General features: G+C 35.8%; 3 protein-coding genes across 6 annotated transcripts in view; 2 read left to right on the forward strand and 1 right to left on the reverse strand.

Moving 5' to 3' along the window:
• LOC148952827 (uncharacterized) overlaps positions 1–18946 on the forward strand; it is a 135435-nt gene extending 116489 nt beyond the window's left edge. For 2 of the 3 annotated variants that reach the window (XM_089088114.1, XM_089088115.1), the window contains exons 17-19: positions 4634–4769; positions 8984–9076; positions 16983–17222. In XM_089088114.1, coding sequence (XP_088944240.1) covers positions 4634–4769; positions 8984–9076; positions 16983–17161 — 408 coding nt within the window. In that variant the 3' untranslated portion in view covers positions 17162–17222. Of the gene's footprint in view, positions 1–4633; positions 4770–8983; positions 9077–16982; positions 17223–18842 lie in introns of those variants that run through there. The other variant, XM_089088116.1, reaches the window with a different exon arrangement.
• Positions 18947–27306: 8360 nt separating this feature from the next.
• On the forward strand, positions 27307–81181 carry LOC148952829 (aldo-keto reductase 1B-like). Of its 2 annotated transcripts, none has more exons than XM_089088118.1 (7): positions 27307–27461; positions 52256–52423; positions 57710–57826; positions 59178–59375; positions 69951–70157; positions 77202–77350; positions 81058–81181. In XM_089088118.1, exons 1-7 carry the CDS (start codon positions 27387–27389, stop codon positions 81098–81100), a joined length of 957 nt encoding a protein of 318 aa, XP_088944244.1. In that variant the 5' UTR covers positions 27307–27386; the 3' UTR covers positions 81101–81181. The 2 variants fall into 2 exon arrangements, with proteins under 2 accessions (XP_088944244.1, XP_088944245.1); XM_089088119.1 differs by lacking the exon at positions 59178–59375 and adding an exon at positions 60570–60764.
• Positions 81182–89716: 8535 nt separating this feature from the next.
• Positions 89717–121647, reverse strand: Pop2 (CCR4-NOT transcription complex subunit Pop2). The gene is made up of 7 exons (XM_089087439.1): positions 121577–121647; positions 108400–108512; positions 103581–103774; positions 99746–99907; positions 97022–97136; positions 94697–94837; positions 89717–89910 (listed from the first exon to the last, which is right to left on the reverse strand). The coding sequence occupies exons 1-7, from the start codon at positions 121590–121592 to the stop codon at positions 89794–89796; spliced, it is 858 nt and encodes a 285-aa protein (XP_088943565.1). The 5' UTR covers positions 121593–121647; the 3' UTR covers positions 89717–89793.
• Positions 121648–138518: the final 16871 nt, after the last annotated feature.

The following is a 138518-nucleotide window of genomic DNA, read 5'->3' on the forward strand; positions in this document are numbered from 1 at the left end:
TGCCTCGCTCTTTAAGCCAAAGATTTTTTAGTACTTTCATAAAAGCTATTTATTTTAATTAAAGGCCTTTGTGATTAAGGGGTCATTTTTAAAGAATTGGAACCAAATTTTGTTTACTTATTCAATGACGGTGAACCACAATAAAAGCTGCATTAACTAAAAAACGATCAGAAATTAAATAAACAAAACAAGTTTTTTTAACTGAGAGTAAGGAGCAACATTAAAACTTAAACCTCCCAGAATTTAGCCCGTTTGTGAAAGACATGGCCCTCTGCTTACCGCCTCGTTCTTTACGCTACAGTTCGACTCTTTCCATAACCTCTATTTCTTAAAACGATAAAAAGCTTTAACTTGAAGAGCAAGGCATTGAGGAGGGGACAGCCCCTTTCATATACGGAATAATTTCTGTTCATTTTAAGTTTTAATGTCGCTCCTTACTTTCAGTTTAAAAAACTTGTTTTTTTTTTATTTAATTTTAAAAACAAAACGACTCCTGCAAGTAAACAAAATTGCTGAATTCGTACTTATGTAACGAGTAACAGTGAACAAGTAACTAACACATGAAGAAGCGACGGATTAGAGCAAAAGGAAAATTAGGAAAAAGACTTGTAGAAAAAAAGCATAAACCGAAAAAGGAGTAATTAAAAGGAAAAATGATATTCAGAATAGCAAAGGGGTAAAAACTGAAATCTCCATATGCTTCGTTACTTTTCTTGGGATCCTAGTAAGGGCGGAATTCGATCCTGCAACATGCTCTTCCGCCGATGATTTTGTTGCAGTGAAGACTAATTCCACAGCTGTATTTTCTGTTGATATGCCAAATGATTATAGAGATGAAGCTAACGATTGGAAACTCAAACATTGTTTGCGGGAAAACATTCCTTTTGCAATTAGAAGACGGAAAAGGTTTTGCCGCCATCATTAGGAATTCAACTTGCATTTAGGTAATGTTTAAGTAGAAATTTACAGCTCAAGATTTTGGATGTACTCAGTTATTGAACTGTCTTAGAAAAATCTAGTGAATAAACCGGAAGTTATTATTCTCTTCTGTATAAATATGTTAGTTTTAATTTTAACGCCTTAATATTTCTGCTGATGACGATCGCTGTATATGTGGTTGAAATATCTAGACTTTTTTTTTATCTGTTTTCACTGTCTAACATGGACTTATCCCCATTTGAATTTTTATTGTTTTTCTACTTAGTTTATTATTCCCTGTTTAAAAACGGATAATGAATCTTATTAATTTAATCTTCAGTGTCTTTTTTGTACCCCCCCCCCCAACCCCTGTGAAAATAAAATAATATGTACGTGTGTACTATGTAATATTTATGTAACATTTTAGGAGCGTTGTCCTTTGAAGTTTCAATGGCAAATTTTTCGAACCAGTTTCAAAGTTACACCCTTGTGTCTTGTGAAAAGACGATGAGCTCCTCATTAAATTCATGGTGTTGTTTTTTCCCCTGTGGCTCCTCCTTAAAGTCATGGTGTTGTCTTTTTCCCTGTGGCTCCTCCATAAAGTCATGGTGTTGTCTTTTCCCCTGTGGCTCCTCCTTAAAGTCATGGTGTTGTCTTTTTCCCTGTGTCTCCTCCTTAAATTCATGGTGTTGTCTTTTCCCCTGTGTCTCCTCATTAAAGTCATTGTGTTGTCTTTTTCCCTGTGTCTCCTCCTTAAATTCATGGTGTTGTCTTTTCCCCTGTGGCTCCTCCTTAAAGTCATTGTGTTGTCTTTTTCCCTGTGTCTCCTCCTTAAATTCATGGTGTTGTCTTTTCCCCTGTGGCTCCTCTTTAAAGTCATAGTGTTGTATTTTTCCCTGAGGCTCCTCCTTAAAGCCATGGTGTTGTCTTTTCCCCTGTGGCTCCTCCTTAAAGTCATGGTGTTGTCTTTTTCCCTGTGGCTCCTCCTTAAATTCACGGTGTTGTCTTTTCCCTTGTGGCTCCTCATTAAAGTCATGGTGTTGTCTTTTTCCCTGTGTCTCCTCCTTAAATTCATGGTGTTGTCTTTTCCCCTGTGGCTCCTCTTTAAAGTCATAGTGTTGTATTTTCCCCTGAGGCTTCTCCTTAAAGTCATGGTGTTGTCTTTTCCCCTGTGGCTCCTCCTTAAAGTCATGGTGTTGTCTTTTTCCCTGTGGCTCCTCCTTAAATTCATGGTGTTGTCTTTTCCCTTGTGGCTCCTCCTTAAAGTCATGGTGTTATCTGTTTCCCTGTGGCTCCTCCTTAAAGTCATGGTGGTGTCTTTTCCCCTGTGGCTAATAAGTATTTACTTTAACAAGATCCCTACTAAGCGCTGGTTTTTATAGCTATCTAGCATTGTCAAAATAAGAAAAGAGCCCTGAATAGATTAAATCTTCAATTTGTGGAAGGCTAAACCCTAACTACCAGTCGGAGCTAACGATCTAGTCTAAAGCTTTTTCTTCTAGCAATGAGAGAACGGTTGAGATTGCTAGGACACGTTTTGCTGTTGAAAGGTGATAGAATGCCAAAGATCGTTCTTTTTACCTTCCATCTAGGGCCAAACAAAAGAAGGTCGTCCCCAAAAGAGGTGGGAAGAGGTCGTAAAAAAGTATTTAAAGGAAATTGGGACTCTTGGGTGGATGTAAAGGGTGAAGCTCGGAATAGGTTTGAGAGGAGGAGGAACGTGCGTAGATTGTTGTCCTCAGGTGGCTCGGTACTGCAGTGAGTTGTTAGTAGTAGTAGTAGTAGTTTTAAAGAGTGTACACGTGCAAATGATGACCTGGCTTTTTCATTTGATTCTTTTAATTTTTCGTTAATTTCTTTTTGTTCAGGACAGGTATAGTTCAGAAGACATTCATCAAAATTGACTCGACCTAGAATTCATACAGAATGAGTTAGATTTTACTCCGAAATATTCGATAATAAAGTTCTGGATCATTTGTGAAAGTTATATGGATTTACGTTCTTTTGTTTGGCTTTCTAAAAATGAATTAAAGCTATATCTAATTTATAATTATTAATTAATATAAAGTCATGGACGCCGATGCTGGCGTTTTTTTAATATTAAGGTTAATATTTGATTTCGAAGGTAGGCTGTGAACAAGTTTATAGGACAATATTTAAAGTAAGATTCAATAAGGGGATGATAAAGAATTTTAAATATGGAAGCACGTGCTCGAAATGGGCATTATCCTAGAAATTAATCTTAATTCATAAACTAGCATAAAATTCGCCTGTGTTGAATAAATGCAGTCGTTTTTGGCTTTAAAAAAAGTACGTCTGCCCACCCACTAAGGGGAAATTGTTACAATTTATAATTAAAACGTGATGCAAGCTATTTATTTTCAGTTACATCTTAAAGCAACACTCTTGACTATATTTGTAGAGCACTACCTTATCAAGTACCTTATCAAGTGGAGCACTTTTGATTACTCGGTTTGAACACCCCTCCCCCTCTCTTTGAAATTTTTGTCCGACTCGTCAAAAAATAAAGTACATATAAACAATTTTTTGGTTTAACAATCTAACTATGGGTATGCATAATATAATTTCTAAGAAGGTTTTGCAATACCATGCAGGGTAGGAGAGGGCATATCGCCCTCCAAGAATTGAAAATTTTCTTTTTTGGTATTTTCATTGGAAAAAAATGAACAAAACAGCAAAATCATCCTCCCTCCTATCCCGATTTTACTTTTGCTTTACATAGAACAGGTTTAACAATTTTATAACAATAAACAATTTTAAACAACACACTCTGGACTATATTTGGACATAGTCCATATCAAATAGAGCACTTTTGATTACAATGCATTAGCTTGTAACCCTATTTATGATATGTTGCCACCTAAGCCGTCAGCTATTTTGATTTGTTGTGAAGGCGGTAGTGGTGGAAACAGCCCTTTCTTTTTTTGTCTTGGTGTCAACCGGCCTATTGCGCATCTAACCGTCTTAGCAAGGCTTTGGTCCTTTTTTGCTTGTGAATCAAAGAATAAACACTCAGTGTTGCCTAAAAAGCTCAGAAAATGTATCTCTCTTGAATTCGCTAATCTTCAGATGAGCTACCCTATTTTTCTTTGCCGGTCTTGTCATGGATTTCTCGCCATTTTTTTTTCTTCTTCTTCTTCTTATGTGTCTTCTTGGTCATATGAATTAGTCTCCCTTATAAATTTATACGTTTTATAAAACCAGTAAAAGGCTTAATGAAAGTCAATTATTATTTGGCCCAGATAATTGAAAAATGTGTGTAAATATTCGAACAGACGATAATAGCAAATTGTCTATTAGTCATAGGTTGCTTACTGAGGGTAGGAACTCATAGATATAAGAAATGGGGTGCTCATTCACCCCCTCTCTTCTCCTTGTCAAAACAGTGGTGCTGGGCTCTCAGCACCCCTGTCTCAATTTCAACGGGGACTGTGGTAAAAAAAATAAATTCAGTGCATCTTCCTTTTTTTACCTTTTTTCTTTTTATAATTTCATAAGAAGTCACTCGTTTAAAGTAATGAAAGCATTCGTTAAGTTTAAAAGTTTTGATCTATTGTTTCAAGGTAAAAATGTTTGTATGTAAACGTTTCAATCCTCGCTATCTAAAATTAGCATCTTGTCCTTTCCCCTTGTTCTTTTTATTCACTGCCTTCTATGGCATTTACTTTCTGATTTGCGACTTATTTATTTTTAGCATCAGGAAAATCAACGTGATCCAATTTTTCCTCAAGTTAGCCAAATTCAGAAGCCATCAGCTGTCGTACAGCCTAGTCCTCAGCCAAACGTGATTGTTGTTGATACGAGTGAGATGACCAAAAATGATCAGCAAGGTAATTCTTTATTGCTTCTTCATACTGAAAAATATGCCCTTTCCTCCCATGAGTCGTGTATAACTCCAGACTTTCTTGCTTTCACTCACACACTATTGTTTTACTAGGCCTATATTGTTTTAAAAAATCTCAGGCCTTTTCCTTCATGAGTCATGTACATCCCAACCCACTCAGACTTTCTTCTTTTTTTTTTACTATTATTTAAGTTTTTTCATCTGAAAATAAGGAGCAATATTAAAAATTAAAATGAACTGAAATCATTACGTAAATGAGGAGATTTGTCCCCTCCTCAGTACCTCGCTCTTTACGCTAAAGTTTGACTTTTAGTTCAAATCATTCAAGAATGCTCCTGAAACACAAGGGCTGTTTAATTAGAATAGTAAGCTGTTTCAAGTGCCGGGGAATTTGGCTCCCCCTCCATGGAAAGATCCTTCCACGTACCCCCCCCCCTCCCGCCCACCCGAAAAATGTCTGTATACTTCCCAATAACCAATTTTATATGTAAACAGTGGGCAAAGATCATATCTTGCAGCACTTCACCGGGGGACTGTGGGGGGTTAAGCCATCTCCAAAGACATTTATTAGATCTTCGATTGAAAAACTTTGGGGGGAAAAGGGGCGTTTGAGGGGGATTAGCTGCCCTCCAATATTTTTGGTGTCTAATAAAGGACACTAGAACTCTTTATTTCCGATCAAATGAGCCCTCTCTTGATCTTCTATCGTCACTGGCTCGATACAATCACCCCTGAAAACAAAACAAATTAACGCGCATCTGTCATCTTTGTTGTAAATTCTACATTTTTATTGTATGAGTTTGAAACCTCTACAGTAGGGTTCTCGGATATGCTAAATCTGATGGTGTGATTTTCATTAGGACCACTTGATGTTTTGGAGGTGTTTCCCTCCTTTTTCAAAAATTGGGCAAGTATTCTCAGAATCGTAACTTTTAATTGGTAACATTAAACTTGGTGAATCTTATATATTTTAAATAAGTACCAAAATTGGATACTTTTGATGTATCTGTTGTATTGAAGACTGTTTCTTAAAATTTCAGTTACTATTGAGCCGCATTGCTCCGAACTTACCACGTACGTTACCAAGAACTGTTTCATTATTTTAAAAATCTAAGCCCTTTCCCTTCATGAGTCATGTACATCCCAATTTTCAGTCACCACTCTGTATTTCTTATTTTTTGTTTATTATTTACTATTATTGTATGCCTTTAGATGCTAATTTTTTCGACTCTTATTTTTCTTTTCTTTTTTTATATATTTTAACACCAACAAACATCCAACACCAACATCAGCAAAATTCTTAATTTTGCCGATACATCCTTCGATTTATTATTCCCTCACAAATATATTTTAATCATTACTTTTCAATCTCATTTAAATCTGTTTTTGGATACGAATGTTGATTGGTTCTTTTGAAAAAAAATGGCTTCGTATATCCTATTCGTTAATCATATTATATATTTTATTTGTTTTCTTATTTTTATGGTCTTAGCCAAAGAGTATGTGAACTTCTAAGAGCAAAAAATGGCAACAAATTTCAAAAAGAAAAATCATTAACGCCATCTTGCTTTTGGTGATTTTTTTTTCTTTTATTTGCCTTAAACTGCTGCATCCATATATTTTCAAATATTTTAGTTATAGGGAAAAGTAAAGAACCAGAATTATATCGCTAGTAGGCCTACCAGCTTAAATTCTACAAGCCTGCTTAATCTTCCTAAATTCTGCACAATCTACCCTAGACCTACTCTAGCAGATTGGGTTTTGACTTAAAATAGTTTTTGAGAATAATCAAAAGCTGATTAATTATTGCTTACAAAGAAGTTTCAGCTGTAATTCTATTACATTGCGAAATTAAATATATAATTATATATAATTTTTTATAATTATAAATTTCCTTTTTTTTAATGAAGTCGCCAGACGCTACACCATCAGTGGTGGTAGCAGTTTTTAATCTCTTTCTTCCCATAATAAATTGCCAAAAATCCAACTCTGACAAGTCTCCCATCCTGTTTGATTTGAAGTATCCTTAATTTGGAGGTTCCAGAAGGATATTTCCTATACCATTGACTAATACCAAAAAACGTTGGCTGTGGTTGTTACTTCAACTGAGTGCATATATATACGAGTCGCTCGTAGATTGAGTCGCTAGCATTTTATGCTTAGTTTACTTTTATATTCAACTGAGCTACTCCCTATTGGTTAAGCATTACACTACCATAAATATAAGATATTAGCTAATATTGATAATGTGTAATAAATAACTGTAAGCAAATTATCTATCACTAAGAATATTTACTTTGTTGCCTGCATTTGCATTTTTTTTTTTTTTTTTTTTTTTTTTTTTTTTTTTTTTTTTACTTGCTTGCTTGTCCATTTTGTGTAAATTAACTGGAACTTTTTATTTCAATTAAGCTACTCCGTATTAGTTAAGTGAAACACTACCATGAATTTAGATTGTAGGCTAATATGAATATTAAAGAAAAAAAAAATCTACCTTTCAGGATATTTACTTTACTAAAAAATGTTTTTTAAATTGTTATATTTACTAAAAAAAAATGTTTATTTGTTTGTTGTTTTTTTTTCTTTTTGTCAAACTTATTTGTATGGATAATTGGAAACTATGTAAGATTCCCCCCCCCCCCTCCACTTCAAAGAACAAATTTCTGGTCACTCTGCTCAACACAACACTAAAGCCCAAACGTAACCATTAATAAAGGCCCCACAAGATGATTGTCACAGTATAATCCAGTGGTGCATTTTCGTCAAAATGCTGAGGAGGGTGGGGGGGCAAAGTTGGTGCCAATTTTCCCAAATCAAGTGAAAATGACAATGCAAACTGAAGAATGAGCCATATAGTTACTAAAAAATTACTTTAGTGTAGTTACTAAAGGTAAATACATACTAAAGAAAACTGACCCGTTTCTGTGGGTGCTTGAATTATGAAGGCTCATCTTAGTTTTGACAAGATCTTTGAAGAAACTAAGTTTCAGCTGGGGGGGGGGAGAGCAAACAGAAGTCTGGGAGGGGAAGTTTCCCCTCCCCTGCCCTATAGCAGATTACGCCCCTGCTACTATCATAACTCTCAGGTGGATCTAGATGTACTTAATCTGTCGTTAGTCTTCTGGATTTAATCCGTTTGGCAACTAACAAGTTTTATACTTAATGGTTTTATTATTTCATTGGCATCACTTATGTTTTTTTTTTTTTTTTTTTTTTTTTTTTTTTTTTTTTTTTTTTACAACATTTTTGTGGTTAAAGAAGCAATGATAATAATTGGCAAAACGTCGTTTAGTCAATTTGTTTGTTGTGTAAAATACAATTTTACAGCTGCTATTACTAGTAACATATTGCAGCCCCCAGGTCACCATAACTGCAGTTACCAGAGGCCAACCTATTTTATGTATGATGGTTTATTATTTTGTTAGCATCACTTACTTATGACTTTTTTTTCATTGACAATATTTTTGTGGCTAAAGAATTAACTACTAATACTAGTAACTCATTGCAGCTCCAGACCACCAGAGACCAACCTATTTGGCAGCTTTACCAATTGTATGCATGAGGGTTTTATTATTTTGTTAGCATCACTTACTTATGACTTTTTTTTTCTTTCTTTTTTTTTATTTATTGACAATATTTCTGTGGCTAAAGAAGTAAATATAGTACTAGTAACTCTTTGCAGCTCCAGACCACCAGAGGCCAACCTATTTGGTAGCTATACCAATTGTATGCATGGGGGTTTTATTATTTTGTTAGCACAACTAGCTTATGATTGTTTTTTTTTTTTTTTTTTTATTTATTGACAACATTTTTGTGGTTAAAGAAGTAATAATAAAAACTGGCGAAACGTCGTTTGGTCAATTTGCTTGTTGTGTAAAAAAGATACTTTTACTGCTGCTACTACTAGTTACTCATTGCAGCTCCAGGCCACCATAACTGCAGCTACTAAAGGCCAACCAATTTTATGCCAAAAATTTGGCATTTTAGCCAATTTTGTGCATGATGATTTTATTGTTTTGTTAGAATCGTTTACTTACGATTGTTTTTGGTTCATGTTCTTTGTTCTGTTTGTAATCCGGAACTTTGTGTATGGCAAAGGACAGCCAACTAAAAGCCAGGTTAGGTTGGCCAGATAGCCAGCTTTTGGTCTTGTACAAAAAAAAACAGTGTGAAGATTCGCTAAATCTGTATCCCTTTTAGGGCGTCAAAATGATGGAACCACTGCCGCTAGAAAGAAGAAGAAGAAGAAAAGTGGCAAGAAATCCTCTGACCAGCCAGGTGAAGAAACATGGGGTAGGTCAAACGCAGATTTGTAAATTCTCAATCATGACTCGTCTTTGAAACTCAAAGAAATCGAATTTGAAAGTTCGACCGTATTTATTTTCTAACTAAAACTATTTTATACGATTTTGTACTATGTTTTCAGTCGAAGATTAAAAGATTTTTGTCAAATATATTTGTTTCGATAGTTTTTTCCCCCCGAGTTAGTGTAAATTTTGGCCCTTGGGATTCTTGTCTGCGGCCAAAGGTATGTCTCTTTCAAATTACGATTCCTTTGACACGGCGAGTAAATAACTAACAAATTTAATATTATTAATATGTAATATTAAGTATGAAATGTTGAAACAGTTCTGTATTATAGATGGACAGAAAAAAAAAAGGTTTTTCTAGAGGGGCTCTCATACTTTGTTATAAATAAAATTATAAAAATAAAATTTTATGAAAATAAAAAGGCCATTTTTAGGCCTGAAATTTTTGCTCTTCTACGTTTTAGTGTGTTTAAAAAACAAATCTAAGACTACAGATCTTAGATAATGTTTAGAGAATTGGCCCCTCCCCTTACTTCCCCCTTTGTAGATACGGTCGTATACATTAGTTGCCAATCCAAGGAACACGTAAAGAAAATCACAATAAAAATAGATGTAGGCACGTCCATTTCTTATGAGATTGTGTGCCAGAACTTTTCCTGGGAAGAGAGAGGAGATTCATATCGAAAAAGTGTATTTTCTGTTAACAGTTTGTTGGGAGAGAATTAAGAGCTTAAACCGCTCAATCTCAAAGTTCAGTTTAAATGCATATCTAATTTACCAAAATATTATAGAATTTTGATATTCTAACTTCACCATTAGTTATAATTTTTCACTATGTTAATAATTTGGAGAATTTTTTCAAACTGTGAACTCTCATAAGGGAATGCCTAAATCATAAGTACTTCCATCAAATTTTGTGTGGGTATTTTTATGCACCATTTACGCCCCCCCCCCCCTCCCTTCTTTCCAATCGCTCAAAGGTTAACAGTTGTACAGGTCCGGATTTTACAACCTCTTCCCACCATATTTGATGACGTCCCGTCGTTGTCTGGCCGATTTAGATCAAGATAGTATTCGTTTCCAAAAATTTCTCAAGCTTTTGGACTAACGAGATTTCTCAAACTACAGATGAGGGACTAGGATTGGACAGGAAGTGGGGTGGGGGGGGGGGGTATTAGCATAACTGTGGCTGAGTAATATGGGCGAATTCAAGAAATAAGTAATTTCACTAATTGTGGTATACATATGTTTTTTATGGGCCTTACTTGCTAGCATTGTGTAAATGTAGTCTGGTCCATTAGGAGCAGAGTTTTGGTGTTGGACAGAGCAATGGTGTCAATTTATGGAAGGGGTATCTAGGAAGGGAAATTCACGGATTCAAATCTAAGAAGGAAATTTTTGTTGCTTTTTTCAATTCTTCCAACGAAAATACTAAATAAAAACCTTTTCAATGAAAATACAAGGGAAAGATATTCTTTTTTATCTAGGGAGTGGGGTAAAACAAAAATATTAGAGGGGAAATTCCCCTCCCCCTTTAATCTATGCCACTGGGACAGGGGATGTGAAAGTGATACAAGCGGAATCTTAAGCTGGTTTTTAAAAGAATAAGCGATTTCCATCCAACTATACCTTGGCATATCCAAAAACTGTCTGTGTTTCCTTAGTCTTAATCAAAGAAGTCGGCAACAAATCTACAGTTTTTTTTTAAGGAATTGTTTAAGCTGGTTTATTTAGATGAGTGAAGTGCATTGTGTTAGAATCGAATCTTGTCAGCAACATATCACCCACTTCCGTGGTCCGACTGAGCTGAAAGTTTACAAATTGATTTACGGTTTAAAACATGACAGCGTGTTCATAACCCCTCAACACAGGAATTTAATTTTGAAATCTTACATGTTCTGGGCGGAGCTTAACGGTGTTAGTCTATGATTGGCTGTTTTGAAAGAGAGATCATCTTGGTTTTCATGGGCTTTCTGAAAGCTTTTGATTCAGTCCGTCATGGACCAGTGTGGAAGATTCTTTGGTTCTATGGAATACCTGAAAAAGCTATAAAGATGATCCAAGCTCTCTACGAAGGGCAGTTGTGTGCAGTAGAGAATGAAAAGGAACAGACGGAACAGTTTTTTATTGGATCTGGTGTGAAGCAAGGATGCCTTCTGTCCCCAATCTTATTTGCCATAATGATAGACCTTGTTTTGAGATCCTGTACTGTCTGAGGTGGGTTGCAGTTAAATCCTCAGAGACAACTTAAAGACTTCGACTTTGTCGATGGCATAGCTCTTCCTACAGATTTCACAGAAAATATGCAACGGAGCTATAGGAGCTGCTTCAAAAGCCTCCCGAACAGAGGAGCTGCATAAAGGAGCTGGCTTCAAAGGCCTACCGAAGAGGCCTGTAGATCAATGTAAGCACGACCAAGGTAATGTCAAACGGTGTTATCACTTCGCTAGCTGCAGATCTTAAACTTTGGGAAATTTAAGAAGTCAGCGGATTCAAGTAACTAGGTAGTACTTTAGATCAAAACAGCAGTTGTGATAGAGATCATCCTTTGAACTATATGTGCAGCTGCACCATTCTCTCAATTAAATAGTGTTTGGAGATCTAGCGAGTACTCTCTGAAATTGAAACTGCGCGTGTTCAACAGCAACGTAATCTTCATATTGACATGCGGATGTGAATACTGGAGCCTGTCTAGAGCTGTAGAGAAAAGGCTACTTGGATTTGAGAACAGTCGCCTGCGAAGAATACTTGCGATTAGTTGGTTTGATAGTTTCTCAGTAAGCAACCTCAAATGACTGACGAAGCCTCATTAGAAGGTGGCGATACTGAGGTCATATGACTCAAATGGGACTAGGATGACTTCCCTGTGACGTTTGGTGCTGGACTCCTTCAGACTTTCGGAAAAGTAGTAGACAACGAATCACTATTGGTCGTTTCTTGGAGATTAGGCAAGAGTGACACGATCATCCCTCAATGATCTGTGATCTCTGGCTCAGGTTCTTCCGACGTGGAGGTCAACCATTCCTGCCCTGTACACCACTAGTAGTAGGAGGATCTAAGTTTAAGCAAGTTTGAAAGAAAGTAGGCGGGATTAATTTAAGAGGCTGTGTAAACAATCAACACGTTTTTAGTCTTAAATTAGCCGTATGACTTTATGAGAAAGTGACAAGAGCGGATTTGTCTGCAATTAAACAAGGCAAGATAGGGATTAAAAACTACAAGCGCCACTGACAGTGTAGCGTCTCATCACTTCATTAGCAGAGTCGAAAATTTTAAAGGAAAACATTTAAGCAGTATTATTAATCTGTAATACTGTAGGAATAAATTCTCTGTAAGTAATAACTAATCAGTATTTTTTTTTCTCTCAAAAATTAGTTTAAAGTTTAATCTAATCTGCAAAAAGTAGATTAATGTTAGCTTGAAAAAATGTTGGCAGGTTAAGTAGGCTAGATGACTTTTCTGAGGTGGTAAACCTACTGATGGCAATTCTGGTTTCTTTACCCTCCCCTGGATTTCGCCCTAAGAGGAAAGACAAGTATGTATTAGTTTAGGGGAGGCTGAAAAAAGAGAAAAAACGCCAAACGTTAGATGCTGTTGGTTTTTTTTTCCCCTTTTTTTGACATTAGTTCCAGTTTCCACTCTTACAAGTTTAGCACGATCTTTGTTTCTATTCTTGAAAAAAAAGAAAATACGGCTTTATCTCCAAATTTACAAAAGAAAGAATAAAAACTTTGTTTAGGAAAAAATTTCTAGAATTCTCCTGATTTCAAAAAAAAATATTTGTTTCTAGTACATTTGGAAATAGAAAAACGGTGTTTTAACTATATTTATGTAATCCTTTTTTTTCTCCTGGGTAACGATCTACTGTCTTTGGTGGTAAGACGAAACTTTTCCACCCCACTGTTTAAAGTTTCTCCTTTTACCACCACTCAAGAAATTCTGAACGGTTTTAAGTCTTTCTATTGGAGAATAAGACTAAAAGTAAAAAGCAGAATTTAAGTTTTATCTTACGCTTGGTAAGTCTTAAGAAAACGTACGAAACAGAAGCAGCTTGCAGGGATGTAAATCGCATTTAAGTTTATGAGTTGTTTGCACAATTTCAGCTTGGTTAGGTTCGCTTAGCATCAATGAAGTTACCGCTCAAGTCGAGATTGCCATTGATAAAACCCAGAATCAGCTATTTAATCAAACGAGGAAGTCAATTATTTCGAAAATCGATTTTTTTTTATTTTAAAATCGAATTTACTTCGAAGAAGCCGAAATCGATTTTAGATCGTTTTTCGACTCTGAATTTAGGCACTTGTAAGCTGAAATTTTAATTTGCTCTCCTCAAGATGAGTAGCAGAAAGAAGCTTTTTTTTATAACTTGCCCTCATATGACTTAGCGCCATCTAATTTGTAACTTCTGTCGGAAATAGTAAAAATATTCTATTGAACGTTCAATTGGCAGCAGGTGTGACTTGTAACAGCAACCCCAAAAAAATGTCGCTGAAGACAATTCAACGAATCAAACTGTTGATATGAACTTTAGACCGAATAAATTGGATTTGTTTTAGGGGAAAATCAGCAAATATTAAGATTCTAAAGAAAAGTAGTAGTAAATTTAAAGTAGTAAATCATTTAAGCGGTTATAATAGGTCTGCAGACAATTTTCTGCTGAAAGTTTGGTATCTATTTAGACAAGGCATGTGGTTATATGAGAAAAAAATGACTCTTTGGTTTAATGGGAGGAGGAGGGTCAAGAAAAAACATTTGCGGCGGCGATTCTGAAAAAAATGCGCCGGGGTTACTGTATAAGGATGATACCCAGAGGTCTTGAGATTTGCACGGTTTCTCGCACAGTTTTTTTGTGTATTTTTTCCTATTTGTTCCCTTCCCTCCTGAAATAAGTTCGTGCGTATATAAAAATTGTATTTTTACATCAAACCTGCCCTCTCCCCTCTCTCCTGCCACCAATGAAAAAGGCTGTGGCCCAAGCAGCTGCCTAATTCTCGCTGCTCTCTTCCTCCTTTTTTCCCTGGTTTAATACCCCAGCAACAGTTCTCAATTGATGAAAAAGGCTGTGGCCCAAGCAGCTGCCTAATTCTCGCTGCTCTCTTCCTCCTTTTTTCCCTGGTTTAATACCCCAGCAACAGTTCTCAATTGATGAAAAAGGCTGTGGCCCAAGCAGCTGCCTAATTCTCGCTGCTCTCTTCCTCCTTTTTTCCCTGGTTTAATACCCCAGCAACAGTTCTCAATTGATGAAAAAGGCTGTGGCCCAAGCAGCTGCCTAATTCTCGCTGCTCTCTTCCTCCTTTTTTCCCTGGTTTAATACCCCAGCAACAGTTCTCAATTGATTTTTGATGCGGCTTAATTAACATAATATTTAAATTTTCATTTAACTTTTACCATTATTTGCCACGGGGAAATTTTTCTAGAATGCAGAGAGCTCAACATTCGAGGAACCGTCAGGTTCCTCTATTGTCACTACTATTGTCACTACCTGAAGTACTTCTGATAACTGTAGACAATGCACAACTAGGATGTAAATGTTAAAAGGCGTTGAGTCACTATTCAACATCTAAAGGGTGTCAGTTCAATGTAAAGGGCTTACATAGTAAGACAAACAAATGGGAAAAGATCTTGTATGCTACTAATTTCAGAAGTATGTTTTTAGCTTCTAGTTATGTGTTCTCAAGATGGAGCAGGTTACACTAGTTGTTATGAGAAGCCTCCCCATATTGGTTGTCTTTTTGATTATTATCAAAGAGCGTTCCTTTTTTCAGGTCGATTTTATTCCTATCTACCTGTAAAGCTAGGCAATATGTCTTACTTACTTACTTTAATTTTGCTGGAATGCGACGGTAAGTCGTTGTTCCCCGAACCAATTGATGACCGGATGACTGACGTAGTCCAACCCGATCTGTCAGCGGCCGCCCTTTCGTGAATTTTCAGTCAATCCTTATCCTAATGAAACTCGTGTCAACGGAAGGGTCCCAAAGGATCCAGGTCATTCCTGGATGTCTGATAGATTCTTTTTCTGGTCACCCGGTCTTGGTTCCCAGATCGTCTGTTCAGTAGCCTTCTCTGTCAGGACTTGCTGAGATTCCACCGGCATCGAGGAGGCCGGTGGAATCATTAAGGACCTCGAATCGGTTACTAAGCTGAAGCTTAAGCTCAGTTTTAATCTGGGAACTTTGCGGTTTTGATGCATCAAATCTGCCGGCTTATAGTTTTTTGTTGTTGTTTGTTTTGTTTTTTTCGGGGGGGGGGGGGGGGCACTTCGCCTTATCTTGAATTAACATACGAGAAGAGGGGGGTCGGAGTCATTTGCTCAGCCTGTATTTGCACCTCTGTAGCTCTTGCATCTAGAAATGAGCTCCTCGACTTTCTCCTGATAAGGATGTTGTCGAACTGGGCTCTTGGGACACTGTCGTTAAAACTCCAGGTTACAAGATGGTGCTTCTTGTGCTCGAATTGAGTGCTAACCAGACATAAGTTATTGTATTTAGAAAGCTGTAACAGCCTTTCACCGTTCGAGCATCTATCATTGATGGCATACCGTCCAATTCCTCAGTTCTTGGGGCAGAGTCTAAAATTCTCTTTAGCTCAAAGTGAAAAGCATCCTTGGCGTTTGCGGGGTTTTTCATCCTCAGGGCAGATATTCTTGCTAGCACTGGCTGCCAAGAGATGATAGAAGACGTAGCAACTGGATCTCTGAGGCATCCAAATCCACGGAGACTGCTCCCGCCAGTTGGTCTTGGGTTTCGGATTTTTTATGTTTCTGATTCCGTGAGGTCAATTGGTTTCGTCAGTGTATCGTTCAATCTAGTCTCAGAGAGGCAACAAATATTTAGTCCATACTTCTTCATTTCATTGGCATCCATGAACCAACTTTAGGTTTCTTGGTGGGGATGATTCGTCTGCTTTTCGAATCATGCATTATCTGAACCTGATCCGCGTCGGCTACCGCGGACACCCTAGTATTGATCATCATATTTGAATAATCTTTATCCATTCTGTTTCATGGGAATTTTCTTGACCAATAGCCCCCTAGGCTTCCGGCGCATCGTTGAGTTGGCCGTTCTGCCGATTGGGCTAGGCAGCCAGTAGGATGTTACACCACTCCAGCGCAACGAGATGCGACTTAAGGCTCTCCTCTGGCCTCGCTAAGGACGGGAGTGTGAATCATAGCTACTAAGTCCCACCTGTTCTTTCATGCTCTACCTGAAAGGGAGTACTCGAGCTTGTCATTCTCTTTTTCTACCATTGAGAATTGATGGCTGGAGTATGTCACCATGTTTATGTACGACTATATAAAAATTACCTATTCAAACAAGGTATAATGTTGATTTATTTTTCCAACATAGTTTTTTCTAACTAGGATTTTGGATTATCTTTCGGTTTACTCCCAATCATTACCCAGAGTTATCGAGAGTTGACTATTTATTATTAGCCAGGCCATAAATGGGGTTGAAGGAGGGGATTCAAATTAGAACCTCTATACCTCCCCCCAAAATGTGAAAAACTACACAAACATACGCATATTATGGTTATGCTGCGGCTTGAAAAACTTAATAGTAGAATTGTCCACCTTCAAAATAGCATGCCCCTGCCTCCTTAAAAAGGAATTTGCCCTCTCCCACCTGCTCCTGCAATCAAAGTCCTAAGTTGGGTACTTATATATAGTGTTTGCCTCCCCCCCCCCCCTGCAGTAAAGTCAATTATAAAACCCCAAGTGAATTTTTCACCTTCAAAATAGCATGCCCCTGCCTCCCTAAAAAGGGATTACTTCCTCCCACCTGCTCGCGGAAGCAAAGCCCTAAGTCTTGCACTAATATCTAGTCTCACGCCCCCCTCCCCCTAATAAATATAATTGCATATTCCCTCTTTATTTATCTTTTTTTTAGATGCAGATAGTATATTCAAACCTAAGGAAAACCCAAGTGAATTAGATGAAACGGAGCGTGAGCTGGAGGCATTCAAGCGTTTCTGTTTGGATTCTCGACCGACCGATCCAAGTGCAAAGTTAAAGGTCAATCTGAACGTTAAAGATATTTTTGCCCGTACAAAAAATGGGAATTTTTAAGACTTGTGATACTTTTATAATTTCTTTTCAAAGTCAATTGTGTCAATAAAGTTTTTGTTAAGATACCTTGCCATTAAAGAATGGTATTTTATTTCTTTGTTTTCTGGATTAACAAGCATATTTATTTTTACTTTTTTTTTAGGGTGGAAAGGCGTTTTAAAGAAAAAGTGATGTGTTATACAAAGATATTCCGGGGGAGCTCGTGATTGCCAAGCATGATAGAGGGTCTATTATTGGCGGGTCTACCTCTGCACTTCGACTGAGAGGTGCATAGTACTAGGAGATATAAAAAATTGACTAACTGATATGTTTTTTTTTCTAAAGTTCGATAATTTAAATTATGACCTCTCACTTTCTCTAAGAAAATTGTGTGGAAGACATGTTGAAATGTGCAAAAGACGAAAATTTGACTTGCAATAATATTTTCGTATCATTAACCCCCCCCCCCCATCCCTATTTGGAGAATTCACAATCCCCCAGCCCTCAGATATAGGAGGTGTGCATCTATAGATCATGGATAAACTGGATATTTGTCAGCTTTATCAGTAGAGACTGGAAAATATGAAAGCATTTTCAAACAGTTCGTGGTAACGAACTGTAAATAAGGAGCAACTCGGCTCAATAGTAACCGGATATCTAAAATACTTAATTTTGATATCAATGATACATCAAAAGAATTGTCGCATTATGGTGATTACAAGTATATATCATTCATTAAGTTTAATGTTACTTATCAAAAGCTACGAGCCTGAGAAGATGTGTAATTTTGCGTTTTTTTTTAAGTGACCAAAAAGATTGAAGGGCAACTAACCCACCCCCTCCCACGCCTCTTTTTCCCTAAATTTGCCTGCTAACATGACCCCTCCCCCCTCCAATCCCGTGGGGAATGGCCTGTAAGTTTTGAATTTGTCCATTGTTTGGGTATTTTAGTATTTCCTATTAGGAAGTATACAGACATTGGGGGGGGGGGGGGGTTGTGCTCGGGTGGGTTTCCATGGGGAAAATTTTCTGTATGGAGTTAAATCTCCGGGGGAACTTTTGAAGTGAAATTATGCACTGGGGGATTTAACAGATTTTCTGTACGAAATCCTTTTTATTTGTCTTACTTCTCTTTGTCAGCTCAATTTCGCATGTGGAGATGTTCTGGGGGAATTGTCGGAGGGAAATTTCAGCGGGTTTGGATTTCTGTGGGAAAATTCTGCAGAAGGTGGATTTCCAGAGAGATTGGAAAAATGATTAGAAATTATAGCCCTATTCAAGTGAAAGTATGCTAAGGATATTTTTTTAGGCTGAATTGTCCGCAAGAAATTTTTAAGAAGGGGGGAGTCAGCGAGGATGGAACCGTCAGGGTGATTTTAAGGGGAGGGGCATTTTACGTGGGAGGAACTTTGCACGGAGGATTTTCCCGTGAGGGGAGGGAATTTTTCATGGAGGGTAAACCCAATTAACCGGTATTATTTGAAAAACAATCAGAAGTTGAATTTTTAAAAATAATTGTTTTCAAATGAAAGCCAGGAATAACATTAAAACTAAAAAAAACAGATATTATTCTGTATATTAAAGGGTTGCCCCCTCCTCAACACCTTGCTCTTTACTCTAAAGTTTGATTGTTCATTCCCTTTCTTAGAACGACTCCTTAAACACAGGGGCCGTTTAATTAAAATAGGAAGCTTTTTTATAGGTGCCATGGACTTCAGCGTAAAGAGCAAGGTGTTGAGGAGGAGTACAACCCCCTCTTCTACACAATGGCGGACAGTGATGAAAAGTTGAGAGCCATGGCTGATTAGAGAAAAATCCAAGACAGATACAGAGGCAAAGATGGCATAACCGTTTTTTAGAATTGTATAAAAATTATGTCATTTCACTTGTTGATAAATAGCCTATGATCCATCCTGGGGCAGAACTAAGGTAGATAGGCTTGGAGTAAGGATAAGTCAAATAGTCTGGTTAGTTCTATAAGCCATTTGAAGGCAATAGGAGACCTTAAGTAAAATGACCGACCATGTCCACAGGACTTGGTCAGGACCGCACAACACCTCCTAAAATTATAATATTCTCTATAAATATTGTATGAAAAATGAAACTTGAGCCACTGAATCAGCCCTTTATCCCAAAGAAAACCTACGCTAAATACTCAAAAACTGTAGAAAATGTATATACATAAAGACATTAAATGTTTTCCACTTTTGAACACCCTGATTAATTAGTTCTTTTTGATGAGAGAACTTCATTTTCCACAGTAAATGCTTAACCATAGTGTTTTAGGGAGGCGATTGAAATTAAAAAAATACATGCACAAGGACCTTGCTTTAAATAGAGATACTAGGGATATTTTTATATAGGCCCAATTAAAATAATTTAATACTAACAAAATCCCTTCATATTCCTTCTCTTTTAAAACCAAGATTAATTTACCATATATTAACATAAATCAAATCATTACACAGGCTATGTTAATCACTAGAGACACAATTCTTGCCAATCTAATTTTTGAATGGTCTTTCATTTGTTTTGGCTTAGTTTTTATTCCAGTCTTTTATACTGTCTCTTACTGCTTACTTCAAAAGGTTTGTATTTTTTTTCTTGTTTTATATTTCACTTTTTTGTTCCCTCTCTGTCTTTTCCCTGCCTCGTCACAGCTTAATTGAAAAAAGTTTGTATTTTTTTCTTGTTATATATTTCACTTTTTTTGTTGAAAGCTAAGAACGGCTTGGCGGAGGTCGTTGCCAAAATATCTGCTCATCTGCTCTCTCATTTTGTATCGCTTTTTTTCCACTGGCTGAAAATTGCACTCTTTTTTTTCTTCTTTTTTTTTTTTTTTTTTTTTTGTCAGACTACGAACATTAAACTTTTTTATTTTTTAATATTTCTGAAACGTGTTCGTCAAACTTTAACAGGTATCAAAACCGATACCCGAACTTTAGATTGATACCTTTGAAGATTTCTTATACCAGAAATAGTATTAAAATAATCAGGCAATGAAAGGCGTCGGTAGTAAAGTACTACTCCATTTAGTGAACAAATTTAGATTATTTCGCAAAATAATTTAACCACAATTGCACATCATCATCAAACATTTTCACAGTACAACTTTCAATTGAAAAAGGTAGGTCATTAATAAAAAGACAAAGTAGTTTGTGCCCTGGACTACTACCCAAATTATAAAAAAATAATTTTGCTAATAATTCGGGAATGGGTCTTTTATCAAATGCATCAGAAAATTCAGCATACATGTAATCGAAAGGAACATCCAAATCCTAGAAATGCTGAAGAACCTCTAGAAGCTGAGAATTATATGACCTTCATTTATGAAAACTATTTTGAGTTGTGCCCTGGAGCTTATTATCACCAAATTGCCCTTGAATGTGGGCTACAATTAGCTCTTCCTTAATACGACAAAATCGTGAAAAGGTAGATATTAGCTGATAGTTGGTAAAACTATATGAACCTTTTTTGCACATCAACTTCGCCAGAGTGCATAAGTACAATTAAATTATATGCACAAGTAAATTATAAATTCTTAAATTTCTCGAGTAAATAGAAAATATAAAACTTGTGCAAATATTCTGTTTACTAGGGAGTTTTAATGTTTATTAAGCACAACCTGCTCCGTTAAAAATTTTACAGCAAATTTTGTCGTATTAAGGAAGAGCTAATTGTAGCCCACATTCAAGGGTAATTTGGTGATAATAAGCTCCAGGGCCTTTCTCCATCCTGGAGGAGACGAACTGTAAGTTACAAATAAATTAGTTACATGAATTACGGGTTCCCATATTTCAGCAGACATATAAATTTTAACTACATTAGAAAACTCATTAATTACTAAGGATCTAGAAGACTAGATTTCTCAATATATGCACTTTAGATACTGAAAGCTCTGGTTATCAAAATGATTATGGAAATTCGGCGGTAAATTCAAAACCTCATTGCTAAGCAGAGTAGAAGTGTTAAATAGAAGAAGAAGAAGAAGAAGGTGACAGAATTTGCATATTTTGGATTATATTTTGTATTTTTCCCACTTTGTCTTGAAGTAGCTAAAATTTTATCTTTGTCTAAAAAAGGTGGTAAAGGTAATCCAAACAATTATAGGTCTATTATAATTTTATCTCCTGTTTCTAAAGTTTTTGAAAAGATAGTAAAGAGTAGGTTTACTTCATTTCTGGTAAAGAATTTTTTTTCTCCTAATCAGTTTGGTTTCTTGAGTGGTAGGTCAACAAAGCAAGCAGTAGCTGCTTTATATCATTTCTTATCAGAGGCTTTGGATAATAATTATCTGGTGGCAACTATATTTTCTTACATTAAAAAGCTTTTGATACAATATACCATGCAATTTTTCTTGATAAGTTGGAAAATACAGGAATTCGTGGAATAGCTCTTGACTTTGTGAGATCATATTTATCTGAAAGAAGTTTTGAAGTCCAAGCTGCTGAGGAATCATCTTATATTTTTCTGCTAGAAAATATAGGGGTACCTCAGGGGTCTGTATCGGGACCGATACTTTTTTTTAATATATGTAAATGATCTTCCAAATTGCATGCCTTCGGAAGAAGAATTACCTATATTGTTTGCGGATGTTACAGCTATTAGTTCAAAGGCGGGTAATGAGAAGGACCTTTGATTGTCCCTCGAAACTATTGCTTTGAATGTAAATTCTTGGTTTCTTGCTAATCAACGAATACCTAACCTAGAGAAGTCGGAATTTATTGTTTTTGGAAGAAGTTCGAGGTCAGTAAGGTATTTATACTGATTCAACTCTGTCGTTTAAATCACATATTAGTTAACTTGTGGCAACAGTGTCCAGGAATCTCGGTTGTTTGCATAGATTAAAGTGTCTTTTTTCGTACCAGATCATGAGGACTTAATATTTTTCATTAGGTGAATGCTATTTTCAATATTGCCCGAGCGTTTGGATATTGACTTTCCCTTCACTTTTACGAGGACTCGAAATTGTTCAAAATATATTAATAAGAATCCTGAACAATTTTTTAACACACCCTAGGAAGACAGAAAAATTATCTGAATTTTTTTTTTTCTGAATATTCTTGATTTGCAACAAATTTTTCACCTTAATTTGGGCATATGGTTTTTAAAAATCCAACGTAGAGGTAATTTTTCCCATAGCATGATACTTTTGGTTGAAAGTAAGCATAGCCATTTATCAAGAGATAGGAATAAGTTTCTTTTTCCGTTTGTTAAAAAGAGAGATGAAGACTAAGTTTAAGATATCAACTTCCCAAGATCGCTACCAAATATAATCTATTTGATACAGCAAGTGAATCGCCGTCACTCTATATATATAAAAAGAAATTGAAAGAGATAGACCTTTCCGCCTAAAGTAGCGGGAATCGAATGTATTATTAATTTATTTATAATTTGTTTTGTATACAAATTATTATTAAGAGAGACGTAATGAGTTGACTCAGTGTCTCCTTTGTATAAATTCATGTATAGCGTTTTTGGTGGATAAAATCAAGTCAAGTCCTATTGGCTCTGTTTAAAGTTCTGTCTAGTTTATTTTATATTTTTAAAAAATCTTGAATTTTGGACGAGTAGAAAACATTTGGTTAAAAATTTCAGATTTCTTAGAATCAGGATGAAGTTCAGTTTGAGAATGCAAGAATTTTTATTACATGAAGCAAGGATGGTCTTATTACTATTACCTTATTTCCAGAAAATGTTTGGTGCAGCTACAATAAATTCATTTACTTACGTTTCAATTATATCACGTTTTTTTCATTGGAGTTTAGGATTATTATTTTTAGTCTTCTTGCACTCCTTTCATAATTGAATTGACTAGTCTCTTTACGTTCATTAGCTTGATATTGCTCAAACCATAAAGGTAGGAGCGGATCCAGGATTTTTTTAGCGGGGGGGGGGCGCATAATAGGTTGCTTTCATAAATTTGCGAACAAAGAAATGCCAGCGATTTAAAGGGAACCTTGACAATTATGCGTTATAGCGTCATAGGGATTCGTCATATGTATTAAATCAATGAAAAACCTTCCCAAGAGCTGTTTAAGGCTGACAATCCTGAAATTCGGGCAGGGAGAAAGGGCCCAGTGGGTAGTATACTTAAAACCTAAGGACACAGCCAGGACTTTCGCTCGAGGGTGGGGGCTTAAAAAATAGAAATTTACAAAACTTATCAAAAATTTGATTATATGCATTTTTGTTATTTTTTTACAAGTCGGGCAATTTTTTTTTTAGGGGGGGGAGTCAAGGGGAAATGGCCGTAAATTTAATCTAAAATATGGTAAGGGTTAAAGTTCTAATAAATCCGAAATTAAAATCATATAATAAAAATATTGATACAAAAAATAGTAAGTTATAAAAACCATCCCGCCATAAAAAAAATAAAAAGCTGTTCACCATCTATAAAAAAGTATTATATTTAATATTTTCTGCATAATTTTTCTTCTTAGTACTTCTGACCACTATAGCGAGTGAGTTGAGTTCTGTATTGTCAAAAAAAATAAGGTCTTGAACCATCTTTTGGGGTCATGCATTCTTTGTGACAATTTGTATAGGTCAAACCATTTAGCATGTTGCCTAACTTTGTGGTATTGCTTAGGGACTATGATAGTAATGAAGAGTAGGAAGTGAGGATTAAGATGCAAATTGTATATTCATAAAAGATGTATTAAACATTAAATACTAGTTCTTTTAAGGGTGTAACAAGAAAAATAGAACAAAGAGATAGCAATACATATAAGACATTTAAAACGAAGGTCTTAGATATAGGGAATTAAGCTTTAACTAATCACTATTTCTTTTTAAAAATAGTGTATTAATAAACAGTGTCAACTTTGACGAAATCTCAAAAATTACTAATCAAAATTTCACTTTTCATAACAACACAGGGTATCTTTGCATTTTTTTTTTAATTTCCACATATTTTTCTTAAATTACAAAATTCACAATTTTATAAGAAAAAGTCAATTTCTTTATTTCTACTACCGCCAAATCTATTTGTTACACGGTCGATGTCTACCTCAATATTTCGGTGGACGTTTATAATGGCTAGTCCTGTCAGTCGAGAGTCCTGTCAGTTTAGAGCTCTTTGTTAGTATTTTCTCTTCTGTTCATCCTAAAATATTCTAATAAAGACCAAAATCGTCAGAAAAACACAAATTCTAATAAAGATACATGTAGGTATGTGCTTCAAACTAAGTATATGAGTCGAAATACTCCTTAAAACACAAGTAATTATGTGTTTGTCATTTTTGTATTTGATAGGTATAGATTGGTGATTTAAATTCTCAGGGTTTCAAGCTATGGTAGATTTATAATTTTTCATCTTGAGATTTTCATATATTCAATTCAAACGTTTATTTCTCGATATGTCTGTTGAGCACAAAAATAAAAATTTGAAATTCGGCTCAGATTTGGCATTAAGAAGAGAATTGTCCTGTACAAATTCTGATTTATAGACAACTAATCTTGGAAATATATTTGGATGGTATGGATCAGAATAAGTATAAAAGTCCTCAGCGGTATGTATAGCAGTCTATACAATTTTATGGACAAATATATGCAACCCTGATACACAAAAATAACTATATTTTATGACTGGTTGGTATTGAGAAGGTGAGAAACTCTGAAGTAATATTGTAGTCGCATTCCCTTTCTCATGTGGTGTGAATTTCCACTTTTTTTCAACATTTCATTAGTAAATATTTGAAAAAAAATCGATGCCATTTCACTAATTCAAGCTGAGAATTCAGAGACCTATCTATACCGGTTAGATAAAAAAAAAATAAACAAATAATTATTTGCCTTCTTTTATAAACAAATTTTCGAAAACTTATTTTTCTTAAATGATAACTCCGTCCTTTAAAGGAGTATTTCGACTCATATACTTACTTCTTCTAAGTGTATACTTTTACGAACCTTTATTAAAGTTCAGATACTTCTAAAGATTTTGGCCTTTATTTTAATATTTTAGGATGAACAGAGGTGGTGATATGTCATATAATGCAGACCTTTAATTAGATGAAAATAGGCAGTAAAGCGGCAACCATCTGCTCACAGAAGTCCGAAAAGTAAATTAATAATATGTTTGCACTTGTTTATTTTCTTAAATACAAATCTCTTAAAAAAAACAGCAATGTTATAAAAACCACCCCGCTTCAGAAAAATGCAAACCCAAATTTTATGACAGCCAAAAAAAGTGATGATATTATTTCGCCTCGGAAACCAATTTTTGACAGTAAAAAGAAGTTTAAATAATAAGTTTTACAGCCCTGTTGTGACAACGCAATCCTGAAATATCATTTCGACAGCCTAAATAAGTTAGGATTTGAATTTCTCCTCCTTGTTATTACAAAATGAAGATTTTCACCTCCTAGTTGGCTTTTGGGGTAATACAGACAGATACCCTTGATAAATCTACATTTAGTTAAATGCCTTTAGGTGGTATGCGTCATCAGTAAAATCTAACAGAGACCATACAAAGTAACCGAAACTTTATTTCAAACTTGTTTGCAAAAAGAAGCACTCTTAACAAATAAAAACCTATTAATATTTCAGCTATTGAAAACCAATTACAAAAAAATAACTTCCATCCCAACCCCAACCAGAGCAAGTGGTCCCAGCCCATAATCCACAACTACGTTTGTGGGGTGGGGGGGCGTGCCCCCCACGCCCCCACCTGGATCTGCCTATGCATAAAGCTCACTCTAGTGTTTAAGTACAAGCTGTTCAACTTTGCCTTTAATATGAACACCAGTGACTATCGAATATAATTTCCACCTTTGTCTCTTATTTTCATGGTGTAGCGTTTCGAATATCATTCTCTTGACTTGGTATTACTAAGCCTTATATGACTGCAATAATCTTCTTGAACTTATAATTCACTTCACTCTTCTCTGTACACTTCTCTTTAGGGGCGAATCTACAGCATGTTTATTGGGGGGGGGGGGGCAAGAGAGGTTCATATCCGGATAGTCAATGGGCATGGGATGTATAATATTTTATTTTCTCCACGTTATTGGGGGGGGGGAGGGCAAGTGCCCCCTGTTGCCACCCCCAAACGACGCCCCTGCTTCTCTTTAATCTCTAGGTTTATCATTTCAAGTGCCTTATCCAAATCTTTAATTCTTGTTACTAATTCAGCTATTAATTTCTGTGTCAAAAGATTGGTCAACAATCTGCTTCAATACTTCCTTGATGTATTCGTTATTTGGTGGGTCATCCCCCAATCTTTAAAATTCATCACCCATGACATCCTTTAGTGTGGGGGAGGGGAATTCGCCCTTTTAGATTTTGTTGTGATTTTTTTAATGTCCTTTTCAGTACTTTTTGGACAAAAATACTTTGTTTTTTAATTGAAATAAAATTGATTGACGCCACTGCTCATCAGATAGTATTTCTTTAATTGCTCTCGTGTTCACTGAGGTTTCATCATTTCTTTTACAAATTGGATAGAGTCAGCTAGAACCAAGCGTACGAGACACATTTGTAAAAAGCCTATGCTTGGGTTATGGTATTTCTGTACAGACAATACACAGGCATTTGGCATAACTACCGTAGCATTTTCCTGATCTTTTTTTAAACCCTACACATTCATAGTAGTAAATCATACGAACTAAATGGTCCTAATTCATGAGTAGAGGGCTTATTCAAACTGAAATTGAAAGTTCGAGTGCCATTTTTAAGCAAAAAGGAGATCACGCCACACCAAAGTATCGGTTTCTTTCATTTTTTCTCGTAAAATGACAATTGTGGAACAAAATTCTATTCGAGACAAGATGAAATTAGTAGCACCGATTCACAAAAATGTAGGGTGGGGGGCAAGGATTTTGTTTTAATGAACAAAAAAAAAAAAAACAGAACAACATTGATCAAATAGTTCTAATGGTGTACTTTGTGTTTCGATTGACACCATTTTTAGGAGTTATTACAGTGCTACTTAATAGCTGTGAAAATGACGTACAGGGTTAGGTCTCTAGTCCATTTGAACTGATTTTACTAATTAAGAGAGGGCAAAGCTAAAATAAAACCGTTGGTATAAAATACAAATTTTCTATGTCTTCTCAATTTAATTTTGTTGACATTTGGAGTCTAGAAATACGTTAATAAAAGAAGTATATCCAAAAGAGCACTGACTAAAAAAACTGCTATTTGTTTAAATTAGATGGTGCTAAAATCAACTATTTTTATCTAAGTTAAAAAACCTATTCCAGTTTTTTTTCATTTTTTGGCTGAACGGCGTTAAGCGAGAAATATGGCTCCAAATGTAGCTGCTGTAAAACTGAGTAATGGATATGATATGCCAATTATTGGACTTGGGACATGGAAGGTAAGAAATAGGCCTAGCTGAGGGACATCTGTTAGGCCTAGTAGAATAAAACCCTGGTCAATTTAGCTTATTATGGAACAGAGTAAATATTTAGCGATTACCACTTCTGAAGGAAGTATGCTTAGGCTAACAATTAAAAGTAGTAGGCCTACCATTTACATTTTAAATGTGTTTACTTTTTTAACTTTAATAAATACAAAATTAGGCCAGCCTATTAAGACTTTAAGGAATAAATTTCAGTATAGGCCTATGTATATTAAACTGACAATCCACAGTCATTTCTTTTTTTTTTTTTTAGTAAAGTTCAAATAATTTTTTGGTCTTGAAAAGGCATAGGGGTTGTCATTTTTGGTTTAATAGAGCTCTTTACTTTCTTTGTTCTGGTTCCTAGTAGCTTACCTAGGTTCCTAGTTTTAAGCTTTTTGGTAAAATTCTACTTTAGCTACTTTTGGCTATCTTGGAAAGGAGTTTGGTTAGGAAAATGAAACTTTCAGGGATAGATTTAAAGGCTAAAGTATGTTCCAGGAAGGTATTTTGAAGTACCTACCTCCACTCCTTCTTGCTCTAGAGGGTCCTGACCTTTGATGACCTTTAAAAATCTGTGTGTTATAAAGTGAAACCTTGTAAAATAGATCTTCTGCTTAAAATGAAGTCCAACGAAATTGTTTTCAGCCTCACAACTTTGCTCAATCCTGATTTATAGAGTTTTAAAGATATGCAAATACATTTCCTAAATTTTGAAAATGAAGATTGATATGGCTTAAAATACTATTCAAATAACAGGAATTGCATTTTCAGAACTAAAGCCAGAGAAAAAGAATCTTATAACTGAAAATTAAGGTAAAATGTTGTTTTGTCAAAATTTCAATAGGTATAGACCTGTCATGTAGGCAAATTTCAGGATCCTCTAGAGGGAGAATGAGAGGAGATAAGTACTTCAAAATACCTTCCCAGGACATATTTTAGCCTGTAGACCCATCCCTGAAAGTTTCATTTTCCTAACCTCGCCCCTTTCCAAGATAGGTAAAAGTAACTAAAGTAGAATTTTACCAAAAAAAGGCAAAGGTCTAAAATTGAACCTCTTCAAAAGAAGATATGCTAGCCTAACAGAAAAAGAGACACATTTTTAGATTACAAATTATAACTTATTTTCATGGGTTGATTTGCATTTTTGACAATTCATCCCCAGCCCCTCTCAAATGGGACTCCACCCTTTGACTATTGGAAAAAATTAGTTTATAAGCTTATATAGAATGGCACTATCCAATCTCCTTATAATTAAAAACATTTTAGTCATCTAGTTGGAAAATTTGCCCATCTGTATAGGAAAAACATAAATTTGCCAACTAGTTGACTAATAACTTCTCCCCAGCAAAACTTTCATTTTCTAACTAGTTGACTAATAACTTCTCCCCAGCATTGCTTAAATTTGCCAACTAGTTTACAATAAATGTTGCCCCAGCAAAACTTTTCTTTTCCAACTAGTTGACTAATAAATTCTCCGCAGCAAAACTTAATTTTGCCAACTAGCTGAAAAGAAACATTGCCCCAAAAAACAGTTCATTTTCCAACTGGTTGACCAGTAATAGTTATAATATATTGTGAATAGCATAAAATACGTTAATAATATAGATTTTTTTTCAAATTCAATTATCACTATTGTTTCTATTGTGTCACAACTTCTGTCTCTCTCCCTGTCTCCCTCTTAATGGGAGATATAATTTGAGTTATATATTGGGCTTTGAAGCCAGGGATTTTTTTATTTATTCCCAGGATAATTAGTCTTGTAATACCTGGTCCCAAAAGTGAGATTGAATTTGTCAAAGCTTGGAGGGTTATTCCTCCTGTCTGTTAAAGAAAATGGATGCATATTTGAAGTTTTGTTCATTTCTATCTTGCATTTGTTGGACATAAATTGTGTATGTGTAAAATTCTACTTTAGCTTCTTTTGACTATCTTGGAAAGGGATTATGATAGGAAAATGAAACTTTCAGGAACGGGTCTATGGGCTAAAGTATGTCCCAGGAAGATATTTTGAAGTAACTACCTCCACTCTTTCTCCCTCTAGAGGGTCCTGACCTTTGATGACCTTTAAAAATCTGTGTGTTATAAAAGTGAAACCTTGCAAAATAGATCATCTGCTTAAATGAAGTACAACAAAAATTTTTGCCCCCCCCCTAGATATGGGGGCAAAAATTTGCCCCCAATACCTTCAAATATGGCTGAAAAAGGGTTGGAAAAGCAGTTGATAAAAGGCCCTCCATCACACTATCAACTGCCCCCCCCCTAGACAATATGCTGCCTACACCCATGCACTTATAGAAGGAGAAGACTTTTAGTTCTGTGGCTTCAAGACTATTTACTCCTGAATTCAGTTTGTTTGATTTACCTTAGCTGTAGTGCATTTGTTAAAAACAAATACTGCCAATTTTCACTGGACTGGGAATAGTATGTTTTTTTTTCTATTTACATCATGTTGTTAGCTAAAAAATTATTCTGATGAAAAGTTGCTTGCAAAATAGATGGCTAACAAAAGTGTTTATAGGGTAAGTTTGTTTCTAGCTTGTTGGATAAAGAAAGTATTACTGGGGAAAAGTTGCCAGTCAACTAGTTGGAAAATAAATTGTTTTTCTGGGGCAATGTTTCTTTCCAGCTAGTTGGCAAAATTAAGTTTTGATGGGAAGAAGTTATTAGTCAGCTAGTTGGCAAAATTAAGTTTTGCTGGGGAGAAGTTATTAGTCAACTAGTTGGAAAAGGAAAGTTTTGCTGGGGCAACATTTATTGTCAACTAGTTGGAAAATGAAAGTTTTGCTGGGGAGAAGTTATTAGTCAACTAATTGGCAAATTTATGTTTTTTTTTCAAGATTTAGGAAATGTATATACATATCTTTAAAACCTTGTAAATAAGGTTTGAGCATAGTTATGAAGATGAAAAAATTTGTGTTGTACTTCATTTAAGCAGATGATCTATTTTGCAAGGTTTCACTTTTATAACACACAGATTTTTAAAGGTCATCAAAGGTCAGGACCCTCCAGAGGGAGAAAGAGTGGAGGTAGGTACTTCAAAATACCTTCCGGGGACATACTTTAGCCCATAGACCTATCACTGAAAGTTTCATTTTCCTAACATAACCCCTTTCCAAGATAGTCAAAAGAAGCTAAAGTAGAATTTTACCAGAACATACACAATTTATGTCCATTAAATACAAGATAGAAATGAACAAAACTTCATATATGTATCCGTTTCTTTAACAGACAGGAGGAATAACCCTCCAAGCTTTGAGAAATTCAATCTCACTTTTGGGACCAGGTATTATAAGACTAATTATCCTGGGACTTAATAAAAAAAAAATCCCTGGCTTGAAAGCCCAATATATAACTCAAATTATATCTCCCATTAAGAGGGAGACAGGGAGAGAGACAGAAGTTGTGACACAATAGAACTAATAGTGATAATTAAATTTGAAAAAAAAAACTATATTATTAACATATTTTATGCTATTCAGAATAGATTCTTATTATTATTAGTCAACTAGTTGGAAAATGAATTGTTTTCTGGGGCAAATTTCGTTCCAGCTAGTTGGCAAAATTAAGTTTTGCTGGGGAGAAGTTATTAGTCAACTAGTTGGAAAAGGAAAGTTTTGCTGGGGCAACATTTATTGTCAACTAGTTGGAAAATGAAAGTTTTGCTGGGGAGAAGTTATTAGTCAACTAGTTGGCAAATTTAGATTTTTCCTATACAGATGGGCCAAATTTTCCAACTAGATGACTAAAATGTTTTTAATTATAAGGAGATTGGATAGTACCATTCTATATAAGCTTATAAACTAATTTTTTTCCAATAGTTAAAGAGTGGATATCCCTCTCAAATGGTCTTATAAAGCCTTAGGATATGGGCCTAGCCTATTAAGGGCAGATCCATGATTTTTTTAGGGGGGCCCAACATAGGTCAATCTGATAAACTTGCATTAGGAGCAAGTTTAATTAATGCAAACTTGCATAAATTATGTAAATTACACTACTTTAGACTATGTTAAGGGGGGCATGCACCCCCTTGCCCCTACCCTGGATCTGTCACTGTAGGCTATATTATAAAGCAAGAATTTCATCATTTTTTGGTTGGCATTGTTTCTTTATGTAGCCTAAGGCTATATGGGACCAATAGAAGGAGACTAGGGATGAATTGTAAAAATGCAACCTAAACTACAAAAATAAGAATAAAATTAGCAATGTAAATATGTGTCCTCAAATAGTTTGAGGGCTTAAGCAGCATTCACAAGTGTGTCAAGCTAGAATTCCATGTCTAGACACATGTCTAGCCAGAATTCAATGTCTAGGCAATGACTGTCCACAAGTAAAATTTGGCGCTTAGCTAGACATGCTACACAAGGCTCTTGGCTAGACATTGAGTTATAGACTCTAGAATTCAATGTCTAGGATTTTTTATTACAGCCAATCAGAATTTGTCAAGTTCCACTATTTTCATCATTTTGGTTCACCTTTGTAAACTGGAATTTAATTTCTGTTTTCTCATTAATCGTTTTTTTTTCATTTTAGGCAAATATACAACAGCAGACATAATAGTGAAGCACACTAAGGCAATTGTTTTGCTTAATCATCCATTATCTTGTGAATTAAAAATAGGGATTACAATTTTGAAAGTTTTGCCTGCATAAGCTCTCTTGATTGGCTAGAAATGACAATTTGTAGTTTTAGCTAAGCACCAAATTTTACTTGTGAATGGGCATCGCCTAGACATTGGATTCTGGTTAGACATGTGTCTAGATATGGGATTCTAGCTAGACATGCTTGTGAACGCTGCTTTAGGGTATCAGTAATCCATTTGTTGAGTACTAAGGAAAAAAGTTTATGTCATGCTATTGACCTACTGACCCAGTATAAAAACAACCAGACCCCATCCCTAGTTTGACAATCACTATCAATCCAGGTTTGTTGGTAAACACCAGCTAGGCCTAACTCCCTCCCATTGATGCCTGTGACCACCTCTGCATCTGCAATGATCTGCTGTTAAGTCAGCAAACAAAGAACTACACCAAACAAGCATATACATGCTACAACAGGGTTGCTTCAGGCAGTAGCATGGGACCAAGTGATTCTCAAGGATGATGTTGAGTTAGCCTGGAAAAATTTGAAGGATAGTCTGCTCCAAGCAGGAATGGATCCAGGATTTTTTTAGGGGGGGGGGCAAAGTATGTTGATAAAAAAAAAATTTAGGGGGGGGGGCGCAAAATAGGTTGATCTGATAAAATTGTGTTAACAGCAAGTTTAATTAATGCAAACTTGAGTTAATTAAGTAAATTACACTACTTTAGACTACGCTAGGGGGGGGGGGCACCCCAATTCTGGATCCACCACTGGCTCCAAGCTGAGAAGATGTGTGCTTTAATTTCACTTATGAAGGTGCCTAATACACTGCATCACCTGAATTGAAAATTTGCCATGAACCATAAAGTGGCGTTCACAAGCGTGTCTAGCTGGAATCCCATGTCTAGACACGTGTCTAGCCAGAATTCAATGTCTAGGCAACGACCGTTCACAAGTAAAATTCGGTGCTTAGCTAAAACTACAAATTTAGTTTCCAATCGTCATTTCTAGCCAATCAAGGGAACTTATTCGAGCAAAACTTTCAAAATGGTAATCCTTATTTTTACTGTCACAAGGTAATGGATGAGATAATGGAGCAATTGCCTTAGTGTGCTTCACTATTATGCCTGGTGGTGCATATTTGCCTAAAATGAAAAAAACAATTAATGAGAAAACAAAAATTAAATTTCAGTTTAAAAATGTAAACATAAATGATTAAAATAGTAGAACTTGACACATTCTGAATGGCTGTAATCGAGAATCCTAGACATTGAGTTTTATAGTCTAGAACTCAATTTCTAGCCAAGCGCCTTGTCTAGCGTGTCTAGCTAAGCGCCGAATTTTACTTGTGAACGGTCGTTGCCTCTTCTGGCTAGACACGTGTCTAGACATGGGATTCTAGTTAGACACGCTTGTGAACGCTGCATAAGAAGAAGACTTTCTTAAAGTATACAAGTACAAATGTACATACCAATGGGAGTGCTTTGCAAAAGCAAGGACCAAGCTGACTTGACACCTCACAGCTGATTAGGCATCCAACATCAAAGATGATCCAAGGAGATTCTGGAGATATGTGTCTGCAGTAGATAAGAGTAGGCTAAACGGACTAAACCATTCCTGCTCAACTAAAGGCAAATTGGAAAATCCAGGGGACATTGCATTTTTGTTGAACCAACCATTTGCATACAACAGGGAACTCCCCTGACTAAGCCATACCACCATACTCCTAAGCTGGGCAACCACCCAATACCAAAAATTCACATTATCACAGACACAATTATGAAAAGGTTGAAAAAACTTAACCCCAACATAGCTAGGGGCCCAGGTGGCATGCAACCTTGGATCCTTATACAACTTTCTGACAAAGTAGCTGAGCCATTCTGTTTGCTATTCAAGCTGTCCCTCAAATTAAAGAGCCTACCCACAGACTGGGAGATGGCTATTATCACTCTGATATTCAAGAAAGAATCTAGAACTCAGCAAGAGAACTACCAACCCATTAAGAAGCTGGTCATATTAACTTATTTCTTGGATGTCTATAAAATTACTCATTGTAATGGGCAGCTAATTTTTCAAATAGGTATTGAGATGGGCAAACCCCAATAGTTCTTGACCTTTTATTAGTAATATACCCAGAAACAATTGTTAGTATCAAGCCTGAACCACCATTTGGAGCAAGTGATCATACTGCACTCACTTGCCGGCTTAGGTTGTTTCCTAAGAAAAATCATTATGTAAGACATGTGTATACAAATTACAACCAAGTTAGGCAAGAATTATCAAGACAAGATTGGTCATTCATTGAGAATACAGATGCTCCTGAATCATGGTGTAAAATGAAAGAGATTATAGCTTCATCTTGTGACAAGCATACAACAATTACATCTGTAAGCCAAGAACTCTTCCTTTTCTCACCCATGATATCAAACTGGGAATCAAAAAAAGAAAAAGAAGTGAAAGAAATATAAAGATATCCTAAGACAGGCAAGTCATGATAGTTTTAAGCAACTTTGTAACAAGGCTTGACAGCTTTCATGAAAACTTACAAGAGAGTATGAAGAAGCAATTGCAGATGCTTCCAAATCAAATCCCAAGAAATTTGGGAGGTATGCTTCCCTGCAAAATCCCAGAAGACACTCAGTAACTAAGCTTTCTGTTGATGGAGCATCTATTACCAGCCCTAAAGACATAGCTGAGACAATGAACAATCAGTTCCAAGAAGTCTTCACTACCCCAGATACAGATCTACTTCCCAATCAACCTAAGTATACAGTTGATAATCCAATATTACCATTTACTTTCAGTAAAGATGACATTGAGGCTAGACTGAAAGATCTGAACCAGAGCAAATCTGTAGACCTGACAGAATACACCCTTGGACATTAAAGGAAGGTCATGCAGAATTGACCTTGCCTCTCACAGCACTTTTCCAAAAGTTCCTGGATACAAAGACAGTGCCTCAGGACTGGCGGAATGCTAATATTGCCCCTATCCATAAAGGTGGCAGTTGATTAGACCCATCAAATTACCACCCTATTAGCATTATATCCATTGTTGGGAAAATTCTGAAAGGAATAGTAAATACTGCCATTGTGACACACCTTTCAGTCTTCATTTAGTCTTCAGAGTGGAAACACCTTTTTGGATTCACTCACTTTGGACTTGAATTAATTAAGAGCTTTGAACATGAATTAATTCAGTGACCCTAGCTAACTCATCTTTAATCAGCAATAATATTTGGTAATATATCAAAACCCATTTCGGTTCAAAAAATGGCAAAGAGAGTATGCCAGGAATGCAGATTAAGAGTTACTATTAACTCTATTCATTGCAGTAGCTGTGAGTTTTACTTCCATGAACATTGCTCTGGTATAGAACGTTCTAAGTGGTCAAGAAATTTGCTTTGCCTAGATTGTACTACAAAAGAAGATACTAATGACAAGGTAGTACCTTTTGATGACTCTTTGCGCTGTTCCCCCCAGACCTCATCCACTCTTAAGACACCTCCACGTCACCCATTGGGAAGTGACCTGGTCAACATTTTGAAGGAAGTGAGGTCATCACCCTTATCGTCTCTCAAATCAATTCCTTGCCAAACCAATTTCATGCCCCAGGACAGTCCCCCCTCAACCACGTTCGATGTTTCCTGCCAAACCAATTTCGTTTAGAAAACAACTGATTTCAGTTGCCAAACCCCTGACCAAGCTACAGTATTCAAGACCTGTGCTTCCTACCAGTCCAACTTGTTAAACAACGTTCCTACTGCACCTAAAACAAGACACCTCCTCCCTCCCTCTTCTCCAATCCAGGAAAAGGAGAAATCCCCAAGTTCTGTTAAAACCAGTATTAAAACAAGACTTATTGATGCTAATGTGGCTCCTGATAACATTGTCAAAAATCAAAATTTAACAGAAGACAAGGTCAACAACAAAATTATAGATACAAATTCAGTAATTTTCGGTTCAACTAAGATAAAAAGACAAGTTTGTGTGTTTAAAGGATTGAACTGTCTTGGTTTTAATCCTCTCTCAGGCACAAGTGTTCAAGGTCAAGTCCATTGTGAAATTGACCTTAGTTATACATGTAAAACCGGGTGTGAGTTCAATACTAGTGATGAACTATCCAGGAAGCAAGTTAATGGTAATAAAGATATATGTAAATATGCCTGGAGAGGGGTTTGCAAGAAGGAAGAGTCGTGTAAATACCTTCATTTGTGCAAGAATTATTATTTGAAGAATGAATGTAGTGTCCCTGGGTGCAAACTCTTGCGTTCCAGGGTGTGTGTCAGTTTTAGAAGTGGGCTTTGCTTCGGTGAATGCAGTCAAATCCACTTGAAATATGGATACAAATCTTTTAAAAAGCTCTTAGATAGTGCCGAAAAAAATTTAAACCCACAGTCAGCACCCCCTCCAATTCCTTCTCTCATCAGTTTGGACCTGTCAAAAAACGATTTACATCAAACCTTCCCACCATTACATCAAAGGTCAGTGAGATACCGCAAGCAGTTCAGCTCAACGAAAACAAATTCTCCCCCCTCCAACAGTGCCAAGAAAACTCTGTCAAAAAACTAGAGTCACCGAGCCTGCCAAGTAACACACCAGTGTCCATTGAAGCACCACCACCAGTTCATTCCGAGGAATTTAAGACCCCAACCGTATTTTATCACCTTAAAGAAGACCCTACTTCCATCCATTCGTTCCCAGGTACTTCGGCTTATGGAAGCATCGAGTTACGTGACTTAGTTCTAACTTATACCAGTGTTTTAGTTCTAACTTATGTCCCCCCAAATCCCAACTTAATAATATCCCCATAATTTGTCTGCTGTCCTCGTTTTCTCTCAAGCCCGGCCCAGCCCCGCCTTTTAATCCTGATTCTCAAACGAATCCCAGCCTTCATCCCGAACAAGATGCCTCTCCTCTCCCAGATCCACGTTCCTCCCACCCCCACTGTCTCCCAGAATTCACAAACAAAATATTGCTCTCTTTAGTAACCGTTTTACTTTCCCAAAGTTGCTTGTTACGAACGCCAAAAGCCTGAATTTTGACAAATTGATCGAGCTAGAGGCCCTCTGTTAAGTACACAAAATTGATGTAATTGCCGTAACTGAGGTCCATGCACAGAACCCTGTTTTATTGAAAATTAATAACCACTCCCAATTCATAAAACTTCGTCCTCATGATCACCCCCTAGTAAAACCCTTACACATTTGGATTTTGGATTACCAATGAAAACTGGCTGGCTCTCAAAGGAAAAAATTACATTAATTTTAAAGTCTCTGAATTCTAAAATCTGATTAAAACAAAATACATAAATTTCTTCCCTGTTAAAATAGTAAAAACATGTTCTATTGACAAACCATACATTACTGGCCAATTGAAAAAAATAATTAGAATTAAATTGAATCTACTAAAGAGTGGTAAAACATCCAAAGCGACCTCACTGCATAAACATATAAAAAAAGAAATACGTAAATTTGTTTCTTCATATTACAAATGCAAAGTCCAAGATTTATTTTCTACAAAGCCAAAACAATGGTATAATAGAATAAAGAAAATTTGTGGGAAAACACATAATAATATAGATTTCCATTTCCAAGAAGACCCTTCAGTTACAGCCAATGATCTGAACAGGTTTCTTTCTTCGATAGTTCAGAGCCTCCCTCCCCTTTCTTTTGACGCTCCTTATGATTTGTGCTCTCTCAATTTCCCCACTATTTCGCCCTCGGATGTGTAGGCAAAAATTAAGAACATTAAAAAGTGTAGTACATGTCCACTAGACATCCCGATTGTACTAATTAAATCCTTTGCCGACAATCTCTCAGAGGCTTTGTCCTTACTTTTTGATGAAATTACCTCTACTGGTAAATTTCCAAATTGTTGGAAATTAGGTTTTATTACTCCCGTAAAAAAGAAAGGTAACAATCAAGATTTTGATGGTGTCCATCCCGTTACTCTTACTCCAGTTCTTTTCGAAGTTATATGAAAGCTTTTTAGCTGAGTGGTTGAAAGTAAAGATAATCCCAAATGTTGACCAAAGACAATTCGGAAACCTACGTTCTACATCTACTACCCACTATATTGTTCACCTTATGGACACAATATGCAACACACTCGAAAAACCCAATACCTCGCTTAATGTTATCGCTGTTGACTTGCAAAAAGCTTTTGATTTAATCAACCACAATATACTATTAGAAAAGCTATGCAATGACTTTCAAGTTGACCCTTATTTAATTAGAATAATTGTGGCTTTCCTTTCTAATAGAACGCAAGTTGTGAAATACCTGAATGTATATTCTGATCCCCTCCCAATTTATAATGGTGTGCCCCAAGGAACCCTCTTAGGTCCAATTTTATTTCTTACAATGATAAACAACCTTGGTGTTTATTTTCCGGATAGACGGAAATTCGTTGATGATCTAATTGTCTTAGAGACATGTTCCAAAAATTCCAAAAGCAACCCAATGTACATCTTGGAATCGATATCAGCCGAAGCTCTTACCGATGATATGAAAGTCAACCCTTTAAAGTCAACTGTTCTTACTATTAATTTCCTTAAAACTCCCCCTTCTTTCTCCTGTCCAGTCCCCCCTGAAATGTCTGTTGCCACTATGAAATTACTGGGCGTTACCATCTCAAGTGACTTAAAATGGGATTGTTATATTAATGACATCTTAAAACGGGCAAATACCGCATTTTCCCTCCTTAAACTCCTTAAAAAACTTAAATGCCCTAAATCGCATTGTTTGAGGATTTTCCTGTCATTTGTATGCCCAACCCTTGAGTACGCCTGTCCTGTTTGGCATCTTGGCATTTCCATTGGATTGTCGGACAGAATAGAGGCAGTCCAAAAAAGGTGCCTAAAAATTATCTTCAATGAGGCTAAAGTACCTTATATTTCCCTTCTTAGGAGAGTTAATCTTGTCACCCTTAGGTGAGCAAAAAGGAGAGCAAGAATTATCTTGCGTTTTGCTAACAATGCCCTTCATAACCCTCGAACAACTCCCCTTTTCTCTGGTCAATATTCACCCCTTCGACCCCGCGTTCTGTGTCAACAAAAATCCCCCTTCTTGCCCCAATAAGAGTTGTGCACTGAAAGATATAGAAGAACTTTTATCCCTTACATGGTTGACATTTTCAACCAGTGAATCTCCGCAGCCTCCCCCCCCCCCCCTCACTCACTTTTTACCTCATAGTTATTAATTTTAATGCCCATTTTGCAAATTTGGAGGTTTTTTATTTATGTTTTTTAGTCACTAACTAACTTATGTTTTTGTTTTAATTTTACTTTATCCCCTTGTTAATTTTACGAGTTTCTGTTTTTTTGGCATTTTTGCTGACTTGACATTGGGCTTCTAATTTTATGAGTTTAATTTATTTTTGTTTTTAACATTTTTACGTATTTGACATTGTCCCTTTTATAATTTTTTGTTGTTGTTTGATTGTTTGTTTTTGTTGTTCTTTTTTCGCATTGTTTGACGCTAAAGTGCGAATTCGGCCCTTTTGGGCTTGTGATAGCCGTTTTTCAGCAGTAAATCTTATCTTATCTTACCTTACCTCCAACAATCTTATTGCACAAAGTCAGCATGGATTTAGATAAGGAAAATCTGTTGATACAAATCTGATAGATGTGTACAATTTTCTCTCAGAGCTCCTAGATAGAGGAATTTCAGTAGATCCCATTATCCTAGAATTTGCTAAAGCATTTGACAAAGTATGTCATTGTGAACTACAGACAAAATTAATTGCAATTGGGATAAGCCAGGAGGTTGTTGAGTGGGTGCTGATATTCCTGAAAGATAGAAGGCAGAGCGTAAAGGTTCATAGAGAAAACAGTCAGGTATTTTACTCAGATAGTACTGAAGTGGAAATTGGAGTCCCACAGGGAACAATCCTTGGTCCAACATTAATTAACATCTATATCAATGATGCCCCACAATCTGTTAAAAATAAAACGAACCTGTATGCCAATGATTCGTAATCATCAGCACTACAAAAACAGCCAAAGAGCAAGCCTTATTACAAGCTGACCTAGACAAACTCCAATTGGGCAAAATTCTGGAATTAGAATTCAACATTAAGAAATAAAGGACAATTCATTTTGGCAGAAAGAATGTGATGGGTTAGTATCACATGTGTGGAATAGCTGGTGTTGGGCAATTGATTGGTTCCTCCCACTCTGAAAGAGACCTGGGTATACTTGTGGATAATAAATTGAAGTTTACATTCTCAGTCAGTTACCTCCATACTGCTCCAGACTCATGGAATTGTAAAAAGAATGTCCTGCAGTAGGTCACCAAAGAGGATGTCAAAGCTATACAAAGGACTTGTTTGACCAAAACTGGAATTTGGTATGTGTATGGCAATCCTACTAAGTAAAGGTGACAAGAAAAAACTAGAGAGTGTCCAAAGGCAAGCAACTAAATCAATAGAGGGTTTTAAAAGCCTGGACTACCTATCTCGCCTGGAGCTTAGTCCTTGCGACAAAATGTGCTTGAACTTGACCAGTGAACAAGAACTAGAGGACACAGCATGAGGATGTACTGCAAATGAGCCAACACAGGACTACAGAACAACTTCTTCCTGAATAGAGTTGTGGGGCTCTAGAACTCCCTAAGCAAAGGAGCAGTCTCAGACCCTAGTGTAGAGGTCTTAAAGGGAGCTGTGGACAAATATTGGTTGTCCAAGCCATGGCTTTGAGAATGGGATGCAGCCAACACGTTGGTTCAACATCTTGAATAACCAGTATCAACAGGATGATTCCTTTTTGCTGGACAATGTGATTTAAGGTAATTAGCCTTACCTCAGTTGTGGCCAAGCTTATTGAAGGGATAGTCAATTATACCATCATAGAACATATTGCAAAGAATATCCTCCTTTTTAGTGGTCAGTTTGACTTCAGGAAAGGTATTTCCATCAAAACAATTCTATGACTACAACAGACCAGATTCTCTATGTACCCCCCCCCCACCTAATGTGCAAAATATAGCCCAAATTATATATTTCCCATGCATTTTACCATACATTGCTTCTTTCAACTTAATACCTGTAAATTGAAGTAACATTGACAGCATCAAGAAACAGAAAAATGCATGGGAATTTAATTTGGGCTTTATATCTCCACAATAGAGGGGGGGGGGGTGAAATTGGTTTATGTATATCATTTCCATTATACATTTTTTAGGAATATTATGAAGTAAGGCAAAATTCGCCAAGTCCTGTGATGAGCTCCAACCCATATCAGTAACACCCAATTTAGCAAAAGTGATCAAGTCATTCATATATTGTGAACTCTTGTTGCAAATAAGCCTTTGCCTTGACCCTTACCAGTACAGATGCCTTAAAGGTAGTGTTACAATTCACTGCTTAGTATGGCTCTACCATCTAATTACTGAATGGGTAGACAAAGGAGGTACCAAATTTGATCTGCTTCTGGCTGACTATTGTAAGGTGTTCAATTTAATATGCCACATCACAGCTTTGCAAAATATGAAATAGATGGGCGGTAGAAAGGCTATTCTACTACTCATAGTAGACTTCCTGAAACATCAATATTAGTGCGTCTATGCACTTTTTCCCAGGAATCTTGACTCTGAGTAGGCAGAAATAACTTTTGGCACTCGACATGACACTAAACTTGCTGTCCTCATGTTTTTAGCCTTCATTAGCTGCGTTTTTATGTGACAACACTGATAAAAGACTCAAATTTGTGGGTAATTTGTCAACCCTGCTGAAATAAAAGCTCATTTAGTCTTCCATTAGATCTTGACCTGTCAAGACGTCTTGTTTTTATATAAATGAGGCTTGTGATTTTTAAGTGAAGATGCGAGATGATCCCTGTGAACTTTTCTCTAGCAAGTACCAGTGCTAATCCTGGCTTAGGCGACCAGGTTTTAGTTGAAGATATAGCTTCCAATTCAAGGTCTGTCTCGTTTTTGTTTCTTAGCCTAGAATGTCCCACCCTTGTAACAAAGGCTGCAGAAAATGTGGAACTGGGTCTTTCCAGTGTTCGAAGTGCAATGCTGGGTTGCACCCTGCTTCTGCTGACATAACAAAAAGTAATCACCTTAAAAACCCTAATTGGTTATGCATACAATGCCGAGCGTCAGTGGTTGAAAATGACGAGATTAATATCATCGATAACGAACCAGAAGTGGTCCAACCAATCGAGGCTATAAAATCCCACCTTATTTCTAATAAAGAAAATTCAACTATTTCAAATGATAATCAACTTGGTGATTGTTAGTAGTGTGCTATCTAGTACCACAGAGCTAGATGGTATAAAGCGACCAATCCCTCTATATTATGGACCTATAAAGTGATTGTGCATGTTATATTTGGAACTAGATATTCAGGGACGAGATTGTGTAATGCAACCAGACTGGTTTCTGAGGCAATGCCTATTTTCTGGACCATTGCCTTTAGTCAAGACTGGTTTGCTTAGGAATGCGTCGCTGGTAATTAAAGAATGAGGAATGGGATTCTACAGTCAGAATTGTTTTTAAGTTGAAAGTTATAACATTTGCTTAAACTAACTCAATTTGCGAAAAAAGATATTTAATAATGATAAAAAGTTGTATCATTGCGTAAACGAACTCAATTTGCGAAAAAAGGTGTCTAATAAAGATGAAAAAGCTGTATCATTGCGTAAACTAACTCAAGTTGCGAAAAAAGGTATCTAACAATGATAAAAAGTTGTATCATTGCGTAAACTAATTCAATTTGCGAAAAAAGGTGTCTAATAAAGATAAAAAAAGTTGTTTCATTGCGTAAACTAACTCAATTTGCGAAAAAAGGTATCTAATAATGATAAAAAGTTGTATCATTGTAAACTAATTCAATTTGCGAAAAAAAGTATAGCATATGCATAACTATGCAATAAATGATCTTAATTGGTGATTGAATAATAGGAGTGAAACAGAGCTATATAACATTTTTAATTGGATTGTATGAATGTTGTAAAAAAGGGTTAAACTGCTTACCAGTTAAGGAAACCCCGAAGGGGATGCTAACTCATAGGCAATTTATTATAAATTTGGAATAGCATCGTTAGCATCAATATATGGAAATGATTAACGATGACAAGATGACATTGTGACTTGACCTAGCTTCACTTCTCGGATGTCTTCTGTATAATACGCAAGTACCTTTTGAACAGTGTTGTCAATATAAAATATGCCCAAGATTGTAGTATACTAAAAAGTTGATACTAATAGAGTTGTAGATGCCAAGAAAAGAATTGTAATAAAGAAATTCAGAACAATCTTTAGAAATCCTTAGAAATCAAATAGTGAGATGATTATGATTATGAATTATCAAGGATCGCAACCATCAATGACCCTAGCAACCAAGGACCTCTATCTTAAAAGGCCCCCTATCCCCCACCTCCAAGGGGCCCCTCCCTCCAACTTTTTGGGCCCCCTCCCCTATTTTTTATACTTTTTTTTGAAGTTTTTTGCTTTTTTATCCAGTGTCGTTTGCATTATTAGTTCTACGTAATAATAGTAAAAAGCTATAATAATTGCTTAAAAAAACTCGATTTGCGAAAAAAGGTTTAGCCTTCGGATAACTAGGCAGTCAATCATCATAATTGACGATTGAATAAATGGGATGAAATAGGACTCACTCACAATTCCTGTTATAATGTATGAATGTGGTAAAAAAAGGGTTAAACTGATTACCAGTTAAGGTAAGCCCGAAGGGGTTGCTAACTCATAAGCAATTTATTATAAATTTTGAATAGCATCAATCTATGGTAATGGTTAACTATGACAAAATGACCTTGTGACTTAACTTAGCTTTACTTCTCGGATGTTTTCTGTATTATACACAAGTACCATTTGAACAGTGTTGTCAATATGAAATATGCTATAACATTCTAGTATACTAAAAAGTTGATAATAATAGAGATGTAGATGCCAAGAAATGAATTTTAATAAAGAAATTCAGAACAATTCTTAGAAATCCTTACAAATCAAATAGTGAAATGATTATTGGTTTGAAGCATCAAGGACCGCAATCATCAATGACCCTAACCACCATGGACCTCAACCTCCAAAGGTCCCCTATCCCCAACCTCCAAGGGGCCCCCTCCCTTCAACTTTTTTGGCCCCCTCCCCCCATTTTTTTACTTTTTTGTTTTTTTTATTATTATTTTTTAACATGGTATTTTTTTCATTTTTTTTACATGTCTTCGAATGAGAATGATATAGATATTTTAGTCGTGACTTTTACTATTAGAAAAATAATGTTTGTAGTAGAACTTTTTTTTACTGAAATTATTCAATTTTTTTACGTATCTTAAAATGACGTGAAATATGCTTGTGGGTCTACCAATCGTACTCCATGCTTGCTCATAGACACGAGGTGACTTTCCCACTAGCACTCTATGACAGGTTATCGACACTAGCTAGTTTATTACATGTATTAAATCAGTATTTTTACTCTGTGGAAGGATAAACACATTATTCATATCTTTAAAAAAGTGAAAATTAAGCAACTTCAGAAAGTATGTTCACATGATAGTGTTATTGTAGCATAGAATGCTGACATGGAGAAGTATTTGAACTATGAAACAAGTACATGTGGTAACACTATTGGAAACGTATGCGTGCGTTGTCATGGCAGTAAGGAATTAAATTTCTTTGGAGTACCAAAAAAAATTCCACTGTACAAATGGTGGATATGCGACAGTATCATTTCCAGAGAAGTTAGTACTCAAATAGAATGCTAACATAAAAATAATAGTTGAAGAAGAGGGGTATCTTATTGTTAGTGCTTCTGATAAAACGCTGCCTGTTGATGGAACCTTTCGTCATCTCTAAGGTATTAGCATTGAAATGAAAGAAAAGGGGAAAAGAAAGGCCTACTCTTCTACTAATATCATAAACCATATCTTGTCTACGTGCCGGAACTGTTACCTGTGTAAAAATAATTTGATAATAGACAGTGAAATTGCCAGAAAAATAAAAAGGATATTGGCAGAAAATATCACTAAGGAATATAGAGATAAATTGATGAAAAACAAAGTGCCAGCAAACGTCACTAACATCATTGATCAAACAGTCAATGAACCAAATAATACCAAAGACAAAACACATATTGAGCCTGTCGATGACACACCAGTAAAAATTGTGTATGACTCAAAATGGAATAATGATTATTCTACTGATTACAAACTAAGAGACGGCAATAGTTACAGTGTCAAGAGAGAATATGGTGAACTATTTTATGGAACAGATTCAAAATGTCCAAAGTTGTTCATTTGTGTTACAGATGCGTAATAACATATTTTTTGTATTAATATCCTACATGACAATCTTTCACTAAAAATGTTTTATGCATTACATTGTTATGTGTTCATTATTTTTAGAGTATGCTACCATACTTAACGTTTAGAATCTCTATTAAAACATCGGGAATGTAAGAAAAGGAATTTGTATACATTATATGTCGGATAGATAGGTTTAAATGGGGAAAATCTAAGTATCAGAATGAATAAACTCCTTATCAACACCTTTTGTTGAATATGTCATGGTACAATTGATAAAATCTTAATATAAGAGTGATTAAGCTCTTTTTCAACATCATTTACTTGATATGTCGCTTAATATTGTCAAAAACTAGGTTTCGGAGGAATAAAACTCTATATCTGTAGACTTTTTTGAATAAAGGGTGTAACATTCTCGGAATACTGCTGTCCGGGGCAAGAAATATTGCTAAGCATTGCTGCTGTCAGAGATTTTTAGCACAATTGAACAACTCTTAATTTCAAAGGGTACTATCTCGTTATCAATGTGATTTAACAGATACGTTTGTTACCAATGGCAAAACTTAAGTATTAAATTAAACAAACTCTTTATTAACATCCTTTATCGATATCATTTCTCGGCTATGTCGGATAACATTGAGAGAATCTGTGTATTAGATTAAATCAATTCTTTATCAACATCCTTTCTCGGATGCATTGGATAACATTAACAAAATATAAGTATTAGAGTGAATAATTTTTATCATCTTCTTATTTGTCAAATACATCGGATAAAATTGATAAAATATAAGCATCAGTTTTTTTATTCTTTTTTTTCTAGTTTTTTTTTAGCTTTTTTTACATGATATATTTTTTTAAACTTTTTTTTACATGTCTTAGAATGACATAAAACATACATTAATAATATTTGATTTTTTAGTAAAGTTGGGTTATAGTTTTCGGAAATAAAAACTTCAACGTCCTGAAATTATTAATAATATTTGATTTTCTAATCAAGTTGGATTTTAGTTTACAAATAGCAGGCCAAACTACAAATTCCTAAAAAAACGAAAATATTTAATGTATTATTTTTTTCCCTGAAAAGACTATGTCAATATAAAACGAACAGAAATTAATAAAAAAAAAAACTTTCCACAAAATAAGTTCTTCAAAGAAAAGTTAAGAGCTCCATTAAACAAAAATGAGGAGAAATAAAATCAAATAATCTACCAAGCCTGAAACTACCACAAATCAGCATCGATAAATAAATGAAACCCTAAACGAGCAGAAATTAACATAAATTAGGCTCAAAACCCCTATGCCTTCCCAAGGCCAGAACATAATTTGCACTTTACTGAAAAAAATACAAATGAATATGTATTGTCAGTTTAATATACATATACTGATGTTTAGTGATCAACATGTTAATATTATTTGATTTATTAAAGTTATAAAAGTAAAAACATTTTTTTTTCAGTAAAGTGCAAATTATGTTCTGGCCTTTGGAAGGCATGGGGGTTTTAAGCTCTACTCATGTTAATTTCTACTCGTTTGGAGCTTGACTTGCATAATTATTGTATTTTCTGTTCATTTTTGGTTTCATTTGTTTATCGATGTTGATTTGTGGCTGTTCTGCGCTAGGTACATTATTTTATGTAAGTTTGGCTCATTTTTTATTTAATGGAATTCTTTACTTTTCTTTGAACAACTAATTTTGTGGAAATTTTTTTTTAATTAATATTGTTAAACAAGCAAATGTTTCATTATGTATGTTAAAACTTTTAAACAAATTTAATTGCCCTAAGATGCATTCCGTTCGTGTTTATTTATCACTTATAAGGCCGCTATTAGAATATACATGTCCGGTCTGGAATTCGTATCTTTCAAGTGAACTTAGTGACAAAATTGAGTCGGTCCAAAAGCGTTCACCCAGGATCATCTACAAAGAGAGCAAAATTCCATTCTCCTTCCTCCTTAAATCCGTACGTATTACCACGTTAAAAGAAAGGAGAGAACAAATTTGTGTGCGTTTTGCTAAATCCGCAATATCTAATCCTCGTACTGAGGACATCTTTCCTGATTTACACGACCTCATTAGACCCCGACTCCCTCGCTGAGCTTCCTTAGCAATTCCAGCGTATTCATCGATCCACACAGTTGCTGAGAGGTTCCAGAAAAGTTTTATTCCCTCTATTCTGGAGCGCCTAGATAATTCCTGAACTATGTCCTGCACCAAAATTAACTCCTCCTCCCTTATTTTAGTTTTTTTTTGTGTATGCTGACAATAATCATGCGTCATTTTTTTCTCTATCTTTGGTTACTTTTATTTTCTCCTTTTGCGATATTTATTTATGCTGTATTTCATTTTTGACTTTTAATTTTAAATCCTTTGACCTTTAATTGTAATCCTTTCTTTAATTGTAAATATTTCTTTTTGACAGTTAATTTGGTTTGATTATTTTTTTTTTACGGTATTTGACTTTGAGTACACATTCGGCAATGTTTTTCTTCTTGCCTGTGATTTTGTTTTATTCCCCTCCCTTTCTGTTTCTATTTTTGCCATTATTCGCACTAAGTTCATTTTAGTTCTTGAACTTAATTTTTTTTTTGGCGTTAAATTTTTATTGGCCATTTTTATGCTTGATTGGTGTTTCTTTTCTTGCTGTATTACTTGTTTTGCTTTTTCTGTTCTTTCGACATATGAAGCGAATTCGGCTCTATTAGAGCTTCTGATAGCCTTTTGAAACTAAATATTACCTTATCTTATTATATCATTGAAAGTCAAGAAATCCCCCAGTTTGAAAGTGACCTGAAAGACCAATTTAAAGGTCAGTGCAGTTCAAATGGGCTTCTGATTAACATTAATAAGACCAATAATGATGTGCTTCAATCCTCTGAAAAGAGAAGTTACTTGCTCTGACCCCTTGTACCCTACCATTTAAACTGCAGTTGTCCTTGGTATGACATTCAGCAATAATTGTTCATTTAGGCCACACGTTACAAACCTTGAAAGAAAGGGCAAGTAACGCGCTGCGATCCTTAACCACATTGCATTGATTAGGGTTTCCTGTAAAGCAATTAATATTTGTGTACATGTGTTATGTTTGCCCTTTGCTTGAATACACATGCCCAGTTTGGTGATCATAACATTGACTACCTCAACAATAAAATTGAAAGAGTGCAAAACAGAGCATTAAAATTCATCCTAAGAACCAAGTGTGTCACTTACAAATCTGCCCTTGCAGCTCCACAAATCTTAATCTTTAAAGAATGCAGGTACCATCTGATCTGTAACTTTGGACACTCCATGCTTTTAAGTGATAAATACAGTTCTCTACAACTCCTCGCCACAACAGTCAACCAAACACACGTCAGAAGAACAAGCTGAACTGTTTCAATTATTCGAACTAATTGTTTCAATTATTCGGAGTGGACCTACAAAACTGATACCTAAACAAAAACGTTGAACCGATGATTTTCTTACTTTAAAATATACAGCATCTTTCTACTAATCAGATTAGCACTTTTCCTTCCATTATTATTTACTTTTTAATATCGTTTCAGTTGATACATTTTTATCCAATATTACAATCAATTGCAGTCAAAACTAAATTTTGTCAATATTTCAGATACCCATTTTAAAAAAAGGCCTATGACATATCACAAAGTTCAACTAATGGAGAAATAGGGCTATCATCTTGAATCAACAGGGGGATCCATTGTCAAAAAATTATAAAAAAATAACCAGATGGTACTTCTTTTAGTAGTACGTTTCCTTCAGAAGTGACCAACCACACACTATTTACCTAGGACAGACATCTTATAGAAAGAAATATTACCTGATTACCTTTCAGGAGGCCCAAGACAATCAATCATTTTGGTCATTTTAATCTTTAAAGAATGCAGGTACCATCTGATGTGTAACTTTGAACAACTCCATGCTTTCAAATGATAAATTCAGTTCTCTCCTACTCCTCGCCACAGCAGTCAAACAAAACACACGGCAAAAGAACTGCTGAACTGCTGAACTGCAGAACTAATTGTTTCAGTTGTTCATTTGTTCCTTGTTTTACTGGTTTGATAAATTGTACTTTGTGCTTAGGATGCTTTAAAATGTAGCATAAATTTGTTGCAGCACTAGCTGTAACTACACTAACTATTTTCATGAAATGATTCTTGATTCTTATAAGAACTTTTTTTATCATATTTCCTTATGTTGAGTGGAACTGCAAAACTAATACCTAAACAAAAATGTTGAACCAATGATTTTCTTACTTTAAAATATGCAGCATCTTTCTACTAATCAGATTATCACTTTTCCTTCCATTGTTATTTACTTCTTAATATCGTTTCAAATGATATATTTTTATCCAATATTACAATCAATATCAGGCAAAACTAAATTTTGCCAATATTTCAGAAACCCATTTTAACATAAAGCCTATGACATATCACAGAGTTCAACTAATGGAGAAATAGGACTATCATCTTGGATCATCAGGGGGGGGGGGATCTATCGTCAGAAAATTAACCATGATATTTGGAAAAAGTATAAAAAAGGAATCAGATGGTACTTCTTTTATTAGCATGTTTCCTTCAGAAGTGGCCAACCACTCAATATTTACCTAGGATAGAAATCTGATAGAAAGAAATATTATCTGATTACCTTTTCGGAGGCTCTAGACGGTCAGTCATTTTGATCAAAACTTTCCGTCCATCAATTGAGTCAAGCATGATTGAGCATCTAGGAACCTGTTTGACGGTTGAGTCAAGCGCCGATGGTGATTGATAGGAAGTTCGAATGACTCAATAATTTTGATCAAAAAAATTGTGTTACATTAGCTTTGGTTAAGATTGAAGGCTCGATTGAAGGTTGATTAAAGCACATATCAATCAATAGACGGAAACTTTTGATTAAAATGATTGATCATCTAGGGCCTCCTTTTCAGTGTCCTTTCCAAGTATAATAATCACTGTCATTACAATTGCATCCCTTTCCTCCCCCCCTAATCATTGGTGTCAACTAAAAATAGTTGGGAGAGGGGGCAAAATGTATTTCCAAAACCCTGGGGGGGGGCAATTTTTATTCAATAAAAATTAAAAAAAAACATTTTAAAATAAAATAATAAAAAAGGTGTTTTCGGAGTATAGGAAAAGGGCGAGAAAATATAGACTGGGGAATGCCCACCTTCCTCTAATGGAGTCAGAAGTAGCTCCATGCATAGGCTACATAGTATCAAAAGAGTTGGATAGGACTCCCAGTACTTTAGATGGTGCCTAATCTTGTCCAAACATATCAATTAAAACAGAGGATATAGTTTTGAATATTCCCCCCCCCCCCTGATAGATGAATATACAGCCTACTTTATATTCTCCCATTATTTTTACAGTAGCATTCTTTGCTGCTTGAGCAGTATTTGCTGTTGTAAAGTGTTAGCATTTGCTGGCTGTGCCTTAAATTGAAGATAAAATTGTAATGTTGCTTGAAATACTGCTCAAATTATTCGAAGTGTACTTTCAATAGCTTGAGTGAAAGAAAACTAGACTATAACTAAAGTTTACAAAAAAAGTAATTGTTTTCAAAGTTAAGACAGACCTATATCTTTTTTTTGCAATTTTCTAAGCCTTGGGGATAGGGAAAGAGTAAAGTTAGGGGCTTGATTGTCTTCCTAGGCATAATGTAGTATCTAAATACATTTTTTAACGTTTTATTCTCCTAACTCAACAACTTTCTAAGATAGTAAAAAACCCCTCATCTAGAGTTTTACAGAACTAAACTCTATAGTAACAAAAGCGTAATATCATCTTATTCCCCATTCAACACTGTTACCAAATATATTATTGCTATTGTACTCTGATTATTGCTTTCTAACCCCTCTCCCCTCCCCATTCACTCTAATGTGGCCAGATATAGCCCTGGTCTATATTCAAAACTTCAGGTCTAACAAATTATCAAAATCAAAAGTTTGTGTTGTTTTAGTGAGGTCATCGTGGATTACTGAAAATATAGAAGAAGAAGAAGAAGAATAGCAGATTAGCAGTAATGGGCTTTAGACCAATAGGCTACTTGACATAATGCAAACTCATAATAATTAATAAAATTTGCACTGCTTTTGTCTGTCCCTGCCTGAATATGGTGTCCTTACTGCAGGCTCTCAATATATTAGTGACTATAGCGTTCTAGAGAATGTCCAAAGAGTAGGCATTAAAATGTTACTTGACCTTCTAACCTTACCCTATTCAGTTTTCTTAAAGTCTCAAACCATCAGCGCTCAAGTACCAGAGAAACCAAGGTGATGTGATTCAGGATTGCAAAATCTTGAGATCTGCAAATTTCTGATGCCAAGAAGACTTGGCAACTGAGCTTCATGGCAACCAGCAGTAAAAGAGGTTGTCATAATTCCTACCCAGTTTGTTTAGTATTGGTATAGAAGAGCCTATCTGGTGGTTTTTTATGCGTTTTAATTTATTTTAGTTTTAAATCTTTGTTTCTTTCACGCTGAAGCTACCTCGTTTTATACAGGGGAAATATCCGTGCCGTTTTGCCTTTAATCTTTTCTCTACCGGCCGTAGGCTCGTATTGTTTGTTTCTTCATTAAGTTTTATCTCTTTGCTCTTTGTCACGGCTGGCCAGTTCATCTTTCAGATCGAAATAAAGAATAAATTGCATTTTGTAGATAGTTTAAGTTAAAATCTGAAAAAAAATTAAGTTTCAAATTAATTAATAGTGTGAGAATAAAACGGAATTTCGCCATTAGAGTTAGGAAATTTTATTTAATCTAGAAAAAATTACAAAAATCATACTTGATTTTTTCTTGTTTGAGGATTAATAGATAGCCTATCACTAAACTTGTAGTTTAAAAAATTAAAATTGAAAATGAGCTCCAAATGATAATAATCTGCTTTTTTTTTATAATGACGATTTTGTAATTTGTTTTCAGTCCAAGCCTGGTGAGGTAGAAGAAGCTGTAAAAAATGCCATTGATGTTGGTTACCGCCACATTGATTGTGCCATGGTTTATGAGAACGAAAAAGAAGTTGGTGCTGCCATAAAAGCCAAAATTGATGATGGAACTGTAAAAAGAGAGGATCTTTTTATTGTTAGCAAGGTATTCCACCTCACTAATATTACCCAATTTTAAGCTGGGGTTAGACCTAAAGATAATCTTCAGAAAAGTTTGTCTGTTAGACATAGACATAGACATATTTTATTAAACTTAGTAAGACATTATTTGAAAAAAACTACGTTTTCTAAAGAGTTAAAGAGGCTGAGTTACAAGGTCGAACCTTAAAACGTACAGGGATTAGGAGACACAGTTGGGGCTGCCGCCCCCAAACCCCGCTTTCGCAGCCTTTAAATAAAAAAAGTTTTTTAAACTGAAAGTAAGGAGCGACATTAAATCTTAAAACGAACAGAAATTATTCCGTATATGAAAGAGGCTGTGCCCTCCTCAACGCCTCGCTCTTTACGCTAAAGTTTGACTTTCTCACAACTCTTTTTTTAAACAATAAAAACTTTAGCGTAAAGAGCGAGGCGTTGAGGATGGCACAGCCTCTTTCGTATACGGAATAATTTCTGTTCGTTTTAAGATTTAATGTCGCTCCTTACTTTCAGTTTAAAAAACTTTTTTTTATTTAAAGGCTGCGAAAGCGGGGGTTTGGGGGCGGCAGCCCCCCAACTGTGCCTCCTAATCCCTGTACGTTTTAAGGTTCGACCTTGTAACTCAGCCTCTTTAACTCTTTAGAAAACGTAGTTTTTTTCAAATAATTTCTGCACGTTTTTGTACAGTTTATTACTTATTATTGCTTGACTAACTGTTAGATGATTGTGTATTATTCTTTTCTTTCTCGACAGGGTGTTTTAAGGGTCGACCTTGTAACTAAGCCTCTTTAACTCTTTAGAAAACATAATTTTTTTCAAATAATTTAGAAAAGAAACAGTTTTTTTTTTTAAATTTAAATTCAGTATATAAAAAATTTGATCTTAGGGTGAATCGAACTCGGGTTTTCTGCCTGACAGCCAGGAATCTCACCGCTACACTAAAGAGACATAATTGAAGTTGTTTTTTAGTAACGTAATGAATCTTTTTGACGCAAGCAAAACTTGATATTTGGTTTTTGGAAAACAGGGAAGGAGTGATCAGATTGAGCTGAAATTTCGAGGATAAGCTCCCAGGCCCCAGGAAAGCTTATCCTCCAAATTTCAGCCCGATCAGACACCGTTAAAGGGGGTTGTGGTGGGAAAAATTAACATGGGCTAATATAGGAAAACAAGGTTTTTCGTAAATGTAAATTCGGGGGATAATTTTTTCGGTCTGAAAATATCAAAAGGCCCTAACAGGTCGAATTCTGCTTCGAATGAGTCCTCATTCAACCGGATCCGTTGCCAACTATGGCCTGTAGGCGTGGCTAAGAAAAAAAAAGAGATGATGAATTTTAAGTGGCTATATTTGGTTTTTTGAAAACAGGGAAGGAGTGATCGGATTGAGCTGAAATTTCGAGGATAAGCTCCCGGGCCCTAGGAAAGCTTAACCTCCAAATTTCAGCCCAATCGGACAACGTTAAAGGGGGGCTGTGGTGGGAGGGTCCAAACTTCCGGCCCAGTTTACCCCATGAAGATAAAGTCGGAGGAGGATGAAATTTCGCAAGTTTCTTAGTTTGAGCTTGGGCTACAAAATGCGATTGCCGCCGTCTCTCTGCGACCTCTAGGACCTGAAATCGCTTAACATTGTGGTGGGTCGCCTCTTTATAGAGGCACAAGTGTGCCTCCTTGATTTGTCATGAATGTGTCTGTCTGTGATTTCTCATCAATATTTTTGTCAGGATTTGGTTAGAGTAAGTGTCAGTTTTTTCTCTTTTCTTTATGATCTGGCTTTTATGCATTTTTAATCATAATTTAGTGTCGAAAAGGATCCAGAGGGAGTGGCTCAAAGTACCTAGCGTTTTTAGAAAAATCTCAATTGAACCCCTGTATAAGAAAGGTGATAAAAGTGAGCATAATAATTATAGAGGCATTAGTTTGGTCTCTGTAGGTAGTAAAATACTTAGTATGATGATACTTTTTAGACTTTGAGATACTGTAGAAAAGTTTTAAGAAAGGAAAAGTTGGGTTTTAAGAAGGGTAGAGGTTTTATCGACAAAATTTTCACTCTTTGATGAATAATGGAGATGTGCCTGAATCATCAAACACCTTTAGTCCTCAGTATATAGATTTTGGGCTAGCATTTGATTTAGCTAATAGAAGAACTTTAGCAAAGGTCTTATCCTTGTATGGTATACCAGACAAATACATTAAAGGGATTGGTGCTATGTACGCGAATAACACTGCTGCAGTTAAGGTAAGAAATGAGGTTAGTAGCTGGTTTCGAATTAATCAGGCGTTAAGTTGGGTTGCGTTCTACCCCCATTTATATTGATCATTCTGATGGACTTCATCTTCGTCTTAGGAGCACAGCAAAGGCAATGGGAGAACACAGAATGATTATACTGATGATTTCAGCATCTTTAGAGGTTTTGCAAGTTCAGGATGCAAGAATAGGTTTGAAAATTTATGTTAAGAAGACAAAGTCACTGTGATTTTTAACTTCTATTGTTATTTTTCATCTTCAACTATCATTTTTGATACAAAAGCAATAACATAGGCGTATAGAGTGGGAAAGTTAAACCCCTAAATTTTGACCGTTTCTTCCAGCTTTCAAATTACTTACATGAAATTAATTTACTGTCCAAACGGCGTTCAATATAGCATAATAATTGCGCTTGTTTAGTAAGTATTTGCAATTAATTACAATAAGCTATATTAATTGGGGAGAGGGTAATTTACAGTCTTCTTGAATTCAGGAAGCTTATACATTGTAAAACGATCACACTGGTGATTTTTGGAATTTACAGCTTTAATATACCAATAGCACCATCTAACTTGTGATTACGCCAAAGTACTTATTATCAGTAGATTATCTACCAATTACCCCTCCCCCCCCCCCTAAAAAAGCAAAAGTTTGGAAATATACTAAAGCCTCATATACACTTGGGCATAGCTACAGGTTGAAAACTCCCAAGTAGCTGGAGAGCTTTCTGTGACCCTACATGCAATTTTTAAATGGAGAAAAAAAAATTAGCTTTCTTTCACTATATCAATACATAGCCAAGCTCCCCTAAGTTGTTCTACTGGAGTACTGGAAATGTGAAAAACAACAAAAGCTTTCTGTAGTGTGTAAGTTGTGCTTTCTGATAAACCTTAAGAACGAATCAACTCTTAAAACACTTAAGGTTTGATTAAAGCTAGAACTTAAGCTTAAGACATACCTTAAGAACCATTTCTTAAAAAAAAGAAACTAGCAAAAACTAGTGCTAGCTATGAAACAAATACCGAATTTTCACTTTAGACATCGATTTCTTCCGTCATCACTTGGACCAGTCTCGGTGCTTCATAAAACAGAAAGCAAGTTATGATTGACAAATAATTATCATACCTAGACATTGATCTCTAGCTAAACATTGGTGTTAATCGGACTTCAGAAACAAAAATAAGGAATCTAAATAAGGTAAAAAATTTGAACTGAAAAAAAAAGTTATACTAAAATCTCGGGTAAAACAAGAGAAACGCTTGATAACTTCTTTGGGCATTACAGCTTTGACTCTAGCTTGTAAGATGAGATTTAGAGTTATTTCTAATATAAAATACAACCTATATTGGACGAAAACACAAATGCCAATAAACAAAAAATTAACAGGAGGGGGGGGCAGGCTCATTCACTTCCACTTCTGTCACAAATGAATATATCCAGAGATCTACAGTTTTATTGTTATTACAATTATTATATGTTCTAATTATTTTTCTATCTTTTCCTTATTGTTTACCTCATGTTGTTTTTTGACAATTTTCGTTTTTTTGTATATATTGTAAATCCTAAAGAAATCAATTGGACTTTTTCCTGAATAAAAAGAAAACACATACCTCACTTGGTAAACAATGGAAAAAGTATCCTCCAAAGAACAGGTATTTTCAGTGGATTTGGTAATTGGGTTCAACATAATCCTTAGTGTCAAAAGCAACTGTCTCTTAAAATGCTCATTTTAGATTTTGAAGAGCACTTGGGAAAGCAATCGACCACACTTTATAATAGAAATGCCATACCCCACTTAAAAAATTGTTTAAAACTACCTGTCAAGTGTGACCTATCTTAAGTAGCCGCAATATTTGTCTACAACAAAATTCTCATTGCCAAAAGCTATGATTTACTAAAATGGTGCCCTCTTGGCTTTGGAGGGAATCACAGTAGTGTAAGTCTATTTCATGTATCTATCCGTTCAGAATTGTTCGAACTTATTTTTAGTCGGAACCAGTGGCGCCACTAGAAAAAACTTTTTTTGGGGGATGGGCAATGGATTTTTCGGACTGGTTGGTCATTTTTACTGCTTGATTTTGGGTTATTTTGCTATTAGGATTACTTCATTTTTTTTCCGACTGAGGCCGATTTTCATCCATTAATTTTGCGTCATTTATTCCCTTTAGCCCATTTACTTATGGTAAAATGGTGGTGCTTTGTGCCACGATTTTACCAACTCATTTTTTCACCAACTGGCTGAAAATATATGGGTTTCCCCCCCCCCCCCGTTCGTGATAGCCGTGATGAGAACCACATGTTCAATAAAAAGAATCCTCGCATGAAAAAAAAGGTATGCTTTAAATAAGAGAGTATTAAAATCCATATGAAACCAGTAAAATCTATGTTGCCTAGATTTAATTTTTTCCCCTCCCCCCCCCCGTTCGTGATAGCCGTGATGAAAAAAAAAGGTATGCTTTAAAAAAAGGTATGCTTTAAAAAAAAGGTATGCTTTAAATAAGAGAGTATTAAAATCCATATGAAACCAGTAAAATCTATGTTGCCTAGAGTTAATTTTTTCCCCTCCCCCCCCCCCCGTTCGTGATAGCCGTGATGAAAAAAAGGTATGCTTTAAAAAAAGGTATGCTTTAAAAAAAAGGTATGCTTTAAATAAGAGAGTATTAAAATCCATATGAAACGAGTAAAATCTATGTTGCCTAGAGTTAATTTTTTCCCCCCCCCCCCCCCGTTCGTGATAGCCGTGATGAAAAAAAAGGTATGCTTTAAAAAAAAAAGGTATGCTTTAAATAAGAGAGTATTAAAATCCATATGAAACCAGTAAAATCTATGTTGCCTAGAGTTAATTTTTTCCCCTCCCCCCCCCGTTCGTGATAGCCGTGATGAAAAAAAGGTATACTTTAAATAAGAGAGTATTAAAATCCATATGAAACCAGTAAAATCTATGTTGCCTAGAGTTAATTTTTTGAGATGGGTGTTTTGTACTTAGTACAGCCATTTATTTCAAAAGCTGTCAGGAGCTTTTGTTTAATAACTTTTTTTTATTTTCAGCTTTGGAATACATTCCATCAAGTGGATTTAGTTATCCCTACATGCAAGAAAACTATAGAAGATCTGGGTGTTGGCTATTTAGACCTATATCTTATCCACTGGCCAATGGCATATAAGGTACTTTTTAGTTTCTTATTTTATTTTAACGTATTACTTCTTAAACTATCTTGATGGATTTGAAATCAATTGCTTCTGGATTTGAAGTAAATCCCTTCTTAATTTAATCAAATAAAATTTCAAAAATGCCGTTGCCAGGAATTTTTTTTCAGTTATTGGAAGTTCAAATGCACAGGACAAACAGTCTCAGCCTCTCAGAAAACCTTGATCTGAGAGGTTTTACTGACAAGGTTGTTTTTAGCCTTCAGTTTCTTGGAAAGTATATTTTTCAGAATATCACTTATTTTTGAGGCGGAGTTGAAATTCCTAGAACGCCCTACCTCTGGGCATGTCGTTGACCAGAAGCCAGTGCTTCTACTATCCTCAAATTTTTGGGTGTTTCCCTGGATTTACCGCAAAGAAAATTAGGCTCTTCGGAATACAGATTTGTATTTCGGTTTACCTTTCGTATATTAACGAACGTTAACGTTTGGGGAGATTCGGAGAATCTAGTTTTAATTTGAGGATAAGGAAAGTAGCCTACTGGCAGAAGTGGCTATACAATGACTGCACGTCCATCCTGTTTATACGTTGATGTAGATCATTCTTGTTGAAATTTACATTTGTGCTATATTGCAAATCCCATTCTGAATTCAAAGATTTGAAATAGATTTTATTTGAAACTGTCGAGAAGATAACTTTTAGTCCTCAATTTTTTTTTTTTTTTTTTTACGGAAAATTCATTTTGAATTTAGCAAAAGGCATCAACAAAACGTATGGTGTACTTGCAAAGTTACATTTTTCGCCTAACTTGTTTGTTTATATTGGTACACCATTATAAAATTGCACAATATTGTAGTAAATTCACTTACAGAAAGGCCGAGCATATAGGTTGTGATGTCCTATATTTACTTACTTACGGCAAACTTAGCCAATTATATAGGAGTATTTTCTTTCCAAAGGAATAATAAACATAGCGACCAAAAAACTTGTTTTTTTTCTTAATTCGTGACGGCTCCTTTTTCATGACGTCATTTAAATATTTAAATATTTCCTATTTAATGCTAGTCTTTTACATAGCTCCGTTACGACGTTCAGGTAACTGTTGAATCTTCCTTTGAAGTAGTCGATAGAGAAACTGTAGGGATGACGTCCCAAGAAAGATCGTTCGAAATCGAAGTGCAACGTTGAATGAAGCTGTTCTTCAAGTACTCTGTTCTCGGTGGCTCAACCTTAGGACAATTAGAGCGGGCTGTGTGCCTTTTTGTCCGTCTTGTCGATTGGACAGTGGGGTAGTAGCTGCATCTTTGGCCTTCTTCTGATATCCAAATTAGTTAGGCAACAAGACCAGTTATATTTTTTTTTTTTTAAGCCTGGTCCAGCATGGAATAATCGTGATGAAAATGGAAAAACTATTTTTGATTTGAACACTGATTATCTACAAGTGTGGCAGGAATTGGAAAAGGCTGTTGACCAAGGTCTAGTAAGGTCAATAGGAGTGAGCAATTTTAATAGTCAGCAGTTGGATAGACTTATTAACCATGGTAGAATTAAGCCTGTTAACAATCAGGTATTATGTCTATTTGAATAATTTCATGTCTTTGTTGCGTTTTGTTTTGGATGTTACCATTAAAATGATGGAAAGGCAGTGTGGTCTTCGTCGCTATCGTGTGTGTATTGCGTAACTGTTGTGGGTTATAGCGATCGTGAAATTTTACTTACTTATAGGCAAGCACATACACGAAGGCCCCCTTCCCTCATGCAAAGGGCTTCCTATTATAGTACTAGTTTACAAGCTCTAAAACATAGGACTCGTGGGATGCTCCTGCCCTGATTTCTCAACCAGGGCTGCTCTTAATTTGATGTAGGCTGCTTCTTTTGATAATTCAAAGGCAATATCAAGCTTTAAAAGTTTTGATGTTACAACTTCGTCAATATGGTTGTTTTGAAAAATATTAAACATCTTTTGATATTAGCCAATAACCTTGGTATACTTTTGTTTGAACTTACATTGGACACCTTCATGGCCGTTGTTTTCAAAATTAGTATAAGACATCAGTAGAATTTATAGTGTAGTGGACAAAATTATATTGTTAGCCTAACTTGTTTAGTCTGTAGGGGTAAATCATAATAAAATTGGTAAAGCTGTGGAATTTTCATAGTAAACTCACTAACAGAAAGGTCAAGCACATGCGCGAAAGGCCCCCTCCTCCCATGTAATGCGGCTCTAATTAGGAAACTAGTTGACCAGGACCAAAATAAAAGATTCCTGAGATGACCCAACCCTGGTTTCTCCCTGAATTATTCTTTGAGAGCTAAAAGTCCACGAATTTTTTTCTTTCTATTCTTACTATTTATCACGTTACCATCTACCCAATATGCGCTAAATATGCGTGGAGGAGTAAACTCAGGAATTGACTGCATCAAATTTGTTCAACAGGAGAATCGTAATTTCCGATACTGCTTGTTTGTCCTAGAGGTATGCTGCGTCAAAAATATGAAAGTTTTGGGTATGGCCAGTGTAGCCGTTTATTGAATGTTAAGATTATGTGATGTTTGGTGTTCTAGTATATTCGTCACGTTAGGTGTTTGTGACTCTTAAATTTGGCAAATGCAGCCGCTTAAATATTCAAATAATGGGTTGTTTGCTGTTTTATTATATTCGTCAACTTAAGGGTTTGTGACTTATAAATTTCTGCTCCATAAGCAAGTTTTGTGTCATGTTATTGTCCTTTTTTGAGCTTATGTCATTGGGTTGCTTTAGGAAAATGCTGGAATGTTTCCGGCCGATGAAAATGGGAAAACATTGTACTCGTCAGTTGATTATGTTGATACGTGGAAAGGAATGGAGGAGCTGGTCAAAATGGGACTTGTGAAGTCAATTGGTATTTCTAATTTTAATTCAGAACAAGTTCAAAGGGTGCTTGATGTAGCTACCGTTAAACCAGTTAACAATCAGGTAAGTAAATAAGATACGATTTATTAAAAAAAACGACTATTTCGAAAAACATGTGCTGGATATACGTATTGTGTCAAACAAAAAAAGAAAATAGTAAAAACTAAATGACATGAACCAGAATAAAGTCATCAATAATTTGTACCCAAACAAATAAAACAAAATAAAAAATGAAATCTGTCGAAACTGTAAAAATAAATAAAAAGTAAATAAAGGTCAAAACTAAATAATTAAGGTATAGATAGATAGATAAATAAGTATATTTCAAAATCCCTGGATCCATAGGCTACACAAAAAAAAGTATCTACAAAATAAGTAAATCACCAGAAAAACAAATTACAAAGCACATAAAAGACATAGTACAAAGCCAAAAAAAAACCCACCTAATCTATACAAAACAACTTAAAAAATACACCTTTTTTCTAAGCGTTTATCTATGTATGCTGCGATAATTTCCTCGGGGATGATTGCCCTTCGCCAAGATTTTGCCCATCCCATAGGTTTTGAAATTTCTTTTTTTGGTATGTTCATTGAAAAACATTTTTTTGGATATTTTCATTGAGAAATTGAAAAACCAATTGCCCCCCCCTAGATTTTGAAAAAAAACATTCTTCCCCCCCCCCCCCACCTCCCTAATTCCCGTGAATGACACCACTGTTTGTAAATAGATTGAAATTCTACAGTCGCCACTGCACATCTAAACTGGATTTTTCAATGAAGATAACCAAAAGATCCAATTTTTAATGAAAATACAAAAATATATTTTTCAAAGTCCAAGGGTGGGAACCGAGATAGATACTACAGGAAAAGATATGAAAAGGTTTGTGATGCCTTGGATGTGAAGGAAGATTTGTTTTGTGAGGAAGAATTAGCAACAGTACTAAAAAATATAAAGGCTTCAGGTGCTAATAGCGTGGTAAACGGATTTTGAAACAGATTTGAGGTATTGTCGGTGTGTTATACATTGAAGCTGCAAATGAATCACCGAGTCAGGACCCTTTCTGGGTCAGTAAACTGCAAATTAATCCCCTATAAATATTTTCCACTGGAATCAGAATGCACCGAGCACTCCCGTAGAAAATGGTACAAATCTTCATCCTCCCTCTTACAAAGGGGACAAGTATACACTATATCAGTACCTTGCTGTCAAATACCTTTTTTCTGCTCTGAATTGGAAGGCAATTTGCTCTTAATTGTATCCATCGACAATTCAAATTTATCAATTGTATCAACTGTATCAATTCAAATTTAAAATAAACTTTCTCTCCAAAAACAGATTTTGCCAGATTGCATTGTATCAATGTTTGTGAATTGCCTACCAGCCCCCGCAAGTTCTGAATTTCTTGACCCATTAAAATAGAACGCACCTGGGTTTCTAAATCTTAGTCTTTCTTTAGCCTTATTAACTTTAACCATAATCTAAGTATCAAAACATATATATGTTCCCTCTAGTCAACTCAGTACCTGGACATGATATTCTCGTTTTGTGTAGTGATTTTAATGCTAAAGGAGGTAATGACCACAGCTATGCCCCCGAAGTGATTGGCAAGCACTGGTGTGATAAATGATGATGGAGTGCGATTAATAGACTTTTGCGCTAGTCATGGCGTAATTGTTGGAGGATCATGGCTTCCTCATCGTGATGTTCACAAATATACATTGACTTTACCTGATGGAACTACACGGAGCCAAATTGGCCACACTTTTATTAGAAAACGTCACAGACGCTGTCTGGAAAATGTACGTACTTTTCGTGGGGCCGATTCATACTCGGATCGCCAACCAGTAATTGCTAGCTTTAAACTAAAATTAAAGGCTATTACCAAGCGCAAAGAGACTGTGAAAGTGTTTGACATTCAGAAGCTCCGGATTAGATAAGTGAGGCAAGCATATTGTGTTGCCCTTTCTAACAAGCTTGCAAACCTGACATGCGATGAACATGAAACCGGTGTCCCAGTGGATGAGAAGTGGAATTTAATTGTGGAGTGTGTAAGGGGGGCAGCTGAAGAGTCGGTTGGTTACGCGAAAAAGAAGAGTGAACAGTGGATCAGCGATGGCTTGTGGAAACTCATACAAGAGAGAAAAGAAATAAAGATCCAGCTAGACAGCTGTTATAGCAACGTCACCCCTCAGTACAAAGACCAACTCAATGACCAATGTAAACAAATCCACAAAGCTGTAAAGCGGTCCACAAGGAATAACAGACGTTGATTTTTGGAGACAAAAGCAGCCGAAGCTGAGGTGGTTGCCAGCAAAGGTGACAGTAGAATGGTGTATCGAATAACCAAAGATATCAGTGGTGACTTTCGAAAGCCAGTCATGCGCAGTTGAAAGTAAGACTGGCGAACCACTTACGAGGAAAGAAGATATTGATAACAGATGGAGAGCATACTTTAATGAAGTACTAAATTTTCCTCCCCCTGTAAATCCCATGAACTTCCGCCTGGTGTTCCGCTCGTCGATCTTGGAATCAACGTTGAACCCATTAGCCTACTGGAAGTGAAAACCGTACTACGCAACCTGAAAAACGGCAAAGCTGCCAGAATTCATGGCGTACAATCTGAATTATTGAAATATGACACCTTGGCCTTGACGAAGCCTCTCTACGATATTTTGAATCAAATTCGGGAAATCGATAGTGTCCCAACTGATGGAAGAAAGGGGTCATTATAAAACTTTTTAAGAGAGATCTAACCGTGGATTGCAACAAATGGCGAAGCATCACCCTACATTCCATAGGTGGTAAAGTTCTCTGTCAAATACTCCTGAACCGTATACAGTCGACAATTGACGAGATCCTGGGAGATGATCAACGCGGTTTCCGGTCAGATAGATCTTTTTCTGATTTGATATTCAGCCTAAGAACTCTAATTGAAGAATCGAACGATTGGCAAACTGAAATATCAATTGCATTTATTGATTTCTTAAAGGCGTTCAATTCTGTACAGAGGGAATCACAATGGGAAATACTACGATATTGTGAATTTACAAAAAAGATTATTAGTATTATTGCTGCTTTATACAATGACCAGCTAGCCACCATACGAACCAACGATGGAAACCAGACGGAATGGTTTCAGATCAATTATGGTGTATGAAAAGTTTGTATCTTCTCTCTTGTGTTCTTCACAATTCTTATTGACTATTTTCTTCAGTCTTCTCATTTTGTTGGGGGAATACAGCTGAATGAGAGGCGTAGTGTCTTTCACGTTGATTTTGCTGATGACATTGCGCTCCTCTCTCATCTAAGAGTAGACCTGCAACAGAACATAACCGAGCTCTCGAATAAAGCTGGGCGAGTTGCATTGTCCATTAGTACTCATAAGACGAAGGTTATGTGTAACAACGCAAATACAACCCCGGCCAGGCCACTGAATGTTAGTTTAGATGAGGTTACAAAATTTAAGTATCTGGGAAGTCTCATCAAATCTGACGGAAGTCTCGAACGTGAAATTACTACACGCATTGCTTGTGCAGGCAATGCTTTTACCAAATTAAGAATAGTTTGGAAAAATGCTGCGTACTCTCTGAAGCTCAAACTCCGACTCCTAAATAGCAATGTCCTCTCTATACTGACTTATGGGTGTGAGACATGGGCACTGAAGCTTCAGAAACGAATTCAATGTTTCCAAAATAACTGTCTTCGGCGCATCCTGGGGAGCCACTGGTCCGAAAGAATTATGAACGCCGCCATACGTGAAAGGACGGAACAACCGTTAATAGTTGAAAAAATCCTAAGTAGTAGATGGCGATATTGGGGTCATATGGTCCGTATGGGCGATGGTAGGCTCCCCCATGGTGTTTGGTATTGGCCCCCCCCCCGGCATTAGAAGACGTGTACGACAGAAAACGGCACTTGCCGATCCCTAGAGAAAGAGGCTATTTTGGCGACGACATCTTTGGAAGAGCTGTGGTCTCAAGCTCTTCAGAGGTCGTCGTGGAGAGCCACCGTTGTCGCCTTATGCGCCAGACGGCGTGGAAGGAACTAATTCTAAGTCTAAAACAAGCACTTTTGCGACAAGCCCGCAGCTGTAACTTGCATCAAAAGAAAAAGATGTGTATATCATTAGACTCACTAGTCTCAAATCTATCCATTCAGTGAACAAGAATTATGATATTACTAAGACTTTTTCTTAGGGAAGGATCTGAACTTCAAAAAAAGGATCTGAACTTCTGAGCTTCAAAAAAAGGAATCTTTTTTTTAACTATTTTCAACTTATTTTCAGTTAAAAAAAAAACCCTGTAGGTCAAATTTTGTAAATGTAATTAGGCAGATGAATAGAGTGAATCTCAGCTAGAGGATGATATAAAAATGTCATGTTTCGTTGATGTTTTAAACCCTAAGAGAGCAGAAAAATAACACACTAAAGATTGTACAGGGAACATAAACCTTAAAGAAACTATATATGGGTCAATGGGTCAAAATCTGAATGTGGTAAAATATAGTATAATAATTGAGTTTAATCAGGTTAGACGAAGTGTGAAATTGGTTAGAAAGTAATATTGAATCAAGCTTAATAACAAAAGTTACAAGACTTTTGACACCATTCCCCGTGAGCATTAATTCGGTGTGTGAAATAAACAGGGACCTTTGGAAGAAACTAGTTGAAGAGTCCTGGGGTTAACCTAATTATGAGGCTCAGTGAAAATGTTTTTGGTTCGGCAATTAATTAATATGAATTCTGTTAAATCAAAGGAAAAATTATTCCTCTCTTTAAAGTAAAGGTCCTTCTTTGGATTGATTCAATTTTATCGGAGAGTTCATTTGAAAGACCAGAATGCCACTTGGTTGTTCATTTGAAAGACCACTTGAAATGCCACTTGGTTGTTCTGACAACAGTCTAATAAAAGATAAATAAACATAGGGAGACTGGTGAAAGGACACATCAAATATATTTACCCACTTAGGGAGTAAGCTGCTCGTTTAATTTTTATTGGGGTAATAAATTCTCGCTTCTTCTTCGTCAGCTTCTTCAAGTTGAAGCCTGAAGGCAACTTGTTCCAATTCTCGTCTTAACCACAATATAAATCCTCAATGATATAGGCATTAAATTAAATAACTAAAAAAAGTTAGAAATACCATACTTTGGTTCCCAATATATCCTATCTTAGCTTACTCATTATTCTCTTAATGAACACCGCAAAATAGGATTCTTCATCTCGCCGTTTTCGGATGGCTTCAGATGATCTGCCAAAAGCGGCAAAAACAACACGATCTCAGGTTTGGCGGAAGCTCTGGCACATCTAAAATTATCATTTTATGCCTACTTGAGTATATATCGTTACCCCCCCCCCCCCCAGATAAAATGGTATATCCCATTTTCCCTCATTTTGCAGCAGAGTGAGTCAAAACAAGAATTTTCAGCTTTTTGCTGAATTAATTCTTTTTAAGGAAAAAATTGCAAAAGTATGACGTTTAATATAATTGTGTGACTTCATTTGGCAAATAGTACATTAAAAATGGTAGGTAGGCTAGTTGTTTTCTTTTTTCTTTTTCTTTTTTTTTCAGCTGGAGGCACCAAAACATTTATTTTCGTAATAAAGGTCTGTCTCCCCAATTTCCTCCGATGTGAACACGCCTCTGCAGATTTGACCAGAGGATAATTGTGTTACATATTGTGACCTTATGGACACAATATGTAACACACTCGAAAAACCCAATACCTGGCTCAATGTTATCGCTGTTGACTTGCAAAAAGCTTTTGATTTAATCAACCATAATATACACAATATATATTAGAAAAGCTATCTAATGACTTTCAAGATGAACGTTATTTAATTAGAATAATTGCATCTTTCCTCTCTAATAGAACGCAAGTCGTGAAATACCTGAATGTACATTCTGATCGCCTCCCAATTTACAATGGTGTGCCCCAAGGAACACTCTTAGGTCCAATTTTATTTCTTACAATGTTTATTTTCCGGATAGATGGAAATTCGTTGATGATCTAACTGTCTTAGAGGTATGTTTCAAAAATTCAAAAAGCAACCCAATGGACATCTTGGAATCGATATCAGCCGAAGCTCTTACTAATGATATGAAAGTCAACCCTTTAAAGTCAACTATTCTTACTATTAGTTTCGTTAAAACTCCCCCTTCTTTCTCCTGCCCAATCCCCCGTGAAATATATGTCACCACTATGAAATTACTGGGTGTTACCATCTCAAGCGACTTAAAATGGGGTTGCCATATTAATGACATTATAAACGTGCAAATGCCACATTTTCCCTCCTTAAACTTCTTAAAAAATTAAATGCCCTAAATCGCATTGTTTGAGGATTTTCCTCTCATTTGTACGCCCAACCCTTGAGTACGCCTGTCCTGTTTGGCATCCTGGCATTTCCATTGAATTGTCGGATAGAATAGAGGTAGTCTAAAAAAGGTGCCTAAGAATTATCTTCAATGAGGGTAAAGTACCTTATATTTCCCTTCTTAGGAGACCTAATCTTGTACGCCCAACCCTTGAGTATGCCTGTCCTTTTTGGCATCCTGGCATTTCCATTGAATTGTCGGATAGAATAGAGGCAGTCTAAAAAAGGTGCCTAAGAATTATCTTCAATGAGGGTAAAGTACATTATATTTCCCTTCTTTGGAGAGCTAATCTTGTCACCCTTAAGGAAAGGAGAGGAAAAATTACCTCGCGTTTTGCTAACAATGCCCTCATAACCCTCGAACAATTCCCCTTTTCCCTGGTCAATATCCACCCGTTCGACCCCGTCTCCCGCGTTCTGTGTCAACAAAAATCCCCCTTTTTGCCCCAATAAGAGTTAGTACTGAAAGATATAGAAGAACTTTTATCCCTTAAATAGCTGACATTTTCAATCAGTGAATCTACGCAGCCTCCCCCCCCCCTCACTCACTTTTTACCTCATAGTTATTAATTTTAATGCCCATTTTGCAAATTTGGAGGTTTTTTATTTATGTTTTTTAGTCACTAACTAACTTATGTTTGTTTTAATTTTACTTTATCTCATTGTTAATTTTACGAGTTTTCGTTTTTTTTTTTGGCATTTTTGCTGAATTGACATTGCCTTCTAATTTTATGAGTTTAATTTGTTTTTGTTCTTAAAATTTTTAAGCATTTGACATTGACTCTTTTATAATTTTCTGTTGTTAGCCCCGAGTCGGCCAATCCGGCCGGATGGGAGTTAAGTAAGTAAGTAAGTAAGTTTGATTGTTTGCTTTTGTTGTTCTTTTTTAGTTTTATTTGACGCTAAAGTGCGAATTCGACCCTTTTGCGCTTGTGATAGCCGTTTTTCAGCAATAAATCTTATCTTATGTAAACCTTATTGAAAATATCATAGATAGACGGTTAAAAAAGATAAAACAAGAAAATAGGGAGCCCGTCCCCCTTGATTCAGTCGTTCCGGCAATTGGGAAAAAAACTTTCCCCACTCTACCATACATTTCAAAACTTAGTGATAAAGTTGGAAAAATTTTAAATAAACACAATCTCTCTGTTTCTTTCAAAATTGAGCAAAAAGTTGAACATTTTTTCAACTCAGGAAAAGATAAAACTGACCATGTACTGGGTAGTGGTGTCTGCAGAGTTCATGTGGGAAATTTTACATTGGTAGGACCCATCAACAACTTGGTGAACGCTTGCATGAGCACAAAACTTCAATAGATAAGTCCCTGGGATTGAAAAATAAAAATGAAAACTTGGATTCCACATTTGCCCAGCATAATTTTGAAAATCCTACACATCTTATTTTTTTTTAGGAGGCAACTTAAATTTCTACTGCAAATGGCCTACCGCAATCTTTCAAAGAGGTAATTAAAATAAAAAAAATATATATAAACAGGCTATAAATAGGGACACCGGAGACATTTCATTAAGCCCAATTTATAACAATTTAATATTAAAAGACTTGATATTTGCATCCAATCAAATTTAAGAGAACCTATTAACGTATCTAATGAAAACTGAAATGGCAGAAGAGTAAAAAGTATTGCTATGCAAAAGATTCTTGCACAATCTCTTCGGTAAAATCCTTTTTTTAATTGGTTTTGGCTTTGGTCTTTCATTGTGTTTTTTTCAGATCTTGTGTAGTGAGCTCTAAAAGGTTAGATTCTTTTTTCTTTTTTTTTTTAGCACTGAGGACGACGTGGCGGAGGTCCTTGTCGAAATATTTGCTGGTTTTTCGTCTTCATATTTTAACACTGGCTGACAAAATCCTCGTTTTCTCACCCTTTTTTGGTACTTCATACGTCATGTATAGCCAGTGTGGTCTTAGAAAGTATTAACTTTTACAAAGCAGAAGAAAAACTAAAACAACAAACCAAAAACCAAGCCAGAACAAAGGAAAGACTATTCAAAGAGATACAGTTTCCTTGTGAAATTAAATAAAAACTAAACAAAAAAGGTAAACAAAAAATAAAAAAAACAAGTTAATTCAATTATATATAATGAATAAATTAGAAAAATTGGAAATTCTATTATTTAAGAAATCTCAAACAGTTCTATCTCCAACTCAATACGTATTTTTAGTTGAGTTAGATATAGAAAAAAGGAGTTGAAATGGGAGTTTTTTTATTCAAAACTAAAAAAAAAATGTTTTTGCTGTATCACAGCATTGATAACCTTTATTACAACCTATTAAGAGAGGATTAAAAAGCTATCCAATACTATCTCTGTCCAACGACATTATCAGATTGTAGAGCTTTTTTCTCTTGAATTTTAAAGCCAAATTTGACAAAAGAAAAAATGACTGTCACATTTATTTGATTATATTTTCCCATTGATAAATAAGGTAAATATTTACATACTTTTTAAGATTTGACACTATGTTCAGTGTCCTTGAAAATGAATAACGTCAATTACTGTCTGGCTCAGTTTTTTTTTACCTATTTTAACGACGGAAATAATACACTATTAATTTTTTCTTTAACATTAGTTAAGGGTAAAAAAATGCTTTTTAGACTGACTTTCTTAGATCTTTTAAAGAAGGTAGTAGAACTAGGTGAATAAACCTATTTTAATTTTGGAAATAATACTGTAGTGCTTTTTTTAAGGATTAGTTTCGGAATTTTGGAAATGTTGAATCTGGATTTGCACCTATAACCATTTCTAAAACTATTCATTTTTATAATCATTGTATAATCTATATTCTATATTTTATATATTATTCTATATTTTATATTATTCTATATTATTACTATATATTCTATAATCATTTTCTAAATAGGTTGAATGCCATCCATATTTGAACCAGAAGAAACTGATTGCATTTTGCAGAGAACGAGGAATTTGTGTGACTGCTTATAGTCCACTTGGATCTCCAGACAGACCATGGGCTAAACCGGATGATCCAAAACTTATGGAGGATCCCAAACTTGTTGAACTTGCTAAAAAACATGGGAAATCTCCTGCACAAGTACTTCTCCGGTACCAGGTTCGTTTCCTATACTATGACTTGTATGCGTGTCTTTTTATTCTCGTTTATATACAAATCTTACTTAGACGTTTTATTGTAGTTTGATTTGTGTGTCTGTTACTTATTTTCCATATGTGTAACACCGCTAGGTTATATTTTTGTGCTTATTTGTTCAGAGAGGGGGGGGTTACTCTCCTCGATCGAGGTTGTCCACATAAAATTCGTAATAAGGGAAAACAAACGTTTTAATAAGTTTATTTTTATCGAAAGATTGTTTTCTTGTTAAAAGCATTTGATGCTTTATTTATTAAGGGGTTGTTTATTTGTTGGTAAATGGTCTTGTAACAAAATTTATTTATTAATTATTTATTAAGGGGTTGTTTATTTATTTATTATTAAGGGGTTGTTTTTATTAGGGGTTGTTTTATTACTTTATTTATTAAGGGGTTGTTTATTTGTTGATAAATGGTCTTGTAACAAAATTTATTTATTAATAATTTATTAAGGGGTTGTTTATTTATTTATTATTAAGGGGTTGTTTTTATTAGGGGTTGTTTTATTACTTTATTTATTAAGGGGTTGTTTATTTGTTGATAAATGGTCTTGTAACAAAACACGAGCCTTCATCACTATGATAGGCTGAGAATGACAATGAAAGTTTACCGGGGGAAGTGCTGCCTTGCGAGACGGGGTAATTGACATGGAGTAATTTTTTCTTCTTACAATTAAACAAATTAATTAATTAATTAAGCATAGACAAATTAATTGAATAGACTTTTTGTTCTGCGAGAAGAATAAATCGTAGTAGGATATGCTAACAGATATAGCTAAGTTCTACTAACTTTCAAAGCATATCACAATAAAGCACTAAACCGTTAGACAGGCTTGAGTACAGTAGAGGTATGTTGTGCCTCCGTTTTTTTTTAATGCAATGACAAGCCGTCGCACGGAACACGTTCTTCTGAAAAGACACTCCCTGCTCAAATTCCAACCTCCTTGGGCCGTTTCCCAGCTTATTCCTACCTTGGTTTTTGTTCGATGGTTGCACCTCTAACAAACCTTAGCGTCCAACGTCCAACAAACCAAACATCCCCAAGATTACGGAAAAAAAGAACAGAATAAACGAAAAAAAAAACAAAAAAAGGAGAAAATGAACAAAATACCCCGATAGTTTCCCTCTTTGTGTTATTTCGTAAAGGTGCTACTTGTGTTTTGTCTTCGTTGTTTTCTCACGTTTTCCAAACTTTCTGACCAATATCAGTTTAAATTATGACTAACGAATGGATTTTCATTTCGGAAATTTTTATTTTGGCGATCTTTTGCCAGTCTTTTAGTGTTTGTTGCTTTTCGTTTGTCCTGTTTTGTTTATTAAACCCGAAGTTTGAGTTTGACCCTTTGGGGTTTGTGATGCCAATTTAAAAAAAAAATCTGTTTGTTAAGCGGGAACTAAAAGTATAGATCGAGAATATTTTTTTTAATTTTTAGAGGACGTTTCTTCTCACATTCCCTGGAAAAAAAAACCGTCATATTTCCCTGGCGGTTTCTCAATAATTGGCAGAGGGTGTATGTAGGTATCTGCTTGTCCTAATTGAAAAGCTGTCACATCCCACCTAAATCCATATATGCTGTATTTTTTAGGTCTGTTCTAGTTCACTGTCATTTCTTGTAGACTGATCCACTATTTTCTAATTATCTCTAATATCTCATTCTACTGAAGGATAATCAGTTTTTTTTTTCGCAAAGTTATAAATTGCTATCAACCTTGTTGAGTCGAGTTGAAAAAAAAGGAAAGAAACAAAAAAAAAAACATATCGAATATCCTCTCACCCTTTCAGGAAAACATTATAGGATTCCTTTGATCCTTTAAGTATTTCATAAAATGCTACGCGTTTGATTTCACATATAGTGTGCAAAATAGAAGGACCACTGATTAATAAGGTCATTAAAGTTAAAAAAAAAGGTAAAGGATGCGGCACTAGAGTCTTATGGTCCGAACCGGCGGTGCTGATCTCCGTCTCAAGGCCCTTCAGCTAAGAAGATTAAAGGAGACTAGCGGGCCAGCTATCCTGTGCTTTAGTATACCCTTCCTGTTTACCTTCCTCAGATTTTTCCAGGTACCCATTTAGAGCTGGGTCGACTCTGGCTGAGCTGACAGAGTCACGCCATTGACTCCCGTCCCAAACCTAATAGCTGGTTACACTAGGATTCGAACTATCGGCCTCTCGGGCAACGGATCCAAAATCCAGTGCACCAATCCACTCGGCTGGGAGTGATTGACTCGGCTGATTGACTTCCGTTAACTCTACTGATGTTTAAAAGTGTGCTACCATATAGCAATTGGCCTCCCACTTGGAAGGATAAGGGGCGGGGCTCCTGAAAAGACGTCGGGTGATTCCCTTGAAAGAGAGACAATTTTTTTTTAAAGCAAGGAAGAATGAAAAATGAATAAAAAAGGTGAAGCTTGAAACCACTTTTAACGAGCTAAAGAAATTCAGATTTAAAAGAGGTTTCATACCAACATTAACAGCAGCATTAACATTAGTAATATAAGGTAAGAATTTGGTGATCCTGATGGTTATTTTTTACTGGGATTAATAACTTACAGTTACTATTTTCAAATTTCCTGTTCAGTTTTTTTTTCCATGTTTTTCTTTTTTTAATTTCTTTTATTGAAAGAAATTGAATTTAAGTTTAAAAAAGTTAACTAAAGAAAAAAAAATAAGAAAGAAAGTAATTTAATTCAAATTAACGTAAATTTTAGTTTCTGTTTAATTTTTTTAATTTCTAAATTCTTTCATAATTTCTTTTCATAATAATGTTGTATTCATTGTTTTACCTTCTAAGTAGTTTTTAATATTTTAGTTGGTAATTAGAAGCAAAAAATTCAATGTCTGGAAGGGGCTCATGTAAAAACTTTTAAGACTTTCATTTTGAAATCAAATATTGAAATTCTTTTTAATCTTTTAATTAGGCAAGGCTCTATCTTATTAAATATTTAGGAAGAGCTTTCTTTGATATTTATTTTAGATTGGAGATTCAAGTTGGCCTTTGACCGGTACCTTGTAGATGCCACTGTTTCCTATTAGATAAAGAACAGTTTTATTTGATATTTAGTTCACATTCTATATTCAAACTCTAATCTTCTGCTGATTTACTTAAAAGTATTGCAGGTCTTGCCACGGATTCCATCAGTCAATTATATACTGGAATCTCCCCATGCACAATGCTAATCTCCCCCTTCATGCATAATGACTTATGCTGCTGCTAATATTCTATATTATTTGCATGCCTAAATAGTTATTTGTAATTCAAATATAGATAACTCAAGTCCGTGATACACTCCGAAGAAATCAAAAACTTGCCCTTTTGATGGTATTTTTTAAATTTGGTTGATGCTAAATGTTTTCTTAGGCACCTACTGTAAACATATTGGATGCTTCATTCCCCCTTCCCTCTCAGGGACCGTCAGGGTCTCAGCTTAGTTAAAGAGAACCTTACATTTATATTGCCAAAAATTGATGTTCACGTAAAGAAAAGTTGAATTTTTGAGAGTAAGCTCATTATTTCTCAATTTAATTCACTGCTTCTAGCACGCCGGAATTTTTCGGGGTTTCCCCATTTTTTTCGAATTTTTGTCAAATTTTCCAAAAGGAGCATGGCATTAAAACAACAAAAAGTACGGCCCATAATTTGAATGAATATTTCGGCCCCTATGTCCAAGGGCCGTCCTCAGCAAGACAAAAGTATATAAAAGAAAAAAGACTCACAACAACATGCGACCAATAAAACCAAAAATTAAAAATTTTTCAAAGCAGTCCCAGCACCCTTACTTCAGCGAAGTTCAACCAGGACTGATAAAAAGTAAGGTAAAACAAGGCGATTCAATGAGATGAAAGACATAGGGCCGACTTGGACATAGGGCTGAAATATTGATTCAAATTATCTCCACTGTCTTGCAAAAAGATTTCCCTATTGTTCTTCGTACTTTTGTTGTTGGTTATGGAAAAACAGTGTGGTCTTCGTCGCTATTTTTGAGCATGGTGTTCTTCGAAATCTCCAGAAAAATTCACGAGTCGTATTTCGTGATAACGTTCATGTATTTACGAACGTTAATTTTCGGGGATATTTCGGAGAACACAATTTTATCTTTTGGGATAAGCCTGAAATATTCGAGAAATTGAAGTCACTGAATTAATTTTGATCCCTAAAGAAGATTTGATGTAACTTTGTTTCATTAGTTTCTACCTTTTTTGTCACCAGATATAAATAAAAATCAGAAACAAAAAGTATGTTTTTCATGCTTTAAAGGTTATCATTGCTTGCTCAGGCGCTGTCACTTGAGTTAATGGGTTTGTCACTTTTTTGTTTATTTTATTTTCTTCTTGCTGGTTAAATTCTAATTTTCAGGTTGTTTTGCCTCTACATGTAGATGTAAAAGTGAATTTTTTTGCTAAAAATTGGTGGCCTTGTCATAAGAAAGTGCTTTGGTATATTTCCAAGGAAATTGCTAAACTAAAATAATTGAGTTTTTTGTTAAATTATTTTTTAGAGTATTTTTGTATGTATTTATTATTTGAGATCCCCTACACTACAGTCCATTGAGCATTTTGCGGGGGGGGGGGGGTCAAAGAGTTAATGTGTTTAAATAAAGAAGTCTTGAACTTTTAAAAGTAGCTTGCAATTTTAACAAATAAAAGAAAAGGTAAAATTCAAACAGGCCGATTCTAAAAAGTGTGTTTATGTGGATCCAGATTTATATAGTTTTTTTAAAATTTATATTCATATCCTATAAAGTTTGAAAAAGTCATTTATCTCTAAGAATGTTCGTTGTTCTATGTTATTTTTTTGGAACGTGATGGGCTGTTTTTTCTTTCGTTCTTTTTTTCTTCATTGAAACTCATAACCGTAGACCTTAGTATCTAAGAGAATAAAAGACCTAAGCCAAATTGGCCTATCCTTGACAAAACTAAGAGGGAAATATTGATAACAAGAATAGGTATTTGGCCAATAAGAAGAAATAGGAGAATAATTACACGAGCATTTCGCTTGTAGATGTCCCTAATCCTGATTCTTCTCTCCAAATCTAAGGCAGGTAACCTTGGCTCCTGGAACTTTCCACTTTCTCTCAACATCATTACCGTAAATTGGCCGACAATTACTTCGAAGCTGAATTCGTGTCCTAAGTTATTAAACAGGCCACTCCAATTTAAAATAACTTCTGTTAAAAATTTTCTTCTAGATCACTGAACTAAGTAAGACTCGAATATTTGTCCAGAGCTGAAAACCATAGTTGCACTTCTCGGATTGAATTCCGAGAAGAAAGAAAAACAAAGAAGAAAGAGTAAAATTTAAAATCAAAGAAACAATATTTAAACCAAATGTATACAACTGAGTTTCTTCTGTGCTCTTTTTCAGAGGAGTGGCTCTTTTTTTTTATCCTAGTTTCATGGTTTGTGTCATTGAGTAGCAATTGAATATATTTATTTTGATTGGTTTATTTTTATTCTTCTTTGATTGTATTCCTCCATTTTATGTAGTTTTGTTTTTAATTCTTCTTCTTATTGTTGACGACGCCTAATGGCGCAACATTCGTGCAATTATTTTACCTTTTCTTCCTATTGGCCATAGACCCATTCTTGTTTCCAAGATTTTCTTCTTTGTTTTATCACAGAGAAACAGAGAGTTTCCTTGCAAAGAATGTTGTGACTCAAAAACTGCCTTCTTTTGACTTGCTTAGAATTTCATATCAAAAAATCAATCGGGTTTTGCATTCTTTTTTCTGGCTTAAAATTTCACATAGCGGCAATTAGTAAAATACTTAGAAGGTAGAGCATTTGCTTCACTTTTTGACATACGATTAAGCGATAATGTGATTGGATTACGACATTTGATTTTACAAAAGTAAACCAATGGAAATTAAGCACACATTTTAACGCGAAAGTGTAGGGCGTTAACATATCATTTTATCTTTGGTAGTACAGAAACTGGTTTCGGATTTGTGAATAATTTCTATAATTTTTGGCTGGCCTGGGAACTTTAGGCTAATTCACTTAGCAAAATGTGCAGGAGAGGAGGGAAAATTTAAATTTAGGAACAGTCGGTTGTAGATGGATATGGAAATATAGTTGAAAGAGTTAGGTCGAACTGATTCTATTTTCAACCATGTGATGCCATGTGGATTTATTCGTAATAGATGTTCTTTTTTTACCATCATCATAATCGATGATGGTGAAGGAATAGGGTACTTGCCTTAGCTAATCTGCAAGATATGTATATCTTATCTAAATTGGATCGAACCGAGTTGAAATCGACTAAACAAATAGCCTGAAGCGTAATTAGCCGTTATTTTTTTTCTATGACCATAACACACATTTTTTAGAACAAAAAAGTATTTTTAGATTGGTTCTGAATTATTAGGCTGATTCTTTAAATTATTCACAATGCCCAGTAGAATAAAATTATTCTTGTTTTTTATTTCCAACTGGCAATATTTCCTTTTTGCCCTTCTTTGTAAGATATGTGCCTAGGATCTCTCCAGGAGTTTGTTTTCTGCTTCTGATGCACTAGATAAAAATGCCACCAGTTTTTTTGTTATTGTTATAAATACCATTATTCTTTTTATTATTATGATACTGTCATTAGCTGATTAGTAGATTTGGGAAATCTCCAGTCCTTTTCTATGTGAACCCTGTGGTAACACGGTGGACTGATGCTCCGCTTAGCAATACGGGGTGGGCAGGGTTCGATCCCTGCTTACTTAAGGTTGGGCGATAAGCTTGCCACCTATCCCTGTAAAAAAAAAAACCAGCAGCTGAAGCGTCGATTCGGCGCACTATGCGCCAACGATGGCTCTGGAGGGTCTTTTCCTTCTTTTATTGGTGGTATGTTAATGCTCTAGTTTTCTAGGATGGTCTCTGTGTCATAAAGCATGGTTTGATGGAATAGCCGAAAATATGACAATTTGATTGAATTCCGGTTTTCGAATGCAACCACCCGTCTAAGTAACCGTTTGATTTAAATTGATGAAAATGTTTTTCTTCTTTTTTTTTGTTTTTTTTTTAGGTTCAGCGTGGAGTCATTGCCATTCCAAAATCAGTACATAAGGAACGTCTGGCACAGAATATCAACATCTTTGACTTCAATTTATCTGATGAAGATATAAAACTTGTCGACAGCTTTGACTGTAATGGCCGGGTCTGTCATTTGAACTGGTAGGTATCTCTGTAAGACCTCTCCATCGAAATTAACCATCTGCCCTTCAACTCTTAGGAAACATTTTTTAAACTGTTCCACACACATGATACCAATACAGTTGGCTTCGACGGCTCTTTTGCTAGCAAAACAACTGCAGGGCTTCAGTCACCTCCCTCCCGTATGGAAGGCCCCGTGAGCGTAAGAATCTAGAAACTTGCTCTCACTATTTGTCTGGTCCCTTCCATCGCTATAGCCGGCAGCTCGTGCTGTCGGCCCTTTGTATTCTGAATAAATATATATATATATATATATATATATATATATATATATATATATATATATATATATATATATATATATATATATATATATATATATATATATATATATATATATATATATATATATATATATATATATATATATATATATATATATATATGTATATTACCAGTGTGCAACCTGAGAGTGAAAATGTCCTATTTTGTAAAAAAAAAAAATCATGTGAAGGTCTTCTGCTGCGAAGCATGCTGTTTTCCACTTTCGAATGAGCTATGTGAGCTTAATGGGTCGAAAATTTAAGGCTGCTGATCACTTTCTTGGCGGAGAGAAAATTTCCGATTCTTCAATGGGAATCATCAAAAGGTAGTTGGGCCTTTAAAGTTACATTTTAGACGCAATTGGGAAAAAACATCTGATGGAGGCAACCACCTTCGTACATCCTTGTATGATTTTCTGTTAACTTTTTAAAACTAAAATCAGTTAACTATTATAACAAGGGGTTGCACCCGAAAGACAGCTAAAATTTTTACCAAGTAAATTTTGAAACTATACCCAAAAGAAAGTTAACCGCCAGTTTTACGAATACTAAGAGTAAAAAAATAAACAGAGATAATGACGTGAAAAAATGTTTTCATAATAAAAAAACCTTATGTATTTTTTTTTTTTTTAAACTACTTCCAAGAAAAAAAAATTATGGGGTGGGGGCGGGGAGGGGTATTTCCTAGAAGCTTCTAATAAATTGTTTGCCCATTATAAGCCTGATGCGTTATTCTCTTTAAGAGAATACCTTTGAAATATGAAATTAGTGGCAACCGTGGAAGTAGTGCCCTATGATGGAAGTGCACATTGATACAAGCTGGGACTAAGATGTACAAATAAATACATCCCGTGGACTTGGTTTGGCATATGGCATTAGTTCTATATAGATGTCTTTGTAGAATTTATAGTTCCATGTCTATGGATTATCAAAAGTTCATCCAGTTTGTCCCTTGCTATCTAAAAGGCGTCTAATAGTCGTACATCAGAAGGTTTCCCTTGTCTGAAGTAAGGGGCGGTTTTTTTTATACAAGGAGTCAAACTACAAGTAAATTTAAAATAGACAAAGTTCCTCAAGTGAAATAAGCAAGGAGACTATTCTTATAACCTTTATCTTATCCTGTTATGACGGCTCAACCTCCAGTCCTCCAAAAACATTAAAACAAGAGTTAAAGAAACAAAAAGATAAAATAAATACTATGGGATATTCGACCCCTTTTACTCTACCAGTACTTTGGAATATATGTAAAATATTCCAAAATCCCTTCTTCCTTCATTCTTTGTATTTGTCTTACTGTCTCTTTGGTCTCTCAGTTTTAAATGTTGGGAGAGTATCAGCTGAACACTACTATCCCAAGCTGTGTTATGGCTAGGATTGATATTTGAAAGTAATATCAGAATATTACAGTTTATCGAAATTAGTGAATTATTAAAAATCAAGCTTAGATTATTCAAGCCTTTTGATCTTACTGAACTATTGAACTTGAGATCAGAATATTTGAGCTTAAGATCAGAATGAAATGTCGATGCATTAATCTTCATAATGACTTAAGAAGAATTGAAAAATGTAGCTTAAAAATGAACATAAATATAAATAAAATTATAAGGACTATTTTTGATGATTTGAAGAATGCGTTTATCAAAATCGTTTTGGTATCTTGGGTGGCCTTAAAAGTGGTTAATAGTCCCTCAAATTACTTGCGCAGTTTCCAAATGCAGTTAAATATTTCATTTAAGGTTAGGTTGCCTGTTGCAGTTTTTGATATTTAATTGGTATGGTATGAATATTTTAATTTAAGACGACCATTCGCCATCATTCGATTGCTGAATTGTTGAAACAAGATTCATGATTAGCAGTGGAAGTTCATTTTAATTAGCTTTCGAGTTGAAAAATGTACAGCACCAAAATTTACAAAAAAAAAACAAGTCTGCGAAAATCTACATCCAAAACCACAATCTTGCCCTCCAGCAAGATTGTTGAAATTCATAATCTAGTTTATGAGCTCACAATCCCCATTGTCACTTGAACAACATTTTTGCGATCTAGACCCCGCAAAAAGACTCCTGTGATTTTCAGTGTCTCCCACTTTTCCTTGTAATCTACATTGTTTTTGCTAGATTGATCCAACTGGATTGCTAGATATTAACCCCCCCCCCCTCCCACCGTATATGTGTAATTGGAAAGTAAGATATTTATGAAAGTATAATCATCAACATAAGCTAGTTTAACGTATGCACATATCTTGTATAAGCTAGTTAAATGCTAAAAAATTGAAGACGTTTGTACGAGGGCTTTACTTACAAAAAATTCAAGTCAATGCTTATGATTTGAACAGTGCTCTTTCTAATTCTGCAATGGCCCTCAGAGTTAGAATTATAGTCAGTCTAGTTTTTGGCTATATGCTGCCTTTTCATCAAAATTTTAGGCAATTGGTCCTCTTATATTTTGAAATTTTATATAAAGGTCATACCCCTTTAAACCTGAGTTTAATTTTGGTATGCGTAATAGAGTATTAAAGACAAAGGTACAAGTATATATTTTAGAAAATATGTTTGGGCCTGGTGTTTTTTAGTATAAACTTTGCATTTTAAAAACAAGCAAAAGATATGATCTATACAAACGTTTTTTCTGATGGAATGGCCACCACGGTCACCGAATCTGTCCAAGAGTGATTGCTTTATGAGGTATGTGAAGGGATAGGTGGATACCCTCCCCCTCCTCTCCATCAAGCTAGCATAGATGCAATCAAACAGAGAAGCACTACCTTACTTGATAATGTCATTGGAGAAATATAGCAACGTGTTTGGCAAGACCTGAACTACTTACATGACGTGTGCCATATCACAAGTGGAGCACAAAGTGAACGCTTATTGTGATCCCATAGTGAATTTTTAAATCTAAAATAGCTAACCGTTGAATTTGAATAACACTTAGTTCTTTTCAAGATAATCGCTTTGAAATATATTAGTTTTTTTGAATGCCCTGTAATTTAATTGCTACTCGATTTCGAATATCTATCTCTAATTTAGTTTCTCATTTTTCTCTTTCCTTATCTTCTATTATATTTATAAACTTTTCTCTTTATATGAATGCTATAAATTTATGTCATTCCTAAGACCGTAGTGGCTTTATAAAGACTATCTTCTTATACGAGCAAAAATAGGTAAGGCTTGCCATGGAAACATTTCCTATGGCACCTGATTTGAAAAAGAAAAGTTAAAAAAATATAAGAAAAATGATTCTTTTAGTGTTTATTGTATTAAACCAGATGTCTATAGTTTATTCTTCTTTTTGTATTTTAAGATTTGGGGTTTTGATATTATTACCTTTTCTTCAAGTTCGGCTCTATGTCAACTGCTAATTCGTGTTATGCGTTAACCTCATTATCAGGATTTTTTTTTTCAGGGTTAATGATCATCCACATTTCCCGTTTCACATCGAATTTTGAATGGATCGAGGCTGCTAACACGATTTGCTATTTGAAAATAGACTTGTTTTGATTATTTGAATAAAGAAGTGAACAAAAATTTGTTTATTGTTTTAGATTTTCTTTTTTTTGAAGCACTACCATCCAATGAAGGCGAACATAGCCAGGGTAATGCGGATATCAAAATCAAGGGATTTTTTGTTCGGGGGAGGGGTATGAAAAAACTTATAAAACGCATCAAAAATCTGTATATGCATTTTTTCTCATGAGTCGGGTAAACAAATTTGGGAGGGGGGGGGGGTTCAATCCCAGTTGACTGCCCCCCTAGATATGGCTCTTGTCGAAGGGCTCTGGTCTCCATCCCTATTGCTGGAAGAAAATTTCTGATTGCTAGTTGGGCTTGCTGACAGACTCCCCCAGACAGTGAAGGCTCTCCCAGCTCATCACGGGTTTGTCAGCCTCCTTCATTAATCTAGTGCTTTCACTGTGTATTTAGTGTTTTACTGTGTATTACTGTGTATTAGTCGCTTTGTATGCATTTTTTTTGTTTTTCTTCTATCTATACTCCGCTTTTGTTACTTTAGCAGGTTAAAAAATAAATTATTTAATAGTTCAGCGGTGTGGACAGATCGTCGAATTAGAACCTTCACTATGAACGACTTTCTAGCATGAAAGCGGCAGGAATCCGAAAGAAACATGCGGTAAAATGCTACTTCGAATGCGAAAGGCGCTCTGAGGGCACAAAGACAACATTGAATGTCTAAAAATACATAATTTCTAGTTAAAATCAGCACAATACTTAGAGTAACAGAGTTGACTAGAGGTTATTTTTAGAGTTTACTAGAGAAATGCGAAACATTTTAAAACTTCGCACCGGACCGCGATCAAAAAAGTTTGGGAAACGCTGCAGGCCTCAATTCAAAACTCCATAAAAAGGTCTGCTTAAACACAGTATGCATAATTTTAGTTTTTTTGTTGTTGTTTTTTTAAGTGTTCCAGGTTAGTGTGTTTTTCTTTGTCTCATTGATAGTTGAAATACTTTTGAGGAACTAAAATAGACTAGAAACTATCATAAATGGGAACTACTGTAATTCCAGTATGACCATAACGAGGACCTTGAGGAGTCCCATCGACGAAACAACATTGCCATGTATTTTGAGCAATCGATAGTTTTCCTGGGCCTGTTTTGTATTGATGCTTTTTGGGTTGCATACCTCCTCATGTCACTTTATTTTGCTAAAGACCGTCTCTCCATCGTAGTAAAACATTCGAGGCATCAATATATTCGTCGGTCGTAGAGCTGGAAACTGCCTGTGCAGAATTCTCACTCTCGGTGATGGATCTGCATTACCAACTGTTGCAAACCAGGTAGTGAAAAAATGGCCCCAGAGCTATACAAAGCCTTATTTTAATTGGGGGTTCCGAGGTCTTCTTCCATCCGATTGTAAGTTGGCTCTGGGAAATTTTCTGGAAAATTTATCCCTCGTCCGGACTGGTTGAACTTCCCACTTTTCTTGAGGCTCTAATGATTTCCAAGATTCAAGCAATAAACTGAGACCTGGAGTGTTATAACCAATTAGGCTTTTCTTTGTCTTTGGGGTTAAAAAAAAAAAAAAAAAAAAAAAAAAAAAAAACCAACGGTTTGAGTTGGGCGACTTAAGTTTTTTCTTAGCTATAGCCATAACGTTATTTTCAAATTTAAGGCATATTTTTTTAGATTTGTTAAAATAATGTAAATTATGATTAGCTAAGTTAAGGTGCTCAATAAACATTTCTTTGGACTTATTTGTGCTGTAGATCTTCTTAAAGTGTTACCTTTAAAAACACATAGGTTATCTAAGTTCAACAAAGGTCATTGCCCTTTGAAGGGGAAGGAAGTAGGGGCTGATACCTCAAAACTCCGCCATGAGGCATAGTTTAGGGAATTAATCCACCCCCAGAAATTGTATCCGCCTAACTGAATTACTTTCTAAGATATTAAAAAGCCTGTATCTACTATTTTACGGACATTAATGTATTCCTATGAGTAAATAGCGACGAAGACCACGCTGACTTTCCATCATAAATACAAACAACAAGTTGAAACAACAGGGGATTTTTTCTTAAGACAGTGGAACCTTAACCCTAAATGAATATTTCGACCCTACATCCAAGGGCCGTCCTCAGCAAAATGAAAATATAAAAGAAACTCAAATTAAAATACGACCATTAAAACAACAATCTTTTAAAACGGTCCTAGCATCCTTACTTCAGGGAAATTCAATCAGGACTGTTGCATCAAGCGAGGTAAAAAAAAAGGCAATTTATTCGAGTGAAATAAAAACAATTGAAAACACGTTTTCAATACTAATATTGCCTTTTTGGCAGCTAGCCTCAAAGGCCTTTCCGAAAATGAGTGCCTTTGAAAATTTGCAAATTTGTTTGAGAGACTAATTCTGTGGTTTTATATTAACTGCCTTCCCCTAAATTTCAAGTGGGAATGCTAGTAGACCGGTATGTTCGATTGTTAAGTATTCTTATTGGTGAAAATCTGCCTTTCAAATGTCACATGGATTTGATTAAAACGAAGATATGCAAGAGTTTAAGGAAGCTAAACCATACTTTTCCTAGAGCAATTTCGAACGCCCTTTTTCACTGTCTGGTCAATACTAGGTTTTTTATTGTTCAATAATCTTCGTGTCAACTTTTCCTTCTCCTTTAAAGCCGCTTTCTAAGGTTTACAATGAAGACAAAAACTTTATTTAGAAAGCTCATCATTCAGGAGTATCACTTTACTTGATTTTGAATAATAAATATCCATTCGAGGGCATGTTTGACTTTTTATCAGCTTCATGGTGACCTTCATCAGCCCCTTAGGGCTTTGCCGTCTATTACCTCTGATCAAAATAATTATCATCTGCGTAATTCTTCCCTCCATAAGGTCAGATTTCAATCCTATAGTGGTGAGTCATTTTGTATGGAATAATATGCCTGAATGAGCTCGAAGGTGTCACTCGTTTAACACAAAAAAATTGTAAAAACTATTTTTGCATCCTTTTTCCTCCCCTTTCTGTGTGAAGGATTAATTGGAGTCTATTTATTCTATTTGATTCATCTATTTTTTTAACTTGTTTCTTCTATTCATTTTTTTTGGAGTGTGATGTGTTAATCTTTTTTTCCCTATCTCGTCTATTATATATATATATATTTTTTTTAGTTTGCGTAGCCAGGCTATTAACAATTGATTGAGCGGTCTTGCCATAACTTGTAGACCTTGGACAAGAGATACCTCCTTTTCTGGAAATCTTAGAAAAAAACATTAACTTCCTCCTGTACTTGCTCGAGATGGGGATATTCAGTTTTAATGAAACTTGCATCATTAGAGAGTGAATTTTTTTTCGATTAAACGGCGCAGAATTTTTTTTTCGAACAGTTCGTGGTAACGAACTGTAAGTAAGGAGCGACCCGGCTCAATAGTAACCGAAACTCTAAAAAACAAAATTTTGATACTAATAGATACATCAAAAGAATCTGCTTGTTATACTGATTTTAAATATATAAGCTTCATTAAGTTTAGTGTTACCAATTAAAGGCTGCGAGCCTGAGAAAATTTGCCTGATTTTCGAAAAAAGGGGGAAACACCCCTAAAAGTATTAGAACTTTAATTAAAATCACACCATCAGATTCAGCATATCAGAAAACCATACTGTAGTGGTTTCAAGCTCCTATATGTAAAAATGCGGAAACTTATATTTTTTTTTGCCAGAAGAAAGATCACGGATGCGTGTTTTTTTGTTTTTTTTTCAGGGGCGATCGTATCGACCCAGTGATCTTAGAATATCTTGAGAGGGCTCATTCAAACGGAAATTAAAAGTTCTAGTGCCCTTTTCAAGTGACCAAAAAATTGGAGGCCAATCTGGGCCCCTCCCCCGCCCCTTTTTTCCCCAAAGTCATGCCATCAATATTCTGAGATAGCCATTTTGGTCATCATAGTTGAAAGGCCCAATAACTATGCCTTTGGATATAACATAACCCCCCACAGCCCTAGGGGGAAGATCTGTCATAAGAGTTGCCCATTTTTTACACATAGTATTTGTTATTGTGAAGTATGTATAAATTTTCGGGTGTGGGGGAGGGCGAATTTTTTTTCTGGGTTTTTTTCCACGGAGGAATTTTCTACGGGGAGGGAAGTTTCCAGGGGTGAACTTGTCAGGGGAAATTATACACTGAGGGAATTTGCCAGAATTCCTATATAACAATCTTTTCAAATGACTGGCTTTTTCATCTCCGTCCCAATTTCACGCTTTGAGCTGTTTAGGGTAACTGTACTTGGTAAATTTTCTCCATGACTGAGTTGTGCAGAGAATAATCTCGTGGAGAGGGGGATTTCTCCGTGGAAGTGGGATCAAATTTCCTGGCATTATTTAAAAACGATCAGAAATTAAATAAAAAAAAACAAGTTTTTTCAATTGAAAGTAAGGAGCAGCAGTAAAACTGAAAACAAACAGAAATTATTACGTGTATGAAAGGGATTGCCTCTCCTCAATACCTCACTGTTTATGCTAAAGTTTGAATTTTGTCCCAATTCTTTAAGAACGACTCTTTAAATACAAGGGTCATTTAATTAGAACAATAGGAAGGTTTTTTAAAAGTACTTAAAAATCTTTAGCGTAAAAAGCGAGGTGTTCAGGAGGGGGCAATTTCCTTCATACACGTAATAATTTCTGTCCATTTTAAGTTTTAATGTTGCTCCTTACTTTCAGTTGAAAAAACTTGTTTTTTTTTTAATTCAATTTAAACTCCAGCAAAGGGTAGTCACTTGAAATGCTCCAAAATATCTCTCAGGAAAACTCTAAAAATAACATCAAAAGAAAACCCATTTGAGTAATGTGGGATCTTCGGGAGTTCCCTGTGGTGCTAGCCGCTCAATGGTGCCTAGTCCCCTAGGAAAGTTCACTAATTGGCCCTTTTTCTTTGAGACGCTGAGGTTCGTAAAATAGTTTTTAGGTTTCGAATCTCCTTAAATGAATAGTATGTTTCCCCCCGTCTTTACAAGCCTAGGAGCCTTTGGGGGATTAGTACCATTTAGTTATTGTATGTTTAATTAATTATGAATAAATCTTATCTTAAATTCTTTGGTTAGCAATCTTTCTGCATCCTCCTATTAAGCTTCACCCCGGAAATATCCTGCAATTTATAAAGACTATAATGACTTGTAGGGCCTTCTTTTTTTTCAATTTTAATAATAAGAAAAAAATAATTCTTGCACAATTAAAAATAAAAATCCCTGTTATAATTTACCCGGGTGGGTATTTTTTCATTTGTCTGTTACGGATATCAATAATTTTAGTGCTTTTTTATTTTTAAAAGATATTGTGCCACGAAAAATCGCATTTTCTCCATTTTGTGGTGTAAAACAGCGATTTTGGCCCAAACAGCCCTCTGTAAACCTGCTGGCGAATGAAAATTCTGAGATAGCCAATCCGCTTAGAATTACAAAAGCTTCCTAGTGTTAAAGGCCTTTAGCCACGTTTGTAATCAATACGAAAATCAAGGGTTAATATACATAATTATATTTAAGCATTATTTAACTGAGTTGATTCTGTCGAGGCTTCATAAAATTATGCAGTGCGTATGATAGCACATCAGCTATTATGGAGCATGGTCCGTGTACATGTAGGAAAAGAAAGGGGATGAGCCTCAAAAAGTGTTTCCAGCATAAATTTTCTAGATTTCAGTGAGCTTTCAGATAATTATAGAAAGAGGGATGGAGAGAGGGTTATAATTTAATCTCTTGTTAGGAGCAGGTATATTGTTTGGACTGTTTGTGATATGGGTCCTACGGGGCAAGGCCGTGCCCAGGATTTTTCTTTTCGGAGGGGCTTTACTCCCAAAAAATTTTCGGGGGGGGGACACAAAAAACCTTAAAAAACACATACAAAATTTGTTTATATCTATTTTTGTTATGTTTTTACGAGTCAGACAAACATTTCGTGTGGGGTTCAAACCCCCCCCCCCCTCTGGGTACGGCCTTGCTACGGGGTGATAGCTTTCCTTCTATAGCATAAATATTCTTAAGTTTAACATAAAAAGATTACACTCGTATGCTAACCTACCAAGATTTTTGTTCGGGGGGGGGGGGGGGTTCAAACCTGGTACCTCCCCCCCCCTGTATACGGCCATGAAATATATATAGAAAAAATCGGTGAAATTAAAATTTAAGAGGTGCCATTATGTTGTTTTTAGGGGGGGGGGGGTAGCAAAATGATGACAATTTTTTTCGGGAAGTGCAACTTTTACTACGATCGTCCACTTTCAAAAACTTCTACACCAGATCGCGCACGTCATGCACAGCAGAGTTTGCCAAGCGTATCAATAAATATACCTTGCCTGACACGACTGTTTACCAAGCTTGGGTGAAACAACTGACGAATCTAATCTATGTTAGTTGATGGAAAATCGGCAACCAATTTTGGCAAAGTAAGTCTTAGAATAAGGCTGATAATTAATAATTATTTGGTAAATTAATTTTTTGAATTTTTTGTCAATAAAGTTAGTCAGTTGTTCAGGACACGGGTCGGGCCTATTTGGATCAAAAGTGGGGGTAGCAGCTTGCTAATTTTGGTACCCTAATTGCTAATTTTGGAAATGGAGAGGAATCTAAAAGCGAAGAATACTAATTTTTAATTTTGATGCTCTGAACAACCAACAAAGTAAAGTAGATAACATCATAGCGCCGCCATGTATACAGGTACTGGTGAGATATCTACTTTCTAAAACGGTTACGCTTCGAAGAAAAAAGTCTATAGTATGATGGAAGGACATAGGAAATAAATCTCCTTTGACATATTACACCTTCCCCCTCTGCAAGAGACAAAAGTTTAAAGTCATAAGAATTAAACATATAAATCTCCGTTGACGTATTACTCCTTCCCCCTCCACAAGAGCCAAAAGTGTAGTCATAAAAATTAATATACAAATCTCGGTTAAAGTATTACTCCTTCCGTCTCCGCAAGAGCCAAAAACGTAGTCATAAGAATTAACATACAAATCTCCGTTGACGTATTACTCCCCCTCCCCACAAGAGCCTAAGCTGTAAAGTGACACGAATTTAACATTTACTTTAAAAAAAAAAGAATTGATGTCTTTCTACCTTATAAACATGGAGATACTATCATAGTGGCGGATCCAGGGGGGCGCGCTCCCCCCTAACGTAGCATAAAGTATTGTAATTTACTTAATTAACGCAAGTTTGCATTAATTAAACTTGCTCCTTCCGCAAGTTTATCGGATAAGCCTATTTTGCGCCCCCCCCCCTAAAAAAATCCTGGATCCTCCCTTGTACTATCATGACATCTCTTTTTTTTATTGGTATTCAAGGGGCACCGGAAATAGCAAGCTGCTCGTCTTAGTTTCGTCAAAGAGGAGCACCGACCCTGGTCCAAAGCCGTTTTTGTCAAAAGTTTCTTTTGTAAGTGTCAGATGTTTAAAAATTTGCTTTTAACTTGCAGGATTCGTAAGACCACTTTTGGAAGAAGCTGAAGGAAGTGGCTAGTTAAAACAGCTGATCTGGACACCTGTATTAGATATCTGTCAGTGGCTGTAAGAAGCCCCACTGGACTTTTACATGAGCTACTGAATATTTATTTTACGGTGAAAAGTTGGGTTTTGGATGACCTATTATTCTTGAAAATCTAATAGGCATCGAAAAAAGAAGGAATAAGATTTAAACCTAAGGATAAAAAACAGATGTTTACTAAGTAACAATTGCTAAAAGGTAGCTGTTAGCCATGTATGTGCCACGTCAAACTAGGACTCTCGTAAGTTACTTCTCTATGGGAGGAGGGATAATATATTAAAATATTAAATGGAGCGGGTTAAAACATTTTTTTTCTATTTTTACATATTTTCTTTTTTTCGATAATTTATTTTTTCTTTTGCAGTTCGGTCTAAGAGCCTGACAATCAATTAGCTGCCATTTGCAAAAACCTAGAATCTACAAAAATTTTATTTTGAGTTTAAAATCGACATCCCATAAATTCGGCTAAGTGAGTCAATTAATGAAGTCAGAATGCTTGTATATGTTATGGTCTCAGATACACCCTAGTATCTACAGGGTTGGAAATGGGTCTTACCGGTTTTCTCAACCATTATTTGGCCATACTGGAATTCAAAACCTTGTATCTACGTCCTGCAGAAAATGGAATGATAAAGCCGAAGATGGAGTGGCATACGCAGATAAAACCCGGATAACAAAACGTTATATCTACATATTTTTACTTATTGCGTATCGTTTTGCTATATTTGCTTTAAAAATTGGCAAATTAGCCATCTAAGATCAAACCCACAGCGCCACCACAGGACTGAACATAAACATAAAAGAAAAAAAAAGTAATCGGATTAACAACGCTTCTTGACTACTAAGGTCCCTGCATCGACCTTGCAGTGTGTTAATACAGCCGGATTCGATATCTGGGTCCCGTATTATCAAGCTAAGATCAAACCCGCAGCGACACCACAGAATTCAACGTAAAAGACTTCACCACCTTTTGAATATTCCATTTTTTGCCGAAACAGCCATTGTTGATCCTAGAAATATTCTATATCTTATTTTTGGCCTGTTATTTTATAAAGCTGGTTACAAAATGTCAAGTCGAATAAGGATATAACAATTTGCTTATGAAAATGTTTGTCATAAAAAAAGAAAAGAATTTACATTTATGTCTAAATATATTTCAAGAAGAATTCGCTTCGCCGTTATCATGAAAACTGCCATTAACAACAAAGGATGTGCCAAGACCGTAAAGATGACCACAGTATTTGGCATCGTCAATATTGTCTTCGAAAAACATCTAAAACGAAAAAGAATAGATTAAAAAAAAAGGGCCACAAGGTGAGCCTAGTGAAGAATACAATGAAGTCAAAAAGAAAAAAAAGAAAATTAAAAATAATAAATAAATTGGAAAAGAAGAAATCGAACAAGGTCCCAAGGGGAGAATAGTGAAGAATTTAGTGAAGTGAAAAAGAAAAACAAAGTGAAAAAAAGCCACATGGCAAGCTCAGTAAAGAATATAGTGATGTGAAAAAGCAAAAGAAAAAAAAATATGAAAAAGAAGAAATAAAAAAAGGCTATAAGCTGAGCCTAGTCAAGAATATAGTGAAGTGAAAAAAGAAACAATTAAATGAAAAAAAGAATACAAAAAAGCCACAAGTGGATCCTAGTGAAGAGTATAGTAAAGTGAAGGGTATATGCAGAGTAGCAAATAAGTCACCATCATTTTAAAACGAATGTTTTTTTTTTCAGCAAATTAATTTTGAATTTTCTTTAAAATGGAACCCGTTTACATGACAATATTGTTTCACACCCTACCCAAAAATTACAAAAAATATAGGAATTTACCCCTAACTTCCTATTTTGTGCAGTCCAAATGCTTTTGAGCATTTTTTTTCTTTTACTTATTACCTTAATACTTGAGTCTTTTACTTACCTTGGATCTGCCATCTTGGATAACGGCTCAATTGAAAGAAAAGTCCACTCGCATCTATTATGGATCGATGCCATTCCGTGTGGTCAAAGCCCAACATCAGCCGAAAAACAAAAATGTGGATCTACAACACCACCGTAAATCAAGTCCTTCTCTACGGTGCTAAAACTTGGCCGGCTGCTGCTTCTGTTCGTGATGCCACAGATGTGGCCCAAACAAACTCCTCAAGACGAATCGAAGGGATCAAGCGGTAAGACTTCGTCTCAAACACCCGACTGCTGACACTACCGGATCAGACCCCCAACTCTCGTCAGCTCGCCGCAAGAACCCTACGGTGGTTCGGCTACTTAATTCACATGCCAGCAGAAGCACCCGCCGGCACATTTTTAAATTTTGATTCCCCTCAACATGGCTGGAAGCACTCCCGTGGAAGATCCCGGTTCCGATGGAGGAACAGCCTTACCCAGTACCTCTCCATGATTGGTACTGATCTCCAAGAAGCAGTCACGCTTGCGCAGGACCGTTCGGAATTGAGGCGAAGTCACATCTCTTTCTACGCTGGACCACCAGCAGGAGCTTTAAGTCAAGTGAGACTTTGATACATACATCAAAATAAAATTCCCATCTTTAAAATAATCAGAGAAAAAAGAATAAATATAGTATGCTCATTTACAAAATAGAAATTTTTTTAATGGTAAAGTAACCTATGCGCCACCCTGTAAATACAGAGCTGCTACCAAACAAAATAAAAAAAAACACCATATTTCATACACAGTCTATTTAGCATATTTTTAACACCATGCTTGCTTCTCTAGATAAAAATGACCCAAAAAGATCTTGAGAGTCGAGGTTTGAACATGTTTTTAATATACAGTTCTTGCTGTATAGCATCTATGAAGCAAATAAAGTAAAGATACACAGAAGTGCTATCCAACGAAACTAAACAAAGGCTATACTTTCTACGAAATCTATCTAACATCATACTTACTTACTCTTGATAAAAACTGTACACCACAAACCTTTGTTTCTTATTGGCAATCTAGAAAATATGTTTTCTTCATTCTGGTAATCTTAGGCTTTCTAGTGTTATAATGGGAGAAAGTTTGAGATGGCTAAGACAGGTTCTGCGGATGAAGGATGACAGATTGCCAAAGATCGTCCTTGTTGGCTTATCATCTAGAGCCGAACGAAAAGCAGGTTGTCCATGAATGTGATAGAAGGAAGTCGTAAGGAAAGATTTACAGAAAATTGGAACTTCCTGGGAGGGCGTAAAGGTATGGCTTTGAATAGATTGAAATGGAGGAGGAGTGTACGTAGCTGTGTTGACCTCAGGCGGCTTGGTCCTACAGTTAGTTAATAGTAGCGTTTTAGTAGGTAATCTTAGGTAAGAATAGACTAACCTCAGGACTATTTTCTAGTATAAAATTTTCTATTTTGTCACATGTATCAACTCGTATCTCCCGCTGAACCTACAATCATTTTCGCCTCTCTCAACCACTCTTTCTTAGTTCAGGTTCGTGTGTGCCGACTCCCACATCAACTTTTCTGTTTTGTCGCATGTATCAACTCGTATCTCCCGCTGACCCTACAATCATTTTCGCCTCTCTCAACCACTCTTTCTTAGTTCAGGTTCGTGTGTGCCGACTCCCACATCAACTTTTCTGTTTTGTCGCATGTATCAACTCGTATCTCCCGCTGAACCTACAATCATTTTCGCCTCTCTCAACCACTCTTTCTTAGTTCAGGTTCGTGTGTGCCGACTCCCACATCAACTTTTCTGTTTTGTCGCATGTATCAACTCGTATCTCCCGCTGAACCTACAATCATTTTCGCCTCTCTCAACCACTCTTTCTTAGTTCAGGTTCGTGTGTGCCGACTCCCACATCAACTTTTCTGTTTTGTCGCATGTATCAACTCGTATCTCCAGCTGAACCTACAATCATTTTCGCCTCTCTCAACCACTCTTTCTTAGTTCAGGTTCGTGTGTGCCGACTCCCACATCAACTTTTCTGTTTTGTCGCATGTATCAACTCGTATCTCCCGCTGATCCTACAATCATTTTCGCCTCTCTCAACCACTCTTTCTTAGTTCAGGTTCGTGTGTGCCGACTCACACATCAACTTTTCTGTTTTGTCGCATGTATCAACTCGTATCTCCCGCTGAACCTACAATCATTTTCGCCTCTCTCAACCACTCTTTCTTAGTTCAGGTTCGTGTGTGCCGACTCCCACATCAACTTTTCTGTTTTGTCGCATGTATCAACTCGTATCTCCCGCTGAACCTACAATCATTTTCGCCTCTCTCAACCACTCTTTCTTAGTTCAGGTTCGTGTGTGCCGACTCCCACATCAACTTTTCTGTTTTGTCGCATGTATCAACTCGTATCTCCCGCTGAACCTACAATCATTTTCGCCTCTCTCAACCACTCTTTCTTAGTTCAGCTTCGTGTGTGCCGACTCCCACATCAACTTTTCTGTTTTGTCGCATGTATCAACTCGTATCTCCCGCTGAACCTACAATCATTTTCGCCTCTCTCAACCACTCTTTCTTAGTTCAGGTTCGTGTGTGCCGACTCCCACATCAACTTTTCTGTTTTGTCGCATGTATCAACTCGTATCTTCCATTGTATCTCTAATCCTTTACGCATCTCCTAATCGTTCTTTCCCCGTTCAGGTTCGCAATGTTGACTCCCGCTCCTTTCAAAGAGAATTCCAGAGTAAATCAGAAACTGTGTACCCTAAACACGCTCTCTAAGAAGTCAAGAGTAGATCAAAGAGTTTCAAAGATGTAGCTTGGTTTCGTTGCACCCTATATCGAATGGAACGAAGATTTCTTAAAGTTCCTGTAAGAAAGGGGTTTCACCAGGGAGCTTATTCTTCTCTTAGGGGTCGATTTTGGATTATGCAAATAATATACCTGGTTTAAATCGGTCGTTTGCTGCAACGGAAGAGAATTTTTAGCTCTTGTGAAGTCATATGTAGAATTCCCATTTAATGGAAGTAAGGCTGAGTTTACTGTTTAAAATCCAAGAGTCGCACATTCGTTCATGACTTGAAGTTCAGTGATCAGACACTTAAACCACCTTCAAATTTAGTTTACCTTGGTCTCTCTATTGGTTACGATATAAAATCAATGCGTTTTTCAATAGTTGATGATTTCTCGACTAAATTTCGGCAAGCAAATGGAATACCTATATTTCAGATATTTCATGTAGCCGTCAGTACCACGCACAGCTGGATTCTTCCCTTGTCATGTCTAATGTCCTTGCACGTTGCTGCGATCTAAATAAGGGAAATTTAAGGAAAATCCCCTCGCCCACGTATTGATAAGGATCGTATTTTTAAATTTAAAAGCATTTCAAAATTCTCCCCGGAATATCAATCCCGCGGACAATTCTCCCCCCGCAGAAAATACCCAGTGGAAAACTCTCCCGGCACAAAAATTTGCTCCGACGATTCGCCCCAAGAAAATTTTCCCCATATGTAAAATGACTATTATATTTTTAAATTAGAAGTATTTGAAAAATTAGTTTAGGAATATTAACTTACCGGTCCAGCGTTGTTGGAGAATTATTACCCAGAAAGTGTGAATAATATGACATTTAAACGGTAGGAATTGCCGAGTGTTTGTTTGTTAGGGGTCTCTAATTTCACTCAGCGAATTAATAATCCAGATGTATTTATAATTAATACCCGGAAAATGTGAATAATATGATATTAAACGGTAGTAATTGTCAAGTATTTGTTTTTATAGGTCTCTTTTTTCATCAAGGACGAGACGTATTATGAGAGCCTTGGGGGGGGGGGGGGATATATCTAAAAACCTTTGCAAGAGCACATTCCACAGCTTCTTAAACCTTCTTGGAGATCGGATGAAAACTGTAGATCGGATGCATACAGGACATACACCCACAGACATACATTTGATTTTTTATAAATATAGATTATAATTTTTCTGTGCGTTAGTATTACTAAATGTATTACCATATTATTGTGTGATTTTTTACTCAACTTGTGATTTGCATCTCTGAAGTGAGCAATATAGAAGGAACACAGAAATAGAAACAGCAGGCTATCCTCAGGCGTCAACTAGCTAGATGAAGTATTAATGGAAGAAGTAGAAGCAATGCGGCAAACGAAAGTACAATACTCGCCTCTCTCATTTTGAAAAAAGCCATTCCAGTGAGTAACGAGTCTGAGCCTGCTTGGTGCTGAGGACCGACGCGCTCCAGCTCTAACTGCTCTGCCACTTCCTGCAGTCCTCCTTTTAAGTTCTTGCAGCTCTTCATCAAATACTGAAAGAGGGAACATGTGGATAGATAGATTTATTATAAACCGAACAAGGCCATAAACCACAGTATTTGATAATTGAAATAACAATATAGTGACATAGACCTACTTCCCTCCCTCCTCTCCCCCGGAAGAAATAATAACTACAAAAAAAAACTAACTTAAATTACTCTTCTTTCCTTTCTATATCAATAGCATGCATACAATTTTATTCGTTTTTTTTATTTTTCCCCCATTCTTCCTTCTTCTTTCTTGTTTTTATTTCCTTTCTCTTTTTCTTCACATTATAAACCTAAAACGGTGATACAACAAAGTTTTCTATAATACACATCACAAAAAATAACATAAATAATAATCATCTCTCATTTCTGTTACTTTTCTTTTCTTTCCACTTCTTTCTTTCCTTTTACCTTCTCTTTGATTTTTCTTCTTATTATAACCTAACTATGCCATACAACAAAGTTTTCTATAGTGCACGTTACAAAAAAAAAAAAAAAAAAAAAAAAAAAAAAAAAAAAAAAATCCCTCCCCTAATATCATGTAATAATCACATATTAGTAGGGTACAGCGTAATTAAATGGATAATAACAATCATAGGAAACGTCAAATGATTCTATTCTGTCTGAAAATTTCAGAACGTTAGAATTTTAGACATAAAATAGGCAATTAGTATTCTAATATTAATACCTTGCAAGCCTAAACAAGACTTAGCAGCTTCCTTATTCATCGTGAGCCCTACTCCCTGTCTTTGTACCCCATCCTTCCTGCCTGAGTAAACAAATTCTACATCACCCAATTTCATGCTTCCTACCCCTGGGATATGAGTTTCTGAAATTCCTAATAAGTCCAGTTTGAGTCGTCTGAATTCGTCAGTCAAAATGCCGATACGATAGTAATTTTTTGACGTCGTAACATTCCAAGTTCCAATCTTCATGTTCTTTAAACATGAAAACATGAAAACTTAAAATAAAACTCCTCTGCTTGTTTCATTCGCATGTTCTTCGGGTTTTGGAGAAATTTGCACAGAATGTATCCCAGAAAACGTAAAGCCTCTAAAAGTAGAAAACGCAAAAAAAAATTTCTTGTCATTAATTTGGGCATTTCGAACTGACGTGTATGAGATCTATATCTAAGGTACAGTCGAGAACCAGAAATTTTTATTTTTACTATCATTTTGTTTTGATTATAAGTTAGTTCTTCTTTTCTTTCTGTGATATTCTATTCCTCTTTTCGCTTCTATTTTTTAAATGAATCTTTTATGTTACCGTTAAAAATTATCTACACCACCTTCTACGATCTTTTTTATCTTTCCATTTATAATTCGTTTTTAGTGCCTAATTAAACTATTTATAATGTTTAGCTTTATCATGAATACTCTTTGAGTTGCACTTATTTTACTGGGGCAATATATAATGATCGTAGATATTGGTCCAAAATTTTCGTCACTTGTCTCTCTTCTATACTATCCTAATACCCATTGCTTATTTTAACATTTTCTTCTATTTCTCTGACGAAAATAATTTAGAAAATTATTTCGAACTATCTTAGACCTTATAGTAAATTATTCATCCCTGCATTTTTACCAAAAATGAATTGTACGCAATAATATATATGTCCCGTTTTCAATTTATAATCGAAGTTGAAATATTAGTCCTAAAATAGAATTATTCCAAATTTAGAAAGGGAATAAACACAACCCCACACGAAAAAATTGGGGATTGCCTCAAGGCACACACTTAATTGTCAACAAGATCTTGGAAACACATTTTTCATGAAAAAGGTGCTTGTGATCAAACATGATCCTGAATGAAGCTTTAAGATTGCAAAAAAGGCCACATGATTCCCCCCTCTCCAATTATAAATAATCAAACTGATCTCACAAGTAATATAAAGGAGTTTATTACCTTAACATCATAGATGGCTGGGAAATAAGTAATATAAGGAGGAAATAAAGTAATATAAGGAGGAAATAAAGGGGAATAAAGTAATATAAAGGAGTTTATTACCTTAACATCATAGATGGCTGGGAAATAAGTAATATAAGGAGGAAATAAAGTAATATAAGGAGGAAATAAAGGGGAATAAAGTAATATAAAGGAGTTTATTACCTTAACATCATAGATGGCTGGGAAATAAGTAATATAAGGAGGAAATAAAGGGGAATAAAGTAATATAAAGGAGTTTATTACCTTAACATCATAGATGGCTGGGAAATAAATCCTCAACATTTCAAAAAATTCACTTTCCTCATCTGGAAGGTTCTGGTCAGTCAATATTTTCAGTAAATATCCAAAATCATAGCCACTAAAAATAGAAATGAAATAAAGAATAAGAAATAGAGCATAGAAATGAAGTAAAATACTACTTCCTATCCTCACCCCCAAATACTAGCTCCTATCCCCAATTCGACATGAACAAAAGAAACAAATAATAAGCCCAACACAGTCACGCGCCGTCAGTGGCGGATCCAGGGAGGGGCGAGGGGGCACGCGCCGCCCTAACGTAGTCTAAAGTAGTGTAATTTACTTAATTAACACAAGTTTGCGTTAATTAAGCTTGCTCGTAACGCAAGTTTATCGGATCAACCTCTTTTGCGTCCCCCCCCCAAAAAAAGAAATCCTGGATCCGCCCTTGCGCACCGTAACTAATTTTTAGGGTTTGGTCAATATAGATAGTGTTTCTAAAATATATGGTTAGGTTCCAAGAATCAGTTATCCCAATAAGCTCATATTATAACAAAGATAGCACACATGACGTATAAGCTGGAACATCCAAAGTAACTAGTAGGATCAAAATAAAAGCACGCTAAGTATAAATGGCTTTTGATTGGCAAAATTAAAATTTGGTTCTCCAAAATTACATCGAAAATTAACATTCAAAAATAAACGACTGTTAACATGAAATAAAAACCTTTTATTTTTTGGCAAGATCTTCAAGACCTCAAATTTATTTTATGCAAAGTCAGGGAAACGAAAAATCTGGGGTGTATCAAAGCACTAGTGCCAAGTGTCAAACTTTGCCTTCTAAAGTTCTTTTTAAGCTTTGAAGTCTTTTCAAGCTTTACAATTTTTTCTCCAAATCTGCAAGATCCCTCGAATACTAACGTTCATAAATGCAGGAACAATAACACGAAAATTAAATCATTAATTTTTGGCACGATCTCCAAGACCCCAAATTTATTTTAGTGAAGTTCAGGGGAAACTCTGAAAAATTCAAGGAACGTGAAAGCATTAGTGCCAAGAGTCGAACTTAGTCCACAGAAGCTCTAAACTTGGATATACACAAGGTGCATTTTCAGGGAGGCGGGCAACTTTGAATAAAATCAATTTTGGCCCAAGAATTGTTACATTGTTTTCTGGATATTACACAACTTTTTATCGTTCAGGGCGGTCTAGCCCCCCTCATGCATTTTACAATTATTTAAAAATTCTTTGCAGCAATCAAAACACTATCCCTTCTTATATAGCCACAAATGATATTTATTTGGATAAACTTACTTTGTTACTTGTGTAACCTATAATAGTAATAACAAAAATCTCTAATAAAAGTTGGCAACGCTTTAAGATTGGTTTACTTCAACCGTCACAGCGGAATGACAAGAATTGATATCCGGGGAAGTTGGACAACTAATCCCCTGACTTAAAGTGTATTTACAACGAGATTTTACTAATACCAAATTTAGCTAGCGTTAATACACTACAGAATTTTTTCATTAGCTGAATAATTTTACGAAAAATTCTGATTGACTCAAATTAGTGTTAGTTAAATCTCGGTATTAGTAAAACCTCATTGTGAATGGTACCTTTCGCTAGTCTTTTGCATGAGCAATAAGTTATAACAGAATTAAAAAAAATTGTGAAGAAGAAAAAACAAGGATAATAAAACCGCCCCACTAAAAAACAATAAAAATTAAACCACCACCCCAAGAGTTACTTTTCTGTCGGTTTTTATTTGCCTTTTCATGAATTTCTAGTTAATATAATGACAAATAAAAACAAACAAAGAAGAGAACAACTGTTAATAAAAGACAGATAAAACAAATACAGACATAACCAGAATTTTTGAATTTATGACCCAGAAATCAAACTGAACGAAAAATTAAATACACAAATAAAACAAAAAACCAAAAATGTAAAAAAAGGAAACTTTTAACCCAAGACAGAAAAAAACAAATAAAAACAGAAGCCTATTTTTCAATTTACTACCCAGAAATAATTTTCAATGAAAAACTACTACTATTATTACTAACAATTCACTGCAGAACCAAGCCGCCTGAGCCCAACACAGCTACACACGCTCCGCTTTAGTCCTACCATATTCAAAGCCTCCCTCTTTACACCATCCAAGGCAGTTCCATTTTCTCTTAAAATTTCCCTTATGACATCCTCCCACCCCAACCGGGGACGACCTGCTTTTCGACCAACAAAAAGCAATGGAATTCAATAAAAAAAACAAAAAAAAAAAACAAAGGTAATATAATAAAAAAAAAGAAAAGATAAAAACTATTAATCAAGACAGAGCAAAGAATACAAAAAGAACCCTAAAATTTTAATTTATCATTCGGAAGTCATTTTTAATCGGAAATAAATAAGAAAAGGATGAAAGAAAAGAAAAGTTATAAAAAAAAATAGAAACAAAAGATTATTATTACAGTTGAATAAGTTTTCATAGCACAGAAAAAAGAATATTATCAGTCTAAATTTATAGATTTAACAATCGTTTTTAAAAGAAGAAAAATATATAAAAAGAAGAAACTAGAGAGATTTGGTTATTGAGCAAAAATCGGAAAAAAAAAAAATATACACACCTAAACAAAAGACAAAAAATAAGCAAAAGTGTTACGTCTAAGAAGTTATCTTATAGAAGATATAAGTAAAAAGCAACAATAACAACAAAACAAGAAACAGGCAAACCTGTGAAAGGAGAGCCATTTTATATTATCCATTAAAACTAGGCCGGAGGTGAGAAGAAGTTCGCCAAAGTCTTTTGGATCTATTCCATCACCTTCATGCCGTCGAAACTGAATTCCAGAATTCTGAAGTAGGTCTATACTATCTTGGGCGTACATGTCCTCACTAAACACAGAGAAAATGATATTTCTGGAAAATTCCATTCAAGCAAATTCAGGAATTGAATTCCTGGCCTATAACATCCTTAGCATTCATGTCAAAACAGAGGAAAACATACCGAGACTACAGATAAAAACTTTAAAATTCTCGTTAGAAACAATTTTACTTTGAATTAGAATGTTTAACTTAATTTTTTAATTTTTATAAGCATAACGTTGCTTCTTGACATTTATTAGATTTTCTGTCACTTAGATCACAACTGAGAATTTAGAATTTTCTGATCACAACTGAGAATTTAGAATTTTCTGATCACAACTGAGAATTTGGAATTTTCCGATCACAGCTGAGAATTTAGAATTTTCTGATCACAACTGAGAATTTAGAATTTTCTGATCATAACTGAGAATTTAGAATTTTCTGATCACAACTGAGGATTTAGAATTTTCTGATCACAACTGAGAATTCAGAATTTTCTGATCACAACTGAGAATTTAGAATTTTCTGATCACAACTGAGAATTTAGAATTTTCTGATCACAACTGAGAATTTAGAATTTTCTGATCACAACTGAGAATTTAGAATTTTCTGATCACAACTGAGAATTTAGAATTTTCCGATCACAATTGAGAATTTAGAATTTTCTGATCACAACTTAGAATTTATTTGGCTTTTAGGATGTATTGCATCAACTTCGTTCTGCTGAAAATAATCCTTTTTTCAATTACTTTACAAGCAGGAAGACCTGGCAATATAAACGAAAAATATGGGCCCGATTTTAAAGACATTACTAATAGGCTGCTCGCAGACAAATTGTAGCGATATTTTAGCTCAAACGGAATTTTCTCTTTTATTTTTTAATAATCCAGCGTTGAACCAGCTGAATGTCAATAAAAAATAAACTCTCCGCAAATTCTTTTTAAATGAAACTGAATTTCCTTTTATTATTACTTTAAATTGCACAGCATTAAACCCTCCGATTGTCAATGAAAAATTAATTTTCAAAACTTGTGCAGATTCTAAGCTTGTTTATTTAGCAACAAATGCACAATAACCCAAACAACTTCAATTTACTTTCCCCCGTAAGGTTCCATGGCCAAGAAGAAACAGGAAGAAAAAATATACCAACACATCACAAACTAATTTTTTGCTATCAAAAACTGAATTTCTTTCTACTAGATTTCAATTTCTATTTAACAAAACGACCGTCATCGAAAGAACACCACTTTTTGGGAACTATCAAAACGAAAACTGCTGGAAAGATTTGAAATACAGACCAAAAACACAAATAAGGTAACGCCAAAAGATAAAAACAAATATTCATACAACATATAACCCTACATATATAACCCAACATACAACAACATATTTGTTGTAGGGTATGTTCGTTTTTTTTATTAGGAAGTTTATAGTTTTTTTTGTTTTGTTTATAAGTGTTGGTCATGGTATGTAATTTGTGCTGTATGAGACAAGCCTATGGCTTATTCCATTTCTGATTAATATATATATATATATATATATATATATATATATATATATATATATATATATATATATATATATATATATATATATATATATATATATATATATATATATATATATATATATATATATATATATATATATATATATATATATATATATATATATATATATATATATATATATATATATATATATATATATATATATATATATATATATATATATATATATATATATATATATATATATATATATATGTATATATGTATGTATGTACGTAAAAAACCAGGTTAAGAAGATAATATGGACAAGCATATTAAAAAAAAGGAAGAGTCTCGGAGGAAAACAAAAAATTAAAAATTATTACGAGTGCTTTTAGTGGGTTGGGTTGTTAAGGCATATTCAGGATTAACTCATATTCATAATATCCCTTTAAAATTCAATCAAAGCAATGGAATTCAATTCCTTTCAAGCTCATCTTAGTTTTTGGGCAAAACAAGTTTGTAGTTAAACAAAAAAGACATTTTTAGTTCCCAATAAGCTGATGATAACACGCCAAAGATATCTTTCTACTCAGCCTCCGTTGTCATATCTTTGTTATTTGAATGAACCTTCCCACTTGTGACATTTGAGACAATCAAAAATTTAAGGTCAAGGACAAAATTTAAGAGACAATCAAAATTTGTTATTTCAAAAATTCTTGTAGTTCTAACACATATAAGCAATCCCTGCTTAGGAATGTCCATTACCTTCAAAACGTATTGAAGCTAAAACTAAATCATACATGGAGGAAGTGCTTTCTGTTATCTGGGAGATTATTTTTTTCATACATTGAGGTGAGGCAACATAAATATATTAGGGCACTTTTTGAAAATTCTTTGCCGCTACTCAAGTAGAATGACCCCTCAAGAACCAGAACTATGCACACCTCAAACTAAGCGAAATTATATTTCATTCGTATTTTCGAACTGCTTTGCTTGGTTATTAGGCCAAGGTCTATTCAAATAGCTGTTTTTGTAAAAATACCAATTTTTCGAGAAATATTTTTTTAAACAGTATTAACCAGCTGCTTAGGTAAATTAACAATAACGTAGGAATAAGCTAAGAAACACTACAGTGCAGACGGATTCTGAGGGGGGGGGGGTGTCTTTTAGAAGTATGGTTGAGTGACATATTCTCTGAATACACCAAAGACCTTAGAGTATTTTAACACCGAATAATGTAATTTTTGGCAATGCCAATGCATCTTTCGTTTGTGAGTAAAATAAACCTCACCCATTTTATATTTGAACTTTTTTGGAAAAAAATTAGGAGTGCAAAAAAAAACGTGTCCATTAACCCTTGTGTGAGGCGGAGAAATATTGGTTCTACTTTCACTCGAATTTTCTAGGCAAGTTCAGATGAAATTATCTCCTGAACTGTGCAAAGAAAAAATTTGTACTACTATTTTTATTTATTGAAGCTTTAACATTTTTTTTTTTAACTTCAAGTAAAATACCTTTCTGACACATTTCTTTTTACATTTTTCACAGCTCTTTTATCATCTTTCACATTTATCATCTTCCATCATCATTATTTTTCGCATTTCTCATCTCATTTATACGCTTATAGCATTTTTCCCAAACAGACTTTCCCTTTCCTTTTTTGCTGCTTTTCAACGCATTCCTAGCCAAAGCCTTAATTTTATTTTTTTTAACACATATAAACCATTTTTGCCGATTTTCAGTTATTTCTCTTATTATTAGACCTTTGACCTGAATTATGGTTATTAATCTGTTTGGCCTTTAACACAATTTGACTTGAAATTCTTTTTTTTTAAGAAACTAAACTATCAGAAGCCCAAAAAAAAAAGAATAATTTCCATTATAGACATTGGAAACAATTAGCAGGTTACTATAAAAGGTGACGTATTTTACGCTTAGTTGGGTAAGTATACACTGTTTTGTCTCACGGCTGGGGAATTGAGCTTAAACTTTCAAGATTTTTTTTTTTTTTTTGGGGGGGGGGGGGTCTGTGAGCGAACAAGAATATAAGAATCAATACCACATAGAATACCCAAACATTAAAAAACTATAAAAAAATGAGAATCGGTGCGCAAAAAGTGACAGAATTCTAATGCTCAGTATAGTCGCTTTAGAATGATATCCAAATACCCCTATATAAAAAACAATAAAAAACGGACAATAGACGTTACCTTAAACTAAATTTGAAATTAAACTGCCAAGTAGAATAGCCTGGAGCCGTTTTTCCATTTTCATCGACAAAAGTTATACCCAACTGTATAATTTTCAACAGATACACATTGCATCGGAGCAGCTGGTATTGGTAATCAGCAGAGCTACGAAACTCACCTATTGGTCTTGCTACAACACCAGGAAATTCTGTGTCCTAAAATTAAATAGAATTAAGTTTTTTTATGCTCCCATTTACAGTCCTGTCACATAATTAACTTTTTTATTTGGCACTCAGTTATATAAATAATCCTACCGAATTTACATAAGTCAAAAACCCCTATTCTATATTATTGGGCACTATGATTAAATTTTTGTTTTTTCCTGGTCACAAAAGATCTTTGGCAATTAATACGAATAATTTTTATAAGAAATTACTATTGGTTCCAAAACAGAATAAATCAAATCCCAAAAATTGTTGGGAATTTGGCAATCTATGCATATTTACTGTAGTATGTAGTATACATCTTTACTGTAGTATGTAGGATTTATTTGCACTTGCAGCGGGTTTTCTTATTTTTATCTAAAGCAGGGAATGTAGGTTCCCAGATAAGGTAAAGTTCTAAATTTTATCGTAGACAATATTCGAGAAGCGAGTGAGGTATGTAAAAAGGTCAGCTTAATTTACACCATCCAGAAAACACTAGAGAGAGATGAAATTCCAGATATTTTTTAATTAGAATCTAGCCAGTAATACAACTCTTGCCTGTTCATATATGATAACTGGAACTAGAAACTTCTTCCAAAATATAAGCATTGTAGTGCATCACCCCTAAGCAGGGACATAAATTTGCGTCCTCAAAATTGCAGATTCTTCTATACAAAATAGTTTTCATACTATTTTCTGAGGTAGAATGACTTAGATACTTTGTACTGTACATAAAGAATTCCATGACACATAGTGGCACAGACAGTGGGCTGGTGGTGCATTCCCTCCATAAGTTTGATCAGAATGATCTCTTTATGAAAAATTAGGAAGTACCCTAAAAATACACTTATTGGTGTTAACCCCCCCCCCCCCAAGAAAAAAGGATATATCTATAATACTGCCGAATCTAGTTTTTTTTTTTTTGGGCTGCGAAAACATACCTTTGGGTACGCTAACATACCAAAGTCATGGATGCGTGCAGTAGCGTAAATCAGGTAGGGAAGGGGAGAAAACTGCTTCCCCTAAATTCTTTTGCCCCCTCCTTATACCCCTTGATTTAGAAAAACACATTTTTTGTGGTATTTTCCCTGAAAAAGTTATAAAAAAGGACAAATGTGCCCCCTAGATATTAGAAAATGCATTTTGCCCCCCCCCCCCCAAATTTTCGTTACTTGACACCATAGGAAGCGTTGTAAAGGATTCAGACTATTTTTTCCGGAGGGTCAAAAATGTGTAGGCCTATTTGGTTTCAAGCAGCCATATTGTTTAATTATTTCTTGTTGTTTCCTATTAGTCATTTTTTATTAGGCAAACCTTCAGCTAAAGCTTAAGAAGAATTCCTCAATTCTTTTTAGGTTAATGTTTGTAATGTATACAATTTTTAATACTGAAATAGGAGATAAGCAAAAACTGAATTAACAAAAATGCCAATTGTGCTATACAAAAAAGATGAAATATAAAGACAATACCATGGCATAGTTAAATATATTTTTTTTTAACAGAAAAGGAGAAACAACACGTCATTAACACAATGAATTACAATGGGTCTAAATGATGAACAAAATACTGCACATAAGAATTACAATGGGTCTAAATGATGACTAATATACTGCACAAAGGAATAACAATAGGTCTAATAATGAACAAAATACTGCACATAAGAATTACAATGGGTCTAAATGATGACTAATATACTTCACAAAGGAATAACAATAGGTCTAATAATGAACAAAATACTGCACATAAGAATTACAATGGGTCTAAATGATGACTAATATACTGCACAAAGGAATAACAATAGGTCTAATAATGAACAAAATACTGCACATAAGAATTACAATGGGTCTAAATGATGACTAATATACTGCACAAATGAATAACAATAGGTCTAATAATGAACAAAATACTGCACATAAGAATTACAATGGGTCTAAATGATGACTAATATACTGCACAAAGGAATAACAATAGGTCTAATAATGAACAAAATACTGCACAAAGGAATTACAATAGATCTTAATAATGGATAAAATACAGCACAAAGGAATTACAACACCTTTCTATTGCTAAAGTGGAATTCTCGTGAAATAAAGTACACTGGCATTTTTTAGTTAGTCAGGCATGTTATTTAGCTAATCGACCGGCCCTGGTAGGGAAAGAATGTAGTGATTAAAGAACTAACTGTATTTGATATTTCTTGATGTAGAGCTGGCCACGAAAGACAGAGGTATTAATAGAAAAACTTTCAGGATAATGAATGCCAAGTAAAGAGCAACACCTACCAATAGAAGCACAAAACTCTAAAAAAATGGAATTTTTATAAGGATACATAAATCAAAAGATTCACTTGTTGTACTGATTCCCTACAGGCAAAATTCATTCATTTCGGATCTATGCATCACAAGTTAATAACATAATAAAATGCATAAAAAAAAAAAATGTAATACCTCCAAAAGAGATGAAATGTTGATGAAATTATATCATAAAACTGAATGTGTCCAAAGACCCTATAGGAGATGTTTGAAGCTCCTATATGCAAAGATACGATGTTTTGTATTAAAGCTAGAAGGATGGTCCCAGATAATTTTTAAGCTTGTTCCTTTTTTAAAATGTCAATTCAAGAAAATTAGGGTGAGGGACAAAATTGTTTATCAAATCTAGAAAAAAAGACGCATTTTTCTTTTAAGGAAAAAAATCAAATTTTTTTAAATATGGGGGGGATTTAAAATGGCAAATTATCCCCCCTCCCAATTGACGCCATTGAGTACATGTTTATTCAGCTATAAGGTTAAACAAGCATAACAAAACAAGTGACAACAAACATCCAAAGTGGTAGGTTATTTAGTGGTAAGCTAAGAGCTAATTAATGTTCAAGGTCAACACATCTAAATATAAATAAAATGTCAAGTAATAAAATCACAGGCTAAAATGATGAATAAAATACTTCACTAAGGAATTATGACATCTTTCAATTACCGAAGGAGGATTTGCTTTAAGTAAGAGTATACTCACTCACTTTTCTTACTAGGGAGGAAGAATGGGATGGCGAAATTTAGATTCTTGATATTCCAGTTCAAAGTTCCTATTAATTCTATATAAACTCATTTACGAAGCTGATTTAAACAACCCTCATTAGTAGTGAGGGAAGAGCTAAGAATGATTTGAAGGCCCATTTTAATTTAATATTTCCAATTTTTATGTCTTACTTTGGGACAAGTATAATCAAATGAGGGTGAGAGTAAGAACAATAAGTAGTTCTTAAATAAAAAAGTAGTTAGTAATTCTAAATAAGTAAAAATATCTCTAAAATAAGATAAATAGTTGTTATATAAAAAAAAAGTAGTTCTTAAAGGGCGTAACTGACTTCCTCAAATTTAGGAAAATCCTGTTTTATTGTGTAAATCCAATACACCTAAAATAGGCCTACTCATAGGCCTACTCATATACTCATGTCATTGTCATAAGAAAGTAAACTTTAGCATAAATAGCAAGGGCGCCAGCCCTCCTATATTTTAAGAATTGCCCTGAGCATGAAATAATGTAGAAAGACAAGTTCTTCATTTTCAAATGAAAGTAAAGATTAACCACGGAACTTAACATGAACAGATATTATCCTATATAGAAGGAGGGGACACTCCATTGACCCTCTTTCTTTATACTACAATTTGACTTTGCTTTTTGTAATTCAAGAATAAACCCTCTTACATAAGAGCAATGCGATTGAAAGTTTTTTTTTTATAACCACATTGCTTTGGAATGAAGGGGCTGATTTATTTGCATTTACTTTGAATAATATAATTTTAAGCTCTAATGTTTTGAAAGACAATTGGAACATAAAACATCTACAATTATTAACAAGCTATATACATGACACATTAAAATGTTACCAGCAAAGTACTAGTCACATTATGGAGTAAAGAGCAGATGGTTGAGGGGTTAGCAGATTCTTATGTGTATAGGCTAATTTCTGTTCAATTTGAGCTTTAATGTTAATTTTTATTTTAATTTGAAAAAAATAGGTACTTGTATGATACACCAACTACCTACTATTCTTTAATGTTTCTCTGACGCTCAATCCTAATGAAATATACCAAAGTAAGATAAAAATATAATACTCTAGAAACAAATTTGGGATATATATTTGTATATTAGGGGGGCGGGGTGGGGGTGCTTAAAGCATAGCAGGTGTGCATGCCTAATGTGTTAGGTACAATTATTCTGCATATTACCGGTATGTAGTAAGAATTGTTTTTTAACTTCACACTGTCCAAATACTTTACCCTCACCCCCTCCCTCCTAATCTGCAAATATATATCCCAAACTATATATTCTCCATCTATTTTGTTGCTTCTCTTTGTCTTGTTTCACGCTAAGCTGAAAGAAACTAACAAAAAGAAAGATTCTACAATGCGTCAATGAATGAACAACTTGAGCGGTAGTGGGTTAACATACAAGTACCAAAAAATATTTGTATTTAATAGGGTGCAAAGAGGGATAAAATAGATTTTACGCAACCACCAAGTACGGAAGACAAAAAGACTGTTTTTTTTTTTAACTTTGGAGTAATGAAATCTCATGTTTAAAAAGGATTTTTCGTGCACTCGAATCTTTTATGAAAAAAGAACTTTACTTACCATTGCAACATAATTGAATTTTTGTACAATCTGTCTAATAAGTTTAAATTCTTCTTCTAAGTTTGATGCCCAAACATCTCGAATTCCACATTCTTCATTAGACACAGCATGACCTAAAAAAACGATAAGGTCAAAATTACCCTTTTGCAAGAGCACTGTAAGTGCAATCATACCTGCACGCATTAGGGGGAAGGGGGTAACCCCTCCTCGGAGATGATCAGACAAACCTCCCTCCCAGAGTGAGATCCTCCTGCTACGAGAAGCTAGGAGTCACTCTAAGATGCAAAAGCCTCCTTCCAGACGAGTCCATTTTGACGCTATTCACGTTATGCATCAGACCAGTCATGGAATATGCATGTCCTCTCTTTGCTGGTTCTCCAATAAGCCACATCCCTCCTCTTCGACACGTCCAAACTGGGCAGTTGACGCAGTGATTTCCAGCAACTCTGATGCCAAAACCCTGGAGTCGATACAGGACGTCACATTAATGCAGGTGCTCTATAAATATATGCATCACCCTCCATCTGAGGAGATATCAAAACTCGTTCCAGACAGAATAAAGCCTTTGCGATCAATTCGTCAAAGTACAGCTCAGTAGGACTACCTTCTGCAGGGTAAACTCCACCAGGAATAGTGGAAGACGAGCTTCCCCCAACAATCCGTCACCACATGAAATGACCTCCCAGAAAATCCTTCTAATAAGGCATTCAAGAGAAGCTTTAATAAATACCTCAAAAGTAAAAAGCAACGCAATTACCAGGACTAGCAGCACGTCATCACTTGAGATGGAGCCGCAAAGCCTGTAATAAAACAAACATAAAAACCCTGGCTTGAAGCTGCACTTTTTGCACTATACACTTTTGTTGTGGTCAGTGGCGAATCTTGGGAACAGAGCTATTGTCCCTGCCATTCTTTTAGTGCAGCTTTCACTCGATTTTATGCAAATCTATGGATATAAAAGAAGAAATAAGTAATCAAAATACTGCTCCTTGACTTAGAGTGCCAGCTAATAGGGCGCTTAAGTTCCACAACCCAGATTTCTATGGCTGAAGCTTTACAAAGCCCCTGTCTATCTCCATTCAGAGTTTGGCATGAGTTTTACTTCACATCAATATAAGATTCACATCAAAGACAAAGAGAATGTGTAGCAAAGAACTACTAAGCTTAATGACAACCTTTTAGAAACTACTCATAAAGACTGTCTTGAATTTTGAAGCTACCAACCCTCACATACCAGAAGGAAAAGGGTGATGTGACCATTTTGAAAGATGCCCTCAACAAGCAAAATGTCTGCAGGAGGGTTCACCACCTTATTTTCTTGTTAAGTGCTATTTAAGACAATTCACAGATGACTAGAAAACTGCTAAACTCCACGACTTGGATCATCCTTGGATTTACCTAGCTAAACAAGAGGCCACGGCTCAAAATCTGAATCTGAGGAGAGAATCACATAACTTCTTTGCAATTCATGCTATTGAAAACCTTTGTGAATCCACAGCACAATCAAAATCGTTAACTCATTCGACGCACATGTTGATAGTGATTGGAAGGAAGCTGAATGGAGGTTGAGCTGGTGTGTCATCCAAATATGATGAAGCCACTCAACAAGAAAAATGTTTACAATGGGTTTCTCCATTTTATGTTGCTGGCAAGTGTAATTTAATGAAGAAGTTACTACTATCCTCTCCCTTTCTAAAGGGCACTGACCTTTGATGAGCTTGGGCATAGTTTACAGCATAAAGTGAAACTCCTAGAAATAAATTCACAGCAGAAATGAGGCCCAAAGAAAGTGGTTGAAAGCCTTATAACATTGCTAAATCCTGGATTATAAGGTTCTGAAGAATTTAGAATGATATGTCTTAAATTGGAAAAAAAAAATCCGAATATGGCTTCAATTCCTGCCCAAACCAGTAAAAATATCCTCAAAACAGGAATGCACAGCTCGGTTCTTCAGCACCTGTAGTCAGTGTTGTCATTTTTTGCCCCCTCCCCCTCTATTTTGGTTAAAGATATTTTACAAAAAAAATGTTTTTATTTTTGCAAACTAAAACATAGAACACCACTCCCAGGAATTCCCAGCTCTCCCTCGGTTTTGACGCTTCAATTTTTTAAGGAGTTTAAAGAGGGGAAGTGCTTCATTTGCATGTTTTAAAATATTATTAGTATGGGAATCCTGTTTTAAATTGCTTGAGATGACAATACACAGTGATTTCATAGTACTGATCTTACACGGGATAGGATGAGTGGAAGTAAGGAGAGTTAAGGAAATTCTATTTACAATTCCTGACTTTAAAGGACTGATTGTTATATAATTAGTAGCCTAATTTGATATCTGTTCTAGGATATCCATTGGGCTACTTTTTAAATATTCGTAACATGTCTCTAAGACAGATCATCAACAAACTTCCATCCATCCAACAATTCGACTTTGGGATTGTTTATCATCGCAAAGGACCAAAATTAGGCATAGCAGGGTTCCCTGAAGCATACCAATGTAAATTAGGAGAGGATTAGAATACAGGCTATGTTTAGAAATTTGACAACTTGTGTTCTATCAGAAAAGAAAGACATTACCAATGGTGGGAGGCACTTGTGCCGAATCCTAACCCATTATGGGGAACCACCTCCATGTTGAAGATGCGGTAATGACGTGCGTGGCAGGTGGCACCGTTCCCCGTCTAATGATGCATGGCAATGGATTTATGGGCTTTGTTGGGCTAACCACCCGGTAAAACTTCTTTTACCTGGTTTTGATTAACATCAATAAGCCTCGGACCAAGCATCCATTTCGACGACGACCTGGAGCACGTCCACCGGCCATCCAAAAAGACCTGTTTACTGTAGCCCACTGCAATGTATGAGGTCTCAGATCTAAGTTTGGCCAGTTCCTACATTTAGGGATCTCGGTCAAGCCATCTATCATGTGCATCACTGAGACCAATCTAAACCAAGAAATTCAGAGCAGTGAGGTTGCAATACAGGGATACACGCTCCTCAGGCGGGATCGAGAGCGTACTGACGGCGCTAAATACGGAGGAGGAGGTGTCGCTGTTTATATACAGAGCCATATACCTTATTCATGCCTGAACATACCAGAGGCAAAGAAGCTCTGTGGGTCAGGGTGACCCTCCCAAATAAATCCCTGATTGTCGGTACCGTGTATAACCCTCCAACTTACCAGATTACCAGCTACCTTGAAACCTCCCTTGAATATATTCGGGGCAAGTACGCTAAGTCTGCCATTATCCTTCATGGAGAGTTCAACGTCCATCATAGCGTGTGGCTTCGCAGCAAAAATACTGATAGGGAAGGGTTGGACCTGTATGATCTATCTCTCTCTTACAGGCTGGAACAACTTGTCGATTTCGACACGTATCACGGCCCAAACGGATCATCTCGTCTTGACCTATTCCTTGCAGATCACCCTGACTCCTTTAAGGTAGACGGTCATGCTTTCACCAGTGACCGAGTTGCCGTCGTTTCACATGGAAACCTACCCAGTTCATCTCCAGTAAAGCATGCGCGAACAACCTGTATATACCCACGTGGGGGTTGGGATGGTTTAAGAATCACTCTTTTTTCTCAGCAATGGAGAGACATCTTCCTGGAAGGTCCCGAAAAAGCTGCAGAAAAGTACCAGCGGGTCATAGTTGACTCTGTCAAAAAGCATATCCCTTCAAAGCTGACCCAGGTGTCCTGTAAGGACAAACCTTGGTTCAACGCCCAGTGTAAGAAGACAATCCGAGCAAAGCAAAAGGCACACAAGCGATGGCTACTTTCGAAGAGCGAAGAGGACAGAATTGCATTCATAAATATGCGCAAAGATGCAGTTCGAGCGATTCGGCAGTCCCGGGTTCAGTATAAAGAGAAATTCGCCACCAAGCTTCAACTTGCTTTGGCAAAGAGTTGGTGGAAAATTGTCAAGGAGGCTTTACCATCGTCCAAGGGGACCACAATTCCTTCTCTCCAGAGTAACAGGACAGTGGTACAAGATCCACAGGCAAAGGCTGAAGCTCTTGCTAAGGCTTTTGCCGAATTCTCCAATCTAGACGATGAAGGTAGAGAAGTGCCAAAATTCTCTGACAGAACCGACACTGTCCTGGAACGTGTGAATTTTTCTGTTCCTAAGAACCTTTGCATTTTGCAACATCTTGATGTGACCAAAGCCACGGTTTCTGACAACATACCAAATGTTGTCCTCAAGTCCTGCAGTGCCAAACTAGCTCGACCGTTGTCATTGCTTTTCTGGATATGCTTTCGCTCCAGAACCTTCTCACAAACATGGAAGTCCGCCCATGTTATACCTACTCTAAAGCCAGAAGGCGATCCAACGAGAGTGGGCTCCTACAGGCATATTAGCCTTCTCTCCTGTGTTGGCAAAAACTACAAAAGCGTCTCCAATAAAAAACTTCCAGTACCTGGAATCAAATGACCTTCTAGGCGATCGCCAATATGGATTCCGCCGGAAACGCTCAACATTAGACTGCCTAGATGCCCAGTATCAGGAGTGGATAAAAATACTGGCAATGGGATACGACATCAGGCTACTATCCTTCGACATTGCAAAAGCTTTGGCAGAGTATGGCACCGTGGCCTGCTAAAGAAACTCTATGTGTATGGTGTTTGTGGATGTCTGTTAAAAGTGATTGAGAGCTTTCTTTCCGATCATTCACTGTGGGTTGTTCTTTACGGGTTTATTTCCCGCAAATATCCAGTAAAAGCAGGGGTACCCCAGGGCAGTGTCTTGGGACCTACGCTCTTCCTTATCTACATAAACGACATGGGAGACAACCTCACACACCCTCTGCATCACTTTGCCGACGATACCACGACACACTCAGCCGTCCCTAAACACGAAGACCCAACACAAGCCTCCCTTTCCCTATAGATGGATCTTTTGAAAATTGAAAAGTGGTCTGATGCATGGATGATCAACTTCAATGCATCAAAAACAAAGAAGCTTCTAATTACCCGATCAAAGGTGCCACGTGAACACCCCAGTTTCATCTTCAAAAATGAAGCTATAAAGAGAGTCGACGAGCTTCGTCTACTGGGGATTCATTTCTCCACCGATCTCTCTTGGAACAACCACCTTGATAGGGTGAGAACCTCCTGCGTAAGAAAGCTGGGAGTTACTCTTCGCTGCAAAAACCTTCTTCCATCAAGCTCAATCATCCCACTCTACAAGTATTGCATCAGACCCATAGCTGAATATGGATGACCGCTATTTGCTGGTGCTCCCAAAACGCTGTTGGCACCACTTCAGAAGATCCAGAATGGGGCAAATAGGGCGGGCTGCGCCTCTACATGAAAGGTTTGAACAGCTTCATCCGGCATTGCACTTCTATCTGGAACGATCTTCCTGGGGATATTATCCCTGCAAATCCCTCTGTTGACACCTTCAAAAGAAGGTTCAATAGACATTTAAAACCTCGAGACCATTGAAAGAGGTAAATGAATAGCGGCATATCAGATACTTTGAAGTACCTGGCGCCATGAATATTGGAATAAAAAAAAAAAAAAAAAAATACTATTCTGATTAGAGGTCATCTAGAAATTCCTCTAGCATTTTATTTGTACCAATGTGTTGTGCTTAACTAAATCAAAGCTTTTGTAAGTTCACTGCTATAACATTGAGTATTAGGTTTTTCAAACTTGTTATATATTGTGTCCATATAGCAGTGGGTGGTTGACATACAGCCTAAGTTTCTGAACTGCATAAGGTCAATTTTGGGAAAGACTCTACTTTCAACCACTCATCTAAAAAGATTTGATACAACTTGGAGAAAATCAAGAAAAAGTATGATGGGCTGGACACCATTAAAATCTTGCTTACTGCCTTTCACTGGGAAAGGAGTGATCAAACCGAATTCCCAACAATTTCAGAACTTACCAGTAGAGGTAATTTCATTAAAAAGAAAGGACAAAAGTTTGAAAGATTATCATCACAGGCTTTAATTAGTTTCATTAATGCCAAGCAGACAAGTCCAGCCCTTTTTTATGTTTTTAATTTTCGTCTCCATGTCCAAGGGAAAAATAACAGAGAAGTTGAGAGATGTCAAATAGTCAGAAATATCTAAAGAGAGGCGAGGGAGGCTCTATATGATGGAGGAGAGGAATTCACTCAGGTCAATGGCTGTATCTAAAGGCTCTTCTGGGAAGTGAAAACAAATATTATTTGGGGCTTTCCCATGAAGATGTTTATTGTGTTATATGGTACCACTGTTCTGTTTTGGTAGTGACAATTCCTTGAATTTATATTTATATTAGAATCAGAATTGCTTATTTCTTTTTTCTATGCTTAAAAAACAGATTATCTTCAGAACTTTTGCATGCTTAAGAAGATTCATTTTCATTTTCAATAATTTTTCTAACTTACTGGTAATGTACAGTTTGTGATTAGAGCAGATTTAACTTTTTTCTCAGAGAACAGTCTACATATTTTTGAACCAGGTTTTTAAAGTTGGACATTTTATTATCAACTCCCCATGTTGACCAGCTCATGAACTGCATATTAGAATAATGAAACAAGGTTGTCTATTTAAAATTAAATAATATTAATTCCTTGTAGTCTCAGCCACTTTGATTTTTTAATGTTATGAAAATACAAGAATTTTAATTTTAAATGTATTTAGTCAATGATAAAGCCAAATTCCAAAATAGTTATCTTTATTGAAGTCTACCTGGACCTACATACACCTAGGCGTTTCTAAAATCCTGATGTTCCCCTTGTGACATTTAAATTTTGTTACTTAAAATTTTACATTTATTCACCCAAAGGAAGCTTAAAAAGCCATTAACTTGGTTTTTTGTTGTGTGTCTTCCTCTAGGCATATTTCATACTAGTGGAAATTTAGTCTGTATACAACACCTTTTATACAATGCATGTTGTCATTGCAATACTATCATATATCTTTTTTGCTCTTTAAATGCACATGAATCTATTGTCATTCACATGGAAAATGTTTAGAATTAAGGCTCTAGAGTATATTCAGCCAAAGGGTGCATATCCTGCACATGACACACCAAAATTCTGCCATGCCCCACGTCGGGAATCACAGGTCTAAAGATAAGAAAACATGTTTACTTAAAAGGCACCCCAGCAGATGCTGCATCAAGGGACAAAGACCCTCCCCCCTAGCTACACCACTGTCAAAACCTAGATTCAAACAAAATTAGACTTACTAATCTTGCATGAAGACTTCTTCTGATAAGAAAACATTATATAAATCAAGAAGTATTTAACAGTTTTTCTAAATATGGTGATTGCTACCATGGCAATTATATTCTTCCCTCTCCCTCTTTTACTGGGGCCACATATAGCCTTAGGCTAAAGACCTATACAAAACAAGAAGAAGACGCTATGTCAGAGAGTATCAAAGCGTTCTTTATCTTAGTTATTCAGCTAGCCCTGATTTGCCCAGATGTAATCTATAAGGGAGAACAGCAAATACTTCTCTGGCCACATGGCAGCTGAAATCCTTATAGACAACTATGCTAATAACAACAAAAATAATGTATGGTCCACAATAAACATAATTTTTTCAAGATCCCTGATGGTGTGTCACTTATTATTAACAGTCCTTTTTTACTCTCTGCATATAATCTCATATGTTGTTTATACCTCATGTAACACTAAGGATAGGTAATCCTGTTTACCAGGTAAGTAATCTTGATATACCAAAACATACTATATATTGTTAGAATTCCTGCTTTATAAATGAAAAAATGAAATATTTAATTACCTATCAATGCAAAAAGAGAGAAAAAAAGGACAAAAGAATTAATACTATACACAAAAATACATAACACTGACTACAAACAATTCAAAACTGAATACCCATCCAGGGCTGGTGCATCTTTGTACTACACAGGTTAGAGGCCAGGTCATTAACACTAAGAATAGGCTAGACGACCAAATATTTATTTGTGAGGTGACAATTTCAAGACCAACTGGGGAGGTGAAGAAGGAACTTGGCAAATTTCAAAAACAGTTCTCTTTCTTATCCATGGCTGTCAGAAGATCCCAAAATAGTATGGTATTATAAAGCTTAGCCAAGAACATTTTTGCAACACTTGCTTCAGACAAACAAGCAGCATATATGCCCTGTATAATTTCTCCTCTGTGCAGGCAATAATAAGCTTGTAGGTACGGCTGCTACAGAAGGACCAATTAGAAGGCGTAGGTAAATCGGTTCAGTGATAGGTTTTATTGTTGTACCAGCAAGATTTATCACATCAGGTGCAAGATCCAGCAGACAATCAAAAACTTGCAACTTCATAGTGTTTACAGACAAACCAATACGCTTAATTTTATCATAGGCAGCATAATATCACTGCCTAAGTAAAGAGCAATGTGGGCACAATGTATTATTTATTTAATTTCGAAAAGGGGTTATTAAACTTCGAAAAGGGCTCATTTGATTGGAAAATGGAATGGCTTGTGCCCTTTTAATAGTCAAAAGTAATTGGAAGGCAACTAACACCCCTTCCACACCCACCATTTCCCCAAACACATCCAATCAAAAATATGAGCTAGCCATTTTGTTCAACGTAGTTGAAAGGTCCAAAAATTATGTCTTTGAGGATGACACCCCCCAGAGCCCTCAGGGCATGTGCCCTTTTTACTAGTCGAAAGTGATAGAAGAGCAACTAACCCCCCTCTCACACCAACAATTTCCCCAAAACACATCCCCAACACTTTCCCCAAACACTCCAGGGTTGACACAATCCTTCAGGGCCTGGGATAAGCATTGTAAGTTATGCCTGGGGGGCATATACAGCTGTTGTGGAAGGAAGGCTTGTATAAAATTCAGGGAGGGCTCATTTGACCAGGAATTGAAAGTTCTAGTTCAGTTTTTAAGAGTCATAACATATAAGAGGGCAACTATCCCCCCGCACCTTTTCCCCCAAATGCATGCAACAAAATTTTGAGATAGCCATTTTGTTAAAAATAGCTCAAAGATCAGATAAAAAAAACTCTGGTGTCAACACAGCCCCCCAGCGCCCAGGGCTGGCATTGCAAGTTATGCCCTGGGGGCATATATAGTTCTTATGGAAGGGATGCTAATATAAACTTCAGAGAGGGCTGATTTGAATCAAAATTAAAAGTTCTAGTTCAATTTTTAAGAGTCAAAAGAGATTGGAGGGCCTCTATCCTATACCCTTTTTTCACCAAACCCATCCAATACAAATTTTGAGATAGCCATTTTTTAAAATAGTTCAAAGATCAAATAACAAAAACTCCCATGTCAAAACAACCCCCCAGGGCCAGGGGGCAGGCATAGTAGGCTATGTCCTGGGCTGTATATGGTTCTTATGAAAGGGATGCTCATATAAACTTCAGAGAGGGCTCATTTGAATGGAAATTAAAAGTTCTAGTTCATTTTCTCAGAGTAAAAAAAGATTGGAGGGCAACTAGCTTCTCCCGCATTCCACACCTTTGGGTTTATCACATGGATAAACCCATCCGGTAGAAATTTGAGGAGACCATTTTGTTGAAAATAGTTCAAACATCAGATATTAAAACTTTGGGGTTGACATAACCCCCCAGGGCCCAGGGACAGGCATTGTAAGTTATACCCTGCGGAAATATATGGTTCTTATAGAAGGGATGCTTGTATAAACTTCAGAGAGTGGTCATTTGATGGAAAATTGAATGTTCTAGCTCACTTTAAAAAGTCAAAAGAGATCAAAGGGCAATTAGCCCCCACCATGCCTTTTTTTCCCAAACCCATCTGATACAAATTTTGAGATAGCCACTTTGTTAAAAACAGTTCAAACATCAGATAATAAAAACTCCAAGGTTGACACAACCCATTTTCTTTTATACTTTGATTTTTTTTTTTTTTTATTTGATTTTGAAATAAGGAGTTTTTAAAAACTTGAAACTTTTTGCAATCAAAACAAACAAAACTTAATTAAAAAAAAAAATTTCTGAAAAATAAGTTTGCAAAGAAAAGTAAAGGCCATTTTAAACTTAAGATCAGCAGATAACCTGTTAAAATTCAAACTAAAAAAAACAGGAATTACTATTAAAGAATAAATGAAACCCAAAACGAAAAGAAATTAAATAAACATTCATAGGAAAAAACATACAACAAGTAATAATATAAATAAATAATAGATCTTAAAGCAAGTAATGCTTAAATTGAACATGAAACCAAGCTAAAAACAAAAAAAAAATGTTGCTATTGAAGCATAAATGAAACTTAAAACAAACAGAAATTAAATAAACAATCAATGCAAACAAACATACAATAGAGACTAATGCAAATAAATAAATAAATCTTAAAACAAGTGAACCTTAAACTGAATATACAAATCAAGCTTGAAACAAACAAAAATCACTACAAGCAAGAGTTTGGGTATTGCCTCCTTCTCTCACTGTAAAAGTCTATAGCCTACTGGACCATTGGCGCTTTACTAAAAACTATATGCATCTTGGACAGTCTTGGAATGTATAAGCAACATCAAATTGAATATTTGATGCATAATGGTATTAATTGTTGAAAAATCCATCAGTCTAAGAATTTATTTCACTGTAATTTTATTTTTATTTTCAATGCTGTAAGAACTGGAAAAGAAAATATTTGTAATATAATTCATTTTCAGTGAAGTGCCAATGATGCAGTAGGCTTTTGGTTTTTATTTACAATTAAGGAAGGGGGCAGTATCCAAATACTTGTTTGTTATGAAACTATATTCATTTTGAACAACTTTAGAAAGAGCTAACAAATTAAACTGAATATTTGATGTATAATGATATTAATTGCTGAAAGCTCATCAGTTCAAAATTTTACTATAATTTTAATGTTTATTTTCAATATCAAGTACAAAATAAGATATTTGTCATAAAATTGGTTTTCAGTAAAGTGTCAATGGCACAGTAGGTTATAGACTTTTACAGTGAGAGAAGGAGATGATACCCAAACTCTTGTTTGTAGTGATTTTTGTTTGTTTCAAGCTTGATTTGCATATTCAGTTTAAGTTTCACTTGTTTTAAGATTTGTTTATTCATTTACATTAGTATCTATTGTATGTTTGCTTACATTGATTGTTTATTTAACTTCTGTTTGTTCTAAGTTTCATTTATACATCAATAGCAAAATATTTTTTTTGGTTTTAAGCTTGATTTTTATATTCAATCTAGGCATTACTTGCTTTAAGATCTATTTATTCATTTATATTATTACAAGTTGTAAGTTGTTTGATATGATTGTTTATTTAATTCCTATTTGTTTTTGGTTTCATTTATTCTCTAATAGTAATTTCTGGTCGTTTTGAGTTTGAGTTTTAACATGTATTTGTATCAGCTGATCTTAAGTTCGTAATGGCCTTAACTTTTCTTCTAAAAACTTATTTTTTTGAAAGTTTTTTAATTAATTGAAGAAAGAGAGAAGATACCATCCCTATATGCAAACTCCTAAAAAACAACCTCTCAAGTCAAGTTTTCTCCTCATCCCTTGCAAGTACAACAAGAGGTCACACAAAGAAGCTGCAAGTCCCTTATTGTCATCAATGTGAGTGGTGGCAATTCTTCTCTTTATGTGCTGCCCCTTACTGGAACAGCCTCTCCAAAGAAACCATCAAGTCCCAAACCATAGATGCATTCAAAAAAGGAGTTGACCAGGACTGGGCCAATGCAGAGTCTAGGCTAACCCAGGATGCCAAACCTTAGTCATGTCACACCGCCAACAAAACATTCCACCAGAGGCTCATGACCACCTTATCTTGCTGGACCTGCAATTTAAGTTAAACCAGATGTTATGACAGCTTATTTGAGTGGCCTCTTACATGCAGCTGGCTTAAATGTTTGGCAAAGAGGGAATTATTAGGCTGAATATTATACTTGTAGGCCAAAATCATGTCACCACAGTGGTGTCTGAAAAATGAATGTTGGAAGCTGCAGGTGCTCTAGTCTCTTGTTGTAAGGGATATCAAAGGGCCAGCTATATACTTTTTGGCATGCCTCTGAATTCTCTTAACTAAGCTAGTATCATTCTTATGCACTGAAATCCAATACAGGCCTGAGTGTAGCCTTATAGAGCCTAGGAAAAGCTTTGCAGGAGTGGCTAACTATAGTGCATTTAAGAAGACCAGGACTTGAATTTGCTCTTGTGGCCATAAAATTTTAGTTATTCACCGATTAGTACCCCTAGATCTCTTTCTTCAGGACTACTCTTAAGTGCTGAGTTTGACATTGAGCTAGGATCAGATATATTATACTGGCAACAAGGATTATTGCTACCATAGTGAAGGACACTGCACTTTGATATGTTGAACTCAAGTAGCTGATCTCTTGCCCTTGTTTGAATTTTAAGAAGGTAAGACTGCAGAGTCTGTTGGTTAGCAGATCTAAACAGGTTGGAGTCATCAGCATAGAGTGATATTGTTTTTTATTCTATTAACCACATTGTTAATAGCCTATATATGAGGAATATAGGCCTAGTAGGAAAAAACTGTGCCTTGGGGTACTCTACTTACAACATCATGTTCTGGAGAAACCAGCAAATTTTTTGGGGAGGTAAAATGAATTTTACCTCTACCCCTATATATACCAATTAAGGGTATATATTTGCACATGAAGGGGGTGTTTACTTTATTCATAAGTCAATAATATGAGCAGCTAAAAATTTACTGAGAACCCTTCTCACCATTGGCTGAGAAGAGTTGAACCTGCTGAATCTGACCAGTAAGAAAGTCCATGACTGAATTGACTAGGCCTATGTCCATGTGGTTACCTGCTGTTATATGTTTTGATCTGAGGTGGTTGTCAAATGCCAGAATTCATGGAAAACATATAATTTGGGCTATATATTAGGAGGTTTGGGGGTGAAGTATAGTAGAGCTACAGTAAAAATATGTTTCCTATATTTATTCTGAATGTTACAAAGTAGATTATTTTCTTACCATAGGCTAGCCTAAATTTACCTAGCCTAAAAAGATACACAAAGTGTCTACATTCTACCTAAAGAAGTAAGCTAAACAACTGTAAATGAACCAATATATTTTCATAGGCTCAGAAATAGGGAAATAGAAACCACTATGAATTCTTATACTAGGCTAGAACAACCAGGCTAGCCTAGATTCCAAGATAACAAATGACCCTTGATCTGTCTTCTTTCCCAAACCTAAGATATGGGATAAGGTTCAAGTCATAGGCCCTGGAACCCACCAGTCTGAGAAGGCATTTCTATTGGATCTTTAGCTTATGATTCATCTGTTATTATTTTTTGCTAGTTGTGAATTGTGATGAGCGTTGCCAACCTAGAAAATTGGAACCCAAAAAAGGGTGATTTTCCGTCGGAAAGAGTGAAGTAAAAAATTTGGGCGCGCACGGTTAACGCCGTTTTTGCGGCCCTATCCACTAACTTCACTTTTCACTATCTTTATTATCTTTCAATATAAGAGTTACCATAAAATATCCTGTACTCATTAAACAATTGCCCTAAATTTTTATAAAATACTTAAAATAAAGAACGAGAAGAGTGTCCTGCTTAAGTGAGCTTCTTAGCAGTAAGTTAGGTAATAAATCTCAATCTTTTACAGAAAAAGGTAATTCTCTGCCATGAATTAACTAGTGTTAACTTTGTCACTTGGGTCAGCAACTGAACTAAAATAGTAACTTTGCTGACTTTGCTGTATTCAAGTCAACTGAGGGTCCAAGCGCAATCCCAGACCCTTGTTGCAGTTAATTTTGGATGACCCGGGACAAAAAGGGTTAAGGAAGGTAACATTTTATTTACTTTCCTCAACCTGGAACCGAAACATCGTCGTTTGAGATGATTTCTTCATCTTCGGATTTCTTTTAATCTTCATAAATTCTCAATCATTTCTTCTCCTTTTTCTTTTCTTAGATATTTCTTTCCGTCTTTTAAATTATATCAAGTTGCTTTCTGGGCATATTCTGAAAAAATATATAGTTAGTTATAACACGAATGTACTTGACCAAGACACCGCGTTGAATTTTCTTTTCGGTTGTGAAATGCTGATTTTTAAGGGAAAAGGCGGTACGCCACTGGCTGGAGACGTTTTCATTAAGAAGGACTTTCAAATTCATTCAAAATACACCGAGTGCCATATCGTTCAAATCCAAATAAACAGATATGTCTGTTGAAGTCCTATACAACTCCAAAGGGGCGTACTACATAATAGACCCGTAAATTTTTACAAAATATGAGACAAGAAACAACACTGATTATTCTGTAAAATTACGAGTTTTTTTCCGATTTTTTTATCTCTGGCTTTTCAAAAAACAAGTTTGCTTCCTTTCATGTTGATTATCGTGATACCTGCCATTTTATTCAACATAACCCAGTAATCATAATAGCATGCCTTTCAACTCAGTTTGTGTCACGACGGTGAAGCAGCTTTTGTTCTTTGTATGCAACAGAGCAGAGAAGAGGTTCTAACTCAGTTTTTAGAGGGGAAGAGTAGAAAAACAAAAGACAGTTACTTCCTTTAAATGTTTTATAGAATTTAAATTTCACCCAGTTTGGAGGCCTCGACTGGTACAAAATTTGAACTAATGAAGTCGCAATGCATGTAAATTTTTGGGTTGCGTGCAATGCAACTACCTAAACTTTTTGAGATTTGGGAAAATTTAGACCATAATCTCGAAGTATACTTTAAACTCATTGCCTCTTAAAAATATTATTAACTTGAAAGCGTTGATCTGAGCTCAATTTTTACTTATGTTAAAAAAATAGCGATTGAAGGTAGCATGCAAAATTCGAAACAGATCAAAACTGTTGTGGCTCTTTCAGTACTATCGTAGATTTAAGCAGTTATTATCTTTTGTTAATGCATGACATTGTGAGGTTGTATTATAAAGTAAGGAAAAGTTTACTGAAGAGGACACTTTTTAATCCTCTAAACCCCAAATATGCCACTTCGCGACTTACTGAGTCACTTGAAAGACGGAAATTTATAATCGTTAATCAAAGATTAAAATTGAAAACATTGTAATGAAACACCCTAGAAACTATACTAAAGGGATGGAATGACTGAAGGAATGACAAATTTATGGGTAGTGACGTGAGAAAGATCTTAAAATTGAATAAATAAAAAAGAAACAACTTTTTTCACTCCAAGTTAAGTAGCAATATTACTACTTGAAAGGAACCTAAATTGCTATTTATATGAGAGGACTGTCCCCTCCTAAATCCCTCGCTCTTCACACTAAAGTTTATGAGCACTTTAAAAAAGCTCCTTATCATAAGCAGCGCAATAGCACTGCCTATGTAAAGTACGATGTTGGCACAGTGTATTATTTTTTTTTTTTTGGTTGTTCTTAGACCAGGGCACTTCGTATTGAAGGAGTCATCGTAGAAACTTCGAAAAGGGCTCATTCGATTGGAAATTGGAATGGCTTGTGCCCTTTTTAATAATCAAAAGTGATTGGAAGGCAACTGACACCCCTTCCATGCAAACCATTTCCCCAAACGCATCCAATCAAAATTTTGAGATAGCCATTTTGTTCAACGTAGTTAAAAGATCTAGAAACTATGTCTTTGAAGAGGACACACCCCCAACAGTCCTAAGGGCAAGGGTTCTAATTTATGTCCCTGGGGCATATAAGGTTTTATTAAAAGCGCTGTCGTAGAAACTTCAAAAAGGGTCCATTAGATTGGAAATTCAAAGGACTAGTGCCCTTTTTAATAGTCGAAAGTGATTGGAGGACAACTAACCCCCCTATCACGCCCACCATTTCCCAAAACACATCCAATCAAAATTTTGAGATGGCCGTTTAGTTAAACGTAGTTGAAAGTTCTGGAAAGTAGGTCATTAAGAATGATAACCTCCTTCCCCTACAGCCCTCTGGATGAGGGTTGTAAAATATGCCTTATGGATATATAAGGTTTTTTTTTATAGAAAGTTTTGTCGTAAAAACTTTAAAAACGGCTTATTCAATTGGAAATTGAAATGGAAAGTGCCTTTTTTAATAGTTGAAAGTGATTGTATGGCAACTAACCCCCTTCTCACGCGTTCATTTCCCCAAACACATGCAATCAAAATTTTGAGATATCCATTTTGTTCATTGTAGTTGAATGTCTTAGAAATTAGGTCTCTGAGGATAAGAAACCCCTCAGAGGCCTCAGGGCAAGGGTTGCAAGTTAAGCCATGGGAGCATCTAAGGTCTTCAAACATTTCGTGGTAACGAACTGTTAGTAAGGAGCGACCCGGCTCAATAGTGACCGAAACTCTAAAAACAGGAATTTTAATACCCATAGATACATCAATAGAATTAGATTTTTATGCTGATTTCAAATATATAGGTTTCATTAAGTTTAGTTGTACCCATCAAAAGTTACGTACCCGAGAAAATTTGTCTTATTGTCGAAAAAAGGAGGAAACACCCCCAAAAAGTCATAGAACTTTAATGAAAATCCCACCATCGGATTCAGCGTATCAGAAAACCCAAATGCGGAAATTTCAAGCTCCTATCTGCCAAAATGTAGAATTTTGTATTTTTTGTCAGAAGTTAGATCACGGATGCGTGTTTATTTATTTATTTTTTTTTTTTTTTTTCCTAGGGGTGATCGTATCGATCCAGTAGTCCTAGAATATCGTGAGATGGCTCACTCGAACGAAAATCAAAAGTTTTAGTGCTCTTTTTAAGTGACCAAAAAAATGGAGGGCAACTTGGCCCCCTCCCACGCTCATTTTTTCCCAAAGTCACCCAATCAAAATTTTGAGATAGCCATTTTGTTCAGCATAGTCGAAAATCTAATAAATATGTCTTTGAGGATGACTTGATCCCCCACAGTTCCGGGGGGAAGGGCTGCAAGTTATGAACTTTGCCCATTGTTTACATATAGTATTGGTTAATGGGAAGTATAAAGACGTTTCAGGAGGGAATTTTTTTCTGATGGGGGGTGTGTCAGAGAAGGGGGTTACGGGAGAGAATTCTTCCATGGAGGATGTTTCCTTGGGGGAAGGAACATTTCTATGAAAGGGGCGCCAGATTTCCCAGTATTATTTAAAAAACGATCAGAAATTAAATAAAAACCTAGTTTTTCAACTGAAAGTAAGGAGCAACATTAAAACTTAAAACAAACAGAAATTATTACGTATATGAGGGGGATCACCCCCTAGTAAATACCTCGCCCTTTTCGCTAAAGTTTTTTTTTAGTACTTTCAAAACAGCTAGCTATTCTAATTAACCAGCCTTTGTGATTCAGGGATTTGTGATTCGAACAAAATTCGAACTTTAGCGTAAAGATCAAGGTATTGACTAAGGGGCAAACTCCCTAATATACGTAATAAAACATACGAATATAGAAGTTCGTTACGTAAGTTAATTCGTAAGTTACGTCAGAACAAAATTTCGAGAAAGCCATTTAGCCAAAAAACTAAAATTAATATGCAAATTTCGTTTTAATTATTCATGTACGGTGAGCCAAAATCAAAGCTGCATTAATTCAAAAACGTTCAGAAATTAAATAAAAAAAAACAATTTTTTTTAACTGAAAGTAAGGAGCGACATTAAAACATAAAATGAACAGAAATTATTCCGTATATGAAAGGGGCTGTCCCCTCTTCAATACCTCGCTCTTTACGCTAGAGTTCGAATCTGTCACACAACTTTATTTTTTAAAACAATAAAAAACTTTAGCGTAAAGAGCGAGGTATTCAGGAGGGGGCAGCCTCTTTCATATAAGGAATAATTGCTGTCCGTTTGAAGTTTTAGTGTCGCTCCTTACTTTCAGTTAAAAAAAACTTTGTTTTTTTATTTAATTATAGAAAGCGTTGTCGTAAAAACATCCAATCATAATTTTGAGACAGCGTAGTTGAAAGTTCTGGAAATTATGTCTTTCCGGATGACAAACCCACCACACCCCTCAGGGCAAGGGTTGTAAGTTATGCCCTTGGGGAATATAAGGTTTTTATAGAAAGCTTTGTTGTAGAAACTTCAAAAAGGGCTCATTCAACTGGAAACTGAGACAGCTAGTGCCCTTTTTAAATAGTCAAAAGTTATTGGAGGGCAACTAACCCCCCTCTCACACCCAACATTTCCCCAAATACATGCAATCAAAATTTTGAGATATCCATTTTGTTCATTGCACTTGAAAGTTTCGGAAATTAGTTCTTTGAGGATGATACCCCTCTTCCCCACACCCCTCAGGGCAAGGGTTATAAGTTATGCCCTGGGGGCTTATAAGGTTTTTATAGAAAGCGTTGTCGTAGAAACTTCAAAAAGGGCCCATTCTATTGGAAATTGAAAGGGCAAGTGCCGTTTTTAATAGTAGAAGTAATTGGAGGGAAACTAGCCCCCCTTTCACGCCCACCATTTTCCCCAAAACATCCAATCAAAATATTGAGATAGGCATATTTTTCAACGTAGTTGAGAGTTAAAGAAACTAGGTGTATAACAATGCCAACCCCCTCCCCCACAGGCCTCAGGGTAAGGGTGGTAAATTAGGCCCTGGGGTATATAATATTTTTACAGAAAGCGGTGTTGTAGTAACTTAGAAAAGTGCTCATTCAATTGGAAATTGAGAAAGCTAGTGCTCTCTTTAATAGTCGAAAGTGATTGAAGGGCAACAAACCCCTCTCTCACGTCCACAATTTCCCCAAACACATCAATCAAAATTCTGAGATATCCATTACTTTTGACGTAGTTAAAGTTCTACAAATTAGGTCTTTGAGGATGACAACCCCCCCCCCCCCCAAAAAAAAAATCCTCAGGGCCTGGATTGTAAGTTATGCCCCTGGGGGAATAAAAGGTTCTTATAAAAAGTGTTGTCATAGAAACTTCCAAAAGGGCTCATTCGATTCGAAATTTAAAGAGCTAGTGCTCTTTTTAATAGTTTAAAGTCATTGGAGGACAACTAATCCCCCCTCACGCCCACCATTTTCCCAAACACATTCAACCACAATTTCGAGATAGGCATTTTGTTCAACGTAGTTCGAAGGTCCAAAAATTATGTTTTTGAGGATGACAAACCCCCACAGCCCCCAAGGCGAAGGTTATAAGTTATGCCCTGGGGGGAATATAAGGTTTTTATAAAAGACGTTGTCGTAGTAACTTCAAAAAGGGCTCATTCAATTGGGAAGTTAGAGGGTTAGTACCCTTGTTAAAAGTCAAAAGTGGTTGGAGGGCGAATGCCTCCCCCCCCCGACACCCATAATTTCCCATAACACTTCTGGAAATTATTTCTTTGAGGCTGACAGCCCTCCCCCAATAGCCCTCAGGACAAGAGTCCTAGGTTATGTCCTTTGGGCATATAAGGTTCTTAGAGAAAGTTTTGTTGCAGAACCATCAAAAATGAGTAATTAAATCGGAAATTGAGAGGACTAGTGCCCTTTTTATTAGTCGAAGGTGATAAGAGGGCAAATGCCCCTCCCCATACCCATCATTTTCCCAAACTCTTACAATCAAAATGTTGAGATAGCTCTTTCGTTCAGCGTATCAGAAAGGTCTGGAAATTATGTTGATGAGTAAAAAAATCCCCCCAGCCCTCAGAGCAAGGGTTTTAAGTTATGCCCTGGGGACATATAATGTTAGAAAGCGTGGTCGTATAAACTTCGGAGGGGACTCATCGTATTGGTAATCAGACGATCTATTGCTCTTTTTAAGAGTCAAAGTGATGGGAGGGCAGCTACCCCCTCCCCCATCAGACACGTCGTATTGTCCCGAAACGTATCAAATTGGAATTTTAAGATAACTATTCTATTCAAAATAGTCTAAATATCATAGGCAGCGCAATAGCACTGCCTAAGTAAAGAACGATGTTGGCACAATGTATTATTTTTTTTCTTGGTCTTAGACCAAGGTGCTTCGTAACAAAGGAATTGTCGTAGAAACTTCAAAAAGGGCTCATTCGATTCGAAACTGGAGTGTTTTGTGCCCTTTTTGATAGTCGAAAGTGGTTGGAAGGCAACTAACACCCATTCCACGCCCACCATTTCCCCAAACACGTCCAATCAAAATTTTGAGATAGCCATTTTGTTCAGCGTAGTTGATTTTCCTGATAGAAATTATGTTTTTGAGGAGGACACTCCCCAACAGCCCTTAGGGCAAGGGTTGTAAGTTATGACCTGGAGGCATATAAGGTTTATTATAGAAAGGGTTGTTGTAGAAACTTCAAAGAAGGCTCGTTCGATTGGAAATTCAAAGTGCTAGTGCCCTTTTTAGTAGTCGAAAGTGATTGGATGGCAAGTAACCCCCCTCTCAAGCCCACCATTTCTCCAAACACATCCAATCAAAATTGTGAGATAGCCATTTTGTTCAACGTAGTTTAATGGTCCGGAAAATATGTCTTTTAGGTTGACAACCCCCTCACAGCCCTCATGGCAAAGGTTGTAAGTTATTCACTGGGGCATATAAGGTTGTTATAAAAAGCGGTGTCATAAAAACTTCAAAAAGGGATCATTCGATTGGAAATTGAAAGAGGTAGTGCCCATTTTAATAGTTGAAAGTGATTGGAGGACAACTAACCCCCTCTCACGCCCACCATTTTCCCGAACACATTCAACCACAGTTTCGAGATAGGTATTTTTTTCAACGTAGTTCAAAGGTCCAAAAATTATGTCTTTGAGGATGACAAAACCCCACAGCCCCCAGGGCAAAGGTTGTAAATTATGCCCTGAGGGCATATAAGGTTTTTATAGAAGACGTTGTCGTAGTAATTTCAAAAAGAGCTCATTCAATTGGGAATTTAGAGGGCTAGTGCCCCTATTAATATTCAAAAGCGGTTGGAGGGCGAATGCCTCCCCCCACGCCCATAATTTCCCCAAACACTTTTGATGAACATTTTTATATAGCCGTTTTGTTGAACGTATTTGAAGGGTCCGGAAATTATGTTTTTGAGTATGACAGCCCCCCCTCACAGCCCTCAGGGCTAAGGTTGTAAATTATGCCCTGGGGGCATATAATGTTTTTATAGAATGTTTTGTCGTAGAAACTTCAAAAAGGGCTCATTCAACTGGGAATTGAGATGGCTAGTGTCCTTTTTAATAGTCAAAGCCGATCGGTGGGCGAATCCCCCCCCCCCACGCCCATCATTTCCCTTAACAGTTCCGATCAATAATTTGATATAGCCATTTTGTTGAACGTAGTTGAAGGAAATTACGTATTTAAGTATGACAAAACTCCCCCCCCCCTCAGCCCTCAGGGCTAAGATTGTAAATTATGCCATGGGGGCATATAATGTTTTTATAGAAAGCGATGTCGTAAAAACTTCAAAAAGGGATCATTGGATAGGAAATTGAAAGGGCTATTTTCCTTCATAATATTCGAAAGTAATCGGAGGGAGAATCAACCCCACCCCATGCCAGCCCCAAGTAGTTGAAAGGTCCGGAAATTATTTTTTTGAGGATAAAAATCCTCCCACAGCCCTCGGTGCAAGGGTTGTAAGTTATGCCCCGGGGGGCATATAAGTTTTTTTTTACAGAAAGCGTCGTCATAGAAACTTCAATACGATATCATTCGATTGGAAATCGAATGATATCTCAGACGGAATGGAATCTCAGACGGATTGCCTTTTTTATGAATCGGGATAACAATTGCTGATTTGAATATTTCTGGGAAGACTCCATTGATCATAGACAGGTTTGCCATGTGCAAAATGGGTTCGCAAACATAGGAAGATACGGTCCTAAGAAGCTTATTACTTATGCCGAAGAAGTCAGGTGTACTACTATTAGAAAGAGATTCGATAACGTGAAGCACCTCTTTACTATCAGTTGGAGAAAAAAAAATAGATCTGGGATTCTAGTTAGGGTGTACTGACTGGGAGGGGGAACAGCAGTTAATATTTGGAATATTGGTAAAATAATTATTAAATGCATCCGGTACTGAAATTGATTCAATTAATCTGCCACGTTTTTTTTTTTTTTTTAATCCCACCTCCTCTCCTCTCGGTGACCTTCAAATTTTCTTTAAAAATATCTCGTAATTTATTTAATGTCACCTACTCGTTTCTTAACAAATGTAACTTCTTCAAAAAATTTCAACTTATTAAAATTATATAAAAATTGAGCATTCCAAAATATACCAGGGTATAAAAATAAAGGTATACTACATTTCAATTTTCATTTAATTATATAATTAAAAGCTATTTAATTATTTAATTAAACTACATTTAATTATTAAAAGCATCTGGTACTGAAATTGGGTCAATTAATCTGTCACTTATGTCCTTAACGTTAATATGTATAGATCTTGAATTCCTTTTTTTAAAAAGAATTTCTTTTATTGTGGACCAAATTTTTTGCAAGTTCCCTTTGCAGTGAGAGATTTTTGAATAATAATAACTCATCAGTGATCATTCTCCTGGCAGAAAAAATTTCAAAATCCAAGTTTTGTTGAAGGGACAACAAAATTGCTGATTTAAATATTTCTGGGAAGACTCCTTTCGTCATAGTCAGGTTTGCTATGTGCACAATGGGTTCACAAACATAGGAAGATACGGTCCTAAGAAGCTTATTACTTATGCCGAAGAAATCAGGTGTACTACTATTAGAAAGAGATTCGATAACTTGAAGTACCTCTTTACTATCAGTTGGAAAGAAAAACATGGATCTGGGATTCTTGTTAGGTTGAACTGAATGGGAGGGGGAACAAGAGTTAACATTTGGAATGTTGGTAAAACAATTATTAAAAGCATCCGGTACTAAAATTGATTCAATTAATCTGCCACTGATGTCCTTAATGTTAATTTTTTTTTTTTCTTTTTAATCCCACCTCCTCTCCTCTCGGTGACCTTCAAATTTTCTTTAAAAATATCTCATAATTTATCTAATGTCACCTACTCTTTTCTTAATAAATATAACATCTTCAAAAAATTTAATTTATTAAAAGTATATAAAAATTGAGCATTCCAAAATATACCAGGGTATAAATATAGAGGTATACTACTTTTCAATTTTCATTTAATTATTTAATTAAAAGTTATTTAATTATTTACTTAAACTACATTTAATTATTAAAAGCGTCCGGTACTGAAATTGGGTCAATTAATGTGCCACTTATGTCCTTAACGTTACTAGGTATAGATCTTGAATTCCTTTTTTTTTTTTAAAGAATTTCATTTATTGTTGACCAAATTTTTTGCAAGTTCCCTTTGCAGTGAGAGATTTTTGAATAATAATAATTTTTTTGCTTCACGGACGAGTTTGGTATATAAGTTCGTATTTTTTACAATTAGTTATGTCAATATTGCTACTGGTTTTGCAAGCTAACTTATATAGGTCATTTTTACGGTATGAAGAGATTAACAGGCTATTGGACATCCAGGGGCGTACATGGGTAGTTTTTTGGTTTGATTTACGGACTGGAAAGGTTGAACTGATAAGATCACTCAGTCCCTGTGTAAAACCATTTGTGGCTGAATTAACATCCTGACAATTCAAAACCTTGGACCAGTCAAAACGTTTCAAATGATCCGTGAACCGGTTCATATTCACAGTATTATATATTCTATTAGACGTAGGGGTATTAGTTCTAGAGGGTTGAGTAGTTGGTAGGGAGGGTAGGGAGAGATAGATTGGAAAGCGGTCGGACAGGTCAGAGAATATTATTTTGGAGGACAGGTGGTTTCCCAGGGAAGTCAATACAAAAATGTTATCTATGGCAGTAGCTGTAGACCTCATAGGATCAAAATCCTATGCGCGTGAGGGGGAGAGGACTAGGTACCCTACTTTGTTTTTGACCACTCAAAAAGAACACTAGAGCTTTTAATTTGCGTTTGAACTAGACCTTTCCCAATCTCCTAGGACCATTGATCGATAGGATCATCCCCCTAGAAAAAAAAATAACCACTCATCAGTGATCACTCTCCTGGCAAAAAAAATTCAAAATCCCAAGTTTTGTTGAAGGGACAACAAAATTGCTGATTTAAATATTTCTGGGAAGAATCCATTGGTCATAGACAGGTTTGCTATGTGCACAATGGGTTCACAAACATAGGAAGATACGGTCCTAAGAAGCCTATTACTTATGCCGAAGAAGTCAGGTGTACTACTATTAGAGAGAGATTTGATAACTTGAAGCACCTCTTTACTATCAGTTGGAGAGAAAAACATGGATCTGCGATTCTTGCTAGGGTGTACTGACTAGGAGGAGGAACAGGGATCAGCATTTGGAATATTGGTGAAATAATTATTAAAAGCATCCTGTACTGAAATTGGGTCAATTAATCTGCCACTGATGTCCTTAAGGTTAATAGGTATAGATCTTCAATTCCTTTTTTTGAAAGAATTGCATTTATTGTGAACCAAATTTTTTGCAAGTTCCCTTTGCAGTGAGAGATTTTTGAATAATAATAATTTTGTTGCTTCCCGGACGAGTTTGGTATATAAGTTTTTTTTTTTTTTTTATAATTAGTTAAGCAAATAACGCTACTGGTTTTGCATGCTAACTTATATAGGTCATTTCTACGGTATCAAGAGATTATCAGGCTATTTGACATCCAGGGGCGTATATGGGTAGTTTTTTGGTTTGATTTACGGTCTGGAAAGGTTGAACTGATAAGAAGTCCCTGTGTAAGACCCTTCGTGGCTGAATTAACATCCTGACAATCCAAAACCTTGGACCATTTAAAGGGTTTCAAAACAATCCGTGAACCGGTTCATATTCACAGTATTATTTATACTATTAAGCGTAGGGGTGTTAGTTCTAGAGGGTTGAGTCGCTGGTAGGGAGGGTAGGGAGAGATAGATCTACATTAGCTGTAGACTTCATAGAATCAACTCTAGTAGGAAAAAGGATTGTGGGAAAAAGACCACTTGAGGTAAATATTTCAAAGAAAGTATCACAATCATTATTATTGCTAACATTTAGTAAATTATAAATTGAAGTCCCTAAAAAACTATTGCCTTCTTTTGTGGTAAATTAATAGAACTAGAGAAATCATGAAACAGATTACAAGAAAAAGGTGTCGGAAATGAGGGTGGTCTATAAAACCCTGAAAAGATAAAAGAATTGTCGTCAACATTTATGTCTACGATTATTGAATAAACGCATTTATTATTTATAGGTTGCGAGAATGAGGATTCACAGTCTAATAGCCTGGTGAATTTTAGACTTGACCGGATGTAAAGAGAAATGCCGCCAGAGGATTTGGTTTAATTTTCTTTCAATATGAATAGCTTGAAAGCCAGGGAGGAAAAATTCATTAGTATCATCAATTTCTGATAGGCACGTCTCTCTTATTCCAATTAAGTCGAAAAGGTAGTATCCGTTAATTAAAATAACATCTTTAAAATTAGCCCACTTATCCCGTATGCTTCTGACGTTAAAGCAAATTACATTAAGTTTGGTCTCTTCCATTAGCTTAGGTTTCACATTTTTCACAAAATCAAAAGTGTCAAGATATTCACAGTTAATATGGTTTAAGGGGCTAGCTAAGGGGTTGGTGGGCACATTATTTTGGTCATCGTAATAGTTAAAAACAGCATTATTGCATAGTGACAAGTTCGTGAGAAACGTAAAATATTGCATAGTACACATTTAAATAGCCATTGTGGTCTGAGCTTCATCATTTCCTTGATTTGAATATTGGAATTCTTAAACGAAATATCATTGGCGGTTGTTTTGGGCTGGGATGGAAAGTTTGTCGTTTTTTTCTTAGATTTCTTACCTTTGACTAGGTCAGTGTCACCGACTACCGTCCTGGGGGTTGTGGCACTGTCAGAGCCTGTATTAATATGTTTGCAGTTGAGTCTACAGGCTTAACTAGCTTCGATGTGGAATCTATGTCCTTTTTGATGTAAGATAGTTGAGCAATAGCTGTTTGTAAGATGTCATCACCTAGGAGTTTAGTAATAGCTTTCTTCTTGAGAATATTTCTGGTTTCGTCAGGTTCATTATCAACCTCAATTAAGTGACTGACTGTGAGATAAGTTGCAAGCCTTTGCCATTCTTGGCTACTTTCGGATGAATCTTTTGGAGGGCAGGATGTTGAAGAAAACTTAGGTAAGGGATCGGGGGACTGACTAGAATCTTGAGTATAAACATTGTTTGCCTCTTTGTAAATGATACTGTCTTTGCATCTTCTACAGCAACTGTTACTTGGTTTCTACTGGGACGACGGGGTGTGGGTTGCCGAGGGATTCTTGCAGCTACAATTGAGTAGGGTAGATTCATTTTATCAGGTGTTCTAAGGATTACGACTCACTTTTGGTGAACCGGGCAAGATTGTTTTTGGAGCACTGTGTGTCCCTCACGATTACAATTTCTGCAGAAAGGGTCTGCCTCAGGACAATCACTAATGGTGTGGCCTGTTTTCCCACACTTAAGGCAAGACGAATGGGGGACTATTTGCAGATTTTTGCCTTGGCCGTGGGCAAGACAAGAGTAGAAAGGGGGGTGCCAGTCCCACGCCCACACCATATATGGGCATAGAGTCCCTAGGGAGAACACGTGGTTAATGGGGTCAATGACCTAAATTTCACAGGTTGAGTTATTTGTTGTTGTGGGCAAGTGCACGCTCTCAGCGAATGTCAAGGTCGATTTATTTGTTATTTTTGGCAAGTGCACAATCTCATCGAATGTCATGGTGTCCAGAAATATTAAACAGTATTTGTTGTTGTTGTTGTTTTGGGCACGCTCTCAGCGAATGTCAAGGTGTCCAGAAATAGGAAACAGCATTTGATGTTGTTGTTGTTTTGGGCACGCTCGAGGCGAATGTTATGAGTTTCCAGAAATAGAAAACAGTTCGATCACGTGTTTCCTTCTCAGCCAATCAGCGAGTCGGTTACATCCCCCTTCTCAACCAATCAGAGGGCTGCTTACATATGATTTTCCCCGTTACATAACAATTCGCCCTTGAGATTTCGTATATAACGGGCATGCAATGTGATTAAATTATCAGAAAGTATTTTGACATAGTTGATGACACAAGAATGGATAAATTTGACTCTTTTGAAGCCTTGACAGCCACAATTAGCAATGTAAGTCCTGATTTAATACATTTTCATTTTTTATTTTCAAAATAAAATTATTCTCCTTGGTCACCCTCCAGTATATTCAGGTAAATCCCCTCCCTCCTCCCACTCTAATACAAACATCACTATGCAATCTTTATACTCGATAGAAAACGGAAAATATGTTCTTTTTACCCTCAAAACCTAACCCATCCCCCATTGCTTTTACAACAAAAGGCTCGCAAAAAGAAATAATTTTCTTTCTCGCTAAATTTATACTTTTCTCTATTGTAATCATTTCTCTACCTGAGACATCCGTCACTCTTGTTATTAGCCCGCACTGGTTTTGACACAAGGCTCCAGCGCGAGGCCTATAATTAGCTCTGACCCTTTTTTAACGCACTTCCTGTTCATTAGCGTTAGCAGTTTAGTTTCCAATGGTTTCACAGATTCAAAAGGGTGCGACTAAAAACATGTTTTTATTTATTGGATAACTGAAAAAAAAACCATAGCTTAGATCAATGCTTCGATGTTTCGCTAAATATTCACATTTTCAACGTTTAGTATTAGGGGGGATTTTCTTCAAACAGCTTAGAAACAAACTAGGCCGACTTTTGAACGGCTCAGTGAGCCATAATTCATCTTTTCTCAGATTCAAAAGGATGCGATATCTTTCGGGGGGGGGAGGGGGTATTTTTCCATGTCTTGTCTCAGGGATATTTTCCGTGGGGATTATTGTCCTCGGGCTGGTTTTTTGTGGGGGAGGGCTAAATACCAGCTACCGAAAAAGGATAAGAAAAGATAAGAAATACCGCTAATACTTTAAATGCATCAAACAAGGCATGCTCAATGCAGATTAAAACCAGAAAAGAGCAGAAACGCCTAAACATAAGAAATTCATCAAACAGCTGAGAAGCAAAATAGGCAGACTTATATAGGCTGAATTTTGAACGGCTTCGTGAGCCGTAATTCTTCTTTCTCAGATTCAAAAGGATGCAATTAGTATATTTCACGAAATTTTTTTACGTTGTCCTTTCTTAGTGATAAATGCTTTTCTAGACAAAATTATATGGATGAGGGTACTAATTTTCTTTCTGTAAAAAGGGGGAAATTATTTTTGATACTAACTTTTTTCTCTTCTTTAAGGCCAATTGTGAAGAGTGTGTGCCCCCTCCGTCTAAGAGAGCAAGAGAGGGTGAGGCAGCCCCAATGCAGCCTGTCAAAAAGTTAAAGAGAGAGTGGGCGGATAACTACAATGCCGAAGCCCCACCTACGCAAGATCATGAGGTTGTCTCTCATCATGCTTTTGCAAGGGTCTCAGGAGCTGTCCCGGCTGCACAACCCTGTGACATTGCTGGCTCAGCTGCACAAGATCATGAGGTTGCCCTCGAACACACGTTACCTGGACCATCCGGCACCCAAGTGCAGCCAGGATTTGCAAATGTGTGCATTTTTTCCTACCTATATTATAGAAATATATAAATCTATTTCTTCCAATGTCTTTTCCTTTCACTATTTTTCAACACTGTGTAAAAGTGTATCTCAGCGGGATATTAAAATATTAACCCCTCGCCCCCAACCATTGTTTTCTCTGCTCCCCCCTCAGAGATCTTTAAATATAATGTATTTTTTTTTGCTTGTTAGTCAAAAGAAACCGCTCCTCTTTTTTCTAATCTTTGCTATTTTCTATGCATTCCCCACTGCACTGTTGCTATCTCTTCGCCGCTATTTCATAAGCGAATATTTTTCATGGGTAATTTCTAGTCAATTAATACTCACCGCCTTTGAAACTCTGTGAATGCTATTCCGTTCACAATTGAATATTCCATAGTTTTAAGAGAAGAAGGAACTGAGAGATTATTCCCATTTATCTATCTGTCACATATCGGCGTTATAATTTTCACTGAATATTTTTAAAATATCTTTAAAGCTTAAAAACCATTGCCGCCAAGATTCTAGCGAGGGGAAACATTCTGACAATGTCTGATTTAACGGTTCCCGACATTTAATTGCGTATTTTCCTGCCTGTTGAAGTTCAGTCTTGGAAATTGTAACACTCGCGCGGTGGTTTACAATAATTGGGAGCTAGTGAGGAGTTCACCGAACCTGTAGAACTGGGAATTAGAGAGAAATAGCGACTTATGCCGTCTAAGCGAATATTTCAACTTTTGAACATTATGTAAAGGGGCTGGGAGCCACGCGGTGGGGGTCGGGAAGCGCCCGAGAAGCGCCGCGGGCCCGAGAAGCGCCGCGGGAAGCGGGCCGGGGAAGCGCCTTGATGGCCGGCGCGGTGGGGGGGGCAGCATTAACGAAGAGAACTTGGGAAAGGAGGTTGTTTGAAGAAAATCAAATTATCAATTCTGTGTAAAGTGGCGTTTTCGATTGTAAATATAATATATTAAGTTTGATATTTCGGAACTTGCAATTAATTAAATAAATGCTACTATTCACTTACTGCTACTACTACTAAGCGCTGACTTTAAATAATAATCTAAATTTTAAACAGTAGGGGTGATTTAAACACTTTGAAAATAAGCTATTTTTCATTTATAGGTTCGACGACCATTGGTCCCGTATTCAATGTTACCATCATCCTCATCAGCTGGTGAAGGAGAGGACACTTCGGCGTACTTCCTGAGCAATTCACCATGGGATGGTATTGTTAATTCCGATGAAATACCTGATAATATTGATGAGTGTATAGAAAAATTTTTAAATGTAGAACCTAGCACAGTTGAGCAAGGTAATGTTCATAGTTCAGAGGGGGACTTGCCATTGCTAAGTCCAAACACCTTACAAATTTTAGACGATTTTACCCTGGATTTCACAGGGAACCCTCCTCTAGCCCCCACTGATTACCTACTTCCACTTCAAACAACTGAAGTGGAGCATTCACAGACCCCAAATATTTTTGAACAACTTGGGGGAGGGGGAGGGGATAATATACCAGAGGGTGTGGGGGGTACAACTTTTCCCGATTTTCAATTGTCTAACACAATTTTAAATGCAATAGTTGTCTACACTGCGACTTTTGGGGACCCTTTTAATTCACTAATGGGGGGAAAATTTGTGTTTGACCCTGTAGAAATTGTGCATGCCTATGTAGATAAAATTTGTGCGCTACTGGAGAACCAAATTCAATTGTGGGGGAGGGATTCAATTAAGGTTTCTATTGTTTTAAAGGTATTCTATTTAAATGAGGGGAAAAGCGAAGTTTATCACCATTATATACATTCCGAGATGCG

The sequence above is a fragment of the Artemia sp. Qi Xiang Cuo genome, chromosome 4 (genome assembly GCF_049724085.1).
Source record: "Artemia sp. Qi Xiang Cuo chromosome 4, ASM4972408v1, whole genome shotgun sequence".
Classification (NCBI taxonomy): Eukaryota; Metazoa; Arthropoda; class Branchiopoda; order Anostraca; family Artemiidae; genus Artemia; species Artemia sp. Qi Xiang Cuo.

Coding starts and splice junctions, on each gene's coding strand:
- Pop2 (XM_089087439.1), bottom strand. Junction 97,137..99,745: donor AAATGGCTCTCCTTTCACAG/GTTTGCCTGTTT, acceptor TTCTATTTTTAG/TGGCTATGATTTTGGATATT. Junction 94,838..97,021: donor CAGCCATCTATGATGTTAAG/GTAATAAACTCC, acceptor TCCCTCTTTCAG/TATTTGATGAAGAGCTGCAA.
- LOC148952829 (XM_089088118.1), top strand. CDS start 27,387: ATGGCTCCAAATGTAGCTGCTGTAAAACTGAGTAATGGATATGATATG. Junction 52,424..57,709: donor ATCTTTTTATTGTTAGCAAG/GTATTCCACCTC, acceptor TTTTATTTTCAG/CTTTGGAATACATTCCATCA. Junction 59,376..69,950: donor TTAAGCCTGTTAACAATCAG/GTATTATGTCTA, acceptor TTTTCTAAATAG/GTTGAATGCCATCCATATTT.